At 48.1% G+C, this 143,330-nt stretch overlaps 2 protein-coding genes across 5 annotated transcripts; one reads left to right on the top strand and one right to left on the bottom strand.

The window, feature by feature from the left end:
* The first annotated feature begins 27,367 nt into the window (after positions 1-27,367).
* Positions 27,368-72,382, top strand: CRHR2 (corticotropin releasing hormone receptor 2). 4 transcript variants are annotated; one of them, XM_088018208.1, is made up of 13 exons: positions 27,368-27,454; positions 36,896-36,989; positions 43,715-43,840; positions 57,407-57,492; positions 58,931-59,040; positions 59,427-59,544; positions 61,383-61,536; positions 62,035-62,095; positions 63,554-63,626; positions 70,018-70,103; positions 70,287-70,422; positions 70,790-70,831; positions 72,242-72,382. In XM_088018208.1, exons 1-13 carry the CDS (start codon positions 27,368-27,370, stop codon positions 72,380-72,382), a joined length of 1,314 nt encoding a protein of 437 aa, XP_087874334.1. The 4 variants fall into 4 exon arrangements, with proteins under 4 accessions (XP_087874334.1, XP_087874335.1, XP_027975162.1 ...); XM_088018209.1 differs by having other exon boundaries at positions 27,368-27,481; positions 36,929-36,989; XM_028119361.2 differs by lacking the exons at positions 27,368-27,454; positions 36,896-36,989 and adding an exon at positions 43,464-43,566 and having other exon boundaries at positions 58,934-59,040.
* A 13,062-nt stretch (positions 72,383-85,444) lies between these two features.
* Positions 85,445-131,251, bottom strand: GARS1 (glycyl-tRNA synthetase 1). The gene is made up of 17 exons (XM_088018708.1): positions 130,989-131,251; positions 118,499-118,600; positions 117,681-117,783; positions 116,516-116,657; positions 115,004-115,092; positions 114,117-114,193; positions 110,439-110,584; positions 108,137-108,286; positions 103,787-103,949; positions 102,304-102,468; positions 98,457-98,569; positions 97,485-97,625; positions 93,213-93,298; positions 90,460-90,569; positions 87,946-88,039; positions 87,096-87,286; positions 85,445-85,739 (listed from the first exon to the last, which is right to left on the bottom strand). Exons 1-17 carry the CDS (start codon positions 131,208-131,210, stop codon positions 85,614-85,616), a joined length of 2,220 nt encoding a protein of 739 aa, XP_087874834.1. The 5' UTR covers positions 131,211-131,251; the 3' UTR covers positions 85,445-85,613.
* Positions 131,252-143,330: the final 12,079 nt, after the last annotated feature.

Raw genomic sequence — 143,330 nt, 5'->3', positions numbered from 1 at the left:
ACCCGGAGGAGCCTGAAAAGGCTTGGACGGGCAGGGCCTCCATGAACCCAGAACTCTCCTGTCTCTCTGTGGGTACTGGACACTGCATTTTAGCTAGAGCCCAGGAGACTAGAACTTTCCAAACTAACTTGCTTGTGAGTCACCCTGGGAACTGGTTAAACTGTGAATTCTGATCCAGTGAGGCTTGAAGCCCAGAATGCTGGCCACTAGGGGTTTCATCCTCTGGCAGGAGGCTAGGAGAGTTTTCTCTGGAGAATCTGAGCAGCCCAAGAAATTGACATCCAGTGTCAATTTCTGAGCTAACAAATAGCTCAGCCAGAATGGCCCCCCTGTAAGTACAGAGCTCCTAATCTCTACAGTGCCCAACTCCATGAGCAGACTGCTAAGGATTGCCATATATATGAGGAAAGCCTAACAGGCGGAAAATGAAAGAAACGGAAAAAAAACGTGAAAGAAACAGAGAGTGTAAAGAGAATACATCTTTTTTTAAAGCATCAGTGTCCTCTGCAAGATAGAAGATGTTGCGTGCACAAAACAGAACAGCATGCACAGCACTTAGCTGCAGCGAGGGGAGGCAGTCCCATGTCCAGTGACAGCCCAGCTGTGTCCCACCTCAAGCCAGAGACCCTATCTCTCCAATTTCTGGCTCAGGGCCTTCTCCACTCCAACCGGGCCCCCTGCAGGCTTAGCCCAGGGGTGGGAGGGGGGCATTAACACGCCGGGGTAATTCTCAAATCGTGAGAGAAGAGACCCTGTGCATAAATGCCTCAGCCTCCTGTCCCTTTGAATGAACAAGGAGAAAACAGCATTGCCAAGGTACAGAGGAGCAAAACCTAGAGAATGGAGGGATTCAGAGGAAGACTCGGCTGCCCCGGGGCCCTACACAGGAAGGGAAAGGCAGGCAGGCAGGGGGCAGGCGTGCACCCCAGGCCAGCCGTGCAATCCGAGGAGAGGGGCTCCCCGCTGCACCCCCCAGGTCAGGTGCGCTCCAGGAAGTGGTTAGCCCCTACTTCTGGAAGAGGTGCCAGACGAGGCAGAAGGCACACAGAGAGGCCTGGCCTGGGTAGCAGGTGGCCCAGTTCCAATCCTGAGTCTACCAGTGACAGCGGCGTGACCTCAGGCAATTCATTTCCCCTCGGACCCACACCCTCACTTAGTGTGGCTGCGTGGATGGCCCTCTTCCCTTCACAGGCCCAAGCCCCTGCTGATGCTGCTGTCCCCAGCCCCAGCCCCAGATCAAGGGCCCCTGGTTCTCTTTTTGCAAGACAGACAACTGCATGTCACGGAGCCTGTCAGGAGCACCAACTCGCAGCCCCAGGCAGCCTTCTCCCTCCCTGACATCCTGGGACACGGGCTCCTACCCCGACACCCCGCATGTGTCACACACACTGTCTGTGGAACACATACAGCACACACCGACGTGTGTAAACATGAGCACACACTACATGCACACACCTACACCTACACATACTACGCGTGCCCCCACATAAATACATATCGCAAACACCACACACTCGTGTGTGCACGCACACAAGTCTCTGCTCTTGTCTGTCCCCTCGGGTCTCTCCGGGTCCTTATGTACTTGCAGCGTTTCCTCTGAGTCTGTCTGTCTGCCTCATCTCCCGTGCACCATTAAATGAGTTCCGTGCATGTAAAGCACTGAATGCCTAGCACAGCTGAGTGCTCACTGCCTGTTAGCTAGGATCATTGGACTTGTGTTTCTCCCTCACTCTGTTGCTGTGTGTCTCTCATGTTTCTATGTGTCTCTGTTGCCTCCATGTCTCTGTCTCTGTCTCTCCTTCCCATGGCTGTCTCCACCTCTCCATCTCCACCTCTTCCCCCTCTGCTTCTTGCTCTCTGTCTCTTCATCTCTGTAGGTCTCTCTCTCTCCCTCACCCCCTCTCCCTTTCACCCAGTGACTCACCTCCTCCATCCTCAGTCTCTGCTCCCCACTCCAGGCCCTGTCCCCGCCAATCTAGGGACAAATCTCACCCTGAGCTGGATCCAGAACCTCAAGGACAGCCCTCCCCACATATGTTTCTCCCAGACCAGGCTCAGCTGCCTGAGGGCTGCTCTGTCCCTCATGCTCCTGGCTCTGGAGGCTTGACCCACGTGCTGGGCCCTAAGCTGGTGCCCCAACTCCAAAAGGCAGCTAGCCCACCCGTCCCGAGACCTCCTCTGGATGGGGCTGCCCTCTCTTTGGCCCTGGCATTCACAGGGAACAGATTCTGTCCTGCTGGAGCCAAACAGGGATTAAAATAGCAGGAAATCAGGAGATCCAGGAAAGGAAAATGCAAGCTTTCGCTAAGGAGGGGCAGGAATTCAGGAAAGAAAGGGATCTCTACTCCTACCCTGCACCACATACAGACAGATAACAAGGATTCTCCCAAACTTCCTCAGGGGTCGCCCCACGTGCGTGCCCCAAACACTCCAGCCACAATGACTTTAGCATTCCCTAAACCGCAGCCCTCCCTGCCACAGGGCCTTTGCATGTGCGGCTTACATTGCTGTTCATGCCCTTGGCCTTGGCTGTGGCCGCATTGGATAGATCCTCCCCTTCCTTCTAAGCCCAGGTAGTTTATAGCTCCACCTAGAGCCATCTTCCCTTCCCCCTTCACCACCTTCATGGTGCTACATCGATCTTCGAGGCTCTGTTGACACGTTGTCTTGTCTGCCCTGGAGGCTGTGAGCTTCACCAGGCTGGGCACGGGTTTTAAGAACTTCTGCACATGGCAGTGTCAGCATGGGAATCAACACAAGTGAGCATGATCCTCAATCAACCATTGTTCCTGGTCACAGGGCCCCTGCTCCAGAGTGGGTCCCTGGAGACCCTAGACCTCCACAGTCTGTCTGATCACTATAGCACAGGGGGCAGTAGAGGGTTTCTATCTCGACCCTGACGCTCAGGTATGCGAACCTAGGTAAGTTACTCAGGCTCTCTCCGCCTCTGTTTTGTCATACAGAAAATGAGGATGATATGGAGATAAAACGAGTTCATGTATATTAAGTACTCAATACTGCACCTGGCCCAAGGCGAGTACCATGAAGTACTGGCCATTGTTAGGACGCTTTCCCCTTTAATTCAGCACACGTCCAGTGAGCACAGAGGAAGAGCCCCGCCCTGCTGGGCATCCAGGGATCACACGGTGGCTCATTCCGAGTTGGGGCTGGAGCGTGGGTTCCAGCTCTCAGAGCTGTAAGGCCCCTGAGGAGGTCAGTGGGGGCTGGGGGCGCCCCCCTGAAGGCCAGGGTTAGCACAGAGCTTGACCCTGGCCGAGGAAGATAAGGAGAGCATCTGGTTTGCAGAATGGCACAATCCCAAAGGAGGAAAGTACCTGAGGGAGGGTGGGGGGCAAGAGGGTCCTGGGGAGACAGTGGGAGAGAAAGCTGAGGCATGAGGGGGATGAAGCCTAGCTGGGCTGGATGGATGAGATGGGCCCAGCAGGGTGGGGACAGCCCTGCGGTGGCCAGCACCCTGCAGGCAGCTCCAGGCTCCTGCCACAGCGGCATCCCTGGTCACAGACCGCCTCACAGTGGCCATCACCATCTCTCAGGGCACACACGGTGTGTCCCTGCCCAGCATCCTGCTCTCGCCCCACCTGCCAAACACCAAAGCCCAACAGTGTTTGCTCTGGGAATTACTGAACTTGGGAATGTATTCACGGAATATGACAAGAGTCTTAGAATCCAACTTGCAGATCCACAGAAGCTGAGGATTCTGTGAACTTCTAGAAGACAGGGGTAGTCCAGGCTGGCCCAGTTCCCTCCCAGACGTGGCCAGTGTGGTAAGAACCTAGTCTGGTTTTCAGACTCTTCTGAGGAAAGTGAGGACCTGGGTGAGGATGGGCTCTGAAGCCCTGCCCTCCCACACACCCGGATGATGGTGGGTGGGCTCTTCAAGACATGCTGAGTGAGTCTCTCCATCTGCTGCGGGGTGCTGAGCTCCACCTCAGAGGGACAGCGCAGGGCAAGCAAGGGACATGTTGGTGAAGATCCACTCAGAATCCCCTGGCATTGCTGTGAAGGCAATGACCTCCTGCCCAGCTCGCTCTCCCACAGATGTTGGAACGGCTGAGGGGGCAGGAGGGACTGGGGGGCAGGAGTCTTCCCTGGGGCAGGGTGATGAGGACACAGGAAGGATGGCAGTTGTCCACAGGGGAGACTGGTGCGTGAGTGTGTGTGTACGTGTGGAAGGGAGAGAGTGAGTTCTCCATCACCGTGGGGTGTGCAAGCAGAGGCTGAGAGCTCCTGCAGGATGGCGAAGAGAGGGTCCCGCAGCCCAGCACACAGAGAGAAGTTGGTCTACAGGAGGTAGCCCCTGGGCTCCCCTTTAGTCCCAGGCTGAGGGTGGAGGTGTGGCACGGGTGTGGCTGGCTGTCTCTGGGAGGGGGAACAGCCAAGGGCAAGAATCAGGAGAGGGTAAGGAGCAGGGCCCTCTGGGACAGTCGGTGAAGGCTCCTGCAGCGGCTGTGCGGGCTTGGAGGGGTTTCCCAGGCAGAGGTGCCAGGCAAGAGCTTGAGGGCTGGGAGCAGGGCCCGGGGGAGGGGCTGTTGGTGCCTGCAGAGGGATGGCTGTGATCAAAGGCGGTGGAAGTGGGCTGATGTGAGGTGCCTGCGTCAGGAACGCTGCACAGCTGGTGGGCACAGGCTCACGATGGGTCTGAATACAGAGGGTCCCGCAGGTCAGAACTCTTGATGCCTCCTCCTTGGGAAGGGGAGGGCCAGGAGTCAAGGAGGGTGAGATGCTTCTCTACAGCTGTGGAGAAGGGAGGAGCATGTTCTTGGGAGCGTGGAGGTGGTAGCAATTGGTCTAAGCCTGGGGGCGGGGGTGGGGGTAGGCAAGACTTGTGCGCAGCAGGAAGCGGGGCACACGGGGGGGGGGGGGCATTCCCGGAGGAAACATGGCCTGCAAAGACTAACTGCACATGCCGCTCACTCCCGCTGGAGAGGCCAGCCCAGCTGAGCCCCGCCCACATGGCTACAGGCAGAGTGAGCGCTCCTCTGTAATTAGGTGAGAAAGCCATTTCCCGCTGTTGTTAGACAGCCCGATACACTGGAAAGAAAGCAAAGCGTTTTTCTTTGTAATGATAACTTCTGGATCTGAGGAAGGTTTGGCTGTCATTTCTGCCAGCCAGCAAAATGCCGCTCTGCCACCACCCTGGAGTGACAGTGCCCATTTTAGACCTCAAAAGGCATAACTGCCTTCAGTACCACAGAGGAAGGAAATAGGCTGCGGCAGCAAAGGCAGAACACTTCTGGAAGTCCATTAAGAGAGCCCCGCTGGCTGGCTTTTAGAGAGTCAAATAAAGCCCCTGGCTCCCACATGGCCATGGTGGGGGGTGGGGTGGAGAGGCGTGCCAGAAACCCCAAAGGTGCGGGGAGAAGAGTACCAGGGATGGAGCCCGCGCAGAGCTGGCGGGAATGGGGAGCCCCAGAACAGCAGGTGGGACCCTTGAAGACCGTGGAGTCCACCCCCAGAATGACGGATGGGAAAACCAGGACCCCAAGAGAGGGCTGGGAGCTCGGCGGTAACCCTGTGCGCTGCAGTGTCAGCCAGCAATTAGGAGCCCGGATGCGGCCCGGCTGCAGCACGCAAGAGCGCGTGGCCTCGGGCGGGGCGGGGCCTCGGGCGGGGCGGGGCCTCGGGCGGGGCGGGGCCTCGGGCGGGGCGGGGCCTCGGGCGGGGCGGGGCCTCCCTGGGACCGGCAGGTGGGTACAAGGCCTAGGCCGACGTGCACTGCTCTCAGGCGAGGACCCCATCTCAGCGCTTCTCCCACATGGAGGAAGGCTTCACCCTCTTCCAAGGCTCGGGGCAGGAGAGGGGGCACGCACAAAGGAGGGCAGGAGGGCGGGGTACCGAAGTCTCCAGCAATGTGCTCATTAGGTCCCAGGCTCTTTCCTTGCCTCAGTTTCCCCATTCACCCCAAGGCAGCAAGGGTAGGCCTGTAGCTGGAAAACAAAGGAGTCTGGACTTGGTCAGAAATGGGGTGCTGAGCTGGAGGCAGGCTGTCCAGTGTCCGCTTGAGCTGGAGCAGCCGTTTCCCTGGAGCTCCTCACTGCCCTCATGTTTGCTGCTTGGGGGTCCTCGTTCTGCGGTTGGCTCTCTGCTCCTTCTTTCACTATGCTTCAAGAAGGCAGATTTACAGAGGAGAAGGTACCTAACTCACACTGAGGTCCACATGCAGAGGTGGGCTCCCATCCCCCCTAAGCCACGTCATTCACAAACAAGGCTGTGTGAGGAGCTCTAGTAAGCTCCAGTGATCATTTAGCTATCTGATATTGTCTGCTCCTCATCAGCCTTTCCCACTAGACCACATGCTCCACAAAACTTGTGTCTATCCCCACCGCCTGGCACATACTAGGTGGTAACAGGTGGCCAGGTGATTCAAATCTCTCCATTTTATAGACACAGCATCCACAGCAGTGTGGCCAAAGAGGGCCTCAACGAGGTGACAGTTGAGGCAAGAGATGAGGGAGTGAGCCAGGCAGGTATCTGCGTAAGTCCTTGTAGGTAGAAGGAATAGCTAGTCGTAAAGGCTGTGAGATGGGAGAGTGCCTGGCAAGTTCCAGGAACAGTGTGTGAGTGCACATGTGTGTGTTTGTGTGTTTTGTTCATGCACGCATCTGTGTGTGCGTGCACAGGATGTGCAAGCCTTTAGGCGCGTGTGTGTGTTGTTTGGGCAAGGATCTGGGTGACTGCACACAGGGGATGTGAGTGCCTGCAGGTGTGTGTGTGAGTGCCTGTGTGGGTGGTGAGCCTCGTGGGCCACTGTAAGGCCCAGGCTCTTCCTCTGAGTGAGGTGGAAGTTATTTGAGGCACTTGAGCAGAGGAGAAACATGGTCAGACATAACCTTCAAGGCCCACGTAAGGAGGCGAGTGTGAAAGCAGCTCCCCGGGGATCTCGAGCCTCTGCTTGGGCTCTGGTTCCAGCCCCAGCACCACCCCCACCGGTGCCTAGGACTGGGCTCAGCAGTGCTTACCAAAGCTCTGTGAGCAGAGACACCAAGCAAGGGAGTCGGGGGTGGGGGGGGGTGGCAAAGAGATGGGGCTGGGGCAGCAGCAGAGAAAGAAGCCGTTGGGTTCCCCTGTGCCCTGGGCAATTTCTTGGGTGTGTTATTGTGGAAGAACAGTGGAGTAGGGCCTCACTAGAGATCGGAATCACCCTCAGGCAAGGCCTCAGTTCAGAGGGCTTTATAAATAATGCCCAGAATAATTAAAAAGAGACTGTTCACTCCCCCTCCTCCTGCCTCCGGGGAGGGATATTCATCCGCAAACAAATTAAAACCAAATCCAGCAATTTGCATGACTCCAGCTCCGGGGCTGCTTGTAAGCATGTTCCTTGAAGATGCCATGGACCAGAGCACGGTGATTCTAATTCATTCGCTGCTCCAGGTGCAGCCCTGGTGGGGAGTCTGCTCTTCAGGGACGGAGGCTCTGTGTGCCCTGTGCTCTCACCCTGGGGCCCAGAGCACTGTCCACACAGTTGAGGATCGGGGTACCAAGCCCCGCATTCATCACTGAGTCATGTTTCTGTCGGAGCAGGTGCTGTCCACATGGTGCTCAGTGGCTCTCGAGCTCCTCTGAGGGGCTGAACAGCCTTGGGAAGGCTCAGTTTGTTTTAGGGGAATGGGGAGAAGGCTATGACTGATCTACACTGAGGAAAGAGGTGCTGACATTGAAGGGGTTGATGTGACAGGTTTCAAAAAGGAAAAAAGAAATGGCTATGCAAATTTAAGGTAGAATTACATTATGCAACCTAAAATACCAGACACCAGGCTGAGCTGTGCTTCTGTAGGGCCGAGAAAACCTCAGAAGTCCCAAATGTATTGCCCTCAGCCACCACAGGACGCTAACTCCATGATGGGGGTCCCAAGCTCATGACCTCATCTAAACGTGATCGCCTCCCAAAGGCCCCCCTCCTAATACCATCACGTGGGGGTTAGGGCATCAACATAGGAGTCCGTTCTAGTAGTGTGTGCACAATCCTTCCTTACCCTCTGGCTCTCTCATATAGGAGTTTCCACAGAGGTTAAACATGAGTAGAGCTTTGAAGGGCAGGGCCGGCCCGTGAGCCGGGCTGTGAGGTCAGGCTGTAACTTGTCCTCCACAAATCCATCATTCTGTCCCCAGTGGACGTGCCCCCCACTTAGGCTAGAGGAAACTCCCCGCTGCTCCCAGGGCCCAACTCTGCCACATGCAGCAGGAATGGGGGTGGGGCAGGGTGGAAATGGGCCTGGTTTCTATGGCACTCGGATGGGTGTCCCCACCCGGGGCTCACACAAAGAGAAGGTGGCAGGGAACAGGCTCATGGTTCTCCACGTAAAGGGCAGAACAAAAAGACAAAAAGCCCTTTGTTGAGCACAACATAGTGCCACCTCTGACCTGGGGCTCCTGAACCAGATACACAGTACAGGTGCTCCCCTTACCTCCCCTGCAGGCAGCAGAAGCAGCACTGGAACAGCTCACCTGCCACAGAGGAGCGTGAACAACAGCCAGGGAGCCGCAGAGTGGGCTGGCAACTGCCCTGCTAAGCGCCTCCAGGAACGGGCAGAGAAATGAAGCCCAGAGAGGTCACAGGGCTGGTCAGGGTAGAGCTGGGTGAAATCTGAGCCTCCTCTCCAGGTCCCGCTGCCCTTCTCCACTCAGTAAGAAAATGTCAACAAGATACAGGTAAGGATCCCTGGTCCAGCATGGCCTGGACACATAGGAAGCCTCAATGAATGCTGAATGGCTGCATGGGTGGAGGGGTCAATAGATGGGACGGAGGGAGGGAGGGAAGCAGGGAAGAGTGGATGGACGGATGGATGGATGGATGGATGGATGGATGGACGGACAGACGGACGGGTAGATGGCTGGGAGACAGGGCACTCATCTAAAAGAGTAAGATCAGCACATGACTATATCCTCTCATCTTGAGACTGACCAGAACAGCATGAGAGCTAGGAGGGAATCCATGAATACCTGTTCGCTAATTTAAGGCAGTATAAGAAATTGTCCCAAGTGTGGCCTCAGGAGTCAGCCCGGATGGACATGTCTATGCTCTGACTTGCTTGCTGTGTGATGTTGGGAAAGTTGTTACACTTCCCGAGTCTCCATTTCCTCATTTGTAAAATGGGGATAAGGAGAGTCCAAGTCATGGGATGCTCACAAGAATCGAATGAGGTTATTTATGTGAAGTGCTTAGCACAGGGCTTGGCATATAGGAAGAACTAAAACATAATATCACTAGTTATTACATATTATTAATTTCACGGTCACTTATGCACTTTTCTTTATTAATAATAGCAAGATAACCGCGACAACCCTTCTCGGTGTAAAAAGCAATGGCCTTATAATCACCCACAGGACCTCACATGGCCTTGCTTGGTTTCTTCACTGGTCCCATCTGTCCCCCGCCTTGATCAAATGCACTTGCTGCACTGTACCTCAGACAGGCCACTTGTGCCCCTGCCCCAGACCCTTGGCACCTGTTCTCGGTTCCCTGCCAGGCTCTTCCCCCAAAGAGCACCATGGCTCACTCCCTCCCCTCCTCCAAGCCTGCTCCAATGTCCCCTTCTCAGGGAGACCCTCCCTCACCCCTTTTGAAAACTGCACTATCCTGCCCCATCCGGGGTACCTCCACTCTCCCTCCTGCTTCATTTCACCCCATAGCACCTACCTCCTTGTGACCTATTATGCACTTGAATTAATCAACTTGTTTGTCACCTGCCCCTCACAACAGAATCTCAAATGCACAAGGGCAGTGATGTCTACCCCCTCCCTTCCCCTGTGCTACAACAGTGCCTGGCACAGAGTAGGCGCTCAATAAACAGTTTAATAAACAAATAATGTGTTACGAGAGTGCGCTAAGCCTTACAGCCTGTGCCCCAAAGTCCAGTGATCCAAGTTGGAAGGAGACAGATGTCCAAGTGGAGGGAGAAACAGTACTCAGGAACCTAAAAAGGCATCGTGAAGGCGTTGTGGCTTTTGCACCACCCCTTGGAGGGTGGGGAGGACATGCTTAGGTACAGCAGGGGAGGAGGGCATTCCAAGCTGTGGGGTTGACATCAGCCAAGGCCCTGCAGAGAAGAGGAAGAAGCTGGGGGGCCTGGAACACAAGGGTCCCCTAAAGCAGGCCAGCCCTGGGGTAGGGCCAGGAAAGTGGTACAGGTGACCATGGGGCCACAAGCCACGTTTTTGCACAGACTGTAGGAGAGTGTAGGTCAGAGGCAGCCCTGGGGAGTCCCATCCCAGCCAGGCAGCCAGACCGCAGGGAGATATAATGAGCTTTCTCATCAGAGCCGCTGGAAGGATGAATTGCCTCCACCCAGGAGGCTCAGAAGTGAACATTACTGCCAGCCCCCTTCTGCACCTCGTTCCAGAAACTACACATTCTCTGCCCACGCTGGACAAGAGCGGGAAGGCAGAAAACCCACTGGGGTGATTGAAGCCCTTCACTCTAGATGAATTACACCTCTAAGTGGCCCCCCATCCACCCTGCATGGCACGATGCTGCCCCCTTCGAGCAGGAACCGGAGGAGGCTGCTGATTAGGAGGCGGCTCGACTGTTGGATCCAGCCCCACTCAGCTCCCACAGGTCTGAGCTTGACAAGGACTGATGGGATGGGATGCGGCGGGGTGCATGGGCACTGGGGGATGGGGCAGTGAGAGGTCAAGGGCAACCGAAGGAGCTTCAGCTCTGGGGTCAGATGGAGGTTCCGGGGTCAGAACCTGGCTCTGCCACTTCCCAGTGCTGGGCAGTGCCTTCAACATCTCTGAGTCCCATTTTCCACACTGGCAGGACAGGGTGGGGGGGCGGGAATCTGCCCAAGGCTGGGCCACTCTGACACTCCGGGGTTTGCACCTGGGATTCACATAAACCGGGGGTAGTTGAAGTGGGGGTGCTGAGGGTGCTATCCTGGAACAGTCTCATGGAGTCCATGAACACAGAAAAACAGAGAGCAGGTGTGCTGGGGAAACCATGGTGCCCACAGGGAAGCCAGGGGGATCCAGCCTAAGTTTTGGATGGCTTTCTCAATCCAGACCTTCCCTCTGCTGCATTTCCTGGCCCCGGGCTCGCTGAGACACCCCTGTAAGACCTCTCCTTATAATCAATTCTCCTTTCCTCAATCTGCTGTGAGACCACGTCAATTGTGTGGTAGACTGTGTTTCCAGAGACCACAACAATCTCTCCCAGCCCACACACTCTTTTGCAATGGGCCCTGGCCACCCCTACCCCCATCCAAGGGGTGATGTCTGTCTCCCCTCCTGGCCCCGTGATGGGCTTAGTCAATGGCATGAGGTGTCAGTGAAACTCGGGGACTTCCAGGTTACCAGCCTTAAGAAGATCCGACAGCTTTCTACTCTTGCATTCTGGGGGCAACCAGCTGCCAGGTAAAAACTGTCACTTCCCAGAGGCCGCCATGCTGCGAGGGAGCCTGATCTAAGACACTTGGAGAGGCCCCAGAGAGATGCCCAGCCTAGCCCAGGCTCCGGACATGTGAAGGAAGAAGCCTTCTTGAGTGTTCTAGCCCCAGCAGACAACTCATGGAGCTGACCATTGACAACTGAGCTGTCCCCATTGAACCCTCCCCAAATTAGACAAGCCTGAGCAAACAAATGACTATTGTTGTTTTAACCATTACACGTCGGGGTATTTTATTATGCAATAACAGATCACTGAAACAAATTGCAACCCAAAACCATAATCCTCGCTACTCCTATCTATTGGGTTCCTGATTTCAGATAGAGACAGCTCTGATAGTGAGAGAGACACCCAGTTAGGGTGAGACCCCATGAGCCGAGGAGGCCTTGGGTCCCCATCCCAGCCTCATCTCTGATTGGCTGTGTGACTCTATTGTCCTAAGTGTCAGAAGGGCCTTCCTCATCCTGAACCCCACCCAGGTCCCAAGAGCATTGCTCCTGGACAAGCCCAGTGATCTGGAACCTCACAGAACAATCTTTCCATAACTACACACTACTCTTCTCCTCCTCTAGCAGATCTTTACTAAACACCTAATTCATTCAATGAGCACTTCCTCTACAAATGACCAATAACCATATGAAAATATGCTCAGCCTCATGAGTAATCAGGGAAATGGAAATTAAAGCAGGAATGAGATTCACCTTCCTGTTTATCAGGTTGGCAAAATGAAGACTGATCATAACTGCTACAGACAGGGGTAGGGCATATCAGGGGTCTCGGGTGCTGGGAAGCAAGCAATCTGCAAGGCACTTTAGCAGCATATATTAAAATACAAAATGTCTGTGGGGGCACCTGGGTGGCTCAGTCAGTTAAGCGTCGCCCTTCAGCTCAGGTCATGATCTCAGGGTCCTGGGATCAAGCCCCGCATCGGGCTCCCTGCTCTGCGGGGAGCCTGCTTCTCCCTCTCCCTCTGCTGCTCCCCCTGCTTGTGCTTGCTCTTTCTCTCTCTCTCTCTCAAATAAATAAGTAAAAATCTTAAAAAAAAAATAAAATACAAAATGTCTGTAACCTCCAATTTAGTAATCCCACTTCTGAGTTTGTACCCCAGAGAAATACTTGCACATGTTAGACAAAGAAGCATGTGCAAAAATGTTCTCTGCAGCATTGTCAGTAACTGTGAAACTTGGGAAATGAACCGCACCCCCGTTAACAGGACTGGTGTGTCCTTGCTCTGCTACATCAGGCAGCCATTTCCCTAAGTGGTATTTTCTGCCACATTCATGCCGTAACCTAGAAAATACACATAGATGACATACGTAAGTGACACATAGCACCAAAGTGCTGGCACTAGAAGGCCTCTAAGACATACTGTCAAGTGAAAGAATGTTTTTCTAGTATGGTATTTGTGTAAACAACCTCATGAGAAATAGAAATACAAAAATTCACTGTAAATGCAAAATTTAAGGTATGGAGAGGAACTCAGGAAACATAAAAAGTATTCTTTGGGGACGTTGATGGTATTGGGAATGTTTGTCTTATTTTTATTTATTTTTTTAATAATGATGTATTTGCATGTATTTCTTATGCTTTTAAATATAATTTTTAAAGTAAGTATTTATGAATACTCATGGGTGCTTCTAGGTTGTTGGGGGCAGCTGCTGGAGTCCAGGCTGAAGAGAGAGCTGGAGTATAAGGCTCAGACTTGGGACTGGAGGAGCACAGGAGCGGGGAGATCACTGTGGGCTGGAATGGTCAAGGAGGGCAGCCTGGAGGAGGGATCCCTCAAAGGCTGGTGAGACCTGAGTGGCTGGAGAGGAGAAGCTGTCCCAGCAGAAGCTGGGTGCCCAGCCCCTGGGAAGCTCCATAGGGAGCTTCTGGCCCAGACAGGAAATGGTAACCTCAGAGAGCTTGCCCTACCCCTCTCCTTGCTCTGATTTCTCCGGCTGCTGAGAAGTCCTGGTTGTTCTGCCTGTGATGTTGGGGACCAGGGTGCAGGATAGCAGAGATGCAGGGCTTGACGTGTCCCCATTGCTCAAGTCCCAAGGCCACACACATACACACACACACACAGAGCCTCTTCTCCCCCACAAGAAGACTTCACATTCATCCCCATGGCTCCCTGTTGGTTCATCTGTTCATTTGTATATTCTTTATTAGGTCACACACCCGTTTTCCACCTACGTGCCTATGGGCCCAGCACTCTGCCTCAGCCACCTGCTCTCCTTTAGCGGCCAAAGTCACTAAAGCTAGAAGGGCCCTCGGAGTTCATCTAGTCCGAACTTCACCCATTTTATAGATACCAGCAGGAGGGTGACCTGCCCAGAGACGCACGGAGCGGCAGGCCAGAACCAGGATGAGGGAGGTGCGGTCCGCCCCCCATCCACCCTCAACCTCCCACCCCCTCCATCTGCATCTTCCCTGCAACTCTCCCAGCCCCCACACTGCACCTACATGCAGAGAGAGATCCAAACACTTGGCTTGACAAATGATGGAATAAATGAATAAATGAGTGATGACTAAGTTAAAAATAGGCAATGCTGGATTTCTCATCAGAGAAAAAGGAGAGAGAGAGAGAGAGAAAGAAAGAGAGAGAGAGACTGTCTTCTCCACAGTTGCAAAGAGATTTCCTCCCTCCAGGTGTGCCTGTATGAGTGGGGCTGGGGAGGGGAAAGGCTCCGGGCCTTGGAGGGTATGTTTGGGCTTCAGGTCTAGATGCTCGCCAGATCAGTACATGTGTATCTGTGCCTATCGGGCTGGGCCCTGGGCACTGTTGGGAGATGAACAGACCTTAAGGAACTCAGTCAAAGGCAATAGCTCCTAAACTTGAACCCTGCATCAGAATAACCTTGAGGGTTGTTGTACCCCATCTGGAGATTTTGTGGTTCAGTAGGTGTGGGGCAGAGCAGAGAGTCTGCATTTCTGACAAGTGCTCAGGTACTGCCGATGCTGCTGGTCTGGAAGAGCAGTGATTCTCAGTCCTGGCTGCTTGGCAGAGTCACCTAGGAGGCTGTGAAACCACCCAGGGCCCAGGCTGCTTCCTTAACCAATTACATCAGAATCTCTGGAGAAGAGACTCAGGCAGCAGAGCTCCTTGCACTTCGTGCACTTCGTGCACTCCTTGCACCGGTGAAGGACTGGTATTTTTTTCCTCGTTATTGTCAATCAGTTGTAGAACAGCACTTTTGAGAAATACACACCAAAAAATAGATTTCTAGAAAAAATGAAGCCATAAAGTTGCACAAATATAAGGTCACATTTTTACTATTAGATTTAGCAAGCATAGAACTACTCTGTCAATTGCCATAGAAGTTTCCACAGGCTTCCTCTCAATTTCTTTTCTTATTGCAGACTGGTAGACAAAAGTCTGTAAACTGAGGCATCTTTGGACACCTGATTTGAGCAGCCCTAGGCGAGACCTCTAACTCTCAGGGTCAGTCAAAGCCAGACAGGGATGACCAACAGCCCAACCTGCTCCTGAGAGTCAGATCTACAATTCCCAAATCTGTATGAGTCTCGGATCCTCTTTCCCATATCCATAGGGTCCATCCTTATACCGGCCAGAGTTGGGGGTATTTTCTGAAATACTTCTCAAAAACATCGCTAACTGGGAAAATCAGTAAGAGGAGGCTTGCAGAGAGAAGTACTGTTTTCTTGCAGTTCGATTCCTGGTTGTAAGGTCAGCAATTCTGGGTTCTGGCTTTAAACCTGTATCACTAACTAGCTAAGAGGCAAATAACATTTCCCCCGGTGTCATTTTTCCCTTCCTATGAACTGGGCGGAAAGGCATCTCCGGCCCTACGATGTCATTACTGTGGTTCCCATGATCTGGAAAATGCATATTGCCCCAACTATTCAGTCATCGATGCCTGGGACAGAAATCATGGTGAGATCCTCAGCAAGAATTCTCTGGCTCAATGGTCACGCAGCGGAGAGGTCTGAGTATTGAACTGATGGCTACTGTCCCTCCGTAGGTGAATCCTGGCATCCCCTCGGTGCCAAACATGCTAACTTGAGTTGTGTTTGCCTCTTCCCAAAAGCGAGTTGCTGATTCTTTGACATTCAAACCCAGGATCAGGTCACAGTCATGAACAGAGAAACAAATCTGGAAAGCAACACACCCTCTCATCCAGAGGGACTGAAGTCCTGACTCTGGGACTTCCCCTCTCTGGGCCTCAATTTCCATATCTACAATGAGGGGAATTAAACGAGAGGCTCTCTAAAGTCACTTGAAAAGCTCTATATTAATTTGCCAATTATTGCTGGACTTTAATCACAACACAAACACCTGTAAAAGATCAACGTCACATCTGGTCAAGACCATCAGGAACAGGGTGGCTGGGTGATCTTCATCTTGGTCATGTTTTTCCACTCACTTTCCGTTATAAAGCCTGTCACAGTAGCAGCTAGACAGGCTGAGAGTCTGTGATGGGCCCATCATTGACCTAACACTACTGTGCTTAACCGCCGTTATCTTCAGAGGAGGTAGGGACTCTAGCAGGTACCATTCTGAGCTCCACTTTACATGGGGAATTGTGACTCAGAGAACTGAAGTAACTCATCCAAGGTCATGCCGCTAGAATGCAGCAGACACAATTCTAACCAGGCAGTCTGGCTTCAATCAATTCCTGTTGAGCCCCTACTATGTGCATACGATACAAGACCCTGCACAGAAGCAATATTTGGGGACACCTCTGATGGTATTTATGCTGTGTTAAAAACTAATTGTTCCTTCTTCCCGAGCAGCCAGGGGAAATGCAGGACAATTTGAATTTCTTCTGTCAATATTCTGTATACATGCCAAAGAGAACATTAGCAGCTTGTGTGGGGAGATGCAGTTCTCCATACAAATACATCACATTGTCACCAAATCAATGGCCCCAGTGCTAAGTTTGAAAGCACTATCTTTCTTAAGGGAAGAAAAAGTTTTTGAGTGAAATTACAATTCTTCCTTCACAAACAGCCTCCTGGTAAGACCGGCCAGAGGGGCAGGTGGTTGATGCTCTGAACTTTGTCAGGAGAACTGGGTGGGAGATTTCATAGCAAACCCTGAGTAAACAAGAGGGCTACTTCTAAGGACCTGCAGACCTTAGGGGGCCCTTCCTGCAGACAGATAGCATGGTGTTAAGAGCATCACCTTCTGACCCAAACTGCCTGGGTTCACCTCCTGGGTCCACCACTTACTGGATCTATGACCTTGGGCCCGTTACCTAATCTCTCTATGCTTCAGTTTCTTCATTCCCAAAACAGACAACAGTAAGGTTTCTGGGGATATGTTAAGTCCAGCAGCTGTCATTATTTCAATGCCGGGTTACTCACAAAGCCCACTATTTGGAAATGCAAAAGTCAAGGGTTTAAGTGTGGGATTCCACTTTCTCATTAAATATGCTTCCTTCTAAGAACAGTGTGATGGACTTCCCTGAATACAAAGTGATGGGAACCTCTGTTTTTCCCTTTTTCCCTCCACCATCCAACTATACCCATCCTTGGGTTCTCATCGCCTCTCCTTGGCTACTGTTCTCCTGCAGAGGGGGAGTCAGGCTGAGAAGGGGGCCTAGATTTTCCCTCTGCTTCTCCTCCCCCACTTCTTATCCTCCTGGATCAGCCTGGGTCGCCTTTTCTCATCTTCCCTGAGAAGAGCTGACACAGGGCCAGGCCCCCAGAAAGGATCAGGGGAAGGGCTAACTCATACCAGCTGACCACAGGTGACAAGGTTGCTATGAAAACATCCTAGAGTGACTCTAGCCACATCTCATCTGCAAAGCTATCTACAGAGTATGGTCTCCACCAGCCTAAAAGGGCTGGCCTCCTCTCTGATGCCTGCCAAGATTCTGCAAAAGCCTGGTGGGGGTTTGATTTCTGTGCTTTGTCCCAATCTGACCCAGAAACAGCTCTCCCACCACACCCTGCAGGCTTGGATGTGCGGGATCCCCAGGTCCCCAGGCTCCAGGCCCTGAATGAAACCAGAGGCCTCACTCTCTCTTCAGCCTCCAGCCTCTAAGTCTCCAACTAGAACTAGGGACTATGAGGCTGTGCAGTGAGGTGGGGGCAGCTCAGGCCTGGGTGGGGGTCAGGAGGTCTGTGGTCTCCTCCACGGTACAGTACCCTTGCTCAAATGCCCAGACTAACCCACCCAAATACAGGGCTGAAGGAAAGCCCTTCCCAACCCCCAGAGCAAACCATAACCTACCTCCTCCTGCTAAAGGCCAATTCCTACATTTTTAAATATTTTTCTTACTATTAAAAGTAATATATACCCTTGCAAAATTTTGGAAAAATACTGAAAAGCACAAAGAAAAAAGTGAGCAACCATTGATATCCCACAATCCAGAGTTATCTGTGTCTAACAACGTGATTCTATCTGCTTGTAATAGACATATTAGATGTGTGAGCTTCAGTAATAGCCAAGGAAAGGAGTCAGGCACCTTGCCTCTACACCCAGCTGGTAGAGTCTAGAAGACTCCCAGGAAGACTCAAAGCCGAGCCCACCACATTCAGGGTTCAGACACCCAGGCCTATGACATAAACAGGTGCAGGGCTATGTCATGGCTAATGTTAGGTGTTAACCTGGCTAGGCTATGGTGCCCAGTTGCTTGGTTAAACACCCATCAAGATGCTGCTGTGAAGGTATTTTTCAGATATGACTAACATTTAAATCAGTAGATCTTGAGTAAAGCAGATTACCCTCTGTAATGTGGGTGGGCCTCATCCAACCAGCTGAAGTTCTTAAGAAGAAGAACTAAGGTCTTCCCAAAGATGAAGGAATTCATCCTCAAGTCTGCCACATGGGTGCAGTCAATGATAATAGTGCTGTCTGGGGACAGACGGTAGCTACACTTGTGATGAGCATAGCCTAACATTTAGACACGCCAAATCACCCTGCTGTACACCCCAAACCAATGTACATTGCGGGTCAGCCATACTTCAGTTAAATAAAAAAACCTGCCAGGGGTGCCTAGGTATCTCGGTCCGTTAAGCGTCTGACTCTTGATCTCAACTCAGGTCTTAATCTCAGGGTTAAGAGTTCAAGCCCGGCATTGGGCTCCATGCCCAGCATGGAGCCTACTTAAAAAAAAAAAAAAAAAAAAAAAAAACTCCACATGGAAACCTTGCCTGAGTTTCCAGCCTGCCTGGCCTGCCCTGCAAGTTTCAGACTCAAGATTGCAATGTCAACTCTTAACTGAATTTCCAACCTGCCGGCTTACCTCTGGATTTCAGACTTGCCAGCCCCCACGATTGTGTGAGCCAATTCCTTAAAATAAATCTCTCTGTATGCACACACGTCCTCCTGGTTTTGTTCTTCTGGAAAACCCTACCTAACACAGGCAAAAGCAAAATGGCAGAGCTGCTCTGAGACCCTTGAGGGAGCGTCACGGCAGGCCCAAGGCCAGAGGCCAGCAGGGGCCTCAGTGTGTCCCAGTGACTGTCATTTGCACCACCTCTACTGCGCCCCTTTGGTGGCCTGTGGCCCCTGTATCCATGACACAAGCTGTCCCAGTAGCACCCCGCTGGGGGACCCCAAACAGAGGAACCCGGGGAGAGGAGACTGTTCTCCCTTCCCCTCGCCGGCCGGCTGCAGGGACGTCTGAGGCCCGCAGAGTGAGCAACGTGCTGTCCGCAGCAGAGCCTCCGTCGGCAGGCGAGGCCGAGTGGGGCCAAGGCACGGCAGCCGCCAAGTTAGAGGCGGCAGATCCCCGCGCAGCCAGCACGAGCAGCAAGGGCTCTGCCCAGCAAGGTGCAAGAGAGTCTTGGGCAGCGCTTCTGGGGAGCCGGAGGGGCTGCACCCCGCTCCGTGGTCCGGGGAGCTCAGGGCAAATCCATGTGTGAGGCTGTGCAAACCAGAGAGAAGAGAAAGAGCCGGATCAAGAAACCAGCTGAAACCGGGACTCTGACCAGAGGTGACCATGAGAACATGAGCTCCCTGGAATACATAACCCGCCCGGGGAGGTCACAGACCTCCCCTGGGATGCAGGCTAGCGTGCTTCCAGCAACTTGAGTTAAATCTCAAAGGACAGCTGTCATCACATGGGAAGAGCTATGGATGAGGACAGCAGAGGAAAAACTGTCCCCTCACACAGTTGGGACACGGCTTCCCTCCTCTTCACGGGCCAAAGCATGTTGGCTGGAAGGCAGGGCAAAGAGGGGGCCCAATGTCCTGCTTCGGGCCTTTCTTGGAGTTGTGATTAGTCAGATGTCTCCTTGTTTATGGCTTATGTCTGGTCTTCAGCACTGTTGATGATTTTTGTATGTCTTGGGAAGGTGTGAGGGGTGAATCAGGAGGTGCTAATTTTAGCTGTCATAACCCCCTAATCTGTATTTTTCAGGGCCTCGTCTTGTTCCGGGAATAGCTGAGGACCATGGAGCAGAGATCAGGGTGGCAGGAAGTGGGTTCTCTGCCATGTTGCTGATGGGTTGGCTGGAGCTGAGGGAGCAAAGCAGAGCTGCCACCCCCCATAAGGCCAGGAAGGTTATCCCAGTGTCTGCCTGAGAGGCCAGCATGGAGAGCGGCCAAGCAGAGACCAGGGGCCCCGATGGGGAGGCCACACCCCTGGGAATCTGAACTCCTCTGGCTTCTTCCATACCCTGGGGGTAACGCAAGGCAGCCCAGCCACACAGGTGATCCGTATCCCCCACTCGACAGATGGGGAGCCTGAGGCCTAGAGGGGGAAGATTTTTCCAAGGGCTGACACCTGGTAAATCATGCAGCGGGACTGGAACCTTCGCTCCCAGTCCAGGAGTGGGGCCAAGTGAGCAAGGCAGAGGACAAGTTTTCTAGACCATGCCCCCAAAAACCCATCCCACTGGCTACTGGGAAAAGAGTCTGAAGCTGATGTGGTGTCTGACTCTGGTTTCCTCTGACTTGCTCCTTTGCCCTCCCATGGCCCCAGGGATCTCCATTAGCAAAGGCCTCGCCTTGCCAGTCTGGCACCACCAGCCTTGGCCTTGTCCCCACGTTTGCTCATATTCCCAGGTTCTGGGTCAGATGCTCCCCGAGCCACCCAGCCACCGGCCCTGCCTTCTGGCCAGCGAAAGGCTGAATCCAGGCCCTGCCAGCCTCACAGACCTCTCACCTTTTTTATCTTAGGTCTTGGGCTCCTGCCCTCTGGGAAGCCCACAGGTCCCCGCAAAACAGAGGCAGTCTGATCCAGAAGAAGAGAAAGGGGTACGCGTCCTTGCCTCAGCTCACTCTGCAGGCAGAGCGGGACATGGGAGTGGGCCGGCATGGCGGCCAGGGGGAGGAGCCTTCTGAGAGGTGGTCCTTCCTGCAAGCGCAAGGCATCAGGACTCACTGGGCCTTGGTTTCTCATCTGTAAAATAGGAATGGAAACTGTGGGACTGACTGGGAAGGCCCCTTCCAGCACCAAGGTTGTCTGGGGAGCAGAGTCAGAACCAGAACTCAGGCCACCACTAGGTCTCATCTTCAGAGCCTCCTAGTGGGCCTCCCATCTCTCTCCTGTCTCAGCCAAGCCATTCTCCACCCAGTTCTTTCTCCAGTGCCAACGTGACCATGTGACCTCCATGATGGACTCCTCAGTGGCTGCCTTACCTGGCCCTTGTGCCCCCTTGCTGGGGCTCTGTCCACTGCTCAGTGTTGCCTGGGTAGTCTCCCCTGCCATCTGAGATGGACTCCAGCTCCACAGACTTCTGCCTGTCCCTGAGCCCATCTCATCCTCTGGGAGGCCCTCCCTCCACCTCGACCACCCCACCCACTGGCCTCCACACCTTCACCCTCACCTCAGCTGAGCTCTGCTCATCCTCTGTCACCCTGGTGGCTGAACTGGTGACCCCATACTCACAGGCCCTCAGAGCCCTTACCTGTTCACTGGTCTGCATTCCTCCCATGCTGTCACAGCCGCTGTGTCCTCTCCGTACACGCTGCACTTACTAGGTGCTCAATAAATGTACGAGGACCTCATACTGAGGACAGTCTTCTGCCTTCCAGCCCAGCGCTCTTGTAGGAGTTCCGGAAACACAGACCCAAGTGGAAACATCCAGATTCTGCCCACATGGTCAGGGGCTTCTCAAATCCCTCTGTGCCTGACACTCCAAGGCTCTTGTCCTGAGACATCCCACGATCATCCCCTTTCATGTGTTCACTTGGCAGACATTCGTTCAGAATCTACTCTGTTCTAGGCACCTGTCGTAATGCCTTGCGCAGCGTCTTGCTCATAGTGGGTCCTCAATGTCTGCTGACTTTGAACTGGAGGAAACAATGACAATAATGACATCTCCTCACATTTCTAGGGAGTGGGTGTTCTCACCCAGTCCTCACAATGGTATGGCCCTCTGTGGCAGGGGTCATGATTTCATTTTGCAGTGGAGGAATTGAGGGAAAAGGGTGAAGGGAGCAAGAGATTCATCATCACAGGGGCCACAGCGAACACTGGAGCAGGGGGAGAGGGGGGATGGGGCCCAGGGACTGGACACCCTCCCAGGGCACAGCAGCAGCCTGTTCCCGCACTGCCCTCAGGATCCCCTCCAAGGGTTTCTGCCCAGCCCAGCCCATGGTGCCCGCTCCCGGGAGGAGCCTGCACAGGGGACGGGGGACTGTGAAACCCCAGACACGACAAGCAAGAGCCAGGCCCCGGGTGCCGCTCGACACTGGAACCCGAACTATTCCGGAAAATACTAGCCCCACAGCTGTTCTCGAGGCACAGAGTTCAAGGCTCCTTCATGGGCAGGCAGAGACTCTGCCAGAGCTGACTTAATCCTTACTAATCGACATGATGACTTGTTTCTCTTTAGAGTCGAGTGACAACATAGCTGATCATAACTCATGCTTGGACCCGGCCTTCCCGAAGCAGGATTCGGGAGGGAAAAAAAAAAGAGAGAGAGAGAGAGAGAAATATCAAAGTGATATCCCACAGAACGCACAGAAAAAAATAAAAATAAAAAATGAGCAAAATCAATGCCTGTTCTTCCACCAAAAGAATAAAATTGTATTCTGAAATTGCATTGCAAAAGCGTACTCTGCAGTCTGAGGCTAAATTGGTGTGACCACAGCTAAAATAAAGAGCGTCACAAGCCTGGGGAACAGGGTGTCATCTGGCCGTAAGGTGGGGTGGGAGGGAGCACCCCCTCATCTGCTATGGCACCTGGTCTGAGCAGACAAGACAGGGGGTCCATGTGGGGGCTCCAACAGGTAGGACAGGGAGCCCGGCTACTGTCCGTTCCGTGGTGCAGGCCCTGCCTTCCCCACAGACCCCACTCCGGACTGAGGTACCATCTTATCTCTTGCTTGGACCGCTATACCAGTTGCCCTGCTCTCTCCTTAGCTCCAGGCTTGCTGTCTCTAACCCAAGACCGCCTTGCTGCTCAAGCAAGCCTTCTAGAACGCAGACGCAACCCTGTCCCTCCCCTGCTTAGCCCAAGTCCCCCTAAAACTCCAGTCCTCCGAAGTCACCCTTTCCTTTCATAGCCACACACAGCTACCCGACGTCCTCCAGCCCGTGAGCTTTACGAAAGTCTGGACTCCCTTCAACAGTTGTGGTTTCCACACATTTTCCTGGGCACCTTTCAGTCGGAATTCTACTCCTGTTCAATTTCTGATCCCTTCTGTGTTGGTCAGAATTCCTAGGACAGTACGTGACAGAGCCCCCCCTCAAGCTAGCTCAAGCATCAGGGAAGAATTGTCAGAAAGGTCCCTTACTGGGGGCATCGGCAAAGCAGGCTTCCGGCCGGACTGGCGCCCGAGGCTGGAAGGCCACCCGAGCCTTCTCTCCCCACCCTTCCCTGCTCCCTGCGTGTGGAGGTTCGTCCTCTCCGCTTGCCCTTCTCCTAATGGCCCTCTCCATGTAGCTGCTGCACTCGCCATCCCCCACTGTTTCCAAGACGGATGGTCTCTCTGTGATGCAAAGTTTTAAAGTCCCTGGGAAGGACTGTGATTGAGTCAGTTCAGATCAGCTGTCCACTCCTGTACCAACCAACTGTGGTCAGCTCAGGGAGGCCTCTCATTTAGCTAGCCTGGTCGACTGCACTGGGCCAATCCACAGCGGCCCACTGCCGATCAACTTACCTGGTTGGAGTAGAGCATGCCCTCTCGAGGGGGGCAACAGTGCTCCCAAGAAGGGAACAGCAGTTCTTGCAGGGCAGAACAATCTTGGATATTATAATGGTTGGTGGCCCTCCAAAGAACCATAATACATAACCAGATAGTATTAAAATTTCATAGTGGGGAGGGCAATTAAGGAAAAAGTCTAAAACGGCTCCTTTCGGGGGCATGAGGGGTGGTGATAATGAAAAAAATAAATATTGAGCAACACTAGAGCAGAGGCTGACGCACATCTCAGAAGGATGGGACCATTCTGGACAAAACAAAGAAATGTCCAGTCCCCTTTCCACTTCCTGCAGCTGCTGACCCCCCTCCAACCCTGTACCCTCACACAGCGCAGCACCCCCTCCTCATTCCCAAGACCATGACACACACTGGTGTGCACAGTGCCCTTCTTCTGAAGATGGAGAACAGCCCTGTCACTCACGTTCACTGACCGTTTACACTTGGGGAAGCCCTTTCTGCCCATCCTGGCCCCCTTGGACCTGGTCAGCCCTGAGCTCCTTGTCCGCTCTTTTCTCTCCGAGTCCCTGGGAGAATCCCTAGCCCAGATCCTTCTCCATCTTGGATGCCAAGCTAAATCTAGGCATTTCCACTGTTTGAATTTACCAAGCAAACCACCCACCTTCCTTCCAGACCACCCTGAGTTCATCTTTCATAATCAAAAACAACCTTGAAGACATATCAGAAATAAAAAGGCTCCGCTACCCTGGAGTCTACTCCGAGGAATACAAATCTCACAAATGGCAGTTTTCTTTGATGCAAAGTTTTAAAGTCCCAGGGAGGGACTGTGATTGAGTCAGTTCAGATCAGCTGTCCACTCCTGTACCAACCAATTGTGGTCAGCGCAGGGAGGCCTCTCATTTAGCTAGCCTGGTCGACTGCACTGGGCCAATCCACAGCGGCCCCATGCCCAGATCACAGTTGTAAACCGGCTTTCTTCCATCAGCACAGCCTCTGGAAGCCAAGAAGGGCTGACCTGAGGACACCCCAGAGGCTCAAGGGTTTTGTGTGTTTTATATTGTTCTTGTTGTTTGTTTTTAGCCCATTACATTTAGAGAGGTCAAGTTCAGACTTCCATGACCTTCTAGGTTCCCTTAAGTCCCCAGGGGTGAGATGAGGATTCACATGCAGGGAGTACTTATGGGAAGTACTCCCAGAACAGATTGGGAAGAGAAGGGACAAAGCGGGACAGAGAAGGCAAGCAAGTCCCACAGCAGTGAGATGCCAGGCCAAGTCCCAGTCTCCCTTGACCCCACAGAAGCACCAAGTGTTAGTTACACCTGGAGCTCATCCGCCTCCAGCCAAAGGAACACCAGCCAGTCAATGGCTAAGCGTCCCTTTGAGGGTTGGGGGATGCACACTCCTGGATACCTGGGGTTCCCCACCTCATACAAAATACAGTTCTAGTTTTCCCAGAGCACTCCACGTCAGAGGAAGGGATTGGTCTGGAACCACAAGGAATGCCCTGCCAGGGAGGAATGTGGCCGAGCACCTATATGCCTGCTCCACAGACCCTTCTAGAACCAGAGTGGATCTAGCTTCCTTCCAGCCTGTCCCCCTATGCTGTGCCCACCCAACCAGGCCCCCAGCCCAGCCTACCTGCACTTGGCCAACTCCTTGCTTTTGCTCACCCTGCCTCCTGCATGTGGAGTAAAGGTCTATCCTTCTCCAGCCATTTAAATCACTCAAGGTGTTTCCACCACACCCTCCCCTGCAGTTCCCTTCATCACTCCCTGAGCTGCCCCACACCTCACACCATCTCTCAGCTCCCATCAGAGTTCCTTCTGCCCAGACCTCATGGGCTCCACATCCCTTCCCTCTCCTGGCACACTCCCCACGCTCCCCAGGCCATGAGCTTGGCCTTGAGGTCAGAGCCTCTGCTCTCTGTTGAACAGGACCATTGGGAGGCTGGCCGTGGAGATGCCCAGTGACATGTGCTGAAGGGCACTGGTGGACCCCGTGCCAACCCATCAGCTCTCTTTCTGAGTCTGTCCACCCTTCTGACTCCTGCCAAGCAATCATCTCCTGCCAGGAGCCTGCTCTGACCAAGCCCATCTGACTAGGTCCAGCAAAGCCATATCCTAGCCCAAGACTTGGAATGGGGTTTCCATCCTGTCACCTTTCAATGAATGGGGAGATCTGGTCAGCTCCTCCTCAGTGTTTCCCATAAAGATTCCCCACCACCACTGGGGCCAGGCTCTGTGCAACAGAGGAGGTGGGGCAGAAATAAACAGAGGAGGGGAGACTGGGGCTCTGCCCTCAGGAAGGGATCCCTGCCGGGCGCCTGGGTGGCTCAGTTGGTTGAGCGACTGCCTTCGGCTCAGGTCATGATCCTGGAGTCCTGGGATCGAGTCCCGCATCGGGCTCCCTGCTCGGCGGGGAGTCTGCTTCTCCCTCTGACCCTCTTCCCTCTCATGCTATCTCTCATTCTCTCTCTCTCAAATAAACAAAATAAAATCTTAAAAAAAAAAAAAAAAAAAAGGAAGGGATCCCTGCCTCCTCCCCAAGCTGGTGGGAGGCCAGCCTCCACTGCCCTAGGAGCACTGAGAGGACAGTCCCGAGGGAGGAAGAGCCCAGGGCTGACTCTGGCCTGTGAGGTTTCAGGGGCTGATACGGTCAGGTCAGGCTGCCTTGAGGAAGCAGGTAGAGGGGAGGGGGACTTGACATGAAGCGTCCCAGGCAGAGAGACCAGAGTAAACACAGAGTATCTAAGGTTCTTAGATCTCCCGGGCCTGTACCCACCTAGTCTGCAACCTGCAGGAAAAGCTAAATGCTCCACTAATCACATTCCTCAAATGCTTTCCCCTTATATCCTAGAAGCTTTTAAACTCCCTACAGCAGGCCCACCTTTAGAACAGTTCCAAGGGCTGCTTTGGTGTCTTCCAGACAGCAGGCCTCACCTCCTGAGCCCTGACCCCGCTCCAGGCTGGACCTGTCCCCACCACAGGCCAATACTGCTCAGCCCTGCCTGACATTAGGATCCTTGGGCAATGTACTGAATCATATCAATGCCTGAGGTGTCCCCCCCCACCCCCCCAAACCAGAATCCCTTGGGGGGGTTGGGGGGGACTGGCATCCATGCATTTGTTGTCATTGGTGTTTGGTTTTCTTTTTTTAATTTAGCATTTATTTTCACATTTACAGAAAAGGTGGAAGAATGATCAGAAGTATACCATAGACCCATTGCCCACATTTACCAATAATTTACATTTTGCTTGATTGTTCTGTGTGTGTGTGTGTATTTCTGAACTATTTGAAAGTAAGTTAGAAACACTGTGCCCCTTTACCCCTAAATGTGTACTTTCTTCAAAGCAAGAATATTCTTTCACCCACAGTGTAGTTATCAAAATCGGGAAGTTGAACATTGATACAGTACTATTATTTAATCCAGACTCCACATTCAAATTTCAATGATCCCAATAGGCTCTGGAGCCTGGTAAAGTTCCCCAGATAATCAGAAGATGCCCTCAGGCACCCACATGAGACCCGCGAAGCCACTTGGTGCTGCGGCTACAACCCCAGCCCCGGCACCCTCCTCCCTTTCTCAATCCCTCTCTCTCCAAGTTGGAGAGCTACCGCCCTGGCAAAAGGGGCGGGCTGATAAAAGGCATTAACCCCTTGTCAGCAGACTGGACACAGACGTTGGCCCCTGGCCGCCCCGGCAGAGCCGCTGCCCAGCACCCGCTATAAATAACCCGGAGGGGCGGGCTGTGGGGCGGTGTCACGCCGCCCTAGACCGGGGGCGGGGGCCGGGGGGGGGGTGAAGAGTGCCCCCTGGGCCGGCGCCTTACCTTGGCCTCCGCGCGTCGGTGGGGAGGGAGGGGGCCAAAGGGGCTCCGGCTGGGGGAGGGGCAGGCGGGGCGGGACCTTCGCGCTGGGGTGGTGCGCTCCTTTCCCTAGCCGCCGCTGGCATGGGGGGTCCCGCCGGGCCCCCACGCCTCCTCCACGCCCCACACCCGCTCCTCTACCTGCTCTGCCTCCTCCTGCCGCTGCTCAAAGTAAGTGCGGGGCGTGGGGGTCGGTCGGTGGGGGGGGGGGCTTGGCGCCCCCCCCCCCCCCAGCGCTGGGAGCTCCGGGGTCTCGGGAGGCAGGTCTCAGTGCTTGCTTACTCCACCGGGTTTCACTCAGCCCAGTTAGGAGCTCGGTGAGGGAGGTCTCAGGACTTGGTGGCCGGGTTGAGGTTGGGGATCCCCGTATGGGATGAGGGGTGGAGCTGGATCTCCTGCCTGGATGAGGGAGGCAGGTGGAGAGGTGAGGAAGCTGACGCCAGCGAGGCTGGGACATGGAGGCCCTTTAGGCTGAGCAGATTCACCCTTGAGGGTGAATCTCTAGTGTCCAGGGCATGCCCCTCTCTGGTCCAGAAATTCCCTCTCCCCTGGCCGTTTTGTCGCCTCCCCTGTGGGTCCCTGTCCATCTCCCCATCACACCTTCCCTCACCCCACCCCAGTTCTAGCCCTCCCCACAAGGGAACAGGAGAGACGCGCCCTCCATTTCCTGCCACCCTGTCCCTACCTTCCTCTCAGTGCCTTAAACCAGTTCCAATTGAGCAATGAGACAGAGGAGGCACTGGGAGGATCAGCCTAGCCCAGGGTTTCTGAAAACAGTGGGCACACCCCAACCCCTGCCCTGTGGCCCGAGTCAGGGTGTGCAGGTGGATGCTGGGGTGGAGGATGGATGGGGCCTATACAGAAAGAGCTGACGAATTAAGGGTGAGGCTAGGAGCAAATGGTTCCCAGAAACAGATGCAGGAGGAACCCATCTCTAACCCTCCCCCCATTTTACAGACGGGGGCACCAAAGCTCAGAGAAGGAGGGACATCTGTTCCAGGTCACACTTCTCCTGAAGGACCACAACATTAAAAGCGTTCAGAGAGGCAGGAGGGGCCCAGAGGCCACGCGATTCAGGGGAGAAGAACCAGGCTAGAAGTCAGGAAACCCGGTGTTGTCCCGACTCTATCACACACCAGCCTCTGGGACCTTTTCCTGGGCCTCGATGTCCTCATATATACACAGACGACTCACTTGTTTAACGCTCATTCAACAGATAAGACAGCGAGCAGCCCCTGACGGTGGCAAAGTGGCTTTGCCAAATCCCTGCTTTGCTGCTTAGCGTGTGACCTCTGACAGGTTACTCGGATTTTCTGAGCCTCAGTTTCCTCCTGGGTAAAGTGAAGGTGGTATCAGTGCGTCCTGGATAGAGTTATCATGAGGAATAGCTGAGATAATGTAAGTAAAGCTCTCAGCACCATGCCTGGCACGGAGTAAGCACTCAGTGAATTCAGCTATGATTTTGTGCCAGGCACTATAGGCAAAGCATGAGGCCCCCAGGGGCCCTGCCCTCCCAGGGGGTCCAGTCAGGTGGAAGACAGAGGTGGTCAGTACCCCCTATGGGCTACCGATCCTGATACTTGCCAGGTCCTTTTTTTTTTTTTTTTTAAGATTTTATTTGTTTGACAGACAGAGACACAGCGAGAGAGGGAACACGAGCAGGGGGAGCAGGAGAGGGAGAGGCAGTCTTCCCACGGAGCAGGGAGCCCGATGTGGGGCTCGATCCCAGGACCCTGGGACCACGACCTGAGCCAAAGGCAGACGCCCAACGACTGAGCCACCCAGGTGCCCCTTGCCAGGTCCTTTTAATGACACTGAAGGCTGTACTTGGGATGAGTAGAGGTTGTGGAGTGGGTTCACTACCACCTGCATCCTCCCACCCGCACCCCAGATGCCCTGGACTTTGAGCTCTTTTTGCCCCCTGCCCCTCATTCTCGAGATACATGCCTTCCAAGGGAGCCAGCTGTGAGGCGCAGGCTTGCTCTCTGACCCTGCCCTCTGGGGGCCATGATGCCGACTGCAGAGGCTGGTGAGCCAGAGAGGCCGCTGCCCCAGAGCCAGGCCAAGTTGAGGGGTGGGGGTGGGGAATCTGTGGGCGGGTCCCTTGGGTTCTGGGGGTGTCAGAACTGGGAACTGGAGAGGCAACGGTCTGCATCCCCTTAGAGTCAACCAGACCCTACCCCTAGTTCTCCGGGAGACCCCAGCCTGAGCCTGAAGACTGGTCACGTGTGACCCCCCGGGAGAGGAGCTGACCCGTGCACTCTCTGGCCCCGAAGTGCGGGCTTCCTTGTGGAAACGGCATTTATTTGTGGGTCCTCGCCCAACTGTTCCAAGATTCCCACTCGCTGTGAGAAGGGCACATGGGACTCGGAGCCGGCGGTGGGAGGGCAGGCGCCACAGGAGGGACCCGGCCTCCAGCGCTCTCGTTCACTGAACTGGCATTTGAGGAGGACGTTGCGCGGTGAGGACCTGAGGGGGAGAACCCCGGCCCGTGGCCCCTGCCCTACAGAGTCGATGGCCTAGAAGGAACCACAGGCAGGAAGAAAATAATGGTGGAGAATCGAGTGTGCATTTGCAAAAAATGCTGGTCTTTGGAACTAAGAAAAGCAGGTGCGGGTCACGATAAAATCTGCTAGGCGGTGGACAGGACAGCCGGGGTAGGGGCGGGGCAGCCCCCGGAGGAGAGCCGCGGGGAGAGCCCGCAGTGGGGGAAGGCCCGGACAAGCCCCAACCTTGAGAAGAGATGGTGCCAGGCTTTGGGGGTCTGTGGGCCCTGGTGGGATCAGATTTCCGTCCCAAAAGCACCGAGAGCTCTGGGAGCTTCCTGAGTAGGGGAGAGACCTGCCCTGATCTGCCATTATGGAAGTTCCAGCTGGTGGTTTAATGGGGAGGACACCCTGACCAGGCCTGCACTCCAAAAGCCCAGAGGAGCTTTGACCTTGGTGCTCCTGGTTGCCCTCTGAGGCCTTTGGGAATCGGCTTTCTTGAGGCAGCATATAATCATGAAGCCTATCTTACCCACCAGGCGCTGGGCTAAGGGCGGAAGGTGAGACCGTTCTTTGCAGGTGGAAATGGAGGTGGAGTGAGGCTAAGTAATATGGCCGCTGGATTCCAAAACTCTCCATTCGAACCTTTTGAACTACTCACCTTCCCCTCTGTGAAGACCCCAGTAGTCTACCAGCCCCTCTTGGCTGGGTCCAAGCCTCTTGGACCCTTGTGCTGCAAAATACTCTTGCCCCACCCCCAAGGTCTCAGAACAGCCCTTCTGTGGCTTCTTGCTCCAGGTCCCGCCTTCTGGTGGGGCCACCTTTCCCAAGAGTTTCAGCAACGAGAGAAGTCTGGGGCCCCAGAAGCCTTGGCCCCTCCTAAGCTGCACAGCCCTCCCCAAGACCAAGGCCAGGGCCCTGCACCCTTTCCCCACACGCCCAGGGTCTACAGTATGTGGGCAGGGAGCTCCAGGGCCATTTGCCAGAAGCTAATTCATCTCATAACTTTTCCCCAAAATTCACCTACTTTCTGGGTAGGCGACAAAGACAATCATCCAATTTATTCTCTGTTTTTTGCCACTTTGTTGATGTTTATGTACTTTTTAAAATACCAATTTGTCTGAGAGTACTGCTTACTTAATTTTGTATCCCTGGTAAGTCTTAAACTTGCAGCACTTTATGAATTACAGGACTATTCTCTACCCTCTGAGCTGTCATTTTCTACTTTATCTGATTTTATTAGGAGTCCATTATTAGGAGTCCTCAGCCAGTTTGTCTAAAGTCACTTTATTCAAAATTCTTATTTTTTAAGATGTCATTTCAAGCCCACAGAGGGAAGGGTAGATTATTCAATAAGCTTATTTTGTTTATTCTCTTTCGAATCTACACAGTGCTTATTGCATGCTCAGCACTGTTCTAAGCACTGATATGCATTACCTATTTTAAGCTTCAAAACACCCCTAGAGGATAAGACCATCATTACCCCCATTTTACAGATCAGGAAGCTGAGGCAAGGTCATGTGCCCAAGGTCACTCCTCTAGTCGTGGCAGGGTCAGGATTCAAACCAAGCAGCATGACTCCAGATTTTCTTCCCTTTACAAAAATTTAATCAGGATACTCAGATGCCAAAACAAATCAGAATGGTGTGACTCTTAGGTCAACTGGACATTAGATGAGTTGATAATTAAGGAAATAATCTGAGACCTAGGGACCTGTTCTAGGGCCTCCTGCTGGGCAGCCCCCTCCCCCTTTATTGGGCCTCCCCCCTCCAGTGCTTCCTCCATCCTCAGACATCTGTGTGAGGGCCCAGGGCTTGGCATAGGTAAGGGGAGAGGCATGGAGAAGGGAGAGCCACAGGCTGTCAGAGATGAGAAAGAGCACATGATAAGGAGAGGCCTGGAAGTTTCTCCAGGTGAGCTGTTGGTGGTTAGAACTGGATGGGAGAGTGGGCATCTCAGGAAGAGACACCTGACTGGAGCCCTCAGGGATGAGAGGGCCCACAGGAAGCTGCTGGGGCCCTTGGAGTCCTCACTTGAAGTTCAGCACCTGTTAAGTTAGAATAGAGTATTAGTCTCCCCTTCCAGGAAGCCTGCCCAGATACTCCAGAAAATAATTCCCTACTTCCTTCATATGACCTCCAGCCCCTTACGCTCTGCCTCAGTCAGCCTCAGCTCCAGCACTGCCTCCTGTGTGTCTGCTCAGGGCTCAGAGTCTGCCTCTTCCTCACCTCCCTGCTGTACCCCCCCAACACACACACCTCCTCTTTCCCCCTTCTCCTCCCTTTCTCCTCCTCCCTTCCCCCTCTGCTCTTCCTCCTGCCCTTGTCCCCCTTCCCCTGTCTCCCCCTTCCCCTCTCTGGCCTCCTCCGCCCCTCCAGTACCCCCCTCTCCTCTTGCCTTCACCCTTCCACCCCCCCCAACAGGGCCTGAGTTTCTTCCTCCTCTAGCCCTAGCTCAGGCTCAGTGAAACCAGTGAATGAAAGAAAACAGTGGGGAGGAATTCTCTCCCTCCCAGAGTCCTCTCTGACCTTGGGCCGAGAGGCAGGAGGCAGGACGGGAGCTCACCCCATTCCCCTCTGGTGACTGGCAGCCTGGCCACAGGACCTGTGGTCCCCTAAATCTCCCCGGCTTAGGCCAGGGGCTAAATTTAGATGCAGCTTTGTAGCCAGACCAGGGAGAGCACTATGCTGGGCCGACAGCCTGGCTCCAAGGAGGTGGCACCTTTGAGGCCTGCCTGGTCCCTGGGGCACAGGCTCTGCCTGGACAGGGCTCAGGCTGGAAGAGTAGCTGGCACCTTGGCCCTGGCCTGCTGCCTCCTCCTGCCAGGGCCTTTCCCCTGCCCTTTCTAACGTGAAGCCTTCCAACTCCGGGCACACAGAGGCTGGAACCAGGAACTGGGCTGGCCTCAAAGTGAAAACTGAGAGTAAAGGAATCTGACAAGCAGGAAGAGCCCAGAACCTGAGCTCCCGGAATTGGGGGTAGGGATGCAGCTCCACCTGGCTGAGGGGACCGTGGTCTCATCTGTCCATCCACCCAGTCAGCCAGCAAACACTTATTGAGCACCTGCTATGTGCCAGGCTCTGAGCTGGGAACTGGGGACACAGACGTGAACCAGACAGATGTGGACTGCCTATAATCTCTCTGGGTAGAGGTGAGGGGTGGTGGATGGCTCTCTGCCCCTAGACATCCAAGAGCTGGGTGCAGAAGCCTAAGATGTCCCCTGCAGAAGAGGGAATAATGGGGGGGGCTGGGGGGACCTCAGAAGAAGTTATAGAGCCCAAACTTCGCCATGTGCCAAGGCCCTGCCCAGCTGGCTGGGTCTGCCTACACTCCTCCTGTGACCCGGCTCTCTGCCCGTGGGCCTCACTGCACTGAGGAGAACAGCTTCTTACTTGAGTGGCTTCCTGAGCCCCACAGCCAGCCTGCTGCGGACTGTGGGGGACTCTCAGGATCTCTGGACCGCAGCCTTCACTTCCTCACCCAGGACTGACTCTTCTGTGCGTCTGACCAGGCCACAACCTGCCAGACTGTCTGTCTAGTCCTGCCTCAGCCCCTTACCTGCTGTGCAGCCTTGGGAGGTGACTTTGCCTCTCTGGGCCTCAGTTGCCTCTTCTAGAAAATGGGGTTCTTCGCAGCTACCTCAGAAGCTGCTGTGAGGCTTGAATGAGCTGTGGTAAAGCACTTGGAGCTGTGTCTAGCACATTGTAAGTGCTGATTTCCCACTAAAGAAGCCTTTCCTTCCCACCTGTCTCCCTCTACCCTGTAATGGCATCCTCAAACCAGAGGCTGGCTGCCTCCGGAGCAGGCCCTACGCTTTCTTGCCTTGGAGCCTTTGCTCAGCTCCTGCCCCAGGGATCTCTTTCGGCTCTTCTTATCCTTCCCCCTACCTTGGATGCAGCTTCCATCCTTTTGGACTGAGCTCCAGCGCCCAGCCCTCCATGGAGCCCTCAGGGTCCTCACCCAGCATGCACTGGGCACTGCCGAACGGTGCGCCCAATGAAGGAGCTTCAGGCTGCATCTTCAGGTGCTCAGAGCTGGGAGGGGTGCTGAGGGCTAAGGGGGATCCATGCTGGCTAGAGATTTGGGGAAAGGGGGACCTGGGGTTCAAGGAAGCTTTTCTGGAGGAGGAGGATTTGAGTTGGGCCTTGGGACTCCCCACAATGGGGTTTGAAGCCCTACCCCCTATCTCTGAGTTCTCTAATTGGACCCCTCCTAACGGCCTTGACAAGGGCCACCATTTGACACATGCCAGGCTCCTGACCTACAGTAACTTGTTAAATGTACTCCAGAAGCCTTTGGGGTTTGTGTTATATCCATTTTAAACACGAGGGGAGCCAGGCTCAGAGAAGATAAGTCACTCGGCCAAGGCCACAGAGCTAACAAGCAGCATGCCCAGAGCCCTGAGCGTGGGGAGGTTTGCAGTCTACTGGCTCTGAGAGCTCGCGGCCCAGGCCTTGAGGTGTGACTCTTCATGGCCGGGTCTCTGCTTCTCTTGGCCCGCCGTGGTCTTCCTGAGAGCGGCAGCCTCTTCCTCCTCCCTGTCCACCCGGCACCCCCGGCAGCCGCAGCTCTGTCCAGAATAGGCACCTCCAGGGTCTGTTGTGGGTTTGAACTGAGTCAAATCCACCCCATCAGCCCCTTGAAGAGAATGAAGATCTTTAGCTGTGCTAGGTTATTGGACCGGTGGAGAAGTTACAGAAGATGGAGCCTGGATCTGGGAATTATTCCAAAACCTCTTGTGATCTGCTCGCCCAAGCTGCCCAGGTCTGAAAGGCACACATCAATACTGAGCACAGCATCCCGCACCCCGGTGCTCTGCCAGCAAGGAGACTTGACCACAGCCTCAGCCCATAGCATCTGAGGCAGGGACAGCCATGCAATGCCTGAGTCCTGGTGGAGGAGGCCCTGACCACTCCCCTCCTCTGTACGTTCAGAATGCCGGCCCAAAGATGAACATGAGACTCCTGAGGGACGGGGCCACAACGTGGTAGTAGGGGCTTTGAGAGAAGGAGCTTGCATCTAAGATGCGACATCGGACCAACCCGAGGGTCCACCATCAACACCGTGCGCCTCTGGGTTGAGCATTGCTTCTGCCATGACCTCCAGATGGCTCACTGGAAATTCTGTGCCCCCGGGAAGGGTATTACTAGCTGCTTCTTAAACAAGAAGGGACAGGAAGGGGGTTGGGAAGTGTATACTGGGTCAGGCCTGGGGCCCATGCTCTCCTCAGACCCAGCCGAGGGTGAGAGCTCAGAATTCTTGGAAATCCCGGGACAAAGAGTATCCCCTCCCCTTCCTAGCCCACCTCACCCCTGGCAGGGCCTCACTGGGCAGCAAGGCCTTCCTGATGCCCAAGAAGCTGATGCTGAGGAGCTCCCAGTAGCCCCGGGGATATGTGAACAGCAAGACCATGGCCCCTAATTTCTGTCTGTCCTGCAGGCCAAGAAGCCAGAGCTCCCGGCTCATGGGAGACCCTTACACACACACACACACACACACACACACACACACACACACACACACACACACCACACACACGCCCCTGCTCCCCAGCACCTCCTTCCGTAGCCAGCCTCCTGGGAGAGAGTCGGCTGGTCTCAGGTGCAGTGACTGGTGTCCCTGCCGCCCTAAGGTCTCTGAGGAGTGTGGCAGGCAGTGTTCGCCCATCTGGTCAGGGGGAGTCGTTTATTAGGAGCTCCAGGCCAGCACTCTGAGGCGAAATGTGCAGCCTCCAGCCTCAGCACAGGAAAGGGACTGAGCCAGGTGTGGGGAATGTGGTGTTTGAGGGCCATGGGGCTCTCGCCCTGGGGACGTCCTGGGGCAAAAATTGACCCAGCCACCAGGGAGGGAACATGTGACTGGCAAGGGGAAGGAGAGGGACTGCCCACTGGTGGGCAGTGCCTTCTAGAATCCTGGAATCAGGAATGTCAGGGTAGAGAGAGGCACAAAAGTCATTTTGCATACACACACACACACACACACACACACAAGCACATAAATGCATTCACACACACACATGGTGGCCACAGAGTAGGCAAATGGTGGCCTTGGGAAGAACAGGAGATAAGAGTTAGAATTCTGGAGTGCAGAGCTCTCGTTCAGTCTCACATCATGCACTCCCCAGCCTCCCTGCCTTTGTACATGCTGTGCTCTCTACCTAGGATGCTCTTCCTGGCGCCATCCTTATCAGCTCAGCAAACTCCTACTCCGTCTTCAAAGCCCACATCAGCATGACCTCCTCTAAGATGCTACCCCATTCCTCCTCAGAAATTGTAGATGCTGTAACAACTTGGTCAACCATCCATCTTTCCCACCAGAAGGTGGTCCCTCAGGGGCAAAGATAACCACACTTGCTTTATTCCTCTATGTCCAGCACCCTTTCTCATGGTTTTTTCCAGGAGATGGGATCCTGGATGGTCTTTATCTTTTAGATGGAATTGCCATGGTTGCATCTAACGTGTCTATTCCCTGGTGAGTGCCCACGTTGGTACAGTGATCCCTTCCTTTTCCCCTACTCATTCTTCTGCTTGCCCCCAAAGTGCCACCTCTTCAGGAAGCCTTCCCTGTTCTTGGGGAACAGACTTCCCAAGTCCAGGTTAGGTGTTTCCCCCATGAGGAGATACCCTTGGTTGTAACCGCCTGTTTACCTGTGTAACAGGGAAACAGAGTTACATTGTCTGCTCTCCTCCCCTCCCTTCTGTGCCTTCTGAGTGTAGGGGATCCCTACCTGGCCTGGGACAATCCCAAGGACACCCAGGGGGTCTCCCAACCAGGGCCAGACACACAGTAGGCATTCTACAAATATCTGTTAGGTAAACGAACAGCTCAGAGACACCCACCCATCCTGAGGAGGAGAGCTTTGGGGGCCAGGGGCTGGACAGCACAGGTTCCTGCCTTGGAGGTCAAGCTGCACTGGACCATTCCTAAGGCTTGTCAGCATTCCGCGCCTGGCCAGGCTGCCATCCTGCCGTGTGGCCAGGCACTTGCCTCCTCAGTTTCCCTTTCTATACAGCAGAGGCAGGAGAGGTGAGGGATGAGGGACAGAACAGGGTAGGGGGAACACACAGGTGCTGGCAGTGGCTAGCCAGGGCCTGACCTCGGGCCCCGCATCCCTCTTGTCCTCTAGGCTGCCCGGCCGAGCTGGGAGACCGTGGACCAGTCCCCGGGGGCCCTACTGGAGCGGTACTGCCATGCACTCACGACCCTGGCCAATGTCTCAGGTATGCAGCCCGCAGCCACTGCCCAGGGGCGGACCCTGGGAGATTGGGGGGGGGGGGCAGCGCGCCTGGGGGCCAGGAGGGAGGAGGAAGCTCTCCTGGACCAGCCCCAGCTCTGTGGGGTGGTGAGTGGTGACCGGCTTCCGGTCCTGGCTCTATTCTCTGTCCTGGGGCCGGCCCCTCCCCCATTTGGGGCTCAGGCCCTTGACCAGTGAAGAAGGCCTTGGCCCTCAGCTCCCGGCTCCCTGCATCATAATGCCACCTCCAGCTGGCTGGGCTGGCATTCTAGAGCCAAAGGAGGGGGTGTCCCTCTGCTCATAAACTTGAGCAAGACCGGCAGAAGGTATAAACCGCATTCTCCAGTTGCCGTGACTACAGGTGTCACCTCCCGGTAAGGACCTACAAGGCAGCAGCCGGGGCCCTGAATTCTGACCCCTCGGGGTCTTCGAGCAGGGGACTCAGAGGCCGGGGCCGCCACAGAACAGCCGTGGGCTCACGTGGGCCCTGGAGAGCTGTCCCCAGGCTCCGCCCAGTGTCCTGCCATTGTCAGGTCTGCACCCACAGGAGCGGCAGGGAAGGACGAGGGTTGGGGAGTGCCCGGGGACCTGGAGCTGCTGCCAAGGCCACAAGGAGGTCAGGGTGCTTCCAGTAGTGGGATCCAGCACCCAATGCAGCCTGTGTCAGGTATCGGAGGGGAAAGCCTTGTTGCCTGCCTTCCTGACAGTGGAGTGGTCGGGCGCTCAGGTGCAGGGGTCAGATAGACTCAAGCCTCGATCTTACCTCCTCCACCTAGAAGCAGTGTGGCCCTGAGGAGTCACTTAAGCTCTGCGTTCATTAGCTGGGGGCTGCCGTGAAGTACCACACACCGGAGGCTCTCACAACAGAAATGTATTTTCTCAGTCCTGGAGGCTACGAATACAAAAGCAAGGTGTTGGCAGAGTTGGTTTCCTCTGAGGCCTCTCTCCTTGGCTTGTAGATGGCCTCCTTCTGCCCCGTGTCTTCCCTCTGTGCACGTCTGTGTCCTAGGCTTCTTTCTCACAAGGACCCCAATCACATTGGATGAAGGCTGGCACTGATGACCTCATTTTAATTTCATTACCTACTAATCCCCAAATAAGGTCACATTCTGAGGTATTGAGGGTTAAGACATATGGATTTAGGGGGACACAATTCAGCTCAGAAGACCAGCTGAGCCTCAGTCTCCTCCTCTGTTAGAAATAGGTCTAAGTTGGCCTCAAAGGCTTACTGTGGAGTTTGAATGAGAGATCATGGCGACATCCAGCTTGGGCCGGGTCAAGCACCCATCAGCCAGGAAATGGAAGCCCCCCATTTCAGGAGAGCCCAACCTTCCCTCCACCAGAGTTCTCTGCTCTCAGCGGCAACACTGGTTCATCAGCAGACCGACTGCCTGCTTCCTGCCCTGCCCTGCAGTGCATGGCACAGACCCTCGCCTTCCCCATGACCCCTGGGGGATGGTACCCCACCTCCCCTCCTCTGAGTTTAGTGGGGAGGGACTCAACTTCCCCAAATATAAGCCCTCCCCTGCTTAACTTATAATATCATTCATCTGTTTGCAAATCAGATACATTACATTGATATGATTTGGAAAAAATACTTTTAACTATCGAAGAAGACAGTGATTGCTCATTATTCCACAACCTGGGAATGTTTATAATGTTTATATCCCCCAGGAGTTTATCAATCTATAGAGCCTCATGTTATTTCTTTTTTGTTTTTTCACAAAACTGGGATGATCCTGTGTCCACAATTTTGTAACCTGTTTTTTCCTCTTATAACTCAAGGTGAACACTTCCCCATGTCAGTAAATATGCATCCACCATATCACTGATGATGCTGCCCAGCAGCAGTCATGGGGACACATCATCCTTTATGCACCATGCGCTGAAGTGGGGATGCATAGGCAGTTAGAATGCCCTTGGACCTGAGGAATAATTTCTCAGGTCCCCACATGAAACTGACCTCATTTTAAGTGTCCACTGATTGAGAAAATGCCTAATTACTAACGTAAGTTCAGAAACAAGCAAAACCAAACAATCTATTGTTTAGACATACATATGATAAAATGAAAAACTATGAGCAAGGGAATGATAAATATTTAGGAGAATGTTCCCTCTGGGGAAGGAGTATTTAGATAAATATGTAAGTGATTGGCGATGATCTAGTTTTGGATTCAGTGATAGATTCCTTATATTTACTACTCCGTCCGAACTCCCGTAAAGGAAAGACTAAAATAAAATAAATTTAGGCCATGTATGGGCTAATGATGACAAGTGGTCATAAATCAAGGGCTATGACCAGTTAAACTGTATACCTCTGAGGTCCAAATAAAGGAAAGCCACACATAATCACAAGAGACTTCAGGCAGGCTTTAAATGGATTATTTCTGTTTTGTTTGTCACAGAGGCACCATAGGGCATAGATCGTTAAGGCATGTTATTTATTCAGTCCACAGGCAATATAAGGGTCCAAATGAATTCAGGGATCCCTTGAAATAAAATAACTCCCCAATCCAACATGTGCATGCTCTCTCTCTCTCTCTCTCTCTCTCTCTCACACACACACACACACACACACACACACAACACACACACACACACACCCCGCAGGGCTGGTCAAATGGGAAGAGAGCCTTGGCCAGGAAGACAGAGCTGCTGCCAAGACCTGGAGCATTCTGATGGGTGCCGGGAATCAGTCAGTGAACATGACCAGCCCTGCCCTCGGGGAGCCATGGGCTGGTAGAGAAGACAGTAGAAAAACCAACAGCCTTCGTGTGACATAGACCAGCCCCAAGAGATGGAGGCACCAAGGAGGGCCACGCAACGCAGACAAGACAAAGGAGGGGAAAGCCAAGCTGAATGTTTGAAGGGCAAGTGGGAGTCGGCTAGGCTACCTGGAGTGTAGAGCGGTAAGGGCATTCCTAGCAGAGGGAACAGCACATGCAAAGCTGCAGAGGTATAGAATGGCTCCAGGGAAAGACAAGTTGTTCAAAAGAGCATCTGAAGTTCAGCAGGAGGGAGAGCATGAAGGATAGACAATCTGGAAGAGTGTTCTTTGCAGTGCTTAAGGGCTGAGCTCCATCCTGAGGGCAATGGGGAGCCACTCTTAAAGGAAGAATGCCATAATTTTAATTGTAGAAAAATCATTTCATCTGCCTAGTGGAAGAGACAGGGAGCCCAGTCTGACTACTGCAGAGATGAGGATGGCCTGGGGGTTGGAGCAGGAAATTCCTTTCATCCGTATGTCAATGAGAATGCGGGATTGGAAGGTTGCTGAGGGCCCTGCCTGGTCCCACGGTTGGACATGAAGATATCATCTCCCTTTGGCCATCCCCGCCTTGCCAAGGTGGAGTGGAGTGTGGGGGGAGGAGTATTTGGCCTGGCAGCACCGTCTCCAGGGCCACCAGGCAAGAGTGGGGCACCTTCTGGCTTCTCCCAAGACTCCACACCCTCAGCAGCCCCCTGATAACTCCCAGTCAACCTCACAACCTTGACCCATATCTGCCTGCTCCTTGTGTATTCAGTCTGACCGAGCACAGCCCCGCGGAGAGGCAGAGACGACTCTATCCCCATAAATAATCCTATTTTCCAGCTGACATTTGATGGATGGTGGGATGAATGAGAGAATGCGTGTGATGCTGTGAAGACACGTGACAGTGAGACGCTGTGTGTGTGTGTGTGTGTGTGTGTGTGTGTGTGTGTGTGTGTTTCCGGTATGTTCTGCATGCCTATCTGGCTCTGCGCTGAAGGACAATGATGTGCGCCCAAGCTCGCCCACCACTGTCCACTGCCACCGCAGCTGACATCCCTGGTGGGCTGGGGACACCTGCCTCACCCCGTGCTGCTCCTGACACACCCCAGCATCTGTCCACAATTTCTTCCTCATTTACCTATTGACGAACACTCAAGCGAGCTATAAAATCAACTTGTTCCGAAGCTGCTACCTTCAGTTTCCTCTCTGCCACATCTAGAATAACAGACAATTATGCTCATAATAAGAGGATCCATGAAGAAATGGCCCTGTGTCCTAGAAATCAGGGCACCTTGGGTCTGTGGGTCTGTGTGTGGGCCCTGTCTGTCCAGTCAAGATGCGGAACAGGCTTTGGTTCTGCCACTGAGATAGTCACTTCCCAGAGGGATCTTTAGGACATGGGCCCTCCCAGTTAAGAGCCATCCAAGCCTCCCAGGCCATCGTACTCTGCAGAAAGCTATATGGGAGGTGACAAGTCATTGGCCTCTCGTCACTACCCCTGCACAGTGGCTCTGGTGATAAGCACCTTAATAACTTAGTTTGATTTCTCTCTTTTCCCCTGGACTGTGATCGGTGTGTGGAGGGCCCTCCTTTGCACATGAATGAGACTATTCCTGGGTGAAGACATGGGCTGCCCATGCCAGCCACATTCTAGCCTATGGGGGACGCTGTGGACTAAGACTCAGCCTGGGACTAGGAACAGTACTCGGCCTAGGGTTGGGTTGGGGACTCAGGTCAGAAGCTAGGGATGGGACTCAACCTATCCTCCCTTGCTCCTGGCACAGGCTATTATGAACACCTAAGGGTCACTGCCTCTGCAGCTGCCCAGACCTGAGCCAGGGGCTCTAACGGTCTATTCAAGAGGTAGAAGACAGACCTGGCTGGCGGACCCGCACCTGGTACCTGCCTGTCAGCGAGCCCTGGAGAGATGCCAGTGCTCATCCCTGGTCTCAGGGCTCTCTGGCTCTCAGGCTTTGCCGTGGCAGTGACAGAAGCATTAATATGGAGGCTGGTGGAACTGGAGCACACAAAGGCAGCCCCGTCCCCCTCTTCCCCTCTCTTTGCTTAGGGCATAGTGCTAGTTCAGGGTGTTCTGGCAGCTTTCTTCCCAGTGGAGGCCAGCAGCGGGGAGGACAAGACTAGTTCCTCTGGGACCTCCAGCCCAGTGGGGACTGGGTCCCAGCTCCCCCTGCCCTCTAAAGATAGAAACACTCAACACACACTCACACACACGTACATCTTCCTCAGGCTTTGTGTCTCAAAACTCAGAGCCAGAGACTCTCAGGGCTGGGAGGGGCCTCAGAGAACATTTCACTCTTGGAGAAACAGCCCCAAAAGAGAAGGCAAGAATTGGGAGAGTAGACACAGAGGCAAGACCACAACCCAGCCTGAGTTGAGGGGTACCATGCCCAGGTCTTGTCTCTTGAGCCCAGACCCTCCCACTCAGCAGCTGGCCCACCTGGGCACTTGGACAGTGGGGCCGGCACAAATTATGGAGCCGGCAGTCCTAGTGGACCTGGGCAAATTCCATATAAAGGTCTTTAGGTCCTACACACACACACACACACACACACACACACACACACACACACACACACACACACACACTGGTATGGAAACTAGTTTTAGGTGACCCTGGCCAAGCCAAGAGGAAAAGAGACACATTCTCACTTCTCACTTTGTTCTCTCTGGCTCTCAGGGGCAGTAAGACCGGGGTATTTGAAGTCCTCCAGATAATTTCAGCCAGTTTCTCCCCTGGACTTCCCCCTCCCATTAAATGACAACACTATCCCCTCCCCAGTCACGGGGCGGGGGGGGGGGGGAACCTGGTGTTATCCCGGCCTCCTGGCTCCCGTGGGAACCCACTCACCCACTCCTCTCTCCAATCCCTCCTCCCCAGGGCAGGCTGTCTTCCGAAATACATCTCTATCCCAGCCCCACGGCCTGGTCCAAATGTTCATCCATTCAGGCCACTGGATCTCACTAGACTTTTCCGTGGCCTCCCTGCTGCCCTCAAAGCCCCTCCAATCCATTTCCTTCCCACAGGCCACAGGGGCTTTTCTAAAGCACAGATCTGCACGCGGACTCTCCACTCCCTCTGCCTCCCGTCTGCAGTGTCCCGCCTCAGGGAGAGGACACTCAGGCCGCCCAATTGTGGCTCTCGGTTAGGAAGGCTGCAGTGAGTTCCTCCGCGCGCCGGTGGGCGCGCTTTGCTGCCCCTTGCAGCCCCGGGGCCTGCGGATGCTCAGACGGCGCATTCCGGCACCCTAAGCACATCTCCTCGTTCCCCCCGCCGCCCTCGTCCGGACCGTGCCCGGGCCTGAGAAGGCGGACTCCGGGGGGTGCCGGGGGGCCGGGCCCCGAGGGCCAGGAGGCCCGGGGTTGCTGGGGGCTCTGGAGGCTGGGCGCGGCGGACTGGAGCCACCGGCCCCGCCCCCTGGCGCCGCCATTGGCCGCGACCGCGCGGGTGGACCCGCGGCTCTGCGCGGGTGGACCCGCGGCTCTCCGCAGCTCCTCTCCGCGAGGGTCCCAACTTGGCAAACCCCGGGTGGTCTGGCGCGGCGCGGCGAGGCTGCCCCGCAGGTCGGGGCTGGGCGGGCAGGGGCCCGGCCCCCGCGCTCTCCAGACGGCTCGCTCTGGCACCCAGTCCCTCGCAGCCACGCCGGGCGCGCACTCACACTTCCTCGCGGCGCGCGGCTCCCGGGCGCGATGGACGCAGCGCTGCTCTACAGCCTGCTGGAGGCCAACTGCAGCCTGGCGCTGGCCGAAGAGCTGCTCTTGGACGGCTGGGGGCTGCCCCTGGACCCCGAGGGTAGGCGGCGGCGAGTGGAGCGGGCGGCGCGGGTTCCTTCCCGGTGTGCTGAGTGCGCCCCAGGCCCCGCGCCCCAAGCGCCCCGCGCCACCGCCCCCCCCCCCCCGGCAACCCAAATGAGCCCCTCTTTCTGTCTCCCGTTTCCCAGGTCCCTACTCCTACTGCAACACGACCTTGGACCAGATCGGGACGTGCTGGCCCCGGAGCGCGGCCGGAGCCCTGGTGGAGAGGCCGTGTCCTGAGTACTTCAACGGCGTCAAGTACAACACGACCCGTGAGTGCCCCCCCATCCTCCTCCGCGGGCTCTGCGCCCGACGCCGGGAAGAGCGGTTTAGGGGGCGGGCACGGCCCCGGACCCCGCGTCGGAGACCTGCTGAGGGCCGGCGGCGTCCCCTACCCTACTGAAGCCTCAGAGCTCAGTAAGGCGGTGATTTGCCCAGAGCCCAGAAAAGGAAAAAGGAAATACTTGCTCCCTTTTGAGGGCAGATCTCTCTCACACATTGTATACTCTGGGTGCCCGAATTGTTTAGCCAATGCTACCAGCGCGAGGCGGAGGGGGGGGGGGTGTCCGCATATGCTCGGTTCCCAAACTCCGGGGTGGGTGCAGGGATCAGACTCTTTCTACCAGAGCGGAAGGAGGGCAGGAGTCAGGAAAGATGGGGTGAGCACTCGTGTTGAGTGGGACCCTGCAGAGAATAGGCACTTCTGGGCCAGAGGGTGTGGGTGGCATCTCATCCCTACCTGGATGTCCCAGACTGGCCCTCTGTGCTGTGAGTCAGGGCTCCAGGGCAGCGTTACTCCTACTGCCCAGGTAATGCGTGGTGTCTGAATCAGGACCACCCCCATCCCCCAGGGAGAACAGCCTGTGCCCTCCTTCCTCCTGGCAAATCACTGGCTGGCTTGACGTTCTGGGGAAGGCGGCTGCAGAAGCTGCTGGGGGGGTAATTCAGCAGGGGCTGTTGGGAGGGGGGAGAGTCTATGCCCTGTAGAAAGTCCGATGGGTGCCACATGGGAGGGTCTTGTAAGACTATGGTGGGAGAAATCACTGGCCCACCTTGACCAGCCACTCACATCCCCAGCCCCACCCCACCAGTGAAGAGAGGTCCTCCTGAGACCCTCAGGGCTTCCTTATCCGAAGCCCCTCATTCTGGAAACATCTAGCAGCCTCTCTCTGCATGTCTGTGTCTGAACAGCAGCACAGGTCCTCATCACCTCATACACGCACACACACACACGTGTCCAAACTCTCAGGGACTGAGGCCTCCGCTGAGAGAGATGGTTAGAGAACAAGACAGCTGTGCCTGCATCTGATGCTAAGCAGCACTCCCTTGTCTGCACCAGCAAAGGGCTCTGGTGGGCCCAGGGAGGAGCCGTGCTCTGAGGAGTCCAGCAGCAGAGGTGCTCCTAATGGAAGCAGGTGGTAGAGGTAGGAGAGGCGCTGAGGAAGATATCTGCATTATCTGAGGACATGCTTCCCATCCATAATTAAAACAAACCTCTCTGGGTAGAAGCGAGGTCCCTGATCCAGGGGGTGTACAAGCAGAAGGAATGACTTTCATGCTCTTTCCCAGTCCTAAGATTATAAAACTGTGCTTTTTAGGGTCCCGTGAGCTGGATCACAGGATCCTAGGGTCTCTCGTTCAGACTGTGCCTGGGGACAGAGGGCCAAGTGAGGTGATGAGGCATCTCAACCCAGGAGCCGTGGAGCTGAGGGAGCTCTGCTCTGGTTCCTCCCTCAGCCTGGGCTGTCTCCTGTTCTCCCCGCCAGTCTGGAGCTCCCCAAGGGCAGGGCCTCGGTCTCTTCTTCAGAGCTGAGCACAGTATTTTTTCAGTCAGTTTATTAAGCAGCTACTATGTTCCAGCCACTGCACTGTCGTTGAGGCCCTCGCTCACAACTGCAACAGACAAAAGGAATACAGAGTGACAAATACCCTGACGGAGGAGAGCAGGGGGGCTGCAGGATGGGGGAAGGGGGACAGGCGAGGCAGGGGACACTTCCCGAAGGAGGTGCTGGAGCGCATACCAGACCTCTCCTGTCACATCAAGTGAGAGGGTGAGAAAAGGTCAGGGTGCCACGGAGGTTGGCAAATGTGCCAGTTAGCTCCCGGTACCTGATGAGCAATTTTCTTCATTTGGCCCAAAGCGCTGGCCACACAGGAGCGGCTGGGGAAGAGGAGCACGGGGTGCCGGGAGCATGGCCAGCCGAGGTGGGAAGAGCAGAGAGGCTCTGGAATGGCAATGGAAATGCAGTCGTTGATTCGTCCCCTGCCCTGCCTCCTTGCCACTGCTTCCTCTTGCCCCATTTGCCTTTTCAGTGGGATTCTGCTTTTACAAAGGATGCAGGGAGGAAAACAGCTCCGATGGGAAGCCTTGGGGAAGAGGAAGAAGGGTCTGGCTTCTCTTCTTGCCCAGTTTTGCAATGCTGCAGCCCAGCCCCCCACTGAAGCCTCATCTTTGAGAGGGCCGGCATTCCCCGGGTAAGACAGCTTAGTCATTAGTCCCCGGGAGCTTTCTTCCACTCAGCCGAGCGCAGAGAATCTGCCGCAAAGCTACCAAGTGCGGCTCATTTTCCGGCTCTAGCTACCACAGAGAGAGCTTCGCATATGTGATCCCACTCGTCCCCACCTCCCGAATGCCCCCGAGATATGTACCGCCTTTATGCCCATACTGCAGACAGGACAACTGAGGCTCGGAGACGTGAAATGACTTTTCAAAGTTAGAGTCCACTCCGAGGGCAGACAGAGGAATCCACAGCCGTCACTCTTAAGCACGGGGCAACACCACCTCCAAAAGAGACAGTTCTTGGGGAGAGTTTAGAGGGACAGAAGAAGGACTCATGCCTCCACCCTGGAGGATCGGGGAGGGCTTAGCCCCCAGAGCTGGACTTTTGGGGACAGGGGGGATTGATTTTAGCAGGTGGAAGTGGAACAGGTATACAGGAGGAGATGAAACCATGCTTTGTGCCTCTGGACTGGTGAGTGTCGTACAGAGCCTGGGCAGGAGGAGAAAGAAACAGACCGGAGCAGACGGGTGGATGTTGGTCAGGTGACGCAGGGCATTGCCGAGGGCTTTGCCGTCCGGGCGGGAGGGAGTTCAGCTTTGGGGCACGCAGCCTCTGGAGACAAGAGGAGGGGTCAGGAGGCACTGCAGCTGGCCCAGTCAAATGGGGCTGTGGGAGCCGAGGCAGGGACGGGTGCAGGAGACCTGGGGCACCTGGAATGTACGGGACTGGGGTGCGATGGGGGCACGGGCGGAGTCAGGGATGACACGAGGAAAATACTGAGCAAAGGTGGAGGTAATGTTGTCCCTAAGGAGCTGGAGGGACATCTGAGTGCAAATGTCCATCCAGAACGTAGTCGGCTGGAAGTAGAAAGCTCAGGAGAGCGCCTCCTGCTAGAGACAAGGCGTTCGGTTGTGTGGTTAGTGGCCTGCTACAGGTGGCTAGATGGGGAGGCCCGTTCAGAGCCTTGATGATTCTCACCCAGAGACTCTGTCCAGATGCAGCACGGCCACGGGAAAGGATGGGGCTTGTCCTTTGCCACACAGGCTAGTCCCTGCAGAAGCAAGTTAAATATCTGTGTGTCCCAAGTTCCCCCCAGGTTCTCCCCACCACCCACACTTCTGTGGCCCAGGTTCCATGTGCCTGGGCTGTCCTTAGACCTGTGCTAACTCATTAATCTTTACGCTGACACTTTAATGGAGACATAGGATTATCCTCATATTACACATGGGGATATGGAGGCACAGAGAAGTTAACTGGCTTCCTGAAAGTCACACAGCTTGTAACAGAGTAAGGATTCCAACTCGGGCTCTGCTGCCTCTCAGAAAGCGACTGTGCTGGCTTAAACAGAGAAGGGATTAGTTGAAAGCATATCAAGGAGCTTGTGGAACCACCAAGTGGGCTGGAGAACCAGATTTGGGGCCCCCAGCCAAAAGCTCAGGGCAGAGCGGGCCCAGTGAGGGAACTTCGCTCTCCCTGAGTGAGACCTGGCCACCAGCTGGGCCACAGTCCTGCTGCCACCAACCTCCCAGGGTGCCGAAGCTCCCTGCAGCGGCCGCCGGAAGCCTTTCTCCCTGTCACCATTTTGTGGACCCCCAGCTCACTAATCCCTGGGGGCAGGTGCATCCCATGGGGCGGGAGAAAGTGGGGGGCTCTAGGTCACCCACTCCAGCTCTGGCTACAGTGGGGCCTGGAAGATGAGGACTTGGCATTTCAGTTCTGGGCCAGGAGGTGGCCTCTCCCTCCCCCCAGGTTTCTCTGAGCCCAAAGGGGATGCAGGTTCAAAATATATTGTAATGTCTATACACAGTATCAGCTGGAGCAAGTCTGATCCCCTTCCTGGGCCCCAGTCTCTCTGTCTGTAAGGAGAAAGGAAATGGACTAGGCCAAAGTAGGCAATACACTCCATTTCCTGCCACCTCTCACTGTCCTGTGCGGACTCTGAGCCTATGTCCATGTGTGCATGTCCGTGCGTCTCCCTGTCTCTGTCTCTGTCTCTCTGTGTGTGGCTCGGTCTTTGTCTTTGGATGTATTTTCTCTCTGTTTCTTTCTATGTGTATATCTCTCTCTCTCCAGTTTCTCTCTTGTTTTTTATTTCCGCTGCTTTCTCTCTCCCTCCTTCCCTCCCTTCAGGCTCCCTCTGCAGCTCTCTTCCTCCCTCCATTTCTCCCTTCCCCTCCCCCCTTCTCCTTCCGTCCTCTGTCTCTGCCTCCTCCCACCCCTCATTTTATCCTCCCTGCTCCAGCACCTCCTTTTGCCTGGTCCTGGGGCCCTCGTGGCTGCAAAGGGGGGGCCTGCTCCCTCCTGCACAGGGCTTATTTTCCCCCTGCGGAATTGTTAAACCCAGCGCAGCTCAGCCTCAGTCTCGTGCTCTCAGGCTCCCACCGTGTCCGGTTGGCAACTGCCGGGCCCACATGTGCTGAGGCATCTGCCAGGACAAGGGGGCAGAAAAAGACATCCCACCTGACCTAACCCCAGGGGGCGGCCTGGCGGTCCCTACTTCCCAGAACCCCACTCTAGAGACAAAGCACGGCTTGTGTTGGAAACACATAAGCTGAGTGGTCTCCAGCCAGAGGCATCTTCCCATCGAGTCAGCCTGCTTGTGTAGAAATCGCCTCTTCAGCCTTGAGGGGACACGGTGACAAGAAGGGCTGAGCCCTGCCCTCAGAGAACCCCAGGCTGCTTCAAGACCAGACTCGCACAAACCAACAGTCAGGGCTTGGTGGGCACCGGAGCATTCCTGGAAAGCTTCCTGGAGGAGGTGGGAGTGGTTCTTGAGGTCTTGGAGCAGTGGAGGCATCACATTTGTGTCATATGAGGGTATGAGCCTCAGGGAGGGTTCCAAATAGAGCCTCCCCTCTGGGTTGAGGAAGTAGAAACTGTAACTCTCGAAACTCGGGGCTACATTCTCAGTCCTGAGTGAGCCCTGTTCACACCCTGACCCCTGAGGCCCAGGGGTGGGGAAGTTAACCCTGTGTGAGAACGGTTCTCGTGCTGGGAGAGAGGGAAAGTGGGACATGCCTGGCCATCGCTGAGGGTTTGGCAAAGAGGAGGAGGAGGGAAGAGAGAGCAGAGTGGATGCCCCTCTGGCCCTCCAGACGCTCCAGAGTTTCTCCACTGCAAGGTCTTCTGTGCGAGCGCAGCCCTCCCCTCCCCTGCCGCTTAGGGGTAGAAAATGACTGGCCCAGAAAGGAAAAGACACTTGCCCAGGGTCCCACAGAGAGCCAGGGCACTGAATGGCCTCTGCCGGCTCTGAGAGCTCTTGGCCCTTGCCCTAGCGCTTTTCCGCCTTGCGTGCCTAGGCCTAGGCGGCCGAGCAGCGTGACGGTGGAGTCTCAGCTGTCCCCTGCCTGAGGACCCTTCATCTCAGAGAGGACCAAAGGTGCCACCACTCCTGATCTCCCTCCCTCTCTTCCCAGGAAACCTCCAGCTGCTTACCCCTCCTTTTCCAGCCCAGGCTTGCCTCTTCCTGGGTTCGTGAGAGTATTGCCCTCCTCTTACTAGAAACGAGCTCTTCAAACATGAGGAAGACCAGAGCCTTCCAGGGGTTCTGTTCTAGAGAGAGAGAGAGAGAGACCTTTTTTTTAAGACTTTATTTATTTAGAGAGAGAGCGCACTAATGGGCAGAAGGCAGAGGGAGAGAATCCCAAGCAGGCTCCACTCTGGCTTGATCTCACAACCCTGAGATCATGACCTGAGCCGAAAACAAGAGTCAGGTGCTTAACCGTCTGAGCCACCCAGGCACCGTGAGAGAGAGACTCCTGAAAAGAATTTTCTGATAATTGCTCTTAAGTGAAATAGCACAGTCAAGATTATAGAAGCACATGGGAGGAGGTCGATTCCAAAAGGAGGGGAAAGTAAGCTGGGAAGACTTCACAAAGGAAATGTTGTTGGATAGGGCCTTGAAAAATTGGGCCAGTGATGTGCCAGCTGGAAGGGAGAGTGGGAACAGATGGAGAGGAGACGTGGGTAGAGGGAACGGGGTCATGGAGGCTTTGAATGCCAGTCCAGGCCATGGGCCTCAATTCTGCCGGTGGTAGTGCTCCCAGCTGTTTATCCATAGCCCCATGGTGCAGGAACGGAATATTCTGGTGGGACACTGCTTGATTTTCAGGATGTACCTTTGAAATCTAAATGCAGGCTGGCTGAGAGCTTAAACCTTGCCCTTCCCCTCTCCTCCCCCCTACTCAGTATAAGTCACAGATGGAGCACCCTTTCCTGCCCACCTCCCCTAGCCCCGAGCAACCACTGCAGCATCTGGAACCCCAGAGCAAAGCCCCACCCCCAGTGACTCTCAGGGACCATCTCCGAGGGCCCCAAGTGCAGTCTACCGACCCGAAACCAGGTGCTCCAGAGCCTGGGCGGGGAGCTCTTGTTACACACCTGCAGGGGTGGAGGTTGGGGTGAGGGAGAGCAGGAGGAACCCGGGCCCACATTCAGGAGGGCAGATCTAAGTCCTGGCTGTGCCCTGCTTCACTGACAGCGAGGTCCCCCTCGTCTACGTCCCAGTGTCCTCATCTGTGTGGAGGGGACAGAAAATATGCTGTCCTTGTGAGGTCCCGTCACAACTGGGGAAAGGCTGCTGCTTGGGGTTCCCGGGAAGAGCTGGAGTGTTGTCAGCAGGGGCAGTAAAGAAAAAGGCCCAGAATAAGGAGCATTTGTGTCCTTGAGGGTCCTGTCCATGCCAAGATGGCTGTCCTTGTTCTGGGTGGTGTGTGGCCTCTGTCGTCTCTGAGAGCCACTGCAAGTCTGTGGCCCCTGGATGGTGTTGTGGGGGAGCAGTCTGTCTACACTCAGAGGGTCTGATCCCCAAAGGCCTCTGGAGAGAGGCAGGGCTTTGGCCCTCCGGAGCAATGCTGGTGTAGGTAAAGAGAGGACACAGGATTCTGCCAGTCCAAGATGTCTTCACCCCACATTACTTCACAGAAACTATGGTCGAAAGCTGGTTCCAATTCTGACCAGGCCATAGACTGCTTATCTCACCTTTGGGCAGGTCTTTCTCCCCTTTGGACCTCAGTTTCTCTGTATTAGTTGGGGGGTGAGCTTGACGAATTCTCGTGGTCCCCAAACCCTGAGGTACCTCTGCTCCACAGCAGTCTCTGCCTCAGGGGTCCCCCGTTCACCTTCTCCTCCCTGTTTCCCTGTGCAGGTCGCAGGCTGGCGTCATGGCGACAAGCCCATTGAGCATTGCTAGGGATGACTGGAAGGAGGCAGCCCCGCACAATAGAGGCTGGACCTGGGTGGTAGGCGCCTCCTCCCACTTGCACCAACCCTGGGGAGGCCAGTGATCTCACACAATGAGCTGGATTCCAATCATACCTCTTCCCTGTTTCATGGGCCCAGTGTGGGCTCCATTAAATGGCTCTGTGCCCCCTGACTCAGTTTCCCCACTGTCTACTCTAAGTATAGACATTTACCCCTGCCATGCCTACTCAACGATGGAAAGGCATCATGAGTGCAAAGTCCTTTGGAAATAAGGAGCTGAGGGTTTCCGGAGGTCCAGCTGGACTGTTGGGACCCTGAGAGCAGTGTCCACACAACACTGAAGAAATGGAATAGAAGTTCCCTGCTTCTCATCCCAGATGTCATAAGCAGCTGGCCCTGGGGAGGCCCTTCCCAACCTGATGTTTGTGTTGATGATGGCAGACTCCCAGTCTCTCAACCCATCATTCCTCCTAGGTCAGGCTGGTTCAGAGCTTGAAGGAGCATCCCCAGCTGCCACCCCCACCACCAATGGGCTGTGATCAGACCGAGACAGGAAATGTTCCAGCTGGGCCCCAAAGCAGGCCAGCCCTCATCAGCCGCACGGCATCCAAGTGATGCAGGGGTGTCGACTCTGGGAGAAGCTCTTCATTTGGGAAGCTCAGGGGAGCTATGCTGTCAGTACCATGACGGTGCCGCACTTTCCCAAATGGTGTCTTAACTGGAGGCAAAAAGCATGCTCCGCAGCATCATTGCCTGGTTCAGGCAGTGGGGATTTTTTTCCACAAAAGATAAGAAAGGTGACCAAGGTGAAGGGCAAAGATTTCCCAGCAAGGCCTCAAGCCAGACAGGAAGGTCATGGTCATATCTGGAGTAGCCCACCTCCCAGGGAAAGTCAGTAAGGGGGCTGAGGGTGGGGTGTCTGGCCCCTCAGGCATCTTCTGCCCTGGAGATCTGGACACGAACTGGCTAAGACAACTGCAGATGTGGCGCAAGTTCCTGCATCTTCTAGAACATGGTGGCTGGGTGACCCCCCAACATGTCACTGTCCCTCTTTGGGTTCCTCTAGACCAAATGAGGGAGAACCTACCTCCCCCTCTTACAGTCCCAGGAAGATGCCTGCTGACTCAGTTTCCAGGATGCTCTCCTGGGAACAGGGGAGGCTTTCTTGCCTGGAAGCGGGAGGACGCCTGACTGCAGGTTTGCTGTTTTGGACTACAGCCCCTACCCCGTGTGGGATGGTACTCTGGGCGGCAGCAGTTCTGACAGCGGTGCTCAGCCTCCCTGTGGCCTGTGTGGGAGACCCAGGCGCCTCCTGCAGGTGTGACTGTTTGGCATTTGCTGTGCAGCTTGGCAGAGCCTGGACGCCTGAGGTGGCAGAAAAGAACAGTCCTGCCCCAGGGTGGGCTAGGAGCAGCGAGCAGTGGAACCCTCAGGGGGCTGGAGCAGCCATGGAAGCACCTGGAGGAGCTAGGGCTGAAGCTGGGCCTCGAAGAGCAGCACAAATCAGTGTAATCTTCTCTCCTGGGCGGAATGCAGGGCCGGAGGGCTCTGTCTCAGGAGCTCTCCAAGGTCGCCCACAGGCTTTGGTGGGCAGCAGGGAGTGGGGAGAGGTAGCGTTCTGCTGTCCACAGTGCTGAAAGTTCCTGTCCTTAACGGTGACCTCATTCCTTCAGTCAATAGGGCTTCTGGCCCCATCCCACCTCCCTGCCAGCACCTCTTGCCCTAACTTCTTTTTTTTTTTAAGATTTTATTTATTTATTTGAGAGAGAGAGAATGAGAGAGAGCACATGAGAGGGGGGAGGGTCAGAGGGAGAAGCAGACTCCCCGCTGAGCAGGGAGCCCGATGCGGGACTCGATCCCGGGACTCCAGGATCATGACCTGAGCCGAAGGCAGTCGCTTAACCAACTGAGCCACCCAGGCGCCCTGCCCTAACTTCATGTCATTGTTTTCCCAGACATCCAATGACCATGTTGCTGCCCCTCCACCACTCACTCCCTGTGCCCCACCTGTCTCTTACACTCCCTCCCCCACAACTGCCACCCAAAAATGGTCCCTCACGGTCCCTGTCTCCCCTGCCTTGTCAGTTAGACCATCAGACATAGAAGGGCCAACGTAGGGAGCACTTGAAAGTGATACAGGGATGTTTGGAGTTGTTACGTAGCTCGATGGTAGTACTGGCATTCGGCGGGTTGAAAAGTCCTACACAACAGAGACCTGACCTCCCTGAGATGCCAACAGCATCTTTGAGCAACGATGTACATCGCATTAACTGAGAGGAGACACTGAGGCCAAGAGGGCAGGGACTTGGCTAAGGTCACTTCGCCAGCCAGCCAGAGACAAATCTACAGCCAGGAAAGCAGCCCCCCTCTTCTCGCAGCCAAGCTTCTGAACCACTTAGGTGACTGCCTGCACCAAGAACTCTCATCAGAAAGGGGTCAGCATCTGAAAGAGGAAAAGGCCACGGTAATGGGGCTTTTGACAGGCCAGGGGCACTTAGGGGGAAGAGACCTGGCACACTGCAGGGAACGGGGACCAGGATTCCCAGGCCACAGAGCCCGGCAAGAGAGGATCCTGCTTGCATCCTCCAGACCCTAATGCCCCTGGCAGACCACGCTGCACACCATCAGCATCGATCTTCGGCAGGGGCACTTGGGTTGCTGTGGCAACAGGCACCCCCCTCACCGCATCCAGCCCTGCGATCCCAGTCTGGCCACCTGCCCTCAGACTCTCCGTGCCCATCCTCCCATGGTTCCCAGGTTGGGGGGACTCCTCTCTCTTACTCTCTCCTGTCCAAAGCTGTGCTTGAGGGCACAGCGTCCTCATTAGCCAGCTTCCCGAAGAGCTGGGCATATCTGTCTTCCAGGCCTCTGGTACCTGGAGTCTGTCACCAGAACTACATCTCCAGGCACGACTGGGCCCCCAGAGGGAAGGCCCCTTCCTCCACACCCCATATCTCAGACCCTGCTTTCCAAGGTGTTGGCACATCCGAGTTGGTTTGATGCAGCCCATACGTATGTGATGGCTTATTCCTGCGGGGGATCCGGAGATTCCCATATGGTCTCTGCCTACCTGTCTGTCCCCAGGGAGCTTAAGTTCAGTAGCAAAGAAAAAAGGATCAGGTCCAAAAAGATGAAACCCATAGTGAATAATGGCAAATGCTCTAAAATAGATTTTTGGTTTTCAAACTATGGGTCAGAGCACAATAGTGGATGGCGAAGTCAAATTACTGAGTCATGACTAGCATTTGTATATAAAATAAAGAGAATTCATTAGAATAGAATAGGAAGAAAAATATCATAGCTGTGGTCAAGAGGAATTTTGCTTTGTGAAACCATCCTCACTAATGTAGGACGTGTGTGGGGTGGAGGTGGGGGTGTGGGTGGGTTTGTACTGGATTGTGACACCACATGGTGTGGCTCAAGGACAGTCAAATGTGAAGGCCCGTGTTTCAAGAGATGGCAAGGCCTAGAGGAGGCATTTGGAGGAAAAAAAAAGAAGAGATTGCTTAAACACCTGGAGTGCTGGGGAAGCCTGTGGGAGGAGATGGCACTTGCGCTATGGTTCAGAAGATAGGAAGGGGTTTGTCGGTGAGCCATGGGTGAGAGTGAGGAGGGCGTTTCAAGGCGGGGTTCAGCATAGAGCTGGCTATGTGCCAGGCCTGTTAGGGCAAACATCAAGTGCCATGTAGAGTGATGGCAGGAGAGGGGTGGATTCCAGAAAAAGAAAGCCAGGAGACAGAAGTCATAAAATTTGGTACCCCCCGAGGGGCACTGACATGAGGGACCAGAAAGGTCTCAGATTGGCAGCATCTCTACCCTGACTCCCTCTCATCCTCCAGCCCACCCCATGGTTAGTACCATCATGAGATATCATACTTTGGAAAGTATTCTGAGTTTCTGTCCTTGGTTAGCCCCACACCGATCAGTGGGACCAGACTCACACACCTAAACAACTCAGGCCAGGTTATGAGCGAGGGATGAAGTGTGAGGCCCAGACTATTAGGACTCTGGGGTGGGATGGAGTGGGGGACTCAGGAGAGAGAAATCTGTGAGATGGGAGCAATCAAAGAGGCCTTCCTGGAGGAAGGGGCTTAGCACTGAACTTCAGGAAAGCTGGATAACATCTCTGAACACATCCCTAGAAGATGAATGTTCTGCCCTTTGAACCAGAGCCTGGATCTTCCCTCAGACAGGCTGTTGAGAGGGACCTTAAACCCCAATCAGTAAGGGAGTGTTCATTTTACAAAAGGACCAGCCGTCCCCAGATACTTTTACATGGGTCCCTTTGACTCACCCCACACTCTGTCTTTAGTTAAGTAACATCACTAACCCTATGCATCAAAATTCTGTTAACACACAACCTTTCTGTAGTAAAACAGCCCTGAGGAAGGAGAAAACCCACGAGTGGATGTCGGTGCCACGGTGAAAGGCAAGCGGCTGGGGTCCTCACTTTGGGGTCAGGATTGCCTCGACTCCCACCAGGGCCAAGGGGGCAGCCACAGGCCAATAATAGCCCTTAATCTGAAAAACCTCTGAGCTCAGAGCACCAAATTCAAAAACAATTAACCTAATAGACTCTCCCCCATTGTTTCTGCTCCTCAGCAAGTGCTCCCTTAATAATCCCATTGCTTTGAACTCACTGTCAGCTCAACAGAGGTGGGTTTTTTGAGTAACTTAATTATTTCAGAACTCACTGTTTCCAGAAGCAATCTAAGTTTCCCCCTCCAGCTCTGTGACTCTGTGCTCTGGGAGCTATTTAATTAGCTCTGTAGTATATATCTAACAGCAACCCAAAAGAAAAACCCACAGACAACCCACTAGCCAGAGAGCAGAAAACCCCAGTACAAATCACCCCCAAGCCACGGATCATTCAGAATTTGTAAGCAAGTGGGGGAGGTCACATTCACACTCATGGGGCAAAGCAGAGTCTGACAAAGGGCTCTGGAGTTCTCAGGTGGGAGGGGTTCCTCCTGGCTGGAGGTTGAGGGTGGGCTGCCTGGCAGTGGTGGCTTAGGAGCTAGGACTGACTGTCACGCTGGGATTTCAAGAAAGGTAGGTATGAGCATTCTCTGATCTTCCTGCGTTCCCGGCGGGGGGGAGCCCGCACTTGTGGACATCAGACATTGGTTCTCTGAAGTGTCTGGGCAGATTCCAGTCAGACACTGAGAGATCTCACATGGTGCTCCTGCAGGCAGCCACAGCTCAAGACCGGCGACACAGTCCCGTTTCCCCAAGTGTCCCTCGTTCCTGTGTCCCACTGCTTGATAGCAAGGGGTTAAGAACATGCAACCTGAAGCCAGACCTCCTGGATTTGAATCCTGGCTCTACCCCTTCTCATTTAATTAGATTTTGACAAGTAGGGTAATCTCTTTGTGCCTCAGTTTCCTCTTCTGTAAAATGGGTTACTATTACTCATGGGGTTGCTGGGAGGATTGAATGGACGGGCGTAGCTAAAGCGGTTGCAAGACGGTCCGGTCTGTGGTGAACGCCACTCTGTGAAGGGTAGCTGGTATTAAAACGGAACTGCTGCTGGGAAAAAGTACGGATCTTGTACGTATAAAGTGAGAGAAGATGGGCGCCTGGGGGGCTCAGTCAGTGGAGTGGCTGCCTTCGGCTCAGGTCATGATCCCAGGGACCTGAGATCGAGCCCCGCACTGGGCTCCCTGCTCGGCGGAGAGCCTGCTTCTCCCTCTGCCTGCTCCCCCTGCTTGTGCTCTCCTGCTTTCTCTCTCTCTCTCTCTCTCTGTCAAATAAACAAAATCTTCAAAAAATAATAATTATAAATAAAAATAAAATGAGAGAAGAATGGAAATTTTTGGGTATGCGGAAAGCAGCAAATCTTCAGCCACAACCCAGGGCTCCCAGTCAGGTTCAGTTCCAAACAAAATTAAAGAAGGTAGACAAGATGCTAGTCAAAGATTGTATTAAAAATGGGTTTTATCCTGCCTTTCAGCTGGTAAGCCTTTTGCACAATTTTCACCTAAATGACTTTCCCGTGAACTTTTAGATGTGTGTTGTGTTTCCTGGCCTAGAGAGGCTGAGAAGTATGAACCTTATCCTGTGGGCACCCGGTAGCCAGGGAGTGTTCTTGAGGAGGGGAATGACCTGCCTCTTGGTGGTTGGCATCTTTTGTAGGGAATGCCTATCGAGAGTGCTTGGAGAATGGGACATGGGCTTCACGGATCAACTACTCACAGTGTGAGCCCATTTTGGATGATAAGGTGAGTGGCCCCCACCTGCCCCACCTGCCCCACCCCTCATCCCTCTACAGGTATCAGGACTCAGGTTGAGCAGAGAGCATCCTGAGGGTGACAGAACTGGTCCTTGTGCAGCCCAGCCACACATTTTTGCACTTCTTCCCCCTGCCTCCACATCCTGTCCCCTGCTCAGTGACACCACGGGAGAGAAGGGGGACACAGACCCCCACCTTCGGGAGAGCCCTGGCTAGCAGAGAACAAAACCATGTCTGGCATGTGACACAAGAAGGGAATGATGGTGTGACCAGTGTCCCAACATCTAACAGGCTATGTGACTTCCTTCCTCCTCCTCTGGGCCTCAGTTTCCCCATCTAGCATCTGATTCTATGGCTCCACCTGGAAACGAACACAGCCTCCGGAAGGCTGGGCCCCACGGGAATCTGGGTCCCGCTCACACCTCAGCAGCCCCCTTGCTCTGGAACTGGGCTCCAGGCTTCGTGTGGTGCCAGCCTCCTCCCCTTTGAAGTTACGCCTCACTCCTGACCCAAAATGACACATCCCACCTCCACCCCCCCCATTCACCCATTACAGCCCCCAGCAAGGCTGCAACTTTCCCCAAGAAGTCCTGGTTCAGAGGAAAACCATTGAGCTACCCTGAGAAAGGGATGCTACAAAATGTGAGCCAGAAGCGGTCTGCAATAGGGCCACAGGAGCGGCAAGTGGGATGGGTCATAAAGAAGGAGGCTCCCGCCAGACCTCTGGCCTCACCTCTCCACCCGACAGCCTCTCTGAGCAGGGGCAAACCACGGTGGGCGGGGGGTCAGGGGGTAGCCTGCCCTGGCAAGAAGGAGTACTTTGTCACTGCCTCTGCTTAGAAATTGCCAGCATGTGATGATCATAAAAACGCTTTTATTTGGCGTTAATATTGCTCTTAACTTCTCTACAGACATTGCGCCCCCTCACTGCTACATCCGGGACAGACTGATCCCAGGGCACCCTCCAGGCTTCCCAGAGCTTGCTGCTTCTGAGGCAGGAGGGCAGGTTGGCTCCATTATACAGATGTCAAAACTGAGGTCCAGAGGTAGAAATCAACTCACCCTCAGTCACTCAGCCAGCCAGGGTCTGAGCTGAGGTTAAACACAGGTGTGGCAGCTCCCAGTCTGGAATTAAAAAGACAAGAAAATGTAGACAGCCTCACCTCTGGCATATCCCAGAAGATGTTATGTCCAAAGCTGCCCCCAAACTGCATGTCAGGGGGGTCTGACTGCAGCCCTTTGTCTCGACCAAGAGCTGCCCACAGCCAACAGGAGTGAGCACTGGGAGCCAGATGTGGGGATGACACTTGAAGCCACTTTCTGCCTCCAAGGTCACGACACACAGGGTGGCCATAGCTGGAGTGCCCAGCCCCACCCTCTGTGTGCCCCATGCTTCCATCCGCCTGTGTGTCTGTCTGTCTGTCCAGCAGAGGAAGTACGACCTGCACTACCGCGTCGCCCTCATTGTCAACTACCTGGGTCACTGCATTTCTGTGGTCGCCCTCGTGGCCGCCTTCCTGCTTTTCCTGGCCCTGCGGTGAGTCGTCCCCGCTCCGCGGCCTGCTGCTTTTCCCTGCCCCTCCCCCACAGCACCCCCTTCACCCCTCCCACACGGTCTTGCCTCCACTCGGCAGGGTAGGGGGACCCTGAAGCCAGTGGACAGAGGGGTCTGGGGGGGCTGCCAGGACACTGACCGCTGGCAGGCATGCACGATGCAAAGGGGGAGCTGGCTCAGAGAGATCCAGCTGTGGCCACCGCGAAGGGGAATGTGGCTCGCCGTGCAGCCCTGCCTTCACCCGAGACTGAGTCTCTTACCTGGCCTCGGGGTGGGGGGACCCAGTCCCAGCTGATTCCTGACCCCAGGCAGAGCCCGTCTCAGCTCGCTCCTGATCCTGCCTGATCCCTGACCTGGGCCTCCCACAGGAGTATCCGCTGTCTGCGGAACGTGATTCACTGGAATCTGATCACCACCTTTATCCTGCGCAATGTCATGTGGTTCCTGCTGCAGCTCATCGACCACGAAGTGCACGAGAGCAATGAGGTCACCAGGCCGAGGCTTGGGGCTGGGGGGCTCCGGGCTCTGGGGGCACCAACCTCTCTTGCCCAGTCCTCAGGTGTAGACCCGAGCCTGAGCTCATCTCTCCCCCAATCATTGTCCCTCCCGAGCTGGGCCCAGAGTCAGGCTGGGTAGGGGTGGGGCAGGGGCTGCTGCCAGGCCTGGGTCTTGGGAGCAGCACAGACAGCAAAGTGGACTGGTTTGGCCTGTTCCACTCTCCATCTTCTGAATCCAGGACCTCCCAAAGACCCCTTAGAGAAGAAGAGGCTGGAACTAAGCTCCGTTGGGCTTTATCTCAATTCCGGTGAGAGCCCTGTGGGGATTATTTTCCCCATTATACAGACCTGGAAACTGAGGCTCAGGGAGGTTAGGTGACACTGTAATGATGCCTCCACATCTAAGCCAGCAGGATCTTGACCAGGCCACCCCACGTGTCATCTATCCACCCTAGAGCTGTGTCAACTGCTGTGGTACTATGTCCAAGTCACTGCAAAACCCGAGACTAACGAGGCCAAGCACAGAGTCCTGTGGCACACCATTAGAGACTTCTCAATACATTTTCTTTGAACGGTGGACCTGAGCAGATACCCAGTCTGGTTTGACCCTTAACTTGGCCCCCCATTAAGCCCTGCCTCGGCACTCACTGAGTCCAATCCAGTTTGGGGATGCCCTGCAGCCCCATATTAGCTTGAACTGATAAAATGTTGCTTAACTTGGAAAAAAAAGCAGGGTTGGGAGGAGCTTCCTACCTCAGCAGGCCTTTTTGAGAAGAGGAGACAGACAACCTCGTGGGGCCCGAGATCAGGGCTGGGACCCTGGGGGAAAGCTACAGAGGCAGAGACCAGCTGAGCACAGGACCCAACTGACAGCCGGAGCCGTCAGCGCCGGACAGAGAAGGGATGCGCTGTCTGCGGGACAGAGAACACCCATCACAGGGCTCCCCTGACCACCGTCCCCCAGATCCCAACCTCGGCTCTGAGGGTACCCTGGGGACAAAGCCTGGGGAGCGGTGGCCAGGTCAGGAGGCCTGAGAGCTGGCCATGGCTCGCTGCAGCCCTAGACAGGCTTTTACTCTGCCTGCACCCCCATCTCCCCTCTGCAGGGTACTTGGGAGGGTAGCTCTGTTCAAAGGGACAGGGACAAAGGCAAATGGCAACAACCCTCATTTCTTGGTACCTGCCTTAGCCAGCCTGCCTCTCTAGCTGCCCTGTAAGACGCCATTAGTAGTTTCTCATGTCACAGTGGGGTTCAGTGGGGTATGGCAACCTGCCCCGGAGATGGTGAGGCTCCACCCAGAGCCAGCAGTGATCGTTCTAAGCCCAGAATCTGCCCAAACCAGAGATTTTGGAGAATCATCTCGATGGCTGCACCTCACCTTCATAACCCCTGCACTATTATTTATATAACAACTTGCTTTTAATTGACTCACTCCTTTTTTTCTGTGTGAAATTTCCCATTTCATCCCTAAATGGAAACCTTGCTGTGGACCGAAGGTGACTCTCAAAAAACTGACCATGAAAACACAACAGTGTTGTTCAGTCCTAGCCTCTGTCCGCAGAAAGCTCAGGGCCAGACTCCCTCTTTCTTTATGAAAAAGGGAGATTAGAAAGTGCTGGGGGAGAAGCCAAAGAAGGCACCGGTGCAGGCTGGCGTCTTAACTTCATCCCAAACAGCGAGAGAGAATTGGGTGGAACGTGAAGCTTCCCAGAGTGAGATTGGAGGGTCTTGAACGCATGTCCACAAGGTGACTCCTGGCGGGTGCCCGCGCCATGCACTGGGGCCCTGGCCCCAGGCAGCCCCTGACTGCCACCTGCCCCGTGCAGGTCTGGTGCCGCTGCGTCACCACCATCTTCAACTACTTCGTGGTGACCAACTTCTTCTGGATGTTTGTCGAGGGCTGCTACCTGCACACGGCCATCGTCATGACCTACTCCACCGAGCACCTGCGCAAGGGGCTCTTCCTCTTCATCGGATGGTGTGAGGGTCCCTGGGGGCCGCGGGGCCTGGTGGGGAGGGGCAGTGCTTACGAGGTCACCTCCTTTCATCTTGGGTCCAAGGACAGGTGCACAGCCCTGCCTGCCGTCCCCAGGACAGGCTGAGGATGCAGCCCCTCCCTCCCATTGCTGGTGAGGAAGAAGCGAGCAGTCCCTCCAACAGCACATTTTACAAATAGCTCTCCTCTCCTTGCCTGGGAAGACCAATCCAAAGGTGTTTGTCTCTGGTTTCGGAAGACAAGCTGGCCAGCTCCACTTCTCTATCGAACAATCTCAGAAAAGTCATGCTGTCACCTCATCTGTCTGACCCACTTAGAGAGGTTGCTGAGAGAGGGGGAAGCGGGGTTCAGGATGGGGCCACGGATGGCCTGCAGTTGGATGATTGGTCCCAGGCCCCTTGTGGTCCCCTCACCCTGTGTTCTACAAGAGGGCCCTTGACCATCTGTCTGTCCACTGTAGCCTATGTCTGTCTTTCTTTCAGGCATCCCCTGTCCCATCATCGTTGCCTGGGCCATTGGCAAACTCTACTATGAAAATGAACTGTAAGTAGGACCGGCCACCTGCAGGGGTCAGAGGGGTGTCAGGAAAGGTCAGGCAAGGGCTCCAGACAGGCCTTGGGGCAGGAATTGGAGCCCTACCAGGACAGATTTACTTTCCCATTGTCCCTATATTGAGAAGATATGCCTGGCACCCAGAGATACTCGTGTGGTAGGTGTCATGAGTTAGGAACCATGGGTCTTTTAAGTGCCCTAATGCATGACCCCTTTGGCCTTCGGTAAGGCCTCCTCCTCGGAGTGGCAGGTCTGGCCCAGGGTATATAGAGGAGGTCAAGTGCTGGAGGCTGTCAGCCTAGAGCACATCCAAGGCTGTGTCAATGCGCCTTTCACAGACCCGTGGGCCAGAGAAGTGGGCACTTGTTTTATTCTGGCATTGCAGTCCCTGCCTGGGGTACATTGTCCCATCCTGCCACCCTCCCTGCACCAGAGATGTTGATATCTAAGCCACACCCAGATGATGGCAATTCTGGCCATGGCTCAGCCAAGCAGTAGCTGGGAAGCTGGGTGCCCCAAGTTAAAACTAGAGGGGACAAGGGAGTGTCAGTCTCTGGATACAAATCTCCAAGGGGTCTCCGAGGCTGGAGAGAGCAGGTAAGATTTGGGGGCAGGGGCAGAACTGGGGTGCCATGAAACGTAGTGAGCTTCCTGTCAAAGGGGGTGTTCAAGCAAAGACCAGAAACCCCAGTGCTGGGAGGTGGCGCCAGGGGAGATTCCTGTCTAAGGCAGTGTGCACTGGATGACCTCTAAAGTTTCAGAGGACACAGTCAGAATTTCCCAAAGTCCATGTGGCCCTTCCTGAGGTCTAGTAGGAGTGGTTGACGGAGCCAGACTGCGTCCTGGCCCCACCCCTTCCCTTGGACTCTGAAGCTTCTACACCCACCCGCATCCCCAGAGAATAACCAGGCCTCCGGTAGCAGCAGGCCCCCTTCACCGGGTGAATGAGGCCTCAGCTCAGAGAAAGGCCGGGGTCCAGGGCTGGAGAAGACTCCCACCTCTACAGCTGCTGCTTTGTGCGGCTGAGTGCCTGGCGTGCGGGACGGCAGGTCCCGAGCAATGCAGGAACGGGTGCTATAGGGTGCTTGGGCCCTGGGCCAGCAAGGGGGAGCCCAGCTGTCCCTTCATTCGTGAACCTCCTGCCTGCCCAGCCCTGGGTGCCACAGTCTGGCATAGGGTAGGGGAGTGAGGAGGGAGGTGTGGGGAGACCCAGGGCCTGCCCTCAGTCCAGCTGGGGAGACCAGACCCTCCATGGAGGGCAAAAGGCAGCCCAGGGGTGCAGCTGGGATGGTCAGAGGGGCCAGGGCCGTCCACCCAGGCATTTTGGGAAGGCACAGCCCTAGAGATTGGGTCTCGGGAAGGGTCAAGCCAGAGAACCCTGGGCCCAAGTCTACTGTGGTGGCCAGACCGTGGCTCGGCAGGCCGCTCACAACCACCCCATCTTTGCAGGTGCTGGTTTGGCAAGGAGCCCGGCGACCTGGTGGACTATATTTATCAAGGCCCCAGCATCCTTGTGCTCTTGGTAGGTCCTCAGTGGGGGCCCAGAGAGGGCTGGGCATGGGGACGACGCAGAGGACCCACCCACCAGGGATGCTGGGGAAGAATATGGCCCCTTGCACCCCCTCTGTACACACCACCCCACTCCCTGGCAGCCCCCTCCCACTATCCTTACTCCATGCTCCATGTCCTGCTGCGGCCCCTTCAACTCTGGCCCTCGGGTTCTTCCTCTGGGCAGAGAATGGGTCTGACTGGCAGATTTCTAGTGCCCCCCACATCTGACATCCCCTTGCCAGGTACTGAGACAGCCAGGCGAGGGGGCCACTGATGGCAAGAGAAGGGTGTGCGGACTTCTATTCAGCTCAGACCTACATCCCCCTCTGCCCCCAGCGACCCCCTCTGAGGCCCAGCCCACCGCCCCCAGCCTGGAGCGGTGGTACCAGAATGAAGCCTAATGAGCAATTGTTCCTTGTCCAGCTCCCTGCTCTTTGCCAAATGTATTCGCGTTTAAGGTATAATTGCCACCACGTCTTTAATCCACAACGAGCTTTAATTAAGGTAGAGGCTGCATTCGGCAAAAATGAACCCATTATATATCATACATTTTAAAAAAGAGAGACATGCAAAAAACCCCCATAAGAAATTGGCATTTACGTAAGACTTATTTCAGGCTTGGTAATTTCAGGCTTCTATATGCACCAGCTTCCTTAAAGGGCCACACACTTCTTGTGGGATACATGAGAGAGAGAGAGAGAGAGAGAGAGAGAGAGAGCGCCATCCTACCCTTGCACACAGCAGGTGCCTAATGGGGGTTCTGTGGTCTACCTTGGAGACAATTACTGTTATCTCTTTCATTTCCTGACTCCTCCTTTTTGTGACTTCATCTGGGATTCATTTGTTCCCCATCTTTGGAGTGCCCTTGATGTATATGAACTGGAGATGACTAGGGAGGTTTTCTACCCACTGCCGGAAATTCGGAAATTCCACCTTATCTCAGAGGCAGAAGCCAGTCCTTGTCAGCGGGGGGTGGGGGGGGGCGGCCAGGAGTGACCTTGGAGTCCCAGCTGCAATGTGTCACTGGTCGCCACCCTCAGTGTGAACGGAAACCCTTTGAGAGCCGTCCCCTCCCAGGCTACTGCTGAGAGCCCATCCTGGAAGGATTAAGGCTTTTCATGAATCTGGGACCCCGCCAAGAAGGCTGGCCTGGGTGGGGCTTCAGCAATAGTGGGGAGAGAGCCCCTGGCTGCAAGGATGCTGGGCAGCGTGAGGAGATGAACAGAGAAAGGGAGACGGGCATGGAGGGCTCCGTGTCAGCCCCCACTCCCTGCCTGTTCCTCCCTGCCCCTTTCTCTGCTTCCCCCCGCACCACTTGGCCCAAGAGCCCTTTGCGTCTCCCTTTGGGCCTAGCCCACCCCCCACACCCAGCTATTGCACTTATGGGGCTTCCAGGTTCCGCACTGAGCCTGTCCAACAGCTCCATCTTCATAACTTCCAAATCTCACATCGTCTGTGCCTGGAAATAGGAATTATGATCCCCATTTTACAGCTGAGGAAGTTGAGATGAAACTGCCTGCCCCAAGTCACCACTAGGAGCTAGCTGAGCTGAGACGCAGGGGCCGGTTACCCACCCCCTGCCTGTCCTCTGGTTTCATACATGCTCAGTAGCCCGCCACCCCTGCCCTCCCCTGATTCATGGCTGCATTTCTGCTGCTGAAAGACATGACTGAGCTTATTTCTGGGTTCCAGGAAGTGAATTGGCTGGTTCGGTTTGCAGAAAGCTGTTGTGACTGTGTTGTCATGGGAAAAGCATGTGGCACTTACTGGGTCCCGCTCTGGACCAGGCACGGGGCTCGGGGCTCTCCATGAGTATTTTTACCCGCATCGACCTTCTGAGACAGGCTCTGTGGTGTCCCTTTTGGACTGGTGAGGACGCAGAAACTCAGGGAGGTTAATGAAGCAACTTGCCCAAGGCCACGCGAGTGCCAGAATTAGAGCCATGTGACAAGAACTTGGTGCCAGGCGTTCACTTGGAAGGTGGTCCCAGGAAGCACTGTGAGGGGTGGGAGTGGAAGACAAGGCGGGGAGGAAGCCCGGGTGAGGTGATGAGCCGGCTTCCATGGGCACAACCACGTGGAAGAGTGTCAGAATAGCCCCCTGCTGAAGGCTCGGAAGCTGGATCACTTCTCCGCACACGTCCTGCCTCATCAGCGGAGGTTGCCCCCCAGGACATGAACCCTGCATATTTCCAGGTCCCTCTGTTGTGAGGCTGAGCTCCCCTGGCGCCAGAGGAAGCCTGAGGCTGAGAAGTGTCCCCGGCAACTGCAGGGACCCCCGGCTGGGCTCCCACGGGGCACGGAGCATTGGGTCTGTCTGACTAAAGTCTCCTCGTTCTGTGTGCCTCCCAGCAATGCCCCAGCAGCCCCGGTTCCACATGCAAATTCCAGGCCCCCCACCTGCCCCTGGGAACATCTGGGGTGAGCCCAAGATCTGCATTTGGACGAAGGGCCCCGGGTACCTTGGATGTGTACACTGGAGTTGGAGAACCGTGGTGCCCGGGGCCCGGGTGCCAGGCAGGGATGCACGTTGTCTGGGCTTCCTCTGCGGCCCAGGCAGGGCCCTGCACAGAGTAGTCCTTGGGGCATGGGCCTTTGAGGCTTCACCTGCCTAGAGCATGCCAACAGGAGGAGAAAGCTGAGGCACCTGGTGAGGACTAGGCCCCAGACGGGTCTCCAGGCTTCTGGGGGAACCCCCAAGTCCATCTGGCCAACACTGGGCTCCACAGATGCCCGTGGGACAGATAGATGGGCCGTGTTTAACTGACCCGGCAGATGTGCAGTGTGGGAAACTGAGAGCAGGGGAACAGTGAGAGGCGGGACCTGAGCTGTGTTGGCAGCACCCCAGTAAACCTGCCCCATACCCAGACCTGGAGGGAGCAGGGCCTGTCTCCGAGGCTGGGAGCCATGTCTGGAGCCCAGGAGGCAGAAACGTCAGTCCCCTTTCCGTCTCCCTCTCTGCTTGCCTCTGCACAAGCGACAGTGAAGTTCGAGGAGGGTCTCCCATGAGCACCAGATTTAGCAAGTACCCTCATGGTCTCCAGGGGTGGGGAGGACCCAGGGTGCTCTGCACTGGTGAGATGGATCGGTTTACTTTCTCTGCCTTGGTGGGAGGCGCTATGCCGTGGGGCATCCTGGAACAAGCCCTGGTCACGGCCCCCTGGGGTTTGGGACCCTGAGGGACCTCCTCGCTTGGAGCCTTGGTTTCTCACCTCTAACACCACGATGCCAGTCCCTGCTTCATGGGGTCACCAGGAGGACCCATGGTAGCCCTGGGGCTCCGCCTCCAGCCTGTCCCCCTCGTACCTGGAGCCACGGGTCTGGCTCCAGCGCTGATGGGCCTTGCGGTGCGCTCCTGAGCTCCGATCACCCCTCCCTGGTGGTGTGGCCAGTGCCTTCCCTCCGCGTCCTTGCATCTGGCCCAGATTTCATGAACTCCCACATGAGCAACAGCATGACACAGAGGTCAGGAGGCGGACGCTGAGGCCAGCTCGCTTCAAATCCTGACACCAGGGCCTCCTACCTGTGTGGTGTGGGCAAGCCATAGAGCCTAGCCGAACCTCAGTTTGTACATCTGTAAAATGGGAATAATGATCACACCTACCGCATAAAGTCAGCTGCTGGAGGAGTAGCCATGAAGTGCTTGGAACAAAACCTGGAATGGTGTGTGTCCTGGGCCATGTTAGGGAGCACTAAGCCTCCCTTGTCTGTCCCCGTAGCCACCATAATACCCAGATCCCCAGTCTGGGCCTGACACGCACCACCACCTGCCAGGCTGGGGCTCTGACCAGGCAGGGGCGCCCCTCCCACAGAGCCTCCTTAGGAGCGACCGTGCCAGTGGGAGCTGCCGGCATCAGAGCTCCAGGAAACACGGGGCAGGAGCGAAGCTAGACTTCTCCAGGGGAGCTTCTCCAGGGGGTCTGGCCTTACCCTTTCACCTCAAACCCTCTCCCCTCTGCATGCTCAGAGCCCCTGCCATGCAGGCTGCCCTAGGAACATTCTGGGCTGGGAGGGCCCTGCAGCTGCTATTCTAGAAGGGGGTAGATTTCAATGCTTGGGCTCACCTTAGCCACAGTAGCTGCCAACTGGCCTATCTCCTCCGCCCCAGGGCTTTCTCCCCTGGAACACAGTCCCCCACCATCCTTCAGCCCCCAGCTCAAGGACCATTTCTCTAGGCCTTTCTGACCCCTTTCTGCCCGGCCACAAAACTTCTGGGAGCAGGGACCTAACACATGGCAAGTTAACTCACTGAATGAATGAACGAACGAATGAATGAGTGAGTGAGTGAAAGAAACTAGACTGGACAAGGCTAGGGTACAATAATAGCCAGCGCTCACTGAAGGACTCGGATTTGGGGTTGGAGGAAGTGGGAGGTCCAAGAGTGGAGAGCTCTGTGTGGGCTGGGGCCCCGAGGCTCCCTGGAGAAGGAGGGAAGACACCTGTGGTGGGGTGAGGTGGAGAAGATGCTGTGAAGGGGGTGGCTGGGGACAAGGAAAGAGTGACTTTCAGACTTCCCAGGCCCAGGCAGAGATGGAGTGGGGGCAGCATCACTGACTGCCTGCCTCACATGAGTAGGGGGGACAAGGCTTGTATCCCAGCTCCTCGGCACCAGACCCTGTCCCTGCTCTTGCCTCAGCACATGGAACAGGACCCTCAGCCGGGAAGTGCTCTGCAGCTTATTGACGGAATGGAAGCATGGGGTGGGGGAGGAGTAGATAAACTGATGAATGGATTGTTGAGTAGGTATTTGGATGGATGGATGGATGGATGGATGGATGGATGGATGGATGGATGGATAATTGAATGAATTGGTTAGTGGGTTGATGGATGATGGGTAAATAGATTGAATGCAGGGAATGTGCCAGAAATCAGAATATATTTTGATTCCAACAGGCTCTACTGTCACAGAAGTCAGAAAGAATCAGAAAAGGTCAAGTCTTTTGTACCACTTGTACAAGAAAATTAAGATTGATCTAAATTAAGATTGACCTTGTGATCCAAGGGAATATACCAGAAACCCAGGAGCCAGAAATTAGATGAGCCTTAAGGAGCAGGGTGCAGCAGGCCCCTGGCTGAAGGCTTCCCGCCCACCCCTCACCCTGGGTTCTGCAGGCCATGCCACCGTGGGCGTGAGAGCTGCCGGCTGAGGTTGAAGAGCAGCCCGAGCCCTCCAGGCCCCCAGATCCTCCTCTGGCTTTGGGGTCGTGCAGAGGCCAGAGGGCTCTCTCTTCCCTGGTGTCTGCCAGTGTCCCCCCACTCTCAGCCTGGGGTCCAGAACTTAGGAGGGCTTAAGAAGTGACGGATTCTTGGGACAGAGCCTCGGGCGGAACGTGTGTGTGTGTGTGTGTGTGTGTGTGTGTGTGCGCGTGCACACACATGTACTCACACGGTGCATATGCCTGAGCCAGCAGACGCCCTCTGACCCATGGGCACTTCCTTGGGAGAGATTTGAAAGAAAGGGAATCTCACTTTCCTGTCTGCTCACGTTTGGAGATGGATGGAGAGAAACGCCAGCATGCCCACGTCCCCAGATCCACAGGCGCTCATGTGAACACGCTCACACAAGCACAGAGAACAGACCCCCCCCCCACCCCGAAGCATTTGGAGGGCAGCGCACAGCCACACAGACAAGCCAGTGCGGATGGACGAGACACTGGCAGGCCCACAGAGACCATCCACAGCACGAGCATGCCTCGGGCGGCCCCGCAGGCCAGTCCTGGGAAGAGACTGGATGCATCGGCTCTGATGCCGAGAAAAGACTCAAAAGGAAGATAAATGAGGCCCTTCCAGGAGCCTTGGAGCCAGCCCAGCAGCCCAGCAGCCCATTCATCTTCATGGCCTCAGACGTGCCTGGGAAGCATTTTCCTGGGTGCAAGGGAGGGCTGGTGAGAGATCAGTCACTCCCTCTGGCCAGGTCCACTCCCCCAGGGTAGCAGGGCCTCAGGGGAACCCTCAGTCGACAAGGGGGCGCCCTGCAGCAGACAGGGCAAGGGACTGGGGTGGAGTCCTGGGCGGCTTCACCTGTGGCATCCCCGAGTGGGGCAGGGGGGTGGGGGACTTTCTGAGGAGCCATGCCTCAGGAGAAGTGGCCTTTGTGTCCTTGGTCACTGCCTCCAAGGCTCCTTTCCCCCCTCGGGTCTGAAGGTGGAGAAGCGGGCCGTGGAGCCTTCAGGGGACGGGGACTTCTGCCCGTCCTGGTGAGGGAGAAGCATAGGCCTTGGGACCGCAGGCAGGGGCTGGGGCGACGGGTAGGACGTATGTGTGCATGGGACGTGGGGTTCAGTGGGTTATAGGGGGAAGTGGCTGCCTCTCGGTTCATTCCCCATCTCACGGTCCTTCTTTCTTCGCCTTCCCTCCCTCCAGGTCAATTTTGTATTTCTTTTCAACATCGTCAGGATCCTCATGACAAAACTGCGAGCATCCACCACATCGGAGATGATCCAGTACAGGTGGATGATGGGTGCCTTAACCCCCAGAGGACAGAGACGAGGAGGGCATCCGGGCAGGGCCCTCCAAATCCTCCTAGTCCTCAGCCAGCGAGCTTGCTCGGGGCCCCAGAAGAAATGGCCCCTGAGTGGGACCCTGCCTGCAGTGTGGGCTCAGACCAGTCTTGTCACCCTCTCACTTCCCAGGAAGGCGGTAAAGGCCACCCTGGTCCTGCTGCCCCTCCTGGGCATCACCTACATGCTCTTCTTTGTCAACCCTGGGGAGGACGACCTGTCGCAGATTGTGTTCATCTATTTCAACTCCTTCCTGCAATCCTTCCAGGTGGGCTGTGGGACAAGATGGGGCACCAGTGTCCTCACAGAGACCTCACACGGGACATGGTTCACACTGAAACATAAGTGCATGCACACACTGAACCCCAGCCCCGGGCCCTGGCACCCCCACCCCAGGGGTCAGGCGGGCTCACCCCCTGACTGGCTCTTGATCACACTAGCCTGCACCTCCTGGTGGCCCAGCACCTGTTCTGAGGATTCCTGACAGCCTGTCGCTTCCCGTGGGCCCCAGTACACCCGCACCATGAGGGGTGGGCTCCCCTCCAGCTCTGGGGTCCCGGGCCCAGGTGTTCCCAGCCATCCCTGCAGAGTGGCTCCCCAAGCAGGTCACTGACCCTTCCCTCCTTCCTTTCCAGGGTTTCTTTGTGTCTGTCTTCTACTGCTTCTTCAATGGAGAGGTATGAGACCAGGCTCCAGGGCCGTCCTCAGTTCCCAGCCCAGCGGAGGGTCCCTGGCTCTGCTCAGCTCTGCCCTGGACAGGGGAGGGGAAGGCCGGAGGAACCACACCCAGCTTTGGGAAACAGGAGTCCTGCTCGAGCGTCTCGAACCAGCTTAGGAGGTCACCTGTGCAGGCCGGAAACAATAGGCCGGCACTTCACAAAGGCACTTGGAGGGCTGGCTGGTCAGGGAGCCCAGGCTGCAGGGTCTCCTGGAAGGAGGAGCCAGGGCACAGCGGGTAACAGGCGAAGGCATTCCAGGAGCGGGCCAGGTGCGAGCTGAGCACCCAGGCCTTGATGGACGCAGGGAGCAGGAAAGACACCAGCACATTCCCCCACCACAGAGCAGACCACACGCCTTGGGGCCAGTGCCAGGGAATGAGGCACCGGGGACAGTCTGCTTAGCTCACAGAGCCCAGAATCTTGGCATAAGCAGCTTGGGAGAGAGGCTCACACCGGCCTGTGGTGGGTGAGGACACACAGTGGGCTATGGGGCAAAGAGTAGACACAGCCCCAGGTCCCGAGAGCTTCCGAACACTCAAGAGGAACGCCAGCGCCATCCTGAGGCCCTTCCCCTGCCTATGCAGAGGGTGACAGTCGGGGGGTGGGGGCGGTCTCTGCACACCTAGGTCTCTGGCAATCAAAGCAGACCTCACATGGGCAAGTCTGACAGTGAAGCCTGGCCGGGGCTGGAGGGCAGGGAGAGAAAGCTGCTAAAGCAAACACACAGTGCCTCTGGGGCATTTATTCTGGTCAGCCACATGCTAGCCTAGCATATGGGGAACACAAGCCGTTTTGCAGAAAACTTTAGTTGCAAAACGAATGAGAATAATATGGCACCGGCAACGATCAGGTTCTGAAATGACTAGAACTGTTAAGTTTTCCATCTCAGCAGCACATGCTATGGCCAGTGAGGCAGGGTCCGTCAGCTGGTGGAGGGGGCTGGAGGGGGCTGGAGGAAGGGCTTTCAGGAGGGAGAGGGATGCCAAGTACGCGAGAAGAGCGCGCAGCTCAGCAGGTGCCCAGGAGAGCGAGAGACAGATGTGTGAACGTGCTGCTTGGGTCCCACCGTAAAGAGGAGGTGGCAGAGGGATGGGGCAGGGAAGGCAGTGTGTCCCAAGGAAGGGTCAGCAGGGAGCTTCTCCAGGAGAGGAATGAGGACCGACGGCAGGAGCTTCTGGGGCTAACGGCTTCAGGGGAAGGACCTGCTTTTGGAACCAGCCAGTCGCTCCCTGGGTGTGAGTGTGGTGGTCGGGAGGGCACCCCAGCCTCCCTTCAAGGGCCCTGCAAGGGGCAGGGAGCAGAGGAGAAGCCTCCCAGTTCCCAGGACTGGCCCCTGCAGGCCCCGCTGAGCCTCTGCCTCCCCCGCAGGTGCGCTCGGCCGTGAGGAAGAGGTGGCACCGTTGGCAGGACCATCACTCCCTCCGAGTGCCCGGGGCCCGGGCCATGTCCATCCCCACGTCGCCCACACGGATCAGCTTCCACAGCATCAAGCAGACGGCCGCCCTGTGACCCCTCCATCACCCCGCTTGCTCATCACTCCACCAGCAGGACAGCTTCCCTATCCTCCTGGGGCGCCTATCTCTGGGTTCACTTTGCCACCTCGCCGCTCGGGCCCTGGTGGGGGCAGAAGGGAGGGGAGACGTCAGCTGGCCCGCCCTGCTGGCTGGAGAGAGGCGTGCGGCAGCAGGCTGTGCGAGAGGCTCTTAGGAGCCAGGCCCACTAGGCCCAAAGTCTCAGTGCAGAGGGATGGCACAGGGGCCACCCTCCAAGAAGAGCGGGTCACATGTCTTCAGGCATCTGCCCACACCAGCCTCTCTCCCTGCATCCTCACTGTAGCCCCATTCACAGGCGGGGAAACTGAGGCCCAGCGCCAGGAAGGGCCTGCCCGAGTCACACAGCTCGTTCGTGGCACAGTAGGGGCTCCCCTCTCTGTGAGAGCCGTCCCACCAACAGCAGGGTGACATTCGGCCTTGCTCCCTGCTCCCGGCCTTCTGCTTCCTTGCTCAGGGCTGCCCTCACAGCAACTGGAAGCAAAGAATTAGTTTGGCTTCCTCCCAGGGGCTCTCACGTAGACCCCAGCCCAGAGCAGGCCGTCTCTCTGCCCCTCCCCAGCCATCTCTGGGGTCCTAGGAAGGATGCTGCTTCCTGTCCCGGGACACCTCTTCTCGGCCTAGTCCACAGACTCAGAGCCTTGGGGAGGGACACGTGGGGAAGGAAGACACAGTTAGGGCAACCAGACACATAGTGCAGATGAAACGAGGAGGAGAAGCATGGTGGCCGGGGACAAGGAGAAAGAAAGCAATTAGGTCTTTGGTGACTAGAACGAATCTCCCAGCTCCCACCACAGACCGGGCTTCATTTCAGCCTCCCCTTCAGAAACATCTCAGCTCTCTGTGAAATAAACCATGCCTCTGTGGAAACGGCTTCCCCTCAGGTCAAGTCAACCAGACATACGAAGGGGTGCCGTGGCCAAGGATGGGGGGCTGGATCCTCTCTCGTTTGCAGAGCCCATGGCCCCGGTGCAGGGCTGGTTCTCCTCTCTGACCTGTGTGTCTGCAGGTCTGTCCCTTACTCCCCCAAGACAGTCTCTAGCCCTCCTTTCCTACCGAGGGCAGTTCAATTCAGCACAGAGGAGAGGTGCAGCTTGCCCAGCACGCCACAGCCCATCCGAAAATGTTCTAAAATCCGGAGGCAAGTGTAGACAAGGCCCCACAGTATTTGTGAACAGCACCATGAAGAAGTTCCAGGAGAGGGTGGGAGTGGAGGAGGGGAGGCTGGAGCCATCAGGTCAGGGTTCAAAAGGGCTTTTGCTCTAGGAATACCTACAACGTATTTTTTTTTTATTATGTATCCCATCTTGCATATTTTTCAGTTGCCATCTAATATTTTTTTCACATTTTTTTAAATTGGTGAGAAAGGTGATTTCTGGCTTTTAGCAAATATTTACACTTTTAAAATAAAACTGCCGCAACACTTTAAAATATATCATTCAGAATCCAAACACAGCTGTGATTTAATAGCCAGCCTCTTTTGTTTGAAAAAAACAAGCTAACCAGCTCTTCCTCAGGAGCTGGAAATTTTACGTTGTTCCTTTTCTCTTTGAACTTCTGTCTTCATCCCATTTCCCCCATAGAATTTTATACTAATGTAGTATTTTTATGGTTGAAAGTCTTTCCTTGCTCACCTTATCATACTTCTCTGCCACAAAATATATTTAGAAATTGAAATAGAATTAATTTTCTGTGACTAAAATTTGTAAAGAGTTTTTTTAAACACATCTTCTGGATTGAGTTATCACAACTACTTTTGATATAAAATATAGGGTACAATTGATTAATATAACACAGACACTGAAAGTTTTTGCAAGGCAAATGTAAAGCCTTACAAAAGGAAAATTTATTGAAAACCCATCTTAATGGAATGGATAGGAATTTAATTGTTCATGAATCTGTGGGTGAATATTTATTGCTGGAATGAATCAGGACTTAGCATCTTTTCTTTCTTTTTCATTTTTATAGCTCCACGTGCTAAGAATGAGGAGCTTTTTCACATAAATAAGTAGATGTCACTCGGGTCTCTGACCTCCTGAGACGTATGCCAAAAACTGCATAGTGATCTATCAACCAAATAATGTGTCAGGCCACCACGTGATTAAGTCCTCTTTAAATTTGGCTGAAAGAAATGAATTGAAAACCACCTGACTTGCCAAAGGCTTGACTACCCCACCAGCAGCTGAGCGGGGAGAGGTTAATGACTAGGCGGTGCATCTGAGTGACAAGCGGCCGGGCCCCGGCTTTGCCTGTCGGCGGGAAGGCAGTGGGGCTCCCTGCCTTTGTGCTTTCTAGATACACAGAACGAACTCTTGTGTGTCTTGTAAAGCCTCCCTGTGTGCCCAGAGGTGGTGTACTGGCTGCTTCCATTAGCATCATGGGGGGTGCTTGTAGAGCAAGCAGCTTGGTGCTCATCAGAGGTCCCTCAGATGCGGCTCCTCGCCCCACAGCCCTGTTTCCCGGCCTGCAGAGCATCGGAGTCACGAACCTTTGCTCAGGAGGCAGTTTGGCCTGTTCCCTCTTCAGAGAAGGCCCGTCCTCGGTTCCTGCACTGACCGACCGTGCATTCCCTCATCTCTGGGGTCCTCAGTCATGCCCTCACCCCAGGCCCTGGCTATGAAATGCCACCAGAGGCATTCGACCCTCTGTGGGTCCCGCACTAGTTAAGCTCGTTAGGCACCTGCTCCTCGCAGCCAAGCCAGGCCTTGTGAGCATCTGCTTCAGCGTGGGCAGTCCCTCGCCGAGCTGGCTTTCCTGGAAAGTGGCCTTGTTGGTGGACGCTCCTCCTCAGTAGGCAGGTTCTGGCACCCAGACCCCTCAGGGCCCTTTCACCCCCCGGATTTATAAAGCTGAGGAAGGCTTGAGACCGCAAGTGTATTCCTCAGCCCAGCCTTGTGGCCCCACTCCCAGTGAGAGACCACAGAGCCCTGACCCCAGCACGGCTCCAACGCCTGGCCTGTCAGCAAAGCGGGGCCCTTGAGGGGGTCGGAGCCTGCAGATGACAAGGACACCAGCAGACGCGGTAGGTGTGGAGCGTCTGTGCGGTGGGCAGTGGAAGGTGAGGATGACGTGTCCCTGCTGGAGCGGCTGTGGTGCAGGTTCCACCTGAGGGCTGAAGCTGCAAGCCCCCTGCTCTCCTGCGAGGGAGGCTGACCAGCAGCAGAAAGGAGGATGGACTTCGAGTGGAATTGAGAGGCTCGCGGAAACCGACCACCGACATGTGGACGTACGTAGCGGGAGGTACACACAGAGGCTCACAGAGTGGAGGCGAACACTCCGGGGGCCGCAGAGGGAGGCCCGGATGGACGCTGAGAGACTCCCGGGGACACGCAGAGGGGCACCCAGGCGCCAGATGCACACGCGTCCATCAGTCGGTCGTTCCCCGTTTACTGAGCCCCCCTGTGTGCCATGTAGGGAAATAGCAGCACGAATAACACAAGGTTCCTGTTCCAAGAAACCCAGAGTCTACTTGAAAAGAAATAGCTCCCCAATGGCACCAGGTAAAAGCAGGAGAAAGGACGTGCTCTGTGTCCCTCCCTGACCGGACGTGCCAGTGTCCGCTTCCGTCTGCTGTGGTGAGGAGGAAAGGATCAGGCCTAAGGACGGCGAACAAGCCAGGTTCTGCGGCTGGCGCTTTCCTCCGCGCCCTGCATTTTCCACGTCTCTGAGACCATGCCTGTGGTGGCCTCAAGCCAGACGAGGTTTGGGGGACACAAGAACCTCAGCTGCCCTCCCCTATGCCCTGCCCATTTCCCATAGTCCGGGGCATCCTGGACTGCCACAGAGACAGACAGAACTAGAAAAGGAGCCCAGTGTTTGCTGCTCTTCCTTCCTGAGCATCTTCTGAGCACCGTGGGCAGATGGGGCACATGGGCAGGGAAGCGATGGGCTGGGAAGGGGGCTGTCACACAACAGGTCGCCCCCTTCACATGTCTGAGGCTGACACGGGGCGTGCCTGGGGGCTGCGAGGCACAAGGGGAGTCCTTTCCTGGAGTGACACTTCAGCCAGGATGTGGGAGAGGTCTGTGGACAAGAGCTGTGGCTCCTGGCAGGGAGCCTGGCCGGGGGGCCCACTGCTCTGAGAACACACCCGGGTGGCTCGTAAGAACCAACGGCGCTGCTCTTCGAGAGCAGACTTTGGGAACCTTTGTTTCCAGACTGGGTGGGATCTAGAAATCTGCACGTTCATAGGCCCCTCAGGTGTTTCTGTTGCTGTCTGGTGTGGGAGCCACTGAACTAACAAGGAAACATCTCGTCTCTCCTTTCCAAAACACACACACACACACACACACACACACACACACACACACACACACACACACGTACGTACTACTATAGAAAGGGAAGGTGAGTGACCTGACCTGCCTTTCTGGAAACCTCTAAGGCAGCTATAGCAGGAGGAAAGAGGCAGGTACAAAACATGTAAGTGTATTCATCAATATGCTTATTATGGCTTCCAGCTCTGCCCTGGAGATGCCACTAATTCTCCTGAGGGAGCCGCGCCACTTAGAGAGGTTAGTTAGCAGGAGTGGGCTGAGAGCGCGCTGAGATCACTGCCCTGTATTGACCAAGTCTCCCCCAGATAGTGTTGGTAGGGATTGCTTCGCTCAGAGCCTGAGGCCCTCCCAGAGAGCTGCGGCATGCTTCCCCCACCACAGAACCACCAAGTGGACTCCATCTAGCGAATCCTGTCCATTCTACAGGACCCAGCCCAAAGAGCCTCTCTTCTAGGAAGGCTTCCTACCAGCATCGGTCCGACAAGTCCCCCTGGGAAGCCCCTACGGCAATCCTTGCCAGGCTCCACTGCCAGGCTGGGAATTGCTCAAGGACTTACATCCACAGCAAGAGCTCTGTTCCCAGTAGGAGCTCTAGAAACATTCACTAAATAAACTGGCCTTTCCTATTTGTTCCACAGAGCTGGTAACTCACAGCGGGAGTCCAGTGCTGGCAGGACAGACCAAGGGTACAAAGAATCCCAGAGACCTATTAGCTTTACATTGGGGGAAAATCCATTCTCCAGCTCCAGACACCCACCACCCCCAACCAGAGCCCCGGGGCCAGGCCCAGCCTGAGGGCATCCCCTCCCCATGTGCAGGCAGAAAATTGGAGGAGAGCCTCTCCATCCTTCCAAGACTTCCCTGCAGGTGTCCGCCCGTTAATCTCACGCCGTGTGTGGGGCCCCATGCCTTGATGGGCCCTGACTTCCCGCTGGGTGGAGGTAGGGGACCAGACCTGTGCCCCTGCTGTCCAGGAACATGCCCACGGTCCTCTGCTGGGGAAGTGGAAGCACCTCTCCCAAAGACAGGTCCTGGCTTAGACAACTGACTTTATGATCACCCTACTTAAACCTCACATTTGTCTGAGGACGCAGCAGGGGCCACAAATGCTACTTGGAGAAATGAATGATGAAAGCCAGGGCCCCCAGAAACTTCAAAGTGTTAGCTACTGCACTTTGGAAAGAGAACCCAAGCAGAGGGACCTTCCGAGGCCAAGTCCTGCATCCAGTCTTGATAACTGCTGGTTGGACAAATGAGTGAGCAGGCAGGAGCATCAGCTCTGGAAGAAAACCATCCCTCTGCTTCTGCTGTGAAAACAAGAAAGTAATTAATTGTGGTTCATAATTAGTTCTACAGGGGACCAAGTGAAGCCTTCTCTGGCTCCCTCAGGCCCAACCGCAAGCAATGAACAATCCAGCATCATGGATCCCCATGGAGGCCCCTCTGCCCGAGAAGATAGAGAAATTCAGACTTGTCATTTCTTCCTGCTTCTCCCGGTTCCAGTCTCCGTGTCCTCTGGAGAAGGCAGGTGGTGGACCCATGAGGGATAGGGACCCTTTCCTTATTCCTCCAGCTTGGCCCAAATAGCGTGTCCTTCCGGGGCTTTCCAAAGCGTGCACTATGGAGTCTGTGCCTCTAGTCCCTAAGCTAATGAACTCCCCCAGCCCTGTGTCTCCATATCCATCTCAGTCCTCGGTTTGAAACAGATTCTGGGCTATCCCCCACCCCACACCCTCAACATTGCACACCTAAACGTTAAGGTCTTTATGATGCGGGATCCTCGAGCGTGAAGGTCAAGAAATAATTCTTGAGGCGTTTCACAGTGCAAAAATGTGCTTTTATTAAAGCACAGAGACAGGACCCGCGGGCAGACGGAGCTGCACTTGTGAGTGTAAAGAGTCATTGATTATATACTTTGTAGTTTAGTTAGTGGGGATTAGGGCTAAGTCTCTAAGGAATTTGTGTACGTTGAAAGTGAGGTGTACGGGATCTTGGAGGTCTGCCTATTGTCAAGATAAGGTTACCCTTTCTTGTCTAGTAAAACATGAGTCATGAGACCCTTGAAGAATGTCATGTTCTACGTGTCTCAGATGTGCATCAGTGGGCCCCGTGTTGTATACGATTTATTCTTAGTCATATTCTTCCTGCCTTTGTTTCCCTCAACATTTTCATCGGAAGGAATGAGGAGAAAAAGTTCTTCCTTCGAAATGTGGATTCTTTTCCCTACCTAGAAAAATATAAATATATGAAATGTACAAATACTATGCATTAAATAGTGCAGAAAATTTCTAAAGAAATCCTCAAAAGAACCACAGACCCGGGGCGCCCGGGTGGCTCAGTCATTAAGCATCTGCCTTCGGCTCAGGTGGTGATCCCATCTGGGGATCGAGCCCCGCATCGGGCTCCCTGCTCCGCGGGAAGCCTGCTTCTCCCTCTCCCACTCCCCCTGCTTGTGTTCCCTCTCTCGCTGTGTGTGTGTGTGTCTCTCTCTCTTTCTCTCTGTCAAATAAATAAATAAATAAATCTTAAAAAAAAAAAAACTAAGGGGAAAATTAAAAAAAAAAAAAAAAAGAACCACAGACCCAAGTTTAAAAGCCCGTGACCTCAAGATAAAAGAAAAACGCTCTCATGTAACTAATTAAAGAGTCTCCCACATTGGCGGTGCTCCAGCCTGCCTGTTAGAGGCAGCAGGGCACTCTGCATCACACAGGTTTGTGAGCCCACTCCAGACCTCCTGAAACACAATCCCAGGGGGCGTGAATCCACACTTTTACCAGGCCCCAGGAGTGCTTCTCACCCAGGAGGGCCCTGGGAGCCACCAGCACACAAGGCCTCTTCTCCCTCCCTCCCTCCCTCCTTCCTTCCCTGGCACACAAGGCCCTTGGCTCGCTGCACCTCCTGCTCTGTCCACCTCTCCCCTGCAGGGCACAGCTCTGCCTTTTCCCACACCAGCTACTGTATTTAGGTTGGGTCTCCAGCCGGAGCCTTGTTGGCCCCAGTCCTGAATTGCCAGTACCCAGGAAATGTCGGGATTCCAAGAGAGATTTCATTTGAACCAAGGGTTCCAAAAGCATGAATCTGAAAACCACTGAATTCACACAATCTTAGTCCCTTGGGCTCTCTCCCCTTGGTGCTCAGGGTAGGAAGGAGCTTTCTAAGTGAGGCTGCTAGGGGAAGCTTCTACCGAAGCACAGTAGAACGAAACAAGACAGTACAGGAATTAGTGCGTGTAGTAGGGCCATGTCAGTGTGCTGAACTTGGAGGCAGAAAGGAAAGAAGTGAACACCACACAGGCCTCAGCATGGCAGACCAGACTAAATGTTTTCCCATGTACGTTCTCATTTAATCCTCTTAAAAATCCGGCAATATAGAAAAACTCAGCCTATAAAGAAAGAAAAAAAAATGCTCGCTACAAGTTCCTCTCAGGAAGTCTAACCCAGACCCAGGAACTCCTGTCCCTCAAGGGCCTTAAAGTCTTAAGAGTTTCTCTGCTTTGAACTTCTTCTCAGAGTCTACGATTTCATATGAATTTTTAAATTTATGTTCATTTTAGTTATAATCTTAAAAAGGTAGTGAAAGTCTTAAATTTTAATAATCGTCTTAAAAAATATTTGACCTTAAAACACCCTTTTCATAGTGTCAACGGAAATATAGTTTAATCATACAAAACGGTAGCTACAGTTCCTCAAACTGGGGATTCCCTAATGTATTCCACAGTTTTGAGATTTGGTGTCCTCTATCAAGGTCACTAGAATATACTGAATTTATGAACCTGCCTTGGCATGAATGACCCAGCGACTGCCGGGCTTTTCCCGAGGGACCTGCATTTTAAGCCAAGAGTTGAGTTACATTATGTGCATTAGGGGGTAGACATTCTGAAGTGAGCCAGTTTTTACACCAAAATACTGAATGCGGGAGCTGCCCTGGAGAATATGCATCCTTAAGTCAAATATTTATTGAGCACCTACTGAGTGCTCGCAGTCTTCTGGGCATAACAGGCATATAGCCATGAATAAAACAGACCCAAATCCCAGACCTCATGGAACCTACATTCTAATGGGGAGAGTGAAAATTAAACAAGAAGGAAAATATGCTATATAGCATTAACTGATAAAGGGGACAAAATAAACGAGGAATGGGAGATAGAGTGTGCATGCGTGTGAATGTGAGGGGAGGAAGGTTTGGCTCGAGGTTGAAACTGTAAGTGGAATCGTTGGGGACGCCTCACTGGGGGTGACTGCTGGATCAAGTCCTGAGAACAAAGGGAGTACTTGTGAGCATCTGATCCTGGCGGGAAGCGTTGCAGACAGATGGAAAAGTCAATGCCAAAGCCCAGTGTGCATGTGTACGTGCCTGTGTGTGTGTGGGGGGGGGGGGGGCTGGTGGGGAGGGAGATGGGGGCGACCATGCAGGTATTATTCTTGAGTGAGAAGAAAAACCACTGAGTCTGAATTTGTAGGACCAATGGGATCACGTGGGCTGCTATTTTGAACACAGATTGTGAGACAGACTTCAGATAAGAGTCTTGCAATAAACCAGTAAGGAGATGGTGGTGGCCGGACCAGAGTTGTGGCCTGATTCTGAATATCCGGTGAGGATGGAGCCAATGGTCTGGATGAGGCATATAAGAGAAAAAGCAGTCAGGATGGGCACTGAGGAGCTGTTACAAACCGAGAGGTCAGGTTTGCAAGCTTGCTTCAGAATTCTTTAGAAAAAAACGGAAGGTCTGGTCTCAATTTTTAAAAGAATGTTAATAAGGATTTTTTTAAAGCTTGTGTTTTTGTTTTTTTTTTTCCTTTCCCAGAGTCTCGCTGTGCTTAATCTCGCTATCAATTAACTGGCACTCAGATGCAGAACAGTGGGTTTTGATGAACTAAAAAAGGTTTTAATTAGGCTAAGTTGTTTTAGTTAGCACAACTGCTTTTGCACTAATTGTTGGCGATTGAGTTTTAAGATGTAACAAATGCAGACACTGTTTGGAAAAATTCTATGCAGGCTCACTTCTGTACCAAGTCCAGAACATTACAAGAGCAGGCAGAGAGCTTTGACTCCCAAAGAGAGAAGAGCTCTCTCTTCCCAGCCTCACACTCACAAAATTTTCATTAGGTTCAGGCTCAGGCTGTGGCTTGGGACAGAGGAATGAGGGTTACAGCAGGACCATCACAGCTAGATTCTGGAAGAGTCGGAACTAGAATGCACTTTATTTTATGTCCAGCACAGCCCCCCACCCCAAATCCTGTAAGCTCGTGGCTCCACGTGATACCCAGGGAAACTAAAACCCCACTGCACATGTGCCCCTCCACCCTGCCCCACTTAGCTAATCGTCTCACTGGATACAGGTTCTTATAAATTCACATTTTCAAGGGAAAGCCCTTTCGGGGGAGCAATGGGTCCAGCATTTCATATGGGAAGAAAGTTCCCAACCGTAGAAATAGTAGGGAAAACACCAAAAGGAACCACAATCCCCTCTGAGGGATCCCCCACAGCTCATCTTGACTACACTGTCCCTGCCCCAAACACACGCATTACAGAGTGGAGGCTCCCACAGAGTAGATGGACTTTGGTGTTGACAACTTGACCCCTATTGTCAGAAGAAATCATTCAGGAGACCTTTCCCCAATTTGAGGGGGCAGGGCGGGGCTCAGGCTCTTTATGGCTTGAGCTGTAACATCCGTTACAGCAGTGGTTCTCCTAGGTGCTTTCAAAATAATATTGATGCCCAGGCCCCACCTTGGAGAAACTCATTAAACTGGTTTGAAGGGGACACAGACATGGGTATTTTTTAAAGCTCAAGTGATTCTACTGTGCGGCCAGGGTTAACATCTTTTACTGCAGCAACAGGTTTAAAAAGATGTGCCCTTTAACATGCTAGGAAGATAACACCATCCAGCCAGGAGAACAGCATGTCACAAACACAAGAGGAGCTCCTGGGCGAGAGGACAGGGGCATGGGCTGCTTCTTTCCAGCAATTCCTGTCAAAGCTCCCAAATTATGTCCCAATTTCCAGAAGATTCCTTAATTCCATCCACATGATTTTAACACAATTACTGTTTAGAGGCAGCCTAATAACCAAGAAGTATTGAAAGGCAACAAGAGGTGAATTTTGAAGCACAGCAAACTTGTTCATCCATTCACCTACTGAATCAGCTAAATTTCTTCATGGTGTTAGCCAAATGCCAAATGAAAACCTGCCTTAAACTAAAGGCTATCAGCAAAGATGCTGGCACGAGTTTCTTTAATGTGAGCAATGCTATCAAAACCTCTCCATCCCAGCCTCAGTCAAGAGATACAGATTAATAGTTTTTCCTGGTGATAGAAGATTAAGTGCAACTATATTCAGAGATAATTTGGATTTATGTCCAGGGCACCCAGTTCTCTCATGAATAGATTCCACTGGCTAAAACAGACACTACCATTACCCTAAGTTTATACTGGTTTAGGAAAAGTAAATAAAGGTCTAAAAGGAATCTATTTCATGAACAAAATAATTTTGCAAGTTGTCACAGAGCTCATTTGACATCTGACATCTCTAGTACCATCTCACACAATTAGTAAGATCATTTCTATATTTTTATGACTTGGCAATGAATTTTTTCTAGAACATCCAGCTATGTTCAGTATTTTACTATTATGAGCTCCTGCACAAGTCAGGCACAGATCACTTCTCTGAACATACCTCCTCATTGTATTCGAAAGCCCTGAATTCCAGCCTAGGTTTTAAAGGAACTACTGTGTTCTTACGCACATTCCATGGAAACCAGTTTGAATCTGACCCTTCCCCATCACTATTTTTGGAGAGAGTGATGAACAGGAGTAACTTCTCTGAGAGGCAGTGCTATTTATCCAGCTCTTGTTGAACTAGCCCACAGTCTGATACACACAAATACGCAAATAATTAAGAAAAAGGACTCACAAGAGCAACAAGCCAGAAAGACTCTGGCTTTAAATACATACTGAGCTTGAACAGAAGAGAGGGGTGTGTGTGTGTGTGTGTGTGTACAGAAGAGAGGGGTGTGTGTGTGTGTGTGTGTGTGTGTGTGTGTGTGTGTGTATGCAAAATTCGTGTGTCAAGAGCCTCTTCATTCAGAAGGCAGTCCTTCACCTGCTTGTGCTCAGAATCGAGCACATATGGCACAAACAGAACCCATGAGCTATGCTACTGGCCCACATTCCCCACTCAGGTAATCAGTCACTTGAGATGCAGCGGGTGTTCTCTCAGGAGAAATCACACACTGGCCCTAGGGGAGAACAGAGAAGAGAAAGGGAGGACTCCCAGAAGTAATACCCAGCACTGAACTCATGACAGATGTATTTGCCAATGAAAAGTGAAGACAGTTTTAGTTCTAATCCCTTTATGATCCAAAGTAGGCAGATCCCACTATGTATAAAATATGTATCTTTACTATTAATGAGCTCATAAGAACGTCTGAGGCGGTGGTGACTGACTAACTATGGAGGTACTCACTGTAAAAGGAAGTAAATTAGAATAAGCAAAGACAACGTCCAGCCCCAATGTGAGAATGCTAGAATATATGCTAAGTCAAGAGCTATAAGAAATCTGAGGTGAAAGGAATCCCTACAAAATGAACACTCAGTTTATTCAAAATCTAGTTCCTTCTAATAATGAATGCTTTAAAAAGCACCAGGTAGAAGAGAAATAAGCTTCAGTAAAAGGCTTTCTTCCCCCCCAAGAAGTTCATTCAAAAATTCAAGACTCATCCCAAGTCTACTCGGTGAGTACCTACTACGTACTGTGGTGGGTGTCATCAGAGAGGAGCTAAAAACGAAGGGGACCCCGGGAGACCCGCTACTGCAACTGTTCTTCATACCCAGGACGAAGGAGACATTCGGGAGACCGCCGCGCCCCTACCCCACATTGTCTGAGGGGAGCCTGAGACACTAGACAAAGTCCTCACTCTGCAAAGAGAGCTGTTCTAATTTGTACATCCTCGAATATTTTCCTAACAAATATATGTGTTCTAGTGTTCTGTACAAAAACATAATAGGAGTCCCTCAAAAGCTGAGCCCAAAACTGCTGGGCTGGAATCACGACACCGTGATGGTTGAGAACTAAGTCAGATAAGACAGGTGGGGTTCCTCCAGCATCAGTTTAATGAACGCCAGGGATACCTGCGAAGCCAAGTACAAGCATGCCTTAACATAGCAGGCTTCTGCCAATGCACCCCCTCCCAGAGACAGAAAAGCAAAGTCTTCCGGCCTCAGAACATCGCTGCTGGCAGCCCTAAGCCCCCACGGCAGCAAGCTTCCTCCATTCCTCCTCCTCCGCTGCTCCTGCTGCCCATCCCCTGCCCCGCTTTTCCTAGAAGGGGTTCCAGCTGCTGATGGAATGCTGTCTCTTTAACACATCACTTTCTCAAAAAAAAAAAAAAAAAGAGAATAGAAAAAGCATATCTAGACAGACAGAAAGTAGGTAAGTGGCTGCTTGGGGCTGGAGTTGGAATAGACAGTGGTGCTAAATGCACATGAAACCTCTTTCTGGAGTGATGGAAATGTTCTAAAACTGGATTGCAGTGATGGTTGCACAAATCTGTAAATACACTAAACATCACTGAGTTGGATACTTAAAACTGTTGAGTTTTATGGTATGTAAATTTTACCCTAATACGCCTGTTAATTGGGAAAAAAAATGTATTAACTGTGTTTAACATTAAGTCATGAGCATGTCTACCCAAGGTTGGGAAAAACACAGCTTTGCTGAAAATGCAGAAACAGGAGCAAATGGATTACAAGTTTGTTCAGAATTCCTTTAATTTTAATTGTGGGGGTCAGATTAGGCAGCCACTGAGGATAAAATGCAGTCCCCAGGAGTAGTTGCAATGCTGTTTGTAAAGTGGACATGATAAGAGCCATTTTTTTATTAGGGCAAGTGGTCAAAAGTCGTTAAAACTGTCGTCATTCCTCGATTGTCTCTTTTTTACCAGTCTCTTGCCCTTCAAAGACAGGATACCTGGCCTCCACATCGGCCCACGTGATGCTGCCATTGGCCAGATCGCAGACTACACTGGGCAGTTCAGAGACCTGGGGTAATAAAGCAAAGAGAATTCCAAGAATCAACAAACTGGATTAGAACATCGAAAAGAAGATTCACCCTGAAGTCAGGAGACCTTAGAGACAGCCAAATCAGTGTCTAAAGAATCACAAGATCCCTCTGCAAACTGGTCTCCACAGAATGTTTCCCATCACTCTTACTGAAGCCTCCTTCCTTACTTAAACTCACCTTTCTCCCAGGCCTGGGTTCGTGTTTTTCTTCCAGCCCAGAATGTCTAACCCCTGGATCACTCAATTCGCCCACAAAGCCTTTCCTAATTATTCTAAATTGCTGTCACCTGAAGCTACTTCGTGTGCATTAACTTTAACTCTAAGAAGAGCTAGTCAAGTAACATGAGCGAGGGGAGACTAGCAAACTGGGGAGCCCCAACCAAGGGGGCCAGCTGTTCCTCAGTCACAACCAAACATTGGCTACCACTCAGCAGCAGTTCCTAAACTTGAGCGTGCATCGGAATCATCCAGGGGTCACATCATGCCCACCCTCTATCTGTCGCTAACCTCCCACCCCACCTGTTTCCGATTCAATAGGTCTGGGGTGAAGAGTCTGCTTATTTAACAAAATCCCAGGTGATGTGATGCTGCTGGTCCAGGGACCACACTCTGAGAATCACTATCAGACTGGGAATGTAGGTCCACAGTGGCCGGATCTGGCTTTGTAAAAAGACAAACCAGAAATCCTTGACTTCCAAATTAAGACTATAAACTCCTTTGGAAAAAAAAACAGTCTTTTACTTCTGTTTTCCTATTATTAACTCTCTGTAGCAAGCTGAGCACATAACAGGCATGCTAAATAGAACCTCTGCTCAAAATTAGTCAGGCAGTTGTCAGTTAAAGTGGGTGTTCTTTCCTTCCCCTTCTGTATTTTCCCATCTCCATTATCCCTTCCCATTAAGTAAAATTACTGAAACATTATTAGCTATTTTGAATGGATTAACAGGAAAAGTTTATACATACATATGTATCGATACATATGTACACATTTGTATAGAAATATACAAATGTCAAAGCCCCCAAAGTCTGCCAATAAAACTATGGCAGCAACCACTTGGGATCATATGTCTCTTGCCCAAATAAACAATTACATAAAAGCAAACTGCTGGAGAATGAGCCCAGAGCGAGCCAAGTGGTTATAAAACATTAGATAACTGTTAACGGGTATTTTCATAATTAAGCCAAGGGGATTTGGGAATCTGTGCTCTGATATAAGCCTATGATTAAAATTCAAAAGAAAAAAGGGGGGGGCAAAAACACAACAAAATCCAGGTCAAATCAGAAGGAACAAGTATACATTTCTAAGTTAAAAATGCCAAAGAGAAGGCCAGCCACCTCTGCTCTAATCTGCCGCATGGAGTCTCGGTCCCGCAGAGTTGCCGTGTGAGGGGTCTTGTTCACTGTATCGAAGTCAATGGTGATGCCGAAAGCCACGCCAATCTCATCAGTCCTGGCGTAGCGTCTTCCAATAGATCCAGAGGAGTCGTCTACTTTGTGAGAGACGCCGTTCCTGGTCAGGGCTTCCGCTATCCAAAATAAATTAAGTAAATTAAAAATAAAAAACGGACAACGTTCCAATGTCATCTACATGTTGTCATACAAGCTCGGGAAACTTATAAAAGGGACTGAGACCAAGAGAGCAATTAAATTACAGCTGCAAAAGAAAGAAAAATCCCCAGTTTACTAAGTGCCTCACTGTAGCTCCTACCCACATCTCACCTGGCTACAGGGGAACAAGTAACACACTAAGAGCCAAGGCCAGGAGGACCCATCCAGACTCCCCCACCTCTACTTGCACCACCCCAAGCAACTCAATGAACTCTTCCCATTTCCCAACTCTGAAATCGGTGTGCCCCACCACATGACTACTAGGAGCCCATTTAGTGCTGTGGGTCCGGTTTGTTAACACTCCACTAGGATTCCCCTGATGAAGGGAGCAGCGCCAAGGTCAAGAGGAGAAGCAAGGATATTTTGAATCTGACCCTTGGGTCCTACGCTGACTAATTCAAATACTAGGAGAAAACATTCTGAACAAGCACACTCTCTTTTAGAAGTAAGGGCAGAGGCTAAAATCACTTAGATTTACTCTTTATTCAATATGTATTTTTACTGAAAAAAAGATACATCTAAAATTCAGTCTACTTGACAGTGTTCCCCTGGAGATTACCCAACTGGATTTGCTTACATAATTCCTTGACAAATGGGATGAACTCCTGGTTTTGGCTCAGTGGCAGGACCGAACATTTGAATGGAGCTACTACAGCAGGGAAACTGAAGAACTACATGTTTTAAAAAAGAAAGAAATCCAAAGACATTAGTTTATAAACATCTAAACATTAATGTCCAAACTTCATTATCAAAATACCAGAAAACATAATTTGAAAAGCAGTGTGACAAAAGAGAAAAAGCAAGATGGATCTGGTTTTCAGCTCTAAATTCGAACCCCCTTAGATCTGTCTTATGATTTAGATCTTAGTCTCTCCATCTAAAAGCGGGTATCTCCCATCTGCTCTGCTTACTTCACACGTCTGTAAAAAGCTGAATGATGTGAAAGCATTCAGAAAGCTACCATATAAGATGGTCATTTTTTGGTACCACATAAAAACCTTTCTTCTTTCCGTGGAAACCCATGAAGAACCTCCCGCCAAATCATCAAATAGTAAGTGGCAGTGCCAAAAACCAAAATCCCATTCTGTCCTTTAAGAAATTCAGCATGGCTGAAGGATCTGTGAGTCTTAGTGACAAGGTAAAACAGAAAAGTTTAATTAGTTTGCAAATGTATACTCAAAAGAAATAGGGTGAAACAAAAAGAGATGCTTTGTATACCTATACCAAAAAGTACAACCCTCCTAAACTGCTCCTAAAGTAGGTTTCAGAGTTACTGAGAAATAAAGAAAGCAAAGATATTCTGTGGAAGGCAAACCAGTCTACCGCTCTGAGTTGGAAATAAGAGCTGAAGCCAGTTTTTAAGTAATATTTGTATAAAAGGTCCACAGGAAGGCAAGAATATGGAACTCAGAATGAATAGGTCCCATAAAAATCACTGACACGGGTTCCAGCTGAGTCCCTCAAAAGCCTCATTAGCCTTAAATGCCAAGCTGCAATGACAACCCCGGCTATAAGTCCTAGACTCCATGGCTGCCCGAATCACAGAACATTCAGAATTCCACTCCTCTCCTCTATCTGGTGAGAGAGAAGTAAGGACATGGCTTTACAGAAAAATAATTTTTTAAATCTCACTGGCAATGTTTTTATACCAAATTTATAGGAAAATGGATTAAGGGACTATGTGATAAAAATTTAGAAACAATTCTGGCTTCTCAGAGCCTAATCAAATTTCTCTTCATGAGAGTAATCTCTGTGCAATTCATAAAACACTGTCACTAATTTGTTCTTGCTTAGCCCTTATAAAATTTCTAAAGTTCTAGTTATATCAATATTGTTAGATTCAAAGAAACAGCTAAAAGATTTTTTAAAAACCTTTTTATTAGAAAATAAACAGAAAAGGCCCAAAGCAAACTTAGTATCTAAAAAGAACACTTTCAATATGCCACCATTCCTCAAGAATAACCGTGCCTATATTTACACGTCTGGTGTCTAGACCGGGCTCTTACTATCTGTTGAATGAATGAGAAGCTATTCCTTAAATGTCAAGAAATTAAGATGCAATTAGGGCAGAGAATAAAACAGTAAGTTTATTAGCTACATTATTACCAAGAGTATATCAGACTTTCTAAAATAACTGGCATCAAGAACTCATCAGCCTATTCTTCAAGGTTAAATGTCCTAGAAAGAACTACATGTCTCACATCACGTACACTCAGCTGCAGAACGGTCATGCAGATAAGAATGTTTCATTCACTTAATTTGGCACATACCACCTTTCCACTCTAGCCAGTCTTCTAAATGATTTTCCTGGAAATCTGTGCCTATAAACAACAAGAGTGTAATTTCTGCAGGGATGACAAGGTGAGAAAGGTGGAGTAAGGCAGAGTGAAGAGATAAAGTGGAAGGCATGGAGCAGTGATTCAGAAGCATCAGGGCCAAAAGACAGTGTGTGGGAGTTAATGAAGACTTCTTAGAAACATTTACCTTTAGCAGTGCATGAATGCTAGGAAAGGCTCTACCCCAAATACCACTGCCCAATTTACTACCCTGTCAATTTCTCACACTGGAATCACTTGGGGGTTCTTATAAAAAAAATACAGATCCCTAGGTCTCAGATCTGTGAATCAAAGGTTCTGGACCAGAACCTTTATTCCCAAAGTCCCCAGATTTTATGCAGCTTAAGAAAGTTTCCTTTAATGCTTCACCAGTGCTTGGCTACAGTTATCTGGTTGGTCCAAAATCTCTGAGCCATCCCCTTCTTCCCAATTTTCTGAAAACATGAGTATACCCAGAAACTGCCAGTATCTTCCACTGATGCAATACAGATAGTTCCCCCACGGTAATATGTTGTCTCAGAATAAAGAGCACCAGGCACTGAAACAACCCCATCTAGAATGACCTACGTATTCCAAACCTCAAGTGAGCTAACATAAGAAAGTTCTTTGCTTTGTAAACAGTTAAGCAAAGATGAGTGTTAATGCTGCTAGCACATTCGATAACCAATCACTCCAGAGTCTTATTAATAATGTACTTCAGTAAATTTCATTCCCTGACACTGTGAGAGAATAGCATACTATCCAAGATAACTTACCGTTCTCTGCTCATCTCCCTCACGTACATGGAATGTATGTTCAAATACCGTATACATGATCCTGCCCAGGCCAAAGGAGGGCTCAATTACATTCGGAACAACTTCTTCCACTGCAAAAGAGATAGAAATCCAGTAACATTCTCTCAAACCCTACAAAATGCATTGTGGGTCCTCTCTCAACAATTCTTATTAGCACTAAAAAGATCTCCATTCTAGATGGACTTGAGTGATCCTGTACATCAGGACAAAGAAGTCAGAACATTCCTTAAAACTATTTGCTGGTAAGAAATATGATGCCTTGGGGCGCCTGGGTGGTTCAGTCGTTACGCATCTGCCTTCGGCTCAGGTCATGATCCCAGGGTCCTGGGATCGAGCCCTGCATCGGGCTCCCTGCTCAGCGGGAAGCCTGCTTCTCTCTCTCCCACTCCCTCTGCTTGTGTTCCCTCTCTCGCTGTGTCTCTGTCAAATAAATAAATAAAATCTTAAAAAAAAAAGAAAAAGAAATATGATGCCTTTAAAGAGAAAGCAGGAGTGAAAAAATTTTTCACCAAATTTTTCTTTGTTTATACAGCTTAAAACTGAAACAAGGTACCAGGGTCCCTTCCGCAGTATGCCACAGCATACTATGTACACCAAGTATACCACAGTTGGTAAGCTATGAGCAACAGCAGCTACTCCATCATCTGCCTTGCCTTGCAGAAAGCATTAGAACTTTTGAGCTTTTTTTTAAAAGATTTTATTTATTTGACAGAGAGAGAGAGAGAGACAGCAAGAGAGGGAACACGAACAGGGGGAGTGGGAGAGGGAGAAGCAGGCTTCCTGCAGAGCAGGGAGCCCCATGTGGGACTCAATCCCAGGACCCTGGGATCATGACCTGAGCCGAAGGCAGACGTGTAATGACTGAGCCACCCAGGCACCCCTCAAGCTTTTATAAGACTTCGCTAGAACCAAAAATCTACCAGCATAGCTGGCAAAATTAACAAAAACAATTCCTACACACAAGTATCACATGCTTTGTGTTTTACTTTTTATCTTGCTGTCTTGATGAGAACTCTTTAAGAAAGTCAGGTTACTGCCACTGTAATCCCAAGGTTCTGGGGTCAAGAGGCCCTCAGAGAAGAGTTTGCTGGGGGATCTGCACTCAATCAAAGACATTTTACCAGAGGCCTCACATGGGGGAGGCTACACCTGTGGTACAAACAGGAAATGGATTTTTTTTATTTTTTATTGTTATGTTAATCACCATACATTACATCATTAGTTCGTGATGTAGTGTTCCATGATTCATTGTTTGTGCATAACACCCAGTGCTCCAAGCAGAATGTGCCCTCTTTAATACCCATCACCAGGCTAACCCATCCCCCCACCCCCTCCCCTCTAGAACCCTCAGTTTGTTTTTCAGAGTCCATCGTCTCTCATGGTTCGTCTCCCCCCTCCGACTTACTCCCCTTCATTCTTCCCCTCCTGCTATCTTCTTTTTCTTTTTTCTTAACATATGTTGCATTATTTGTTTCAGAAGTACAGATCTGTGATCCAACAGTCTTGCACAATTCACAGCGCTCACCATAGCACATACCCTCCCCAGTGTCTATCACCCAGCCACCCCATCCCTCCCACCCCCACCACTCCAGCAACACTCAGTTTGTTAAATGGATTCATTATTACTTATTATTCAGAAAGGAAGGACTGCTAAGCACTGGGTCTAAGGTAACTGACCTTAACCTTGGATAGTTTGTTTCAAGGGAAATGAGATAAGTAGAACCAAAAATTCACATATGTGGAGGAAAAGAGAGGCTGTTTCTTTTGTCTGTGATAAAGAGTAAGAATAACATTTTAGAAATATGAGCGAGGCATCTCTTGCCCATCCTTCTGGGTCACCTAAGCCATGGTGAAGTACAGTTCTGAACCAGCTGCCAGAATGGTGGCTAAAAAGCCCCAGAGCAAGAAGGATCCCCTGCTTACTCTGATCACTGCTCAGACGGTCTTTACAGTCACTGAAGCTTGGCTAGAGGGCAAGCCAAAAACAAATGGAAAAGTAGGCATGCTCTCTCCAATAGCAGTAGCTTCTCAAATACCCACCTACTACTCTAAGTTTCCAGAAGCTTCCACTCAGCCACAGTTAACCATAAGCATCCTTTGTATATTTTCCAAAACACTCATATCCCAATGGGCGACTGCCTTCGGCTCAGGTCATGATCCTGGAGTCCCTGGATCGAGTCCCACATCGGGCTCCCTGCTTGGCAGGGAGTCTGCTTCTCCCTCTGACCCTCCCCATCTCATGTGCTTGCTCTCTCTCATTCTCTCTCTCTCAAATAAATAAATAAAAATCTTAAAAAAAAAAAAGCATGAAAGATCACTAATCTAAATGACTTTTTAAAAGGTTAATTTGTCACAAAAGAGTGAAGGGGTGAGTTCTCACCTTTACTTAAAAAAACAAAAGGACATTTCCTTAAAATGGGAAAAAACAAAAAGATGGTTTTAATCAAAGAGATATTCTTCACATGCACCTCAGTTCATAGGAAATACAAAGGGGGCATTATAAACTATTTTTTAGTATTAATGTAATTAAAAGTTTTTTTTAAAAAAGGCAAAAGATAATGCCTTAAATATATTCATCAAATTTAGGGTTATGGCCTTAAGTATTTATTTTTCTTCTCCAAATTTTCTATAAAATGGTTATGTCATAAAACTTAAAAAACTTTAAGGAGTAATGATTTTTTGTGTTTGTTTCTTAATTATTTTTACAAACTTACCATGTAGTGTTTTCTGGAATCTCTTCACGTTGACCATGTCTTTTGTTAACTGAAATGTTTTCCCCTCAGTTTCAATAGTGAATTCCCTACAAAGAAAACACACCACATATTAGTGCAAACATGCATTCCTATCTCTTAATTTAAAGGTGTTTTACCAATTGCTAAACTCTTTTAAGTGTAATACAGGTTGGTCAATTCTCCAGATAAAACAGCTGAAGTCAAATTTAAATTATTTCATAAGGAACACCAAATTAAGTATTATTTTAATAATGGCACCAAAGAGTATTCTGGGATGCACCCAAAAACGTGGCTAGTCTTATAAAATTCCACAAGTGACTCAATTAATAATTCCTTTGGTTTTGAGATCAAAATAAAGCCAAAACCATTTTTAAAAAATTCAATAAATTTGTCAGAAATAGGCCTGCTGGCAAAAAGACCACTGTTCTCATTATTGTCCCCAGAAATGTAAAACTGACCAGCTTGTCATCTTATAGAAGGTAATTTTAAAACCCCCACACTAATTCCAAAATAAACTTTGACACTTATGTTGAAGATCAGCTTAAAGAAGTTTAATGATTCTGTTCAATATGTCAATATAAAACACTGTCCCTCCAAAAATCAGTGACTGCGTTAGGTTCATATCCTGAGATATGCCCATTCCACTACTGGTCATAAGAATTCGCCTTTATCAAGTAGGGGTTGTTTTGGCTCACAAGCAGCTCAGTGCCAGGAAGAGAGCCCTCGTGTGGTTGTCTTTAAGCTGTGTGGTTGGCACACTTGACACTGCATTTTGCTAGTTTCTAGCACTGATAATCTCATGCATCATGAGTGGTTTTCACTCCCTCCATTTTTACTATTCTGTCTGAAGTTTGTAAGTGCATTAAAATTCCATTACATAAGCATTATCATATATATTCTGTGAGTACAGTCTAAGTGTAAAGTAGGTAACGGTCATAAAAAAAACTGAAATTAGCAAGAAGCCATTATTTGAGAATAATTAATAAAGGAAACTGTCATGTTTATGACAGATAATGGTATCTAACTAGTGCTCTAACTTGTCCATTTTAATGACATTTGATGTTGTTTTAACATAAATAGATGTTAATTCTGGGAGACCAGAATGCTTTAAAATTTTCCTACTGAAATGGACAATCATTACCTTCAACTTGTTACAAGGGTTCAGCTTATAAAACTTCTCGACAATGTTCTCAGGCAACCATCACCCCAAGGCTCCATTTCAATCTCCTCCACTCCCAGTCAACTAATGATGTGCTTTCTACCACTATAAACTCGATTCATCTTTCCTAGTTTTACATATAATCTGTTGTGTCAGACTTCTTTCACTTTGCCTATTGTCTAGGGCCAGATATGAATTATTTCACGGTTTGCAGGCCATATGCAGTCTCTCGTATTTTCTGCTTTATTATTTTTTAGTCTCTTGTATTCTCTGCTTTATTGTTTTTTTACTTTTATTTTTTTAAAGATTTTATTGGAGAGAGAGAGGGGAGAGAGAGAGCGAGCATGAGCAGGGGTAAGTGGCAGAGGGAGAGGGAGAAGCAGACCCCCTGCTGAGCAGGCCCCAGGATCATGATCTGAGCCAAAAGCAGATGCTTAACTGACTGAGCCACCCAGGAGCCCCTTCTTTGCTTTTTTAAACAACACTTAGAAAATAATGCAAAACTCAGTTGGAGGGCTGCACAAAAAAAACAATATAAAAGATTTTACAAGTTCACTTAAAAAACTGTACTCTTCAGTTATTAGGTATTCTATAAATGGCAATTAAGTTGATTAATAATGTTTATATCTTCAAACTCCTGTTTTTGTCTCCTCACTCTACCAATTACTGACAGAAGGGTGTAGAAATCTGACTGTAATTGTGGATTTGTCTATTTTTCCTTTCAGTTCCGTCAAGTTTGCTTTATATATTTTGAGGTTGTTTTCAGTTGCATACAGTTAGAATATGCCTTCTTGATGACCTGATTCCTTTAACATTATGAAATGTAACTCTGTCTCTGGCAATTTCCTGTGTTCTGAAGTTGACTTTATCTGATATTAATAGAGCCACTCCTAACTTAATGATTAATATTTGTATGGGAAACATTTTTTGATTCTATTATGTTTAAGCCTATTTGTGTATTACAATTACAGCAAGTTTCCTGTAAACAGCATTTAATTGGGTCTTGATTTTTTTAACTAGTCTGACAATCGATGGCTATTAATTCAAGTGTTTAGATAATTACATTTAATATAATTATTGATACTGCTGACTTTAAATCTAACACCTCAAGAGTTACTTTCTATTTGTCTCATCTTTTCTTTGTTCATTTTTCCCCTTCTCCTGCTTTCTTCTGGAGTATTTTTTATTATTCTATTTTTTTAATTTTTTTATTATGTTATGTTAATCACCATACATTACATCATTAGTTTTTGATGTAGTATTCCATGATTCACTGTTTGTGCATAACACCCAGTGCTCCATGCAGAACATGCCCTCTTTAATACCCATCACCAGGCTAACCCATCCCCCCACCCCCCTCCCCTCTAGAACCCTCAGTTTGTTTTTCAGAGTCCATCGTCTCTCATGGTTGGTCTCCCCCTCCGACTTACTCCCCTTCATTCTTCCCCTCCTGCTATTTATTATTCTATTTTATCTCCCTTACTGGTTTATTATTTAGTTTTTGTGTGTTTTTTCCAGGTAATTGCTCTAGAGTTAACTATATGTACTTTTTCAAACTTATCAGAGTCTACCCTCAAAGAGTATTATGCCATTTCACATGTAATGTGTGCACCTTACAACAGTATATTCCCAATTCTTTGCTCTCATCCTTTGAGTTGCAGATGGCATATATTTTACTTCTATGTTATAAATTCCACAATATATTGTTACTGTTTTTGCTTTATTAAGATTTTATTAATTTGAGAGAGAGCGAGCACAAGCTGGGGGAGGGACAGGAGAGGGAGAAGCAGGCTCCCCACGGAGCAGGGAGCCCGATGCGGGACTCGATCCCAGGACCCCAGGATCATGACCTGAGCCGAAGGCAGATGCCTAACCAACTGAGCCACCCAGGCGCCCCTGTCTTTGCTCCTTCTAACGTAATGAGTCTTTGTTCCCCTGGCTACTTTAAAGACTTTTCTCTTCATTTTTGGTTTTCAGCAATTTGATTCTAATGTACCTTCATGTGGTTTTCTTTGTATTTATTCTGCTTGAGGTTGAATTTCTTGAATCTGGGTTTACAGTTTGCATCAAACTTGGAAAATTTTGACCTATCCTATGTATCTTCAGGTATTTTCTCCATACACCCTCTCTGTGACTCCTGATTACACATGTTAGATTGCCTCATATTGATCCAAAGGACATTTTTTCCCCAGTCTCTTTTTTTCTATGCTTCCCTTTGGATAGTTTCTATTGCTATGTCTTCAAATTCAATGATCTTCCTTCTGCCATGTTTAATCTACTATTAATCCCAGTTGGTGAATTCTCATTTGCAACACTGCCTCTAAGTGTCTGCTGGTTCTTTTTTTAATATATATTTCCATTTCTCACCTCATATGTTCATGTTTTCCCTTATATCCTTGACCATATGAAGTACATTTATTACTGTTTTAACATCCTTATGTGTTTATTCCATCATGTTTGTCACTGCTAGGTGTTTCTTTTGACTGACCTCCTCAATACGGGTCACGTTTTCATGCTTCTTCATATGTTTAGAACTTTTTTTTTAAGCAGACTCCACGCCCAGCATGGAATCCAAAGTGGGGCTTGAACTCACAACTCTTGAGATCATGACCTGTGCTGAGATCAAGAGTCAGACACCTAACTGACTGAGCCACCCAGGCGCCCCTATTTATGTTTTTTATTGTTTGTCAGACATAGTAAATTTTACATTGTTTAGTACTGGATTTTGTCATATTTCTTTATAGATCTGTCTCTATTATCTTCATATTTATGCTTAAAACAATTACAGAGACCACTCCAAAGCTCAAAAAAAAAAAAAAATAGAAATGAATGAGAGAATGTCATTTCTAATTATTCCTCAGTCACTTCCTTAGACAAAACTCCTCCTCTAGGAAAGTTACTGGGGAAAAAAAAAGATCATTTCAAATCTATTTCCAGGCTATAATGCCAGAATCTCAGCAAACACAGTTCTTTAAACATAGAGATAATACTTACCTGCAAAAAATGTCTCAAGAAACTGATCTTACCCTTTCAGAATCTGCAGAGAGGACATATCTAAGTGGAGCCCATATAAAAGTACACATCTTAAATCTTACCCTTTTTCATTCAGTAGTTTCTCCATTTCTGTAATGTAACACTCATCACAAACAGCCAGGTACTCCAGCACCAGCTTTGCATCCTTCTTATATGCCTTACCAATTGCTCCCTTATTGGGTTCAAACTGAACAACACTGACTGTTTTGTATGAAGTAGTCAAGGAACCAAAAAACACAGAGAACTGCCATAGTATTTCGGAAAACGATCTTGAGATTCATCATCAAATTAAAACAATGACTAGTTCTCCACTGGCATCCTAGATCCTGTTTATACTGACTTCAAGTGTAAGATGAAATAACTACCCACAAAATCATTAGACAAACCTCACCGAAAATAAGTAAACACTGTCAACAGAGACTTCTACAAAGTTACAATGAGATAAAAGGGATATTATTCTAATCAGCAACATAACCTGATACGCAGCATAATTACCTCTACTTACCATTTACTGATTTCTGAAATGTCCCAAACACAACAGGATCTACTTTCTGTCACTGGCCTAGCCCTAAGATGAGTTCACGACCTCACTGCCTGCTAAAGAATGGAAATTTCTTTGCTGATTTACAGATTAAGTGAGCTAAATTATTATTTCATCTACCATAAAATGGCATTGAACTTTTCATAGAGAAAGTATTCACCAGGTGCCCTTTATTTAAAGAGCACGTAGGTAGGTGCAGGTGTGGAGAAATGTATTGTGGAAATAGCTGAGAATAACTGGCCAACACTCGGAAAGACATTCAGAGCACTTTTCTGAATATGCTTCTTTTAAAGACCAAACAATGGGTGGGTATATCAGATTACAAAAAAAGAGACTAGGAAAGGAGCAATGAGATGGGTAGAATAATAGGTTTAAATAAGTGTTACCACAATATCCAAAACATCTCAGTTTATCCATAGAATGTGTAGACTTGGATTTATCCATTTTCAAGATGTTTACACTTTAGACCTGCGTTGCTGAAGTGACCAGAAAGGATATGGGCTCTTTCAGAAGTTTCTCAGCTACAAGTGGGACTTTGGTGGCTCGAGCATGACAAGAAAGGTCGTAACAGGAACGATCAGCACATCCGACAATCTCAATCCAGCCCTAAGAAGACATAATAGATAAAAACACTTATTGCACTGGGTTCATTCACAGATGCATGCAGATTGTTAAGTAATTTTCACATACCCAAAGATAATTTATTATAGCATCTCCACTCAACTTTTATAAATGTTTGAAATGGGAATAGTTCTATACATCAGGCAGATAACAAACCTATAAAATATAATTCACACATGTACACAAAGTTGTCTTATTTTCTGGGGAGATTTATTTTACCATATTGTGAATGTGGGGTAAACTAATATAGTATAGGATTTAATTATGGAAATAAAATGTGAACCTAGACAAAATCAGTAAATGTGTTTCAAATTTGAGGCCAGGATTCAAAATCAATCTAGCAGAAACCACTACTCTCTTTGGATGAAGTGTCTATTGATCTCACAAACTGGCATCAAATGGCTGTGCTAAACACACACCTCAGCTGACCACGAACGTGGGCATTTGTGTTCAGTTCAGTTTCTTACACAACAGAAGAGATCTCAATAAAGAGCAGGTAACATTTAAGTCACAGAATAAAACTTAACAGCAACACCACCACATAGATGTTAAAGGCTTATTTTAGTAGATATCTAGTTAGTCCTCATGAATATTTATATTTTGCCTTTGATCTAAAGAGTATGAAAAATTGCAACTGTCACAACTACTAAGCTTTCCAAGCACATTACCACATGGGATGCATGAACTAAAGAGGGCAAATATAAACCTCACAAGCTCAGAAACCCCAACACATAACAACAAAACAGAAATTAAAAGAATGAAACCGAAAATCATGTCATTTGATCATCTGACATGCACTGAAGATGTCAACATATTTATGTACTAAAAGGTAAAATTACAAAACACGTCCAAGAACGGCAAGTAACAACCCTGGGATAGTGGTTAACTCTGAGGAAGAAAAGAAGGGTGAAGCATTAGCCGTCTCAGTGACTTTTTTCATTAAAAAAATAAAATATGAAGCACACAAAAAGGAAGTGTTCGTCTTTTCTTGAATGCAGGGACTGTCTAATTTCTATTTATCAGACTGTTCTACTGATGGAGTGCTTCAGATAGGGGAGGGAAGCTCTTTACCTGTTTTATTTCCCTGATTTAAGTGAGTGAGAAACAAGTCTCCTTTGTTCTCTTAGGCTGCAAAGGAACAACTTTGATAAGGTTTTGGCATTTCCTTTGCTTTATAAAACATGCTCAGCAAACGGCACCAGTTGTCTACAGTTTGGTAAACTGTTAACAATTACGACATTTTATAAAGCAACTAGTTTAACAAAATCACTAATGTGAGGACTTAAAACAATAAAAAGTCTTTAAAGGAGTTCTTCCCACTCCTTGAAAGTTCCTGTTACTTTCGAGCTTCTGGTTTTGTTTAGTTTCCCAATGACCTTATGTAAAATGTTGTAGCCTAATCTCAATGCTGGGCCCACAACTTCCTTTTTTCAATTTTATTCTTTAATTAAAAAAAAAAAATGTAGGTACAATTGACATGAAACATTATGTTAGTTTCAGGTATGCAATATAATGATTCAGTATTTGTAGATAATGCAAAATGAGCACCATATAAGTCCAGTTAACATCCAGCACCACACCTGGTTCCAGAACTTAAAGGACCTACTCTCTTAGCAGCTTTCAAATACACAATACAGCATTATTAACTATCGTCACCATGATGTTCATCACATCTGCAAGACTGAGGCCCACATTTTCTGATTCTCAGTACTTGATGATTTAGCCACAGCTCACAGTGGCACTCAGAAAAGCATGAGCAGGAATGCTGCGGGGTCTGTTAAAGCAAAGTAGCACAATGGTTAAGAGCACGGGCCTGGAGTGAGACAGCCCTGGTTCATTCCCCAGTTCTACCACTCACTGTGAGACTCAAGCAAATTGCTTAACTTCTCAGCACTTCGGTCTCCTCAGAAATAGGACCTATGATGAGGATTACACAAGATACTACATATGAAGCATTTAGAATGGAAAGCACAGTCCTTACCAAATATACATGTTGAATGAACAAATGAAAGAAATAAAATGTAATCCAGGCCACACTCAGAATCTCAAGTGAGGCAGCAAGAATCTGTGTCTGCTTTAACAAAATTAGTCAGAGCAAACTAAGAAAGGGAACTGGTATGGAACAAAGAGAAAAGAAATAATCTTTTCTCACACAACATAGAAAATATTTTATTGGTTTGATGTGCAAATACGAAGAAATTCCAGAAAACTTAAAACATGTAAAGAAATTAATATTCATCTATAATCCAAAAATAATGACTGCTATCATTTTGGCCTACATCAAGCAAGTCTGTGAGGAAAATAAAGTAACAAGAAAAACCTAACAGATTATAGAAATTCTTTCCTAAATCCACAGAAGAAAAAGAATATATTTAAAACAACATCAATAACAGCCACTACAGCTATCTGCATACCGTTATGCATATATACATGCATATACGTTTGTAATGTATGTAAAGCCACCTAGAACAGTGGCTAAAAAACCCATGGGGCTAAGAATGGTTTTTATATTTTTAAAGGGTTGTAAAAAAAGAAAGAAAGAAAGAAACAACAAAGAAGCAACAAAAATCTGCAAAGCCCAAAGTATTTTTACTACATTTACTATAGAAAACATGTGCTGATCCCTGATGCAGAAGAGATGTGAACAACTTTTGGGGAGATGTATACAAATGGAAGTTTCACTTTCTACATAATATTCTTCAGAATTACTTTTTGCTTTTCATTTTACAAAAATGAGTCATTTTCATTTCTAATTTTTAAAAATGAATCTATTAAAAGAAAGTCATTTTGGAAAAGTAAAGAGTGAAACTAAGGGCACATGGGAACGAATGACTGTCAAAAGTCACCGAAGAGCCTCTCTAGCACCAAATAAGGGAAATGCCAGGAGGCTCTCAGGCCCCTTGTTCTGGATGCCACCTTGTTCCCACTGCTACCAGGGCAGAAAGCATCTTCTATATCCAAATGTCTTTTTTTAACTTTTTTTTAAAGGTCTGTTTATTTTTAGTAATCTCTACACCCACTATGGGGCTCAAACTCACAACCCTGAGATCAAGAGTCGCATGCTCTTCTGACTGAGCCAACCAGCCAGCCCTCCTATACCCAAATGTCTGTCAATCCTAAGCTCCAGTATGAATGTTCATGTTTGGGAGGTGGGGGTGGTAAGGTACAGTGAAATCGGTAGCCAGGAGGTCTTCCCTGAATTATTGTTAAAACACAGAATTTGAGAAAAGGTAGTTCCTAAACAAGAGATCATAACTACTAGTCTACCACCAAAACCTAACAAATAGCTCTCTAAACAAAGAGCACCATATCTTTCTTTACTCAGCCCTGCCACCATTTCCAACATTTGCTAGGGTCCTTGTCAGGAAGGAGGCCACCCCAACTTAGCTGCACCCACGGATATTAGCCATGACACTGCCCAGCCCAGGAATGTACACACCAGCACTGCCCCATCACTGACCTTCCCTCTCTGTCTCTCTTACTCTCGGTCTCTATAAAAGCCATCTAAGTCTACAAAGGGCTATTGAGACACAAGAGTAACCCGTAACCCCTTCCTTGTAAGAGGGCGGGGGACAACTGCTTTTTCCATTTTGCTTTGGAAAAGACCTCTTTTCTCTTTGTTGCTCTCTGACATACAGCACACAAAAAGCAATTTTGATATCCATGCTCCTAAGTTAACAGTGAAGATCACATGCTAACAAGCCTTCCATTCTCCTTACATAGGATGTTTTAGATTCGGCATCCCAACAGTCACAGGCGTAGTGGGCCATCTCGTTCTCCATATGCTGGCGGAAGCGGAGTTTATCTGGAGATACTCCAACCTTCGTGAGATAGAGGTAGATGCGGCCAATGAAGTAGCCTAATACTGAGTTGTTAATCACACCCTAAAAATCAATGAGTAAACCAGTTAGTAAATAAATAAGCAAGCAAATATGCAAACAAGCACAGAAGGAAAAAATACACATTCTTTCGAAGGCCAATGTACCATTTTTGATTTATTCACATTCTACTGAAAAATATTTGAAACACAAGGTAAGCTAATTTATCCAGCTTTCAGAACAATCTCAAATACCCAGAATGTGACTGTGGCTATTTTTAAATGGGTTAATGTCAAGTTAACAAGCTCATAATAACAGTCATTGAAAATCTTTCTGCCATACTCACTGGGTTGGCAAAACTTCAGCCCAATACCTCATACCTTCTAAATCTACAGTACTAAAAATGCCATTCATAATAATGACCCTACAGAGGGGCAGATATATTTCTTCTGAATTAACAAAAGTAGTAAGACATGTGGAAGGGGATTTTAATGTATCCTTACCCACTGAAGTTTCTGTACCCCATATTGTGTATGTCATCTTCTGATTCCAGTACCAGAAGGATCTTAGAAATCATCTAGCCCCCAGTTGGTTAAACCGCTGCCTTCAGCTCAGGCCAAGATCCCAGGGTCCTGGGATCGAGCCTCACATCGGGCTCCCTGCTCATGCAGGAAGTCTGCTTCTCCCTCTGCCTGCCGCTCCCCCTGCTGTGCTCTCTCCCTCTCTCCCTCTCTCTCTCACTCTCTCTGTGTGTCAAATAAATAAATAAAATCTTTAAAAAAAAAAAAGAAATCATCTAGCCCCATCTCCTACCCACTGTAGGGCTCTTCTCTGCAAAATGGCTGGCAAATTACCACCCAGCCTCCACTGGAATATGCTCAGGGACAGGAAGTTCATTGTTCCCTGGGGCGATTCATTCCATTATCAGGCAGCAGCGACTATTAGAAAGTTTTCATGCACTTACTTCTCTAGACAAATGATTAGAGAAATATTATCCTATGCAAGACTTTATCCCAACTGCTATGGGTAATACATAAAAGATTAAAATCCAGAGGACTCGCTTTTTGTGAGTCAAAATGTCTCCCCAAAAGGAGTACATATTGATAAGAGTTGGACTGATAGGCCACAGTTCAAAGATCTTTTTTCCAAGTGCTCTGCTAAATATCTTATTCATGTTGGCCCCCTGGCCTACAAATGGGCATGTTCACGTACTTTCCTCCCACTATAATAACAGTGTAGGATAAATACTATATAAAAACAAATACTATAGAAAAAATAAAATGACTGCTAAAACAAATATTTTGTTTTCTAGGACACAGAATTTGCTAAGTGCTGCAGACCCTAAATCGCAATAACCTAAATGAAATTACCTATGGCATCTCACCTGTTCAACAGCATCTCCTAGGCGCATTTTTCGAGCAGACTGTCCGCTGACCTGGGCTTTTGCTGAATACAAATAAAGGTGGAGGTCTGCCACATTCTGAAACTTGGGATGGTCCTTCTCACTGGGATCTACAAAGTGCTCAATTTCTGCCATTGTGAATTCTCTGGAAGCAAAAATATAAGGGATAAAAGTTGCATGCTTTACTATAAAAAATAAACAAGGTCCTTATTTTCAACTTTACAATGATATAGGCCCCCATACTACAGGAATCTCTTATCACTAAACCAGAAAATTGTTCCTAAGGGAATGGCAAAAAAAAAAAAGAAAGAAAAGAAAAAGAAAAAAAGTTGGATTAAATTTGTCTGGGTGGCTATTTTTTTTAAACATGTTAATGAAAACTTTACAACGCACTTGAATAGTATTTTAAATAAATACAATCAAACTTTCCTCAAATATTAACTTTTTTTTTTTAAGATTTTATTTACTTATTTGACAGAGAGAGAGACACAGCGAGAGCAGAGCACAAGCAGGGGGAGTGGGAGAGGGAGAAGCAGGCTTCCCACGGAGCAGGGAGCCCGATGTGGGGCTCGATCCCAGGACCCTGGGATCATAACCTGAGCCAAAGGCAGACACTTAACGACTGAGCCCCCCCAGGGGCCCTCAAATATTAACTTCTGTCCGATGACAAAAATTCTTTGCTTGCCCAAATTTTAGTCAGTCTCCTGAAACTCCTCCTAGGCCCATCTGTATACTTCTTGGTAAAATCCAGTTTTAGCAAGAACCCTGATTAAGTCAGTTTAACCAGAATCACCCTACCCCACCTCTTGCCATGTGATCACCTCTGATATCTTTTTTGGGTTTGTCATCCTCCACCATCCCCCAGGTGGTATTTGATCACCCTGGCTTGTCTCCAGCAACATCCCCTCAGGTTAGTTTAGCCAAAATCCCCCTTGCCTTGCCCCTGATGGTCCCTTTAAGTAGTTTTCTAGCCACTGACCCCGCTTCACCCCATGCCTTGGCTAAAAATCCTTTCCTGCCTGTGCTATATTCAAAATTGAGCCCGGTTCCATACTGAGATCTCTTTCCCCCCACTGCCTACTGCAATAGTCTTTTTTTTTTTAAGATTTTTTTTTTTATTTTTTTTATTTGACAGAGAGAGACACAGCGAGAGAGGGAACACAAGCAGGGGGAGTGGGAGAGGGAGAAGCAGGCTTCCCGTCCAGCAGGAAGCCCAATGTGGGGCTCGATCCCAGGACCCTGGGACCATGACCTGAGCCAAAGGCAGACGCTTAACAACTGAGCCACCCAGGCACCCTCCCCTACTGCAATAGTCTTGAATGAAATCTGTTTCTACCACCTTAACTACCATCCATCTGTTTTTCCTTCCATACTAGCCACAACAACAAAAGATTATTACTTTCAATGGAAAATAATTTTTAAAGAACAGATAGTTTTTAATATTAGGAAAACTTAAGCAAATGTCAGACACTAAAAAGAAATGAGATACTGAATAGTGACTTCCAAATAAAATGATTTTCCTTATAGCACTAGCAAGTCTTTATAAATATATACTAAATGAAGTTCCCGATATTTCCTTTTCCAAGAATGGGAAATTAAAAGTGAAGTGAAATTGTTCTTTAGCTTTTATAGTAGTTTGGTTTCTTCCTTTTTATTGCTCTGAACAAGTAAATGACTGATAACGGCACCATACAGCTGGCTTCTTTAGAGTAACAGCTTCTTTTTTTTTTTTAAGATTTTATTTATTTATTCATGAGAGACAGAGAGAGAGAGGCAGAGGGAGAAGAAGGCTCCCCGCGGAACAGGGAGCCCGATGCGGGACTCGATCCCAGAACCCTGGGATCATGACCCAAGCCGAAGGCAGACACTTAACCGACTGAGCCACCCAGGCGTCCCAGAGTAACAGCTTCTTGAATAAAGTGTTATTCATGGCAGAGGACGTAAGACATGAACTGAACAGGCTAGCATCAAGCTAACTGCATAATAATGAAATAAATATGCATATAGTAATAGTTTCCCAAAGAGATTTCTCTGAATGGCAATTAAGTAGCTATTGGGGGAAAAGTGTTTTAAGTTAACTTTATGAGTCAAAATCAAATCTCTCTCCTTTAAACACACTCCCCCACATACATTTACTAGTGCACTTTCATGATTATCTCAGATTTTTTAAAAACAATGAAAAATTATTTAAATGAGACCTAAAAATACATGAAATGCATGGCAAAAGAGCTCTAATTTTTAAACTTTATTTTTTAATAGTATTTCTTACTTGGTCCTATAGCACCTATATCTTGTCTTTCAACCACTATCAAATGTCTTCTGTGTGCACAGAAATAGGACAGAGACAAAGAAGCACAATGTCTGTCCTCGCATATCTTATGGTGTGGTGGATAGCAAGAGAACATCTAAAATGCAAAGCATATCAAAATAAGGGCCCTGCCTAGAATCCCAAAATAATCTGCTGCCAAAGCCTTTCCATCTGTTCTGTCAAATAATCCCAGCTCACAGACAGGAGATGGAAATCACCTCTTAACAGTGATTCTACCAGTGGTCTCTTGTCTTTGAGTTCAGACACTGTACCTGAACCATGGAGAACTACAATACATGTAGTCTAGAAGACAGAACCAGCCAATCAAAATAAAAACAAACTTTTAAAAATTACATATGAACAGTCTAATACTCCCAACCTAAATAAAATAAATCACAGCCATGCAAAGACTAATCACCTGATAACTCTATAAATCACAACACTAAACAAATCCTAGCCCTATCCATGGAACAAAAACCATGGGGATACTGGCTCATGGAAGAATGAATGGACTTCTAGTCAGGATCTTAGAGATGCACGTAACAAAAACCAGCCAGAATCCAGACAGGATGCTTTAAAGTGGAAAATGACCAAAATAAAAAATGTCCAGGGAAGCCCCACGGACCTTTTACCAGTTAACTCGTAGGATCACTCCTTAGTTCTGAGTTGCTTTTTTGACTTACCACTTTCTATTCCACAAACCCCAGGTTTTGCCTTACTTCGTGGTCCTTTTATAACTTCTAAGAGCTACTCTATGTTATATAAATCCTCTCCAAAACAAAGTCAGTCTTACCAGGCTTTCTCAGTATTTTGAAAGCATGCTTGAAGACACTACTGGAACAGATGGTAAGCCAAAAAACAAAAGGAAAGAGACAGAAAAACCCAGACAACAGGAAGTAAAACAGACTCAAGCCTGACAAGTTTTTCCATTGTTATTATAGCTGGTTAAAGTTCTGACCACCTCTTCTTTCCACACAGAGGCCCAAGGGAATCCCTCCCACCCCATTTCTCTAAGTTCTGCAAGCCCCTTCCTCTGTGTAGTTCCCCCTTTCTTGACCAGAAGGCTGAACCAATCACAGGCCTGAAGGAACAGTTTGGTCAATACATAGGGGCATTTCCTCGGTGGGTGTCATGGAGACTAACAAGATTAGGCAGGTGCTTTGGGTGCTTTGATGTGGAGTCAGTGGCTGGGATATGCTATGACTGAAGTCTGTAATTATAGTGAGTAAGAAAAGAGAGATGGGTGGGGTGGTGGGGCTGTGGAAATCCTTCTGGAGTCTAAGATAGTTAAGTTTACCTACATATCTTATTTTTTATGTGGAATTTATTTCACCAAGAGATGATATCAGTAAGAAAATACAGAGAAATCACAAAAAGCTCAAGTCAAAAGCAGCTAAATCACAGTAAGTTTCTAAAGAAAACTGTAACTAAGTGCTAATAGGACCTCCCACACATTCCTGGATATATCTGGCAAAGGGAGGTTATTAGAATAGAGACAAGTGAGCAGACTAAAGTAGACAGAAGCAAGCCTGCTAGCTGGCCTGTCATATAGGCGCCTCAAATGTCTGGAGGAATGTCAACTGGTTACGGAAACACCCCATCCCAACTCCAGCACTGCTGTTTGCCCTGGACACCCAGCATGACGCTCCCCTACTAACTGTCACCCTGGCCCACCTCACCCTACACTTACACATATCACCACTGCCAGAAAATGCCTTGGTTTAGACAATCAAGATCCTACCATCCTCTAAACATATGACAAACAAGGGGGAAAGATCATTTTGGAGCAGGTGAGAAACGTGATCTATTCTTCACCTTCCTTCCTTCCTTTCCCTTCAAGTTCTCATTAGTTACAACTACCTGATGTCCCAGAGATTACAAACATAAAGCATCATCTTTTGGAAGACAAAAATAAAGACATGGTCATGTAAGAATGAAGCAGAATTGTCTCAACATAGCAAGGTTCCCTTTCCCATTCAAAGCCGAGTTCACAAATTTTACTGGAAGAATAATATGGGCAGTACCTGACTCTGATCAGTCCAGATCGAGGGGAGATCTCATTTCTAAAAGAATTTCCGATCTGGGCAGCAGCAAAAGGCAACTTTCCTTGGTTGAATTCCAAAAGTCTCTTGAAATTCAGGAAAATCCCCTGTGCGGTTTCTGGTCTCAAGTACCTATAAATTTAAATAAATCAGTCTGTTAGGAGGAAAGAAATTACGTTTTCCAAAAATCTGAAACCCTAGATATAAATCCTAAAAGTCTGAAATATACTATTTTCACACAAAGCAGTACATACATGCTCTAAAGCAAAGGAGTAGGAGGAGTAGACATTTTCCTTGGTACCAAACATTCTCAAGCAAGTGCTAGAGAACATATCAAGCAACTGGTATGGCAACACTACTATTAGAAATGTCATTTTATTTCATCAGTCCAGTGAGTCAAATACCACCTCTCTCTTAATGTCCCTAAAACCTGATTAATCATTTAGCAAGGAGGCAGACAACAATTCAGATCCTTCTGGAAATAAGACCCTTCCTAATTATATGTCTATTAACCCACATATTAGAGTGTAACTGTGTGGCTACAAAGAAGCCAGTATGGGCTCACACTCAGCATTAGAGCTCACTCATCACAATCATCACACTAGGCTAGGCAAATTTCAAGGTTTTTCCTATCATTTTCTCCTTTGTGGTATTCTACATTTCCAGCCAGAGGCTTCTCTTTTTCTCCATATTTTAAAGATACGGCCAAGCAAGTACACCATGATAGCCACTGTCCTCTTCTCAGTTTTACAGAAAATATTCTTTGCAAAACAACAACTAAGAAAGCTTTCCCAGCAGCTTACTTCAAAATAGATAGTTTATAATTAAAACAAAGAAAAAATAAAATACAATTGTACCCTCTTTTCACTCTAATACACCAACTCCTCATTCTGGTGGTCCTTTCCAGATTTCATCCAAAAGAAGTGTAACTACAGTTTCACACGCATTTTTTTAAAAAGTTGTAAGGCTTTTAAATTTCATTTATTTATTTATTTTTAAGTAGACTCTACACCCAACGTGGGGCTTAAACTCATGACCCCAAGATCAAGAGTCACGTGCTCCACTGACTGAGCCAGCCAGGCGCTCCTATGTGCATGATTTATAAGTAGGATGTGTAAAATTATGTATTCTTTATTTTTCCATTTTCTAAATAATCATAATAATTTCTCATATTTGACAGTTGCAGAGTATTCTAAAACAATCTATTATAATTTACTCATCTCAAATTTTTGGATAAATAGGTTATTTCCACTTTAAATTTATATGCTCTTGATAAATATAGCTTCCTCTCCTTTTGAATTATTCCCTCAGATAAATTCCCAGGAGTGGGATGACAGGTCAGAGGGTCTGGCCCATTTAATGACTCTCTGTATGTACTGCCAAAATGAAAGGCTTACCTTTGGCCTCTTTCCATAAAATATCCCAAGTCAACACAGTGTGTGACTAAAATAATTCTAGTCATACATTCTGTCACAATTCATTTTTACTATTCTTTAGTTTCTACTCAAGGAAACATGATCTATCTAGCTTCATCTTACAAAAGCCTACCCTCAATTACCCTACAATGAGACCATAAGAAAAATATCTGAAGTTATGAAGTAGAATACTTTGGCTAAGTTTGTTAACATTGAGAAGGAATCTGTAAATACAAATTCTAGTTCTGGATCATATTGTAAACTGTTCAGCTTTCTTTACTATGAAAACCACATCTTTTAAATAACAAGCTAAACCTATGTTGTTCAGTATGGTAGGTCAGTAGTCAAATGCCTAAATTTAAATTAATTAAAATTAAATACATTTTAAAGTTCAGAAGCACTAACGCCATTTCAAGTGCTCAGCAGCCACATGTCGTTAGTGGCTACCATACTGGACAGCACAGACTACAGAACATTTATACCACTGCAGAAAGTTCTACTGGACAGTGTTGATCTAGACTGAATGGTTTCTAAGTCTCCTTCAGCAATAAGTTCAATGACTTTCAAAATCATTCTTCAACTATCTCTCCTGCCCTATACAGCTATCACCACAAGGTATGACGATCAGACTTCTGTTTATTTTGTGGCAAATAAAAAATGGTAACATACACTAAAAAAAAAAAATACATCCAGAAAGAATTAGAAGGAATAAATTTAAGAATATGTCTGTTATTATTTCTCCTTTAAATATTTATCTGTACTTTCTAGGTATCATTTTTCAAAAATTTTCCTTTATGCCTGATTTGATGTTTACTTTTTATTACAACAATTTCAGTAACTTCATTACATAAAGAATAAGTGATACATACCCAGGCATGTTTCCTCCAGGCCCAATGAAGGTCTTGAACATTAAGTTAAAAGATACTGGAGGGGAGAGATCATTTCCAGTAATGGGGGATTTTACATTATAGTTCACAAAAAGATCTCCAAGTTCCTGCTGTCCATAGTTATCAAGCTAAAGGATAAGTAAAGAAAATAATTAACATAAAAGACTGAGAAAAAAACAGGGCATAAAAGTATTATATATAAAAAAACCCATCCATCATTAAAAGTCACCCAAAATAAGAACATCAAAGTTACTCTAACCTTCAAAAACCCTAACTAAAATCATAACCAGTTCACTTTCTGTTTATCAATTTACCATTTACCATTCCAGAAAAATGGAGTATCTTTCTGGGACTGACCTAAAACTCATACATTCACCATTTCACAAGGAAACATAAAGAAAAATATCTCTGGTTCAACTATAATAGTTACTGATTGGCAAGAATCTGAAATCATATAAATAAGTTTTATTTTTTTAAGATTTTATTTGTCAGAGAGAGATACAGAGCACAAGCGGGGTGGGGGGAGCGCAGAAGGATAAGCAGATTCCCCGATGAACAGGGAGCCCGATGCGGAACTTGATCCCAGGACCCTGAGATCATGACCTGAGCCAAAGTCAGACACTCAACCGACTGAGCCACCCAGGCATCCCATAAATAAGTTTCCAAAGTTGCATTTTACCACTCTGCATATTTAAGAGTCAGGTACACTTCCCTGTCTATTAATTAAATGTGCATAAAACTTTTCTTTCCCACTAGATATTAAGGTCTTGAAGGTAGAAACTGTTTCTTATTCATGTCTGCGTGTTCCAGTGTATTGCACATTTTATACATTGATAACCAACATGAAACCCTCTAAAATGATGTAAGACCTCCAATTTGAAAACTTCAAATGACTATGACAAACCGTCTAATACGGAAGAATATTCAAAACTTAAAAAAAAAAAAAAACTCCTAATAGAAGCAAAATAATTACATACGTCAACTCATGACCATAAGAACTGAGGCTCTGGAGTCAGCAAAACCTGGCTAAACCGCCCAATTCTACCACTTATAGCTTGTGTGACTCAAGAGTTAAGTTCTTATCTAACCTGAGCCTCAATTTGCTTGTCTGTGAAATAAGGAAGCAGCATCTACTTCACTCTGAAGGTTAACTATGTAAAGTACTTAGCACAGGGCTTGGTACACAGCACACACTACACCACTTACTAAGTGTCTTGCCAAAATATCTGATTGGCCCTCTAGGTCGGATTACCAAATTATCATATTGAAACAGAGGAACATGTGAAATATCACCAAAATAATGCAATCAGCCAAATCCAGGTAGTAGAAAGCACTAAGAAACAAATGTCTCAACTTTAATGAAAATACAAGGAAAATTAGAGATAAAGACCCTAAAGATTGAGACTTAAGAAATATATCAACCACTCACAAAGTATGGACTTTATCTGGATCCCCATTCAAACAAAAAAAACTTGTTAGCATTTAAGGCAATGTAATAAAATGATGTTTTAGATGTACTTCAAAATAATTCTGGAGAAGGCAGGAAAGGAGAGAATGGATTCAACAAAATGTGTTAACACTGTAGCAGGTTCATGGGTATATAAGTATTTATTATACTATTTTCTATTTGCATATGTTTTGAATTCTTCATAACAAAAAATTAAAAAATGACTTAAAAACTGGTACATGCAGAGGTGGGTCAGCAAAAATGGACAAAGAAAAACAGTTCTGAGCTGCTGAATCCACATAACAGGAATAAAGCTCTGCCTACCACAGAGGGTGAATCAGTGCCTTTTAAAGAAACTACCATGCTAAGATAAAGCTGAAAAGGAGTCACAGGCACTATCAGGTAGAGAAAATGCTATTATTTGCTCAAGCAAACAGATGGGCCTTTGGCCATGAATCCACCAGGGCCATTTCTGAGTATTAGACCACAGTCCCCAACTTTTCACTGAAAGTTATATTGACAGCTTGTATGTATATCTGATATGGCAAATCAAAAAAACAGACTGCTTTCTGGGGTGCCTGGGTGATTCAGTTGGTTAAGCATCCAACTCTTGATTTCGGCTCAGGTCATGATCTTAGGGTCATGAGACAGAACCTTGTTTTGGGCTCCTGCATTGGGCTCCACGCTGGGAATGGAGCCTGCTTAAGATCCTCTTTCTCCCTCTCCCTCTTCCTCTGCCCCTCCCCTCACCAGCACGTGCATACATTTTCTCTCAAAAAAACCCAAAAAACAAAAAACAGACTGCTCTTCTAAGACCGTGGATTTGAGACAGAAAGTCAGGGTTCAAACTATAAATGACTTAATGAATCAACTAATTACTTCCTGCTCTGACAATTGACTCGGAAATGAATGAAACTGTTAAGATCAAACACACATACTTACAAAAGCTTAGTAAGTCTAACATTCTAAATGGGAAACAGTAACTAAAGGGTAATTAGAAGTGCTTTTCATTTCTTCTTTCTAATAAAGGTCATGCCTTTGGCAAAGAAAGGAAATGAGATATGAATTTTTGGCTATAACAATGTCAAAATCCAAGAATTGATTTATTAAATCATGAGCAACAATACTAAAGCAAAGAGCTTCAAGCAAAGGATAAAATACACCTCACAAGGACTAAAATAAATTCACAGATGAGTCAACAGCCAAATTAAGATTTTCTTTCAATTTAAATGAGGAAGGAGAAAATTTCTCAGCTACCTTAGAAAGCAAGATACCACAGGGAAAAATCAGCATTATTTTTAGAAAACAAGGCAGCAGTGGAAAAGTATCCAGTAAATTCTCATGAGAAAACGCAAAGAGGTAGGGATTCCTACATTGAGCCTCACATATTTATATGCCAATATAAAGAAAATACGTATAAATACAGCACTGGTTTCTGTGTGTGTATGTACATTTTTGCCCAAGGAAGTAAATAAAATTTAAGAGGTGAGCCTTGGTGGACCTCATGATCAAATATGGTGTTGGAGAAATGTATTTTGTTTAAATGGATACATAAGGTGAGAAATCAGCAACATACATACATGGACATGTGCGTATTCCCGGGGTAAAGAGGTACAGTTTTCGTAATATTTTTAAAGTGATCTGTGACCCAAAAAAGGGGTAAGAACTACTTCTGATATAGAAGGTATTCCTGCACTTGGTAAAAGTCAGAACAGATTATCTCTATGGTCTAAGTCTTCCTTAAACTCTGCCAACTTAAATAGAAATTGTAAAACTTTTAGTCTATAAGAAAAGCAGGGGCCTGTTCATCAGGTTCTAAGAGTAATAGCAAATAGTCAGGGATAGTGCAACCAGAAGCAGATCAAGTGGCTGATGAGACAGTGTTCATAAGGATATCTGCCCTAAAATCTCCACATCAAGACCGAACACTATTCATCATTAGTCACTCCTCTGGTTTTTGTTATTAAACCCAGAAAACTGGTTTCCAAAGAGAACAAATTTCATGCCTCTTTACACTGAATTGCTAGTTTGGCTTAAAATAAAGCCACAAAAGGTAGAGAGAGAAGAAAATAAAAATTCAAAGACAGACAGAAGGTAAACTCCACTTCTTTACAATCGTGGCCTGGGTCAGCACAATGTGGAATTCAACAGTCACCAAACACTGTAAGAAAGACAGCACCTACCTGAGTTGCTGTGATAACATCTCTACTTACCTGAGCCAAGACACTTTCCATCTCTGATTTCTTCTCAGCAGAACACTTCTTATCAGACATCAATTTCTGTAAATGAGCTACAAGAACAGTGTTGGTACATGTCAATTTCAATCAAGGGGTAAAAGAACAATACACTTTGAATTTCAGTGCTGGAGAGGTAAAAAAAAAAAAATGAATCCAAGGATAATGTTTTCACTTTATATAAATCCCACGGTTGATTTTACAGGGAGAATCACGATACTGTCTTGATTCCTTTGCTGACTCAGAATTTCTAATTATCATATATAACTTCTTTTTGTTAAATAAGGGACTCAAGTTGTACAGGCATACCTTGGAGATATTGTAGGTTTGGTTCCAAACCACCACAATATAGCAAATATTGCAATAAAGTGAGTCAAATAAATGTTCTGGTTTCCCAGTGCATATAAAAACTGTTTGCCCCATATTGTACTCTGTTAAATATGCAATAGCATTATATCTAAAAAAGTACACCTTAATTAAAATATATTTTATTGCTGAAAAATGCTAACCATCACCTGAGCTCTCAGGGAGTCCTAATTACTGATCACTATAACAAATAATAATGAAAAAGTCTGAAATATTGCGAGAATTACCAAAATGTGAGAGAGACAAAGTGAGCAAAAGCTGTTGGCAAAACAGCACTGATAGACTTGCTTGGCCCCGGGTTGCCAGTATCTGCACAGCATGGTAAGGTAGAGTGTAATTAATGAGGTCAGCCTATATGGTTAAGATCTGTGCTCTTTACTCTTTGTATGTTAGGCCCCCAAAAAATTTTAATAGAAAAAATATGAGAAAAGCTTAATCTAAACCCTCTGTTTTGATCAATTTTACTTGGAAGAATATTTATCCAAGATGAAAAACCATACCTTTTAATAGATGGTCAGCACGAAAACACTCTCCATTTTTTACATCTTTCACCATGAAGTCAGCAAATTTGTCTACGTGGCCAGAGGTCCTAAGTTAACAAATGCCAAGCCAATTTGTCATTTTCATACAAATTAATACATAAACTTTATGTTCTAAGATAATCCCCCTTCTATATGTAGTATATCAAGCTTATATCTGTGTATCTGAAAGATGGAAGCTCCAATATATATAATGACATATCCATGGTAGATAATGTAGGCCAGAGAAAATTCTTCCTCAAATCTATCTCCACCCTTTCCTCCGAGCTCTTCCTTCCCAAAGGAAAGAGACATCAACTGGATTATACTCTTTTACAAGTTGTCATAAAGTATGTGCTACCTGCAGAATCAATTAATCCATGCCTATCTCATTATTGATGATTTACGCAAAGGCCAAAACCAGGGGGACTTTGACTAGGCAAGAATTCATAACTCAGTATAGATCCTCAATCTTAAGAAAAGAGTTTTCTGCCACCAAAAACTGTATGGACACTGGTATTATCTCTTACGCAGTTCCTATTAGTAAAGCAAGTAGCTAAAGAATAGGTTGTCTTGATCTTTTAGATCCATCATCAGGAATTCATCTTGTTTTTATTGGCTGAAATTATTGAGAGCCCAAAGGATGCAAACAGTGAAAATGAGCTCTTTACCAGGCAACATTAAATGAAGTGATGAGATACAAAATGTAAGGATTCTTCTTTCTATATTCTAGCAATCCTGCCCTGCTTTCAACAATCTTAGTAGGAATAAAATAAATTTCTGCACTAACACTTCAACACAAATAGTAGTTATTTGATTTTAAATGTATACACACCTTTGCCCAGAACTTCTAAAAACTTAGAATAAGGAAATAATCATATATATACAAAATTTATCTATCAGGATGTTCAGTGGACTCAAAAATCAGGAGCAATTTATTTTTTTTAAAGATTTACTTATTAGAGAGAGAGTGCGCATGCATGGGGGCGGGGGGGGGGAGTAAATCCTCACACAGACTCCCTGCTGAGCAGAGAGCCTGACTCAGGGCTCGATCCCAGGACCCTGAGATCAAGACCTGAGCCGAAACCAAGAGTCAGGTGCTTAACCAACTAGGCCACCCAGGCGCCCCAGGAACAATTTAAATGCCTATGATATGGCACTAGCTAAATAAATTATGGTATATCCACAAGAGAGTACTATGCTGTCATTAAAAATGCTTTAGACGAATATTTAATGACATAAGTAAACGTTCACCTACATTACATGAAAAAAAGCAGTGTGCTGCTAACATTGATGTATGCACAAGAACTTACAGAGAAAGAAGACAGGATAAACACAACAATTTTGACATGGCTGTCTATGGACATTAGGTGTATATTTTGTCTTTCCTTATTTTCCACATTTTTACAATGAATATGGGTAGTTTTTATAATCAGGAGAAGTTACTTAAATATGCATATTAATGAATTTCAGCCCCCAAAGTAGAAATCTTACTTTAAAACTGGCTCAGGGGTGAGCATGGTACAATCAATCTCCAGGATCTGTTCCTCTTGGATAAAGTGCTGCCTCCAGGTCTGAATAATATTATTCTTCAAAGCACATCCAACTGGCCCAAAATCATACAGACCACTAACACCTATAAAATATTAACAAGGAAAATCTGTACTTTACCTTGTCACTCTGAGCAAATTAAAGCAAGAAGATGTATGAAACTGTAAGGCTTCACATATTCCCCAAAGAGGTATTAAAGTCAACAATTCAAACCCCTCAATACTGAAGGGGTTATTTCCAGCTAGCTAACAGAAGTAAAATTAAAAAGCTCTTACTCCATTTACTACTTCTATATTAAGAATTCCAAGTAGGATTAGCAAAAAACTAAAAGCAAAAGATGTTCCTCCACATATGAGAAACAATGAAAAACAGATTACACTTTTCTGCCATAGATCTAACTTGTTGCATCAGCTGATAACAATGATGAATTTTAGCACCCAATTCTCTAATTTATTCTTGGATATATAAACCACTATATTTAATCTTGAGTATATGACACACTACATTTAAACCTCAAGTGAAACATTTAGAGATCTGCTTAGCCAAACTCAAATCAAGTTTCAGGGACAAAGTACTAAAAGTCTAATACTGTTGGAATGATCTCCACCGACTATGAAAAATACCATTGTACACTTAATCAGTGAAGTATATTTGCCTACATACCTTCACAAAGCATTTAGAAAGATGTAGAGATTTACCTACATACCTATGAAGAATGTTTTCTCCTGGCAGTTGCTATAAAGAAGAACCTAGGGACCCTGGCTTGTCACTGCCCTTGTGTGAAGGTGCACGATACAGTTGGCCAGTGTTACAATGGCCCTCAACTGCTCCAAAGAGGAGTGTGATAGGTACCTGGACATATTAAGTGCTTCATACCTGGGCCCCTAACAATTCCCTACTTCCAAATGGAAAAAAAGCAGTCTTCGAAAATAAGTAGGATGGAAAGGAATAAACAGATTTTACACCAAATGGCCAATTTTAAACAAACAAGAGCAAAATGTTCTCTGTTTTATGTGACCTGATACAGTTATCGATTGAAAAGCCATGTTTTTGATTTAAGAACAATAACAAAGCCACCAACATAATTGCGCTATCATTAATCCCCTACCTCCATAAATAGCAAAAGCTTGATCGTAGAAAAACCTCCTCTTCAGGGTATCTTCCATTTTTGCTCTGTCTACAATGTCGTCTTTGGGTTGTAATGCTAGCTCCTATAACGGATTTTCAAATAGAAAACGTGTGATTAGGGGTGAGAGGAAATATGAATTTATGTATGTGAGTTTAGTTTATTCCTCAGCAAAATTCAACACAAAATTTATCAGACAAGATTTTGATGCCTTTAAAAAAACAGAAACCTTAGGGTTTTTCCCCCCTTTCAGTTACAAAAAAGATCCCTTTAACTTAATTATTTAGGAAGACTAAGGTTACTTAGATGCAGATACTGATAAGCAATATCTGAATTTTTAGTGGATCACTGTAGTGAGACAGTGACTTAGAACTCCAAACTATTTCAGTTTGGTGATGAGAGATTTACTGTTTGAAAGATTTGGGAGCAGGTATCAGATGGATACAAAAAGAAAAAAAAGTTTGACACAAAACCATTATTTCCAGGGATAGAAGAATTTATAAAGAAGAGCAAGCACACACACACAAAAAAGCACAATGCCTTCCAGGGAAATTCGCAGAGTGTATTAAATCTAGGATTTAGGGGAGGGGTGGGTCAGAAGTCAGGGAGACTTCACAGACAAGGTGACATTTTGAGATGGAGTGTGAAAGCATGAGAAGTCGGCCAGGTAGCACATAAGAAGGCATGCTGGATAAATAGAGATAAGGCAAATGATACTGTTCAGAAACTTTTCTAGGTCTTTCCCACCCAAAGAGATTAAATAAAGATGACGTTCCTCTTTTAGGATTCCCAAGACTCACCTTTGCTTCCAGAACTCTCTTCCGGGCTTTGAGCTCAGCTACAGCTTTGTCTACATCTACTTGGGGTGCTTTATCTTCTTTCAGTTTTCGAACAAGATCTCCCTAGCCAACAAAGAGAGTTTATATTCAGGATTGGTTTCAGAAGTCAAGAAAAGTTATGAATGTGTTTTTAAGCATACCTTTAAAAAGTATCTGTGTAAGAATGAGGCCATTCAAATGTTTATTATGAGATGTCAGTATAAATAACTGAAGGTCTTTGCCCTCAGTATTTATAATCCAGCAAAATACACAAACAAGTATACAAATAACTACGTTCCAAGGGTCATTAGTACTACTGTGCTTTTTTTTTCCTTTTGGGAGAGGAGACAGGTGGAAAAGGAGAGGAAAGCATTGATAAAAACTGTGACAAAACTTGGAAGCAATCAAGATGTCCTTCAGTAGGTGAATGGATAGATAAACTGTGGTACATCTAGATGATGGAATATTATTCAGGACTGAAAAAGAAATGAGCTATCAAACCATGAAAAGACATGGAGGAATCTTAAATGCATATTGCTAAGTGAAAGAAGCCAATCTGAAAAGGCTAATTCTAAGCTATATGATACTCTGTAAAAGGAAAAGCTATCATATTATGTAAAAGGCAAAGAGTAAAAGGATTAGTGGTCTGCAAGAGTTAGAGGTGAGGGAAACATGACTAGGCAGGCACAGAGGATTTTTAGGGCAAACTATTTTTAGTAACAAACTATTCTGTATGATACTATATTTGGTGGTTACACACCATTATATTTTTGTCAAAACTCAGAGAATGTAAAACACCAAGAGTGAATCCTAATGTATGTAAACTATGGACTTGGAGTGAAATGACATGTCAACGGAGGTTCATCAATTGTAACAAATTGTAATAATTTGTAACAAATTCTGGGGCAAGAAGCTGATAGTGTGGGAGGCAGTATATATGTGGGATCAGGGAGTATATGGGAAATCTGTGTTCAATTTTGTTGTGAACCTAAATTTGCTCTAAAAAATAAAAGTCTGTATACATAAAAAAAGCAACATGAGGAATCTGGTGATTGAACTGTTGTTATTTTGATTATATCAATGTCAATATTGTGGCTGTGATATTGTACTGTTTTGTAAGATGTTACCACTGGGGGAAAGTGGGTTAGGGACACGAGTGATTTCTCTGTATTAGTTATTACTACAAGCCAATCTACAATTATCTCAAAATAAAAAGTTTAATTTTAAAAAGTAAAAAACAAAAAACAATAAACTGTGAAAGAACAAGGTTAGTACTGAGAACACAAAGAGCCAATGAATAAACCACCCTCCCCTTGAATCTCTCTCCTACTTAAAAAACAACCGTCCTGGTTTTCCACCTACTTCGACCATTTCTTCTTAGTCACAACTAACTCATATTCCTCTGCCCTTTTCTTAATTGTTACAATTTTTCCTTGATAATTTCTCTAGGATACCTTATTTACTTCTAACAACCTACCACCTGTACACTGATTCCCACACTTAGAGTAATGTGGTGGAGTAAGTAATCTGAAAAAGCAAACAAAACATTACCTATATGGTCTAAGAAACTTCAAGCTGAGAAATTAAAGTTGTCAAAATGATAGAGCCTTTGGGTTCCCAACAGAAGTAACTGCTCTCTAGAGGAGCAGACCTTCCACATGGGCCTTTTAGGATTTTCACAGATCGAGGTCACCAAAATAATAAGCATTCAACTCAAAATTTAAAAACCCATTGAGGAAACAACCACCATAGGTGAGACTCAGTGGAAATGACAAATAACAGAATTAGAGCCTCCAAAGTATTAGAACAATCAAATATACTTTTTTAAATGCTTAAGATGTTAAAAAGGAAAGGAAAAGAAAAGTCAAAAACATGAGCAAAGAACTAGAGACTATCAAAAACAATCAAGAAACCTGACAACCACACAGGTTCTGGTCCAAGAAGATGACAGAGGAGTGGGGGAGGGGCAAAATGGGTGAGGAGGAATGGGAGATAAAGGCTTCTAGTTATGGAATGAAGTCATAGGAATAAAAGATACAGCACAGGGAATATAGTCAAGAGTATTATAATAGTATTGTATGGTGACAAACGGGAGCTACACTTGTGGTGAGCAGAGCATAACGTATAAACCGATCAAATCACTATGTTGTACACCTATGTAACAGTGTGTGTCAGCTACACTTCAATATATGTAAATAAATAAATAGGGGGGAGAAAGAACCACATAGATCATCTAGAAATGCATCACTGAAATTAAAAACCCACTGGACAGGTTAAACAGCAGACCAAAGTTGAAGAGAGAATTAGTGACTTAGAGCACAGACCCGAAGAAGTTATCCACGCATAATCCATGGAATGGAGCAGAGAGACAAAGATGTAAAAACATAAACAGGGTAATAAGACACAGAAAAAAGATAGCCTGACATTCATCCAACCAGAATTCTCAAAGAAAATAAAGAAAATCCATAAGAGGTTCTATTTGAAAAGATAATGACTATGAATTTCTCTATAATTGCTCAAAGACATGAGTTCTCAGATTTAGGAAGCACCATGAAATCCAAACAACATACAAAACGAAAATCTACATCTAGAAAAGTCTATAAACTTATGAGAGATTAGAGACTGGGTTTTAATTCCTGATCAGCTAATTGTAAAACCTTGAACAAGCTGACACCTCTTTAAGCTTATTTCCTCAACTGTACTATCAGGATGACAATACCTCACTATGAGGGACGCCTGGGTGGCTCAGTTGTTAGGTGTCTGCCTTCGGCTCAAGTCATGATCCCAGGGTCCTGGGATCAAGCCCCGCATCAGGCTCCCTACTCGGTGGGAAACCTGCTTCTCCCTCTCCCTCTCCCCCTGCTTGTGTTCCCTCTCTCGCTATGTCTCTGTCAAATAAATAAATAAAATCTTAAAAAAAAAAAAGAGTAAATGAAAGAATTTAAGTAAAATATTTTCAATAGTACCTAACACACAGTAGACACACAAAAAATTATAGTTACCATGCTATAAAACACCCCAACTTGGTTGTGGCTGAGTTATTTTTCAAATACTTCAAACCCAACTTGTTTATAACAGAATTATTTTTCTCTGCCCTAAACTTGTTCCTTCTCCTATGTATTGCTTTCTATTTGTTAACAACAAAAAAATCTACCATTTCCCAAATAAGAAACATCGAGTTATCCTTCTTTACCGCCAAAATCTGGTCAATTTCAAATTTCAATCTACTCTCTCCCTTTCACACCCCATAGACTAGATTGCTAAAGCAGATTACCAATTTGGTTCTCATCCAAAGTGTGTACACTAAGATACACTCACCCCAAACTATCCTAATGCGTGTCATTTCTCTTCAACCTTCATAAATCTTTTCACAAGCACATAGCATTCCTAATTTGGTGACTGTTCCTACCCCCATGCTTTCAATAATGTTTATCCTCAGGGCGCCTGGGTGGCTCAGTCAGTTAAGCATCTGACTGTTGCTTTCAGCTCAGGTCATGATCTCAGGCTCATGAGATAGAGCCCCAGGTGAGGCTGCCCGCAGAGCGGGGAGCCTGCTTAAGATTCTCTCTCCCCCTCTGCCTCCACCCCTCCCCAACTGCACATGTGTGCATGCTCTTTCTCGCTCTCTAAAAAAAATTAATAATAATAATAATGTTTATCCTCTTATCCAAAAGCATTTCCCTTCACTTAATGAAATTCACTTCATAAAATTCACTTCATGAATATCCCAACCTTACAATAGCTTCCCTTAACAATGTTTCAACTGAAGGCTGAGTTTTCTCCCATATCCCTTGATCCTCAGGGGCTGGAAATGGAATAGATGTCCTCCTTATTCCCCAATGCACTTTCAAACTGATTCTTCTTTGCTACTTCTAAAACCCAAGTTCCTTTGAAGGACCTGTCATTACCCTTTCCCCTTGCTGCTGACATTTTCTTAAGCTTCCACTTACTTCCCCTCACTTGGTAACAGTTTTCCTTTCTGCGATTCACTCTACTTTAGAATGTCCTGGTCAGGAGGTGACAAAGATGTTTATAATTATCTAACCTGGAACCTAACTCTGCTTACGTGTAATGAGAAGTATTCTCCCAGTTTTAACATACACTGAGTTTTCCAGGAATGCACCCAGGAAAATGTAATTTAAAAGAAGACTATATACTGTTTTTGTTCACAATTTTACAGAGAGTTGGTATTATTTGAAACAAACAAAAAATAACATGTGACCAATAGCAATGTTGTCTGGTATCTGAGCAACCAAAAGGATATACCTTTATCAATGTGTATCCATTGCAACTACACTCAGTGTAAATCTATGTATAGGTAGGAGCATCTGCTTACTTCCATATAACTTCCAGTAGATTCATACCCAACAATTTACATATTGAAATGCATATTATTTTATCATAAATTACTTTATTTCTTTGTATTACATTTAAAACATTATGTGTACATATATTTTTCTTTAATTAGATCTTGTAGATATCTTGTATGAATTTCATTAGTGGATTCCAAAATATCTGGTGTAAAAGGGGACACTAGGTCTGAAAGTTCAGAGCCACTGAATTAGTTATTCCTCTTATTCTTTATCATATGCAAATAAGTCTGGTCTGTTATTACACTAGCAGTTTTTATTCTATTATCCTGACCTCTCTAGCGAAAGAAACATCTTCAGTCGTCTTCTAACTTTATTTTGGCTTCTTCATTACACTTACAATAACTGAAGTCACCCAGTCAATGCAGTGGCTTATTTATTTACATGCATTTTATTTGTCCCTGTCAGAATAAAGTAGGCTCTTTAAAGATGGGAATTCTGGCATGTCAATTCTGGCGCTCAAATACTTATTGACTGATACCACAACCTAAATCTAGCAAAGTACAAAGCACTTAGTATTCAGTAAATATCTACTGACTTATTCTTTACTCACTCAGTGCTTCTTTTCCTTTTCTCTACCTATCAGAACACCTATCTCATAAATGTTCACTAACAGGGCTTTTTCATGAGGATAAGAATTCTGTGAAAGCCTTTGTTTTGAAAAGAGGTTGGCAAATGGTAGTTCTTTTTGAATGTCTGAAAGAAGTAAGCAAGTAGTTCTTTCGAATATCTAACCACTGTGTCAAGGGTTAACACTCCCACATACTTCATCTACCTTTTCTTTTGAAGCTTCTCAGAGAATACTAGCAAGCAAGGCCACAAGTAAAGGCAGGAAGAATTTAAAAATAAATTCCCCTGAAACACTTTTTTTTTCATTTTTTAAGATTCAGGTACAGAACACATACATCAAGGTACAGAACACATACATCAAATGCAGCTATTAAAAAGAAGCAGTGTGGGGCACCTGGGTGTCTCAGTCAATTAAGCATCTGCCTTTGGCTCAGGTCATGGTCCCGGGGTCCTGGGATCGAGCCCTAGGTCGGGCTCCTTGCTCAGCGGGGCCTGCTTCTCCCTCTCCCTCTGCCGGCTGCTCCCCCAGCTTGTGCTCTCTCTCTCTGACAAATAAATAAAGAAAATCTTTAAAAATAAATAGATAGAAACAGTGTGAGAGTAAGGATTCCTACACTGAGTTAATCATCTGTAAAATGCAGTGAAGAAAGGAAATAATCATGTTTATTTTGAATAATAGAATAATTAAACCATGATTTATAATGATCCAATCCTGAAAACAAAAGAATTGGGGGTAATCTAAACATGGAATGAAGGTACTTAAACAGTCCTAGTATCTAATTATTTTTCTTCCTTCTTTGTTCACTGTTCAACTATATTTTGGGTTGCGCTTGCATGTATGTGTATATGTGCCGAATAAAACTGACATGAAATATCATCAATATCTCTAAATTATCCTTAAGAAGCTTAGTCCCTGGGGCACCTGGTGGCTCAGTTGTTGAGCGTCTGCCTTCAGCTCAGGTCATGGTCCCAGGGTCCTGAGATCAAGCCCCACCTCGGGCTCCCTGCTCAGCAGGAAGCCTGTTCTCCCTTTCCCACTCCCCCTGCTTGTGTTCCCTATCTCGCTGTGTCTCTCTCTGTCAAATAAATAAATAAAATCTTAAAAAAAAAAAAAGCAGCAGCTTAGCCCCTGGATAAATTCCTACCATAAAGACATATATTAGAACTAAGAGCCTGTGATTATAAAGCAGAGTAGCTATTAGATGAGAAATCATTCCAAGGGATCTTCTTCATGGATCCTTCATATATATCATGGTGCATATTCAGCCGGCCAAGAAAAACCAACAAGAAAACATTTCCTCACCTAGCTTTACACACATGTAGGTAGAAGAATCCTGTTATGATTGAGTTCATCTCAGATTCCCAAATGTTTTATAATTATTGACAAAAAACTTCATAAACTTTTCATTTGCCCTTTGTGGATTAAGCAAGAGCTTTAATGGGTACTCTTAGTCCAGAAAATCAGAGAAAAATCCAAGGCTCTTCACCCTAAGTCTTCTTACTACTACTAAGATGTGAGTTTCATCTGTGTCTTCCCAATCACAGCAAAAGAAAATTTGAAATACTGAAACACAAGTAATATTATTCACACATCTATTCCTACCATTAGCATTTCAGATGGTAAATCATTACAAAAGACCTCCCAAGAAACCACTAAAAAGGCTTTTCTAGCACCCCATCTCACCAAATTCAGAAGACATCAATCCTCTCCTAAAGGTGCAAAATGTTTTCAAACTGACAATCACAAGAAAATGTGAGCTCCATGCCAGCAATGGTTTGGTAAAACTAGTACCCCCAGTAAGCCACAATCATCTCAGAACAATATCTAACATTTTAGCAAGACCTTAGTATATGCACGGTGGGCAGCATTCTCAGCACTTAACATGAACTATCTCATTTTAATGTTTATAACTCCATTCCCATATTACAGATGAAGAAGTTTGGCTACAGAAAGGTTAAATAATTTGCTGAACATCACCAGCTAGTAGACAGTGGGGTCAGATCCAAACCCTGGAAATATAACTTCAGAGCCTACACTTTTTTTTTTTAAAGACTTATTTATTTAATTGAGAGAGAGAGAGCTGGGGGAGGGGAGGGGCAGACAGAGAGGGAGGAAGAGAATCTCAAGCAGACTCCCCACTGAGCGCAGAGCCTGACACAGGGCTGGATCCCAGGACCCTGAGATCATGACCTGAAGCAAAATCAAGCGTTGGACGCTTAACCGACTGAGCCACCTAGGCACCCTATAGCCTACATTTTTATTACTAGATGCATCAACACAAAAATATGCAAGGGTATAAAGAAAGTCCACTTAGCAATTCTGCAAAACCTCTCCAGTTTTGACAATTATTAAATTTTACTACAGGTTTAAAAAAAAAAAAGTCTTTCTTGGTTATTTTTCTCAATACTAATTACTTCGTTAGAGCGTCAAGTTACATCCACCTAAATCATTTCAGTGACCTCTTAATTCCAAGCAATGATACTGAAAATACATAACCAAATCTCTATACCACTTCCTCCCTAAACCTCCAGCTCAAGTGAAAGTCATCTCAACAGATCCTGTTTGCACTGAGACCTTGAGATATATATTTCTTCAGCTACAGAATCTCACCTCATATTTAGACAAAGCTGGGGCTGGCGGGGGGCATTCTTGACAGGAGAGTATGATCAACACAATTAAATGCTGAAGATAGGTAAAATGATGATTACTGAAAAGTACCCTTTAGGGTACCAGGAAAGGGCAATAGTAGAGGCCAAGGGCAGAGAGCAGTGGATAAAGGAATGAAATGAGAAATAAGAAAGTGGAGACAATGAGAGGATAAGAGAGAACACTGAGCTGTAAAGGGTAAAACAGGCTGGGGAAATGGGAGCTTCTGGGGGCTACATTCCAAACAAGAGCCCAAATCTGTCTTCATATAAATCAGACACTTCCATTCCCCTAAAACATCAGTTCTACAACTTCTTGGCCTTAGAACCTCTTTATACTGTTAAAAATTACCGAGAACCCCAAAAAGTTTTTGTTATTGTGGGTTATTTCTACCAATTTTTACTATATTAGAAATTAAAATGCAAATTTTAAAATATTAATTCATTTAAATAATAAAAGCTCAATACGTGCCAATGTGCATAAAAATAACATTTCTGTGAAAATGTATTTTCCAAAACAAAACAAATAGTGAGAAGAGGTTTTATAATTTTGCAAACCCCTTAATTTCTAGCTTAATAGAAGACAGCTAGATTTGCATATCTGCCTCTCTTGCAATATAGCATTTTAATGGTGAAGTATACAAAGAATATCACAAGTTAGAAAGGGGAGAATTTTAAAAGCTTTTTCAAATAATTGTGGATATTCTTCTTTTAGACTATACCCAAATTCTGACAAGTGGTAGTTTCTTAAAGGTTATTTCATAAAAGTTAATAGCAATGTGGAATTGGAAACTATACCAATGAACTTTTTATACCCTGTTACATTAAATCTATTAATGTATCTTAGACTCTGGATAAATCTTTTACCAATATTTGATTCCATAACGTCATGCATTGTCATATGGAAAATACTGAGTTATGCAAATCTTCTAGATACTGACCCACTTATTACACTATATCAAAAAAAGTACATTTGTTAATATCATTACTCATCCCATCAGAAAAGTCTGTAAATACTGTGAAGCTGTCTAGTTCATGCAGCAGATGTTTCCAAAACTCTAAAATTAACCAAAAACGTGATTTTATTATTAGCTATAAATATACCAGTTGTTTTCTTGAAATGACAGGTGCACTTCACTCATATTTCAGAAAATGAATGCCCAGTAGCCAAAATTGAATTTTACAAATAGTGTTCCATGAAAATAAGCAGATAGTTCAGCTTGCAACTCAATCATACAAATGTTTTTCCTGAGACCATCATGTTTCCATATGCTTTATACGTATTTCCCATTTTGTCACACAGAACACTAAAAAGGTGTACAAAGGTCTGGATTTAATAAAATTAATAATTTTTGCTGCTCCATCAAGGACACTCTAAAGCAAAACTTTTTTTTTTTAACTGTTAGGATATGACAGAGTATGACGTGGTGTCCTCATGTGTTTAGTTCTAAGGGCAGGCAGTTTTATCCACCATGACTTTTATATCTTCTATGCAAATAACAGAGTAAAAAGTGAAAATAACATCTCAATTTCATTATGAAAATGGCTTTGATTTTGAAGACCTCCAAGGGTTTGAAGACCAGAGAACCACTGCCCTACAGCAACTGTTTCCAAACAAGACACTCCAAGACAGAGGTTTTTCCAACACAGGGTAAAAGGAAAAAAAAGACACTGTATTAGATCTTTTTTCCAAACCTAAACCTATTAAATATAAAAAAGCTGAATAAAAATTAAATTTTTATTTTTTTTAAAGATTTTATTTATTTATTTGAGAGAGAGAATGAGAGAGAGAGAGAGCACAAGAGGGGGGAAGATCAGAGGGAGAAGGAGACTCCCGGCTGAGCAGGGAGCCCAATGTGGGACTTGATCCCAGGACTCCAGGATCATGACCCGAGCCGAAGGCAGTCACTTAACCAACTGAGCCACCCAGGCACCCTAAAAATTAATTTTTTAAAAAATTAAAAATAAAATAATGAAAGCTAAATATAAGAGACGGCTTTTTAAAAAAATTGGAGCACCTGGCTGGCTCAGGCAGTAGAGCATGCAACTCTTAATCTAAGAGTTGTACGTTCAAGCCCCCACCTTGGGTGTAGAGATTACTTAAAAATAAAATCTTGGGGCACCTGGGTGGCTCAGTCAGTTAAGTGTCTGCCTTTGGTTGAGGTCATGATCCCAGGGTCCTGGGAATCTTTGCTCAGCAGGGAGCCTGCTTCTCCCTCTCTGCCTGCAGCTCCCTCTGCTTGGGCTCCCTCTGTCAAATAGATAAATAAAATCTTTAAAATAAATAAATCTTAAAAAAAAGGACTGCTCTTTCAAATTATCTGATTTTTTGTATTAAAATATACTTTCTTTTATAAAATAAAAGAGGAAAGTAGATGGTAGTGTGAGAATTATACTAGTTTTTGACTTACTCTTATTTGGCAAAATGAAGGCTGGCCACACTGTGCTCATTCCCAACTTTTTTTTTTTAAATAACATTTTATTTTATTTTTTAAAGATTTATTTATTTATTTATTTATTTTAGAGGGAGAGTGAAAGCACAAGCAGGGGAGGGGCAGAGGGACAGGAAGAGAATCTTAAGCAGACTCCCCAGTGAGCATGGAGCTTGACACAGGGCTTGATTCCACGATCCTGAGATCATGATCCTGAGCAGAAACCGAGTCGGATGCTTAACCGACTGAGCCACCCAGATGCCCCAATTCCCAACTTTTTAAAAAAACTCAGTTGCCCTCAGGTGCAATTGAGGGTCCTGAGTTTGAGCCCTAAGCTGGGGGTGGAGATTACTTAAAAATAAATAAATTAAATAAATAAATAAATAAATACCTCAAGTGCCCCAGTGTGCCCTTGATCAAACAACTAATGTGTTTTCTAGATGCTCTGAAGCCCTCCTACAAGTTCCATAACTAGTTCTCCAGGAAATAACTAAGAATATGCCACGGGGAAAATTCATTTCAGTCCATCAATAAGCCAAACCTTTAAAAGCAACAGCATCCACGTAGTCAAGCAGATTAGCCTATTTATATAAAACACATGCCACTAACAAGACCAGTTGTTAAGCGCCTTAAAAATCCCACTCCAAGAATGTCTTCAATTGCACAAACTTCACAATGGAAATATGTCAAATGGATAGATGTGACAATGTGTCTCATTTCCTCATAAGCAAAAAAAGAGCTTTAACTAGATGACCTTTAAATTCCCTTCCAGCTGACACTGGAATCTGTGTGATTCAAGGTTCCAGGTAGCTAACTGATAAATGTGTGGTCCCAGAGAAAGAGAAAAAGAACTAGAACTTATATCTTCAGAAAAAAAATCTCGAAAGTACCAAAAACCAAACAAAACAAAAAACCCAAGCCAACATAAACAATACACTAAATAGTAATCACATCAGAAGGCTGTTCCAGGATCAAAGTTTACTTCAGTTAACTAGTTCCACAGTCTTACTACACATGGGTAATTTGCACTGCAGTTTCAGGCTAACGTGGCAGAGGGAGGGGTTTGGGTGTGTGTTTTTCCAAATTAGATGTATTCTCCCTCCCCAAGTAAAGGATATGAGAAAAAAAATTGAGAGTTACAGAAAGGACAAGGAACCACACCTAATTTTATTTGGGTAGGGTGGGTGGAGGGAGACAGAATAATACCAATAAATACCAAAAATAAAAAATTAAGCCTATAGTGAAATTTCAAAACGAAACACTACTGAATCAGGCTCAAACTGGAGAGAAGTAGACATTACAAAGTGGCAGAATTTGCTTAATTTTTGGCAACTCTGCCCCAATGAATTATTTCCGAGGCAGGGTTCCACCCTCCGTAGCTAAGGCAAGTTATTGCATCAGGCACCGGTGCGGAAGAAGCCCATTTGGTGTTTACTACTAGGTCACAGACACCCGGGTCCTATTCCAAGCTTTTGGCTTTGCCTGACTGGATGTGAGAATCCACTTGAGCTAATCATTTTCCTTGTCCTCTCTAAATTCTAATATTCATGCAGTGCCCTAGGTAAAGGAGGCCTGTATTAAATCACCAAGCTCTCTAGCCCATGAAACTTCCCTCCCTACCCCAAAATCAAATTTCAAAATGTTCCATACAGAGGATGGCTGACTTCACCCAGTAACTCAGGAACATGTCCAGTTTCCCAGGTTTACGATCTGAAAGCTCACTCACTCCAAATAGTCTTTTGGGAACCCAAAGAAGATGACAGGAGTGAGCGAAGGACGATGAGCGAAGGACAATGAACTCACATCATGATTAGAAAAAGAAGTTTAACACCTTTTCACATCCACGTTTCAACTTTTTATTTTCTCAGCCGATCATCTGGCTAACTAAGCACTGAATGAAGGAAGGTGTCAAGGAGGAAACACTATGCAAAGCATTCTGAAGATTTAAAAAAGAGTCCTGCCGTAGTAAGACAGAACCGACAGCCTCGCCCCTGACCGGGGAAGAATTAGGAACCTCGCCACCCGGGTGGCACAAAGAACACCGCAGAGACTGGAAAACTGGAAGTTGAGGATACTGAGCTAGGCCAGGAGTAACCAAAGGACACAGATCCCAGCCCCAACGGAGAAAGGAGAGGCGCAGACATTAACAAGGACTGGGAAAGGAGAGCAGATCGCGAGGGGAGGGACGCAGGATGTCGGATGGGATCCGAGGGAGTCACCCAAGGAGAAGCTAGGACGCGGGTCCACGGCAAGGAAGGTGGCCGACGCACGCGGGGACTGGAGTCCACAAAGTGGGGGAGGCGAGGAAGATACCAAGAAACCAAGGGCTTCCAGCGGATGAAGGAGAGGGGCAACCGGCGCGGTGGACGGGTGCCAGAGGAGGAGAGAGGATGACGGAGAGCAGACCAGGGGGAGGAGAGACCGGGGCCCGGGGGAGGCGCAGAATGCCAGTACCTGCTGGCGCACGGCAAGCCTGAGAGGGGCTAGCACTTCCTCAGCCCCGGAGCCGTCCATGCTGCTCCGGGAGGCGGCGGCGGGGAATGAGGTCTGGGCGCGGGCGCGCGCGCTGAGGGGCCGGCAGGGCGGGAGCGGAGGCCGGGCCGGGAGCCGGGAGGGCAGCGACAGCAGCAGCGCGGCGCGGGCGGTTCTAAGCAGCGCCGAGCGCAGAGAGTGCATGAGCCCGCGGGCCTGGGCGGTCCGGAGCGGGCGGCGGCGGAAGCGGCGCGCGCGGCCTGGCCGGGAGCATGATGAAATCGCCGCGTAAACGCCGCGGCGCGCGCGCAGCCGCACATTCCCCACCCCGCGACGCGGCGACCGGCAGATTCGACACAGAACCCGCAGTCCTTCGGAGAATCCAGACGGCTCGCTCCACCTAGGGCGCTTGGGAGGGCTGTGGGATCGCAGGTAACACCCCGCCAACAGACTTGCACAAAGATGAGCCAGGCCACCCCAGGGTGGACATTCCCGGACGCAGCCCCATCCGAGACTTGCAGACTGAGACGCACAAGGACCGTCAAAGCGTAGGCTTTGGGCACTGACACTCGGGCTCACCCACGGAAATACACACTTCTGTTTGTGTTCGTGCGCCCCGGGGCCTTAAAGGCTCATATCCCATCAACTCAGGGACGTAGCCTCAGTGTTGCTCAAGCTCTCATGCTCCTCGTGTGAAGACACAAAAGAGGTTAATGATTTGCCCATTAACACACCCATGCCTTACGGACTTCAAGAAAATAGCTGGGGAAAGGCGGAGGAGAGGTGAGGGTGTTTTTTGAAAAGGTGAGTTCTGAGCAACTTTTGAGGGCGGGCAGGATTTGCACCAGCGGACATGAGGAAAGGCAAGAGGCAAAGAGAGGAGAAAAGACTAGGAAAAAAGATAATGCAGGGGAGTGGAGCTGAGACTCCAGGTGCCCGCGATTCCCTCCTGTGTGGCCTTGCCCCAGGAGACCTGCCCTCTTGTGCTTGGGGCCCCGCTGACTACCCTCCAGAGATGACTTCCTCCCTCCTTTCTGCCCCAGAGGTGGGTTGGCAGGCAAAGCTGGATTCCCTTTCCAGAGAGAGAATAGAAAAATAAAGTGTTGGTTATAGAAATAGCATTGCGCACACCCACCAGAATGTCTAAAATTAAAATGATGGAAAATGGCAAGTGAGACTCTGGGACTGTCTGTCCCACACAGCTGCATTAAAGAACTGTTTGATGGCATCTATTAGAGCCAACCATACACACCTTCCCTGTGATCACCCCAGGAGCTTTGGAGAGTAGACAGGCTCACCAGAATGAAGTTGCCTTTCCCAGTACTACGGAAGTCCATATTCTCTTCCTGTTCCAATTTGTGATTCTGGAGAAGTACTGACAGTTGAGCATAAGCAGGGCAGGTGCAGAAGAACTGTCTGCAGTATTAAACCATTTGTGTTTTTAAAACTTTTATTTCAAGATTTGACATTAATCGCCATCTTTATTTGGCTTCATTTTAATAGGTAATTTTGAATTTAATATTTTTAAAGATAAAAACAGTTTTAATGTTCACATATACTCTTGTTTACATTATTATTAAAACATATTCAAATTCTGTATATTTTGAATATACTTCTATATGTATTTTCAATTCTTTAAATCAATAATGTCTCATGGATATTCACATGAGGACAGTCCCAGCTCTAGTCTCCAAATCTGTTTTCCCCCCTCCAGTTCATCCTCCCTACTGCTACCTCAGTGATTATTTCTAAAAGGCAAAGCTGTGCATTTTGCTTCTCTGCTCAGTACACTTCAATAGGTCCACATGGCCCTTAGCAGAATTTCCTAAGTGGTTTCCCTTGGGAAACTACATCTACAAGACAATAATAATAGATTATATTCATTGAGGGCATACTATGTACAAGTTAGCATTCCAATTTATCTCCTGTAAGTTTATTCACAATCCAATAAGATAGACTCTTCAATAATTCCCATTTTATAGGTTCAAGATTCAGAGCGCTGAGATCTAAATAACTTGGCCGTGGTCACACAGCTACTGAATAGAGGACCAGAATGTGAGCTGGGGGCAGAGGCAGGTTTAACGTATAACTTAATGAAGTTCAGTTTCTCTCTTTTTTTTTTTCTTTAGCTCATTTGTTTTGTTTCTTAAATTCCAAATATGAGTGAGATCATGTGGTACTTGTCTTTCTCTGACAGATTTATTTTACTTACCATTATGCTCTCTAGCTCCATCCATGTTGTTGTAAATGGCAAGATTTCATTCTTTTTTTTATAGCTGAATACTATTCCATTGTAGATATATCCTTCACATCTTCTTTATCCATTCATCTATCGATGGATACTTGGGCTGCTTGCATAATTTGGCTATTGTAAATAATGCTGCAATAAACATAGGAGTGGGCGCCTGGGTGGCTTAGTCGGTTAAGCATCTGCCTTCGACTCAGCTCATGATCCCAGGGTCCTGGGATCGTGTCCCACATTAGGCTCCCTGCTCAGCGGGGAGTCTGCTTCTCCCTCTCCCCATGCCCCTCCCCGCCCCCGGCTCATGCTCTCTCTCTCTCTGTCTCAAATAAATAAATAAATCTTTTAAAAAAAATAAACATAGGGGTGCATGTATCCCTTTGTATCAGTGTTTTTGTATTTTGGGGGTAAATACCCAATAGTGTGATTACTGGATGGTAAGGTAGTTCTATTTTTAATTTTTTGAGGAAGCTCCATCCTGTTTTCCACAGTGGCTACACTGGTTTGCATTCCCACCAACAGTACAAGAGGGTTCCTTTTTCTCCACATCCTCATCAACACTTGTTTTTTTCTTGTATTTTTTATTTTAGCCATTCTAACTGGTGTGAGATGATAGCGCACTGTGGTTTTGATTTGTATTTCCCTGATGATGAGTGATGTTGAGCATCTTTCCTTGTGTCTGTTGGCCATCTGTATGTCTTCTGCCAATTTTTTAATTGGATTATTTGGTTTTTAGGTATTGAGTTGTATCAGTTCTTTATATGTTTTGAATACTAACCCTTTATCAGATAGGTCATTTGCGAATATCTTCTCCCATTCAGTAGGTTGCCTTTTAGTTTTGTTGATTGTTTCCTTTGCTGTGCAGAAACTTTTTATTTTGATGTAGTCTCAATAGTTTATTTTTGCATTTATTTCCTTTGCCTCAGGACACATATCTAGAAAAATGTTGCTACAGATAATTTCAGAGAGATTACTACCTGTGCTCTTCTAGGATTTTTATGGTTTTAGGTCTCACATTTAGGTCTTTAATCCATTTTGAGTTTATTTTTGTGCATGATGAAAGAAAGTCATCTAGTTTCATTCTTTTGCATCTAGCTGTCCAGTTTTCCCAATACCATTTGTTGAAGAGACTGTCTTTTTTCCCTTTGGATATTCATTTCTTCTCTATCAAAGATGAATTGACCATATCATTGTGGGTTTATTTCTGGATTTTCTGTTCTACTCCATTGATCTGTGTGTTTATTTTTATGCCAGGACCATACTGTTTTGATTATTACCACTTTGTAATATAATGTGAAGTCTGGAATTGTGATGCCTCCAGCTTTGCTTTTCTTTTTCAAGATTGCTTTGGCTATTGGGGGTCTTTTATGGTTCTATACAAATTTTAGGATTGCTTATTCTATTCTGTGAAAAATCATATTTTAATAGGTATGCATTAAATGTGTCTATTGCTCTGGGTAGTATGGACATTTTAACAATATTTGTTCTTCCAACCCATGAACATGGGATATCATTGCATTTCTTTGCATTGTCTTGAATTTCTTTCATCAGTGTTTTATAGTTTTCAGTCTTCCACCTCTGTGTTTTTTGGTTTTTTGTTTTGTTTTGTTTAGGTCTTTCACCTCTTTGGTTAAGTTTATTCCCAGTATTTTGTTGTTTTTCGTGCAATTGTAAATGAGATTGTTTTCTTTTTTTTTTTAAGATTTTACTTATTTATTTGAGAGAGAGAGTGAGAGAGCACAAGTAGAGGGGGAAGGGTAGAGGGAGAAGCAGGCTCCCCACTGAGCAGGGAGCCCGATGCGGGGCTCAATCCCAGGACCCTGGGATCATGACCTGAGCCAAAGGTAGATGCTTAACCGACTGAGCCACCTAGGCGCCCTATTTTTTTTAGTTTCTATATTATTTGTTTTTGTCTATTGTTTATTATTTCCTTCCTTTTGCTGGGTTTGGGTTTTGTTTGTTGTTGTTCCCTAAGACTATTCTTAGTTTGCATGATTTTCTTTCCTCTCCTTTGCTCAGCTTGGTTACTTTCCATAACTCTGTCTTCCAGTTCGTTAATTCATTCCTCTACTTCTAGCCTGCTACTTATTCCATCAAGTGTATTTCTTATTTCATTTATTATGTTCTTGATCTCTGATTGGTTCTTTTTTTTTATCTCTGTGTTAAGGGTTTCACTGATGTTCCCCACTCTTTTCTCAAGTCCAGTGAGTATCTTTATGATCATTACTTTAAAATCTTTATCAGGCATATTACTTATATCCATTTCACTTTGGTCTCTTGCTGTGGTTTGCTCCTGTTCTTTCATCTGGGAGATATTTCTCTGTCTCCTCATTTTGTCTGATTTTTGTGTGTGTTTCTTTGTGTTAGGAAAGTCAGCTACTTTTCTTGCTCTTAACAATAACAGCATTATGAAGAAGAGGTCCTATAGTGCCCTGCAGTGTAGTGTTCCCTGTTCCTCAGGGCCTGGCACTTCAGGGATTATCTCCTATGTGTGTTGCCTGCACTCTGCTGTTGAGTCTTGGCCTAATTTTCCTTCAATCTAGTTGTTTGCAGAGGCTTTCTTTGCCTATTTGTGGGCAGTGTTTGGTCCCCAGCAGGAGTGGGAGGCATTTTAACAAGGTGTGGGTTGGTCTGCTTGTGAAACAAGGCATACTCCCACTGCCACTGGAACTGAGGTCCTGCAAAATGCACAAGTCCAAGAGATGTTGTGGTGTTGGCAGGATTTGCACAGGTCTTCTGTGGGAGGGTCCCGCAGTGCCAGAACTGAAGTGAGCATGGCTGGAAGTGAATGGACCCTTGAAGCGTGGAGGGCGAGGCTTGGTGCAAAGTAGAGAGTTTTGTTGAGGTGCTGCTTCCTGCAGGTGGCCCATGTTTATGCTGAGCTGCATGGGAGGGAAATAATGCCTGCCAGCTCCTTTGTTCCTAGAGGGCTCTCCCTGGGTGATCCCTGTCTCTCTGAGCCACACTCTGAGATGAGCAAATCACTCTCCCTCTCGTCTGCCCCTGACATTTGTCAGACTGCTGGGTCTATGCTGTATCTGCATAGACTGTTTGTCCTGCTATGTCTTTAAGGATAAGTATTCCACTTCCTAAACCCTTCCAGGCTCTCCCAGAGCTGAGCCTGCAGATTTTTAGTATCCTAGGCTTTAAATCCTGCTGGTTGTAAGAACTCATGAAACTGACCCCTCTGGCTTTCAAAGGCAAATATTATGAGGATTCATCCTCCCTGTTTATGAGCTCTCTGGTGTGATAGTCTGTTTTCTGCCCTTCTCCGTGCCACCAGCTTCCTCCCCACCGCAGATGGCCGTGGTCCATTTTGCTCCCAGACTGTGTCTTCACCCTTCCTACCTTCTTTGATGTGGCCTCTTCTCAACCTTCAGTTGTTCTACCAGTCTTCAGATTGTTTTGGGGGTTATTTACACTGCTGTGAGTATTATCTAGTTGTGGGCATGGGACAGGACAAGCTTAAGGTCCTCCTATTCCACCATCTTCCCCAACACCAATTGTTAAAAGGAAAAAAGCTCACAATATTTATTTCACCATTGATCAGGTATGGTGCCTTTGTTGAAAATAAATTGACTATGTAAGTGTAAGGCTATTTCTCTGATCCCTATTCTGTTCTAGTGATCCATCTGTCTATCAACCTTTATGTCACTATCACACTTTTTTGATTACTGTTGCTTTAGAGTAAGTCTTGAAGTCAGATAATGTACATTTTCTTCCCTTCTTTTTCAGAATTGTTTTTTACTATTCCAGGTCCTTTCCATTTCTGTGTAAATTTTAGAATTGACTTGTCAGTTGAAAAAAATACCTGCTGGGATTGTGAGTCCATAGGTCAGTTTCGGGGGACTTGACAACAATATAGGCTTTGGATGTCTTTTGTTAAATTTATTTTTAAGTATTTTACTTGTTAACTCTGAGTGTTATTTTGTTTTCCAATGGTTTGTTGCTAATGTGTAGAAATATAATTGATTTTGTGTAGTGATCTTTCATTTACTAATTTTAGTAGTTGAATTTTTGGTGTTTTTTTTTTTTTTGGTAGATTCCTTGGGATTTTCTACATTAATAATCATCTCATTTGTATAAAGAATCTGTTTTACTTCTTCCTTTCCAATATTTATTTTTTTTTTTTTTTTTTTGCTTGCCTAGCCATATAGTCTGGGTCATCTTGTACAATATTGAATAGAAGTGGTGAGGATGAACATCTTCCCTTTGTTCCTGATCTTAAAAGCAAAGTGTTCAATGTTTCTTTAAGTAAGTATCATGTTAGATGTAGAATTTTTAGCAGATGCCTTTATTATACTAATGAAGTTCCTGCTATTCCTAGTTTGCTTAAGATTTTGTCATGGATAAGTACTGAATTCTATAAAATGCTCTTTATGCATTTACTGAGATGACTATAGGGTGTTTCTCCTTGATTCTCTTAATAATACTGAACTACATTGTTGAATTTTTCAAATTTTATATCAACCTTCCATTGCCAGGAGAAATCCCACTTGGTTTTATCTTCCTTACGTTCTGTTGGATTTGATCTGCTAATATGTTGATAAAGATATTTGCCTCTATGTTCATGAGCAATATTAGCCTATAATTTTCTTCTTGAAATATTTTTGTAAAGTCTTTCTGTCAAGGTTATGTTGGCTTTATGAAATGATTTGGGAAGAGTTTCTCTTCTGTTTCCTGAAATACCTGTCTCTGTAAGATGGGTATTATTTCTTCCATAACCATCTGGTAGAGTTCACCAGTGAATTTGTGAATAAGTCCTTTCATAGAAATGAAGCCATCCATGTCTTCTATTTTGTCTTTTGTCTTTTTTTGGTAAGTTTTGTTTTTCAAGAAATCTGGCTATTTCATATAAATCATCAGATTTATTGGCATAAAATTGCTCATAACATTCCAATATTATTCTTTAAATACATGTAAGGTCTGGAGGAAAATCCCCTATTTCATACCTGAAATCAGTAATTAGATTTTTTTTTTCTCTTCCTCTTTTTTTTCTTTGTCAGTCTTGCTAAATGTTTGCCAATTTATCAATTTTTCAAACATCTAACTTTTGGCTTTGTTAATGTTCTCTCTTGTTTTGTCCATGTTCTATTCCATTGATTTCTACTTTATAATTTTTTCCTTCTACTTAATTTGGGTTTAAATTGCCCTTCTTTTTCTAGTTTCTCAAGGTAGGAATTTAGATAATTTATTGTAAGCCTTTTTTCTTTTCTAAAACAAACATTTAAAATTATAGATTTGCCTCTAAGTTCTGCTTTAGTTGAATTCCAAAATTTTGGATACATCGTGTTTTCATTTTCATATAGTTTAAAATGCTTTCTAATTCCCCGATTCCCCATATGATTTCTTCTTTGACCTATTAGTTACCAAGAAGAGTGTTGTTTAGGGGCGCCTTGGGTGTCTCAGTCGGTTAAGCGTCTGCCTTCAGCTCAGGTCATGATCCCAGGATCCTGGGATCCTGGGATGGAGCCCCACATCAGGCTCCCTGCTTAGTGGGGAGTCTCCTTCTCCCTCTCCCTCTGCCCCTCCCCCTCCCCCTGCTCGTTCTCTCTCTCTCACACTCACTCTCTCAAATAAAGAAAATCTTTAAAAAAAAAAAAGAATGTTAATTTCCAAATATTTGAAACCTTTAAACATATACTGTTATTTTTATTGTTGCCTTCTAGTTTAATTCCCATGTAGTCAGAGAAAAGCATTTGAAATTTATCGACTTCAGTGAATTTTGTGACCCAGCGTATGGCAGTACCTTGGTGAATGCTCCGTGTGTACTTAAGAAGAATATGCATTATGCAGTTGTTGTGCATGGTGTTTTATAAAAGTCAGTTAGACAAGGTGGTTGATAGTGTTCTTCAGATCTTCTCTGTCATTACTACTTTTTGTTTAGTTCTATCAATAACTGAGAGAGGATGTTAAAGTCTCTGAGAGTGAATTTGTCTATTTTTACCTTTCATTCTGTCATGTTTGCTTCATGTATTTTGACATTATTAGGCATGTACACATTTATAATTGTTACATCTTTTTGCTGAATGACACTTTTTTATTATGAATTGTTCATCTTCATCTCTAAATATACCTCTTTAAATCTACTTAGTCTCATGTTAATATAGCCATTCAAGCTCTTTTATGATCAGTGCCAAGTGCTAATGGGGTGCTGAGTCCTCCTGCCATAAGCCACGCGAGTGGACCACCTAGGAGCCATGCCTTCCAGCCCCAATCCAGCCTTCAGGTGACTGCAGCCCCAGTCAACGTCTTGCATCTAACCTTATGGAAGGCCCTGATCCAGAACCATCTGGCTGGACTGCTTCCAATTATTTGACATACAGAGACTGTGAAATAATGTTTGTGCCTTTTTAAGCTGCTAGGTTTGGGGGTAATTTGTTACACAACAATGGATAACTAATACAGCGTTCTTCCCTGAACTGGTTAAATAATCCCTTTTCTTGAGAAGTGAGTTACCAGACTGCTGGCCTTCAAGGGACTTTTTGAGGCTTTGACAGTGATTGTCACTGCAGTGAGAATAATATCCTCCCTGAATCCCCTTACTACAGAAAAGCTAGGCACCTGGGGGCGGAGCAAGATGGCGGAGGAGTAGGAGACCTAGATTTCGTCTGGTCTCAGGAATTCAGCTGAATAGGGATCAAACCATTCTGAACACCTACGAACTCAACAGGAGATTGAACAGGAGAGTAGCAACAACTCTCTGAACAGAGAAGCGACCACTTACTGGAAGGTAGGGCTTGCGGAGAAGTGAATCCGAGGCGATATTCGGGAGGAAGACGGCGGGGGAGGGGCCTCCGCCGGCCGCTTCTGGCAAGTGCTAGAGCCGCGGAGCACAAAATCGGACCTTTTAGAAGTTGGCTCGGCGGAGGGACGTCGCTGCAGTGGCTAAGCAGGGGGTGGAATCCTCCCGGGACAGTGTGGTCTCAGGACCGTTGGGGTCACAGAGAGACCGGGGTGCCTGAGTGCAGCAGAGCTCCCAGGTGTCAGAGCGGGGAAGCCGGCTGCAGATACGGAGCAGAGTCACGGGCTCTCAGCTCGGGGTGGCCATAGGCTGTGATCTGCGGCCCAGTCGGGGCACGGCTCCCCCAGCAGGGACCCAACAAGCAGCAGATCCGGGGAGACTCCCCTTCCTTCCCGGGGAGGAGCGGTGCGGGAATGCACTGCAGGGATCTGCTGGGTTTGGAGACTCCGCGCGGGGTCAGGTGCCAGAGATAGCAACACTCGGTCACAGGCCGGGTGAGCACAGAGTGCGGCCGGAGACCGGGGACACGGAAGTGACTGCTTTTCTCTGGGGGCACACTGAGGAGTGGGGCCCCGAGTTCTCAGCTCCTCCGAGTGGAGATTGGGAGGCCACCATTTCTGCCCTGGTCCTCCAAAGCTGTACCGAGAGCTTGCAGGGAACAAAAGCTCCTGAGAGCAAACCGGAGCAGCTTCCTTAGCCCGGAACGACAAGGGCGGGGCAATTCCGCCTCCGGCAAAGACATTTGGAAACCACAGCAACAGGCCCCCCCCCCAGAAGATCAGCACAAACAGCCAGCAAGCCAAGACCAAGTTGATCGATCAAGGAGAATAGGAGAACTCCAGCGCTAGGGGAATACTGCACATAGATGCATGGCTTTTTTTTTTTTTTTTTTTTTTACCATGATTCATTATTTCATCAAAGTTAATTTTTGTTGACTGTTTTTTTTATTTATTTTTTATTTTTCTTTTTCCCTTTTTCAACCAACATCTTATAAATCCCTTTTTAAAAAAAAAAAAACATTTTTTATTTTTCATTTTTAGAGTCATATTTTATCCCTTCATAGTAGTTACCCTTATTTTTGGCATATATATATAAGTTGTTCTCTCTTTAAAATTTTGAGGTACAGTTTCTTCTAACAGATCAAAATATACCCTAAATCACTAGTGTATGGCTTTGTTCTAGTCTGCTGCCTGATCACATTCTCTCCCTTTTTCCTTTTTTTTTCTTTTTCTTTTTTTTTTTCCTTAAATCTTCTTTCTTTTTTCAAACAACTTATCTTACCAAGTCCTTTTATAAAATCTTTTATAATTTTCATCTTTACAGTCATCTTCCATCCCTTCATTGTATCAACCCTTATTTTGTACATATATGTCTTTCTTCCTTTAAAATTTTAGGAGGCAATTTTTCTAACAGACCAAAATACGCCCAAAATCTAGTGTGTGGCACTGATCTATGCACTAGCCTGATCATATTTGATCATATTCTGCCTTTTTTGTATTGTTTTGTTTTTGTTTTTATCTTTTTTTTTCTTTTTTTTTTCTTTTTCTCTTTCTTTTTTCTTTCTTTCCCTTTCTTTTCCCCTGGTTTCAGGTCTTTTCTGATTTGTATACAGTATATTTGCTGGGGACGTTGTAAACCTGTTAGCATTTTGTTCTCTCATTCATCTATTCTCCTCTGGACAAAATGACAAGACGAAAGAAATCACCTCAGCAAAAAGAACAAGAGGTAGTACCATCAGCCAGGGACCTACTCAATACGGACATTAGTACGATGTCAGACCTAGAGTTCAGAATCATGACTTTAAAGATACTAGCTGGGCTTGAAAAAAGCGTGGAAGTTATTAGAGAAACGCTTTCTGGAGAAATAAAAGAACTAAAATCTAACCAAATCGAAATCAAAAAGGCTATTGATGAGGTGCAATCAAAAATGGGGGCACTAAATGCTAGGATAAATGAGGCAGAAGAGAGAATCAGCGATATAGAAGACCAAATGATGGAAAATAAAGAGGCTGAGAAAAAGAGAGAGAAACAACTACAGGATCACGAGGGCAGAATTCGAGAGATAAGTGATATGATAAGACGAAACAACATTAGAATAATTGGGATCCCAGAAGAAGAAGAGAGAGAGAGGGGGGCAGAAGGTATATTGGAGCAAATTATAGCAGAGAACTTCCCTAATGTGAGGAAGGAAACAGGCATTAAAATCCAGGAGGCACAGAGAACCCCTCTCAAAATCAATAATAATAGGTCAACACCCCGACATCTAATAGTAAAACTTACGAGTCTCAGAGACAAAGAGAAAATCCTGAAAGCAGCTCGGGAGAAGAGATATGTAACCTACAATGGTAGAAACATTAGATTGGCAACAGACCTATCCACAGAGACCTGGCAGGCCAGAAAGGACTGGCAAGATATCTTCAGAGCACTAAACGAGAAAAATATGCAGCCAAGAATACTATATCCAGCTAGGCTATCATTGAAAATAGAAGGAGAGATAAAAAGCTTCCAGAACAAACAAAAACTAAAGGAATTTGCAAACACGAAACCAGCCCTCCAAGAAATATTGAGAGGGGTCCTCTAAGCAAAGAGAGAACCTAAAAGCAGCAAAGAGCAGAAACGAACACAGACAACAGACAGTTAACAGTCACCTTACAGGTAATACAATGACACTAAATTCATACCTTTCAATAGTTACCCTGAATGTAAATGGGCTAAATGCCCCAATCAAAAGACACAGGCTATCAGATTGGATTAAAAAACAAGACCCATCAATATGCTGTCTGCAAGAGACTCATTTTAGACCCAAAGACACCCCCAGATTGAAAGTGAGGGGGTGGAAAACCATTTACCATGCTAATGGACACCAAAAGAAAGCTGGGTGGCAATCCTTATATCAGACAAACTAGATTTTAAAACAAAGACTGTAATAAGAGATGAGGAAGGACACTATATCCTACTTAAAGGGTCTATCCAACAAGAAGATCTAACAATTGTAAATATCTATGCCCCGAACATGGGAGCAGCCAATTATATAAGGCAATTAATAACAAAAGCAAAGAAACACATTGACAACAATACAATAATAGTGGGGGACTTTAACACCCCCCTGACTGAAATGGACAGATCATCTAAGCAAAAGATCAACAAGGAAATAAAGACTTTAAATGACACACTGGACCAAATGGACTTCACAGACATATTCAGAACATTCCATCCCAAAGCAAAGGAATACACATTCTTCTCTAGTGCCCATGGAACATTCTCCAGAATTGATCACATCCTAGGTCACAAATCAGGTCTCAATCGGTACCAAAAGATTGGGATCATTCCCTGCATAT

Source organism: Eumetopias jubatus, unplaced genomic scaffold (genome assembly GCF_037043125.1).
Source record: "Eumetopias jubatus isolate StellerSeaLion01/CBP00866 unplaced genomic scaffold, mEumJub1_p1.0 scaffold_14, whole genome shotgun sequence".
Taxonomy (NCBI): domain Eukaryota; kingdom Metazoa; phylum Chordata; class Mammalia; order Carnivora; family Otariidae; genus Eumetopias; species Eumetopias jubatus.
The sequence above is the reverse complement of the archived record's forward strand: the minus strand, read 5'-3'. Positions and strand labels throughout refer to the sequence as shown.

Excerpts from the sequence above, each read along its gene's own strand:
- CRHR2 (XM_088018208.1), top strand. The coding sequence starts at position 27,368 with ATGGGGGGTCCCGCCGGGCCCCCACGCCTCCTCCACGCCCCACACCCG. Across the intron at positions 43,841-57,406 it reads CGTCAAGTACAACACGACCC|GGAATGCCTATCGAGAGTGC; the intron begins GTGAGTGCCCCC and ends CATCTTTTGTAG. Across the intron at positions 63,627-70,017 it reads CCAGCATCCTTGTGCTCTTG|GTCAATTTTGTATTTCTTTT; the intron begins GTAGGTCCTCAG and ends CCCTCCCTCCAG.
- GARS1 (XM_088018708.1), bottom strand. The coding sequence starts at position 131,210 with ATGCACTCTCTGCGCTCGGCGCTGCTTAGAACCGCCCGCGCCGCGCTG. Across the intron at positions 118,601-130,988 it reads GGCTTGCCGTGCGCCAGCAG|GGAGATCTTGTTCGAAAACT; the intron begins GTACTGGCATTC and ends TTTGTTGGCTAG. Across the intron at positions 117,784-118,498 it reads AGAGAGTTCTGGAAGCAAAG|GAGCTAGCATTACAACCCAA; the intron begins GTGAGTCTTGGG and ends AATCCGTTATAG.